Below are 144179 nucleotides of genomic sequence, written 5' to 3' on the forward strand. Positions count from 1 at the left end.
ATTGTATGTGACTGAACTTAGCGGAATCGATCATTATTTTTATTATTGTTATTAGATAGAAACATGTCACATATATACACAACTAAGTGTACCAACATGACGACCTAACACCAGGGAAAGGCATAAACAGTGTGTGGCTACCATGCTGTTCAAGAGAATAAACACCTAGTATGAAACTGACTGCTATATTAAGGTAAGTAACTGCTCTATTAAAGTATAGAGCAAGATGGACACAGAAAGCTTAGCTTTTTTAAATTTAAGGATATATAGGACTAATTATTTCAGGATGGAGAGTTAGACTTTTACTGGCAATAAAGTGTGTGTTATATTACACAATCAAGTGACTGACTGCTCTATTAGAATATCTTGATTGTACAGTACAATACAATGCAACAAACTTACTTGCACCCTTCTTACCAAGGGCGTCGGAACCAGGGGGGCCATGGCCCCCACACTATTTTCAAAAGTATGTTTTGGCCCCCACTTTTGGGGCAAACTAGCTGTCTAGCAAAGCTATATAGCTACACAGAAATACATACATCCATACGAGAAGCCATACAACACCACGTACCAGCATTGACTACACTCTCATTTGGAGTGGACTAACGTGCAATTTGGATCGTTTTTCCAAAATCCAGTCACAATTGGAGATAAGATGGGGTTGATGTGGTATACCTGGATTACAGTAAGGCATTTGACTCTGTACCACATCATAGATTGATTTCTAAACTTGAAGCGTACGGTGTGCGTGGAAACTTGTCCCTGTGGTTATCCAATTTTCTCACAAATCGTTTTCAGAGAGTAGTGGTTAATGGGTCTCAGTCAGATTGGGTTAATGTTCAGAGTGGAGTACCTCAAGGTTCAGTCTTGGGTCCCTTGTTATTTATACTGTATGTCAACGATGTGCCTGACATCATTGAGAGTAATTTGAAGATGTTTGCAGACGACACCAAGATATACTCGGTCATTAAATCTTTTCATGGCAGCCTTAAACTACAACATGATATCAACAAGTTAATGCAATGGTCAAGTGTTTGGTTGCTTAGATTTAACGCAGCCAAATGCAAAGTAATGCAGATTGGTAACTTTCTTCCTGCATCATACACCATGTACGATGGCACTACAAATGTATCTACTGACCTAGAACTAGTGAACGAGGAGAAGGACCTTGGAGTGTGGTGCACAAGTAATCTCAAGCCATCTCTACACTACCAAAAAGCTGCAGTCAAGGCTATACAGGTTCTTGGGCTTATTAGGAGATCTTTTAGAATTGACTCTACTGATATGTTTATATTTTTGTATAAGATGTATGTTCGACCGCATTTGGAATATTGTGTGCAATCTTGGAGTCCGTACTTGGCCAGAGACATCGACACCCTTGAAAAGGTTCAGAGACGTGCAACTAAACACCTTCGCGGATTAGCCCACTTGACTTATGAAAGCCGTCTTGAAATTCTGGATCTCTATTCTCTGTATTACAGACGTCAAAGGGGTGATATGATTGAAACATATAAGATACTTAAACGACATTATGACTTGGACCCATCTACATTTTTTTCTTTAAATACTGCTACCACTAGGGGCCACTCTCTTAAGCTTTTTAAAGAAAGATCAAGATCAAGACACACGGTAGTGTGTCGTGCGGCCCAAGAAGCCGGCGCGCCACACCGTGAGTATATTGACAGGAAGAACGAAAACGTCATTTTCACACCTTTGTATCTCGGTGATCACTTATCTGATTGGAACCACATTTGCTACACAGTTGCCCGCCAGCCAAGGGAGTCTACATTCTAAATTTGAAGGAAATCGCTCCAGCCATTTCCGAGATACGAGCTGCCAAAGTTTCGTTTTTTTTTCTTCGTTTTTTTTCTTCTTCTTCGTCTTTTCGCACACTTGCAAACATTGCTATAACAAGCAAACGCGTACTCCGATCGCCTTGAAATTTGGCACACAGAAAGGGAGTCCAACGGCGAATTCTAGCATCAAATTTGGTACAAATCCGTTGAATGGTTCAGGAGTTATGACCGATTATTTGCGTAACACAAGATCGATTTGTTGTCACGCCTACAGGGTAAACCGCTTCATGGAATGAGTTGAAAATTGCTATGTAGATGGAGTAACCATCGTAGGAGTGCCTTTTGGTGGTTTGAAAGGAATCGAGATAAAGACCACGGAGATATGACACAAAACCCAACCTGTGTCACAATTACGCGATTGATTTTTATGAATAAAAAAGTATTAGTTTTCACGCCTACTAGGCAAACCGCTTAGAGCAATGAGCTGAAAATCGGTGTATAGCTGGAATAATCTTCATAGAAAGCCCTTGCAGTAGTACAGAAGAATCGGATTACAAACCACTGAGTTATGATTCGAAAGCCAACTCCGTGTAGCAAATGCGAGATCGAGATACTCTAATAGAACAGTCACCCTAATAGAGCATTCGGCTAATTTATTTACTCCATTATAGAATTTTATTACATCACAAGTTATTGTGTAGGGAGTTCAGCTGCAAACAGTTAATCTTATAGACAGTTCAGCAAGAAGACAGTCACCATGTGGAGAGTTAAGCAATATATCACTATAGAGATTCAGAACATTACAAGTCACACTGAAGAAAGTTCAGCTATAAACAAGTCATGCACTGTGTAGAGAATTCAGCTACAATTAAGCCACTCTCTAGAGAATTCAGTTACACAGAATTCAGCTACACACAGGTCACTGTGGAGAGAGTTCAGCTACAAACAAATTACCCTTTAGAGTGATCAGCTACAAACAAAACACTTTGCAGGGTGTTCAGCTGCAACAAATCAACCTTTAGAGCAATCAGCAATGAACAAATCAACACAAATCTACCTGTAGAGAGATCAGCTAGAAACAAATCACCCTAAAGAGAGTTCAGCTACAAAAAATCATCCTGTAGAGACATCAGCTAGAAACTAGACACAATGTAAGGAGTTCAGCTACAAGCAATCACCCTGTAGAGAGTTCAGCTAAAACAAATCAACCTGCAGAGAGATCAGCTACAAACAAATCACCTTATAGAGAGTTCAGCTACAAACAGATTACCTGTAGAGAGATCGGCTACAAACAAATCAACCTGCAGAGAGATCAGCTACACACAAATCAACTTGTAGAGAGATCAGCTACAAACAAATCACCCTGTAGAGAGATCAGCTAGAAACTACACACAATGTAAGGAGTTCAGCTACAAACAAATCACCCTGTAGAGAGATCAGCTACAAACCAGACACAAAGTAAGGAGTTCAGCTACAAGCAAATTACCCTGTAGAGAGTTCATCTACAAACAAATCAACCTGTCGAGCAATCAGCTAGAAACAAATCACCCTGAAGAGAGGTCAGCTACAAACAATCACTCTGTAGAGAGATCAGCTAGAAACAAATCACCCTGAAGAGAGGTCAGCTACAAAAAAATCACCCTGTAGAGAGATCAGCTACAAACAAATTGCCCTGTAGAGAGATCGGCTACAAACAAATCAACCTGCAGAGAGATCAGCTACACACAAATCAACTTGTAGAGAGTTCAGCTACAAACAAATTACCCTGTAGAGAGATCGGCTACAAACAAATCAGCCTGTAGAGAGTTCAGCTAAAACAAATCAACCTGCAGAGAGATCAACTACAAACAAATCACCTTATAGAGAGTTCAGCTACAAACAAATTACCCTATAGAGAGATCGGCTACAAACAAATCAACCTGCAGAGAGATCAGCTACACACAAATCAACTTGTAGAGAGATCAATTACAAACAAATCACCCTGTATAGAGATCAGCTAGAAACTACACACAATGTAAGTATTCAGCTACAAATAAATCACCCTGTAGAGAGTTCAGCTAAAACAAATCAACCTGCAGAGAGATCAGCTACAAACAAATCACCTTTTAGACAGTACAGCTACAAATAAGTTACCTTGTAGAGAGATCGGCTACAAACAAATCAACCTGCAGAGAGATCAGCTACACACAAATCAACTTGTAGAGAGATCAGCTACAAACAAATCACCCTGTAGAGAGATCAGCTAGAAACTACACACAATGTAAGGAGTTCAGCTACAAGCAAATCACCGTGTAGAGAGTTCAGCTACAAACAAACCAACCTGTAGAGCGATCAGCTAGAAACAAATCACCCTGAAGAGAGGTCAGCTACAAAAAATCACCCTGTAGAGATATCAGCTAGAAACAAATCACCCTGAAGAGAGGTCAGCTACAAAAAATCACCTTGTAGAGAGATCAACTACAAACAAAACATTTTGCAGAGAGTTCGGCTACAAACAAATCAACCTTTAGAGCGATCAGCAACAAACAAATCAACCTGTAGAGAGATCATCTAGAAACAAATCAACCTGCAGAGTGATCAGCTACAAACAAATCAGCTTGTAGAGAGATCAGTTACACACAAATCAACCTGTACAGAGATAAGCTAAAAACAAATTAGAGTTCAGCTAAAACAAATCAATCTGCAGAGAGATTAGCTACATAAAAATTACCTTATAGATAGTTCAGCTACAAACAAATTACCTTGTAGAGAGATCGGCTACAAACAAATCACCCTGCAGAGAGATCAGCTACACACAATCAACTTGTATAGAGATCAGCTACAAACAAATCACCCTGTAGAGAGATCAGCTAGAAACTACACACAATGTAAGGAGTTCAGCTACAAACAAATCACCCTGTAGGGAGATCAGCTACAAACTAGACACAAAGTAAGGAGTTCAGCTAAAAGCAAGTTACCCTGTAGAGAGTTCATCTACAAGCAAATCAACCTGCAGAACAATCAGCTAGAAACAAATCACCCTGAAGAGAGGTCAGCTACAAAAAATCACCCTGTAGAGAGATCAGCTAAAAACAAATCACCCTGAAGAGAGGTCAGTTACAAAAAAATCCCCCTGTAGAGAGATCAGCTAGAAACAAATCACCCTGAAGAGAGGTCAGCTACAAACAAAACACTTTGCAGAGAATTCAGCTACAAACAAATCAGCTTGTAGAGAGATCAGTTACACACAAATCAACCTGTAGAGAGATACAGTAAGCTAGAAACAAATCACCCTGTAGAGAGTTCAGCTACAAGCAAAACACCCTGTAGAGAGTTCAGCAACAAAGAGACCACCATGTAGAGAGTTCAGCTGCAAACAAATCACCTTATAGAGAGTTCAGCTACAAACAAATCACTCTGTAGAGAGATCAGCTAGAAACTGGACACAATGTAAGGAGTTCAGCTACAAGCAAATCACCCTTTAGTGAGTTCAGCTACAAACAAATCAACCTGCAGTGAGATCACCTACAAAAAAGCACCTTGTACAGAGTTCAGCTACAAACAAATTACCCTGTAGAGAGATCGGCTACAAACAAATCAACCAGTAGAAAGATCAGCTACACACAAATCAACTTGTAGAGAGATCAGCTACAAACAAATCACCCTGTAGAGAGATCAGCTAGAAACTAGACACAATGTAAAGAGTTCAGCTACAAGTAAATCACCCTGTAGAGAGTTCAGCTAAAACAAATCAACCGAAACCATCATGTACAGAGTTCAGCTACAAAGAAACCACCTGTACAGAATTCAACTACAAACAAATCACCCTGTATAGAGATCAGCTAGAAGAAGTTACCTTGTAGATAGTTCAGCTACAACAATTCACCCTGTAGAAAGATCAACTAGAAGAAGTCACCTTGTAGAGTGTTCAGTTACAAAGAAACCATCATGTAGAGTTCAGCTGCAAACAAATCACTCTGTAGAGAGTTCAGCTACAAAGAAACCGCCATGTAGAGAGTTCAGCCTCATACAAACCATCTTGTAGAGAATTCAACTACAACAAATCACCCTGTAGAGAAGAAGTTACCTTGTAGAGAGTTCAGCTACAAAGAAACCACCATGTAGAGAGTTTAGCTGCAAACAAATCACCTGTAGAGAGTTCAGCTAGAAACAAATCACCCCGTAGAGAGATCAGCTGGACGAAGTCACCTTGTAGAGAGTTCAGCTACAAAGAAACCATCATGTAGAGAGTTCAGCTGCAAACAAATCACCCTGCAGAGAGTTCAGCTACAAAAAAATCACCCTGTACTACAGTGTAGAGAGTTCAGCTAGACGAAGTCACCTTATAGAGAGTTCAGCTACAAAGAAACCATCATGTAGAGAGTTCGGCTACAAAGACACAACCATGTAGAGAGTTTAGCTGCAAACAAATCACCTGTAGAGAGTTCAGCTAGAAACAAAATACCCTGTAGAGATACCAGCTAGAAGAGGTTACGGTAATACCTTGTAGAGAGTTCAGCTACAAAGAAACCATCCTGTATATAGTTCAGCTACATTTCAAGTCACCCAGTAGAGAGATCAGCTGCAAAAAAAATCCTGTGGGGAATAATGGGCATGTAATAAATATATGTATATAATTTGTATAATTACTAATAAAATCAAAAATAATTGAAGTACTAAAATTCTTCTTTAAGTTCTTTTCTTCTTCCTGTGTTAAAGAAAAAAACACATGGGTTAAAAAAGCCCCAAAGCCAGCCATAGGCCGGCTTTGCAGTATACAAATACAAAAAGAAGTGATATCTAATCAAAAACAGCCAAGCTGTAAAAAAAGGTGCGGCCCCCAAAAAAGCCATGGTGAAAAAAGATGTGAAATCCAAGGTGGCGGCCAAGAAATGGCTGTGATGGTAGGTTAATGGTTACATTTTAATAACGACAATTCAGGTGAATTTTGTGCCGCTTGGTCTTGGCACCAAATTCACCTGAATTGTTGTTATTAAAATGTAACCATTAACCTACTATCACAGCCATTTCTTGGCCGCCACCTTGGATTTCACATCTTTTTTCACCATGGCCTTTTTGGGGGCCGCACCTTTTTTTACAGCTTGGCTGTTTTTGATTAGATTACTTGTTAGGCAGAACTTTTTTACAAATAGAATAGTCAATCTATGGAACTCCTTAAGTTACCTGACTTTATCATTTCAGCACCAACAGTTGCAACCTTCAAGCTGTGCTTGGATAATTTTTGGAAGCAATCTAGATATGGGCACCTTCAAAGGCCTGCAGCCTAGCCTGGCAAGCTAGCCTGCCTTGGCATCTACAAGCCCATTAAATAATAATAATAATAAAGATAGCAAAAGCCAAAGCTAAGATGACACCAGCAAATGAACACACCAAAAAACCTCACCTTTGACTTGTTGGGTCTACTTTAATAATAATAATAATAATAATAATGCTTTACAGAACAATAATTCTGAGGGTCTACCAGTGACCTACACTGATAGCCTAACATACATTAAATAATAACTATACACTAACATCTACATACTTAGTTACAAGTGGTTAAAATTGTTAGATGCAGGAGTCTTGGAACAACGGGAACAGGGACAAAGGTAATGGAAACAACAAGGAGAGTTGTCAAAGTTAGCTAAGAAATGATTCCATAAAATTTCTTTTATTTCTGTTTTATCACAGCTAGTGATTGTGTATGATCAATTATTGGCAAAGTGTTCCATAGTCTACGTAGGTAGGCAAAAAATAGGAGTTCATAGCTGCATTGGTATGGGCTGTCTTGTGGTGTACAGTAGTTTGATTCCAGAGGATCTAATAGAACCACTGACATAGTTCAGGATGTTGAACTTATCTGTAGGAGTTTTAAGTGATTTGATGAAAAAGAGGATGTCAGATATTTCATAAATATACATCAATGGCAACATACCAGGTTGGGTCAATCTAGTCCTGTAGTCTGAAGTGTAATCAGAGAGTATGAATTTAGTAGCACACCTTTGTACCTTCTCAATTAATTCTGTCTTTCAACAAATAAGGTCTCCACAATGTGGAGCAGTATAGCAATTTAGATCTCACTAATGATATGTATAGGGATTTTCTAGCCTGAGGACAATGCGAATCCTTAAATACTCTACGTAGCAGTCCAAGTGACTTGTAGGCTTTAGAGGAAGTCATTTCATAATGCATTCTCCATGACAATGAGTTAATCCCTAAGTCTTTGCAACTGGGTTATTCATTGATTATGTGGTCATTTATGATGTACTGAGAGTTGAATTTACGATGGAAGCTCATGAATACAAATTTAGAGAGGTTAAATGGCAGATGATTGTTAATAGTCCAATTAAATAAAGAGTTGAGGTCTTCTTGAATCTGCTGTATGTCCAGTATGGAAATGATTTGCCGAAAGCACTTTGTATCATCTGCAAATTCAAGTAGTTGAGATATGATGGTAGATGTCAGATCATTTATAAAGATCAGGAAAAGCAAAGGACCCAGAATGCTTCCCTGGAAAACACCAGAGATTACAGGTAGGCAATCTGACAGGCGGTTTTCAACAGAGACACACTGGGATCTGTTACTTAAATAGCTGTTAAACCAATTCCGTAGAGTGTCTGTAATTCCTATGTTCCATAATTTAACCAATAATTCATTGTGTGTCACACTATCAAAGGCTTTCCTGAAGTCAATGTAGATGGTGTCTATTTCTTCCCTCGAAGTTATTAGCTGACGAAAGTAGATGAGAAGTTGTTGTTGAGTTGAAGCATTGCTTTGAAAACCAAATTGATGCGGAGTGATGGAGGGAGCTATTGTATCTATCACTTTGTCATAAACTAATCTTTCTAGCACTTTAGAGATGACACAAAGGAGTGAAATTGGTCGATAGTTGGCAACAGAAGTTTTGTCTCCAGATTTGAACACAGGAATTATTTTGTGCGGTTTCCATTCAGAGGGTAAGTTTCCACTTTGTTAGACTATCTCAGTTTTAGGCGGTAAGTACAGGTCTGTGAACACCAGGGACATACATTACAAGGGTTGAAAAGATCACAAAGCAACACAAAACTTACTTAGCTATATGACATGCGCATGATAAAACTAAGATTTTCATGATGATCAGCGTGTGGACAAACCTCATAGCGATTTTCATCCGCATTGGAGCTCGGATGACGGAGCAAGACTAAGAGCAACTGAAGCTCCTCGACGGTTAGAGATATTTGGATGAAACTTGCAGGACTGATGCACCATAGTATAGGCTTTATATTTCAAGGTTTAGCCTATTTGCTTGCATGGCCGCAGAGCACCTAAAATAAAAATATAAATCAGTAATGCGCCCGTATACAGGTGATTTTCCAAAATCCATGGAGATATAGCTACAGTAGACTACGTGATTGGGAATTCTATAGCACGCCAAGCGCCTCTAGAATAGCTACAGCAGATTGCATTTCCGTTTTAAAATCGCGTCACGTATTACGCTTTCGCCAATTATGTCGGGGCAATTTTTAGCATAATAGACTAGAAAAGCATCAAGCATTATGCCAGCATAATAGGACGATTTTCAAGAATTTTAATTAAAACGCGCAATGCGCGCGCCAAAAATACAGCACAACATGAACACACTGCACATTATTACTGCATTTCATATCAAAAACCTTGCAGTGTTATTATTTTTACTACTTCTTGACTGATTATTCCGAAATAAGATCGAGATACTCTAATAGAGCAGTCACTTACTCTAATGCAGCAGTCAGGAAATGCAGATATACTCTAATAAAACAGTCAGCTCTTGAGCATAATCTTGATTTTGAGAGCATAATTCTGAGCATAATAGGCTGGATTTTTGAGCACTGCTCAAAACCATGATAGGCTATTTTCAAAGCATACTGTAATTGGCTCAAGCCTAATACACACGGTTGTAAATGCAATCCTCCACGAAGCTACTTTTACAGAGTGGAAATCTTAGTCTTTGACGTCAGCAACTTACTCCGTGAAACAAAACATCTTCATTCTTGTGCGTGCATACGCGCATGCGGCAAAAATTTTTTTAAACGAAAATGCAATTTGCTGTAATACGTTAGTCCCACTAACTTTAGGGATTCTAACTGTATACCAAATATGGCAAGCAGCAAAGTTTTAAAAAATTACCCCGAAAATTTAACTCCTGATTCCAGAATCAAGTCCTAATCCTTCGACGGTACTCCTCAGATTTTCGGACTCCTCGCGGCTTAGCCACAACACTAAAATTTAATAGTCGTATTGAGTGCTAGGCTGGTAAACAACTAGATAACAGATTAAGAAACTAGCGCTTTGGCACTTCACTAACTTCAGAGGTACGTATATAACTGTAACTTTGTTAGCGTAAACTGTTAAAAATCTGCTTATTAGCTAGGCCACATAAACTTAATTATTAGTTTAGTTCATCCTCCTGGCTTCTGTAGTTACTGCAGTGCAGGAGGGCAGATTTTGTATTTATTTATATTTCTATTAAAATAGCTAGCTAAAATAACTCAAAATGTCATTTTCTTAGACTGCTATAGCAAGGTACCAACTATAAAAGGTGCTAATGGGCCACCACTGAGTGGCGCAAAAACTCCTTGATAAAGTAAAAAAAATGCAATGTGGGCGGGGATGAGAAACTAATCATTAAGTTTATGTGGCCTTACAGTAGTTGCTAACTATGCTGGCACTATACTGAATTAGCTGCATAGTTGGCGTCACGCAGAATTGGTGCTAGCTATTAGATGTCGCCATAGTGTAATTGAGTGTACAGTCTTAATAATTATAGTGTAGATATTGCGTTATTCGATTGTTTTGTGTATATAGTACGTAGTCTACAAAGGAAGTAAAGCATCAAATGCAATACAAATCTATGTAGATCTGATCCTTTTAAAACTGAAACCAAATTTTATCTACATACTAGTTTTGAGGATTCTATTTCTGTTCACAAGTTAGATTTACTTCATTTATTTTAATGGCAAATTTCTAAAATATCCCAATCTTGTCATTTGAATTGTACTACTGTACAGTAGCAAGTTGAGGTATTTGGTAGAGCAAATTTTAAGCAAATGACTGTAGTGTTACTCAAATCATTGGATTGCCCCCACCTGGACATTTTTAGGAGAAGATTTGCACCAAGGGAGGCCAGGAATTACTCACACTACACAAATATGAAGACAAAGGGCATGTTGTGTTTTATGTGGTATTATTAACACTTTACAGTGACCAGCACTATTATAGATTCTGAAATACAGAGACAATAATCTTTAAGTATTTTGACTTAATATTCATGAATAAAATTAGCTATTTTTAGTTACTAGTATAGTACTTGATATTCATTAGGGTAAGCCTTTGTCTTTAAAGAAAATGGAAACCTTGCACTAGTGGGTAGTTTTGTATTGTTAAACATGTACAAAAATAAAATTGTGACAAATATGATAACTGCATTCAATCACTATGTAAATCCAGTGACTCCAATCCATAACTGTTCAATACGCAAATTTAATATTAAATTATGGGCTGGTAGGTGCTATCACTCATCACATGCTATGAATTACTGATGCTCCAAATATGGCCATGGACTGGTGGTATCACAAACCACACAATGGACTGCACTATGAACCCCAAATATGGTTGATATCAACCACCACAAGATTTGTGTAGGGTATAGCTGGTGGTAACCTCAAACCTTCCACAAATTGCTTTTTAATAGACCAGTTTAGTACAAGGGAAATATTATAATTCTTCTGTTAATTGCTGTGCACAACCACTAGTTGCTGTGGTTTGCCATTAAACTATACAGAAAGTATTGAAACATCGATGGCAGCCACAGACACTAACACTCTGACCACATACAAATCACCAGGAGAATGTGTACAGCAAGGGCGTAGGCAGGGGGGTTCGGATGGTTCAGACAAACCCCCCTTTCAGAAGCAGAATTTTTTAAAATTAAAATCATACCAAATCTTACAGCCCTGGAGCTGTCCGGTAGCTACTTTCCAACTGGCGCTCCTCTGTACTACTCTTGAGAGTCACATCACATTGATGCTGAACCCTGCAAATCATATCTACTGCATCACGTGATCAATTGCGCACGTGATGAATGGCGCGGGTGAAATGGCGAAGGACTGTTCAGTGGTTGGTTGAGACATATTACAAGCTTAAGGCAGCAGCTGTTAAACTTGAGTGGTCGTGTTATACATATGTCAGGTTAGCACGAACTGTGAATTGTTGATGTATATTTACCTGATGAATTGTTTATTTATTACATGTTGTGGTCACGTGATGTCTCGAACATATTGGAGTACAAGCCAAGTCTGAAGTTATTGACCATCAACAGGAGGACCAGCCGAGAATAATGTATATACAGTAGCTGGAAAGAAGTATTGCCAACTAAGGTACTCGAGTGTGGAGGGCTTCCGTGTGCTAGGAAATTGAAGTTGGCTGTCAGTATGCTGTCTGGAAGTGAAGATTAGTTAGTTTTACAATAGGTTTATAGTTTCTATAAGCTGCATAAACAGCAGTGTGTAGGTTTTAGCTAGTTAGATGCACAAACACCTTTTAATATTACTGCCTAAGCCTAAGGGCGCATTTTGTGTATGCATCATTTTCGTTCAAACATGGTCTAGGGAAGCACCCAGGCCTTCCCCTTAAGACATTCCGGCCACTTTAAATCCGAACCCCCTTCATGATAATCCTGGCTACGCCCCTGTACAGTACAGTACCACTAAACAACTTGTTTGCTTGTTGTCCTATCTGGTCAATTGCATGGTGTTCATTCTACAGTAATTTATATAATAAGCTTTGCCAACCAGTTCTTTGTGGTTTTCAAGTAGAAACTCCAATCGTGGACAGTGTTATGCAACAAAAATCTTTAACTTTATGGCTTTATAGTAGGGCTAAAAATGAATATTCTACTAAATGAATAATTTTAAAAGGAACGAATATCAAAAACACTTATATCGTTCCATAGAAAAGTAAGCAAACAATCACATTTATGCTGATCTGTTGATACAACTCTTATAAGCCCCATTGTTAGAAAATGGTAATACTTTCATAAAGTTTTAAAATCCAATGGTTTGTCATTGTAAAGTACACTGTATATGTCTAAAGAATATCAAATCTGCTCCCACAAAATCAAATACTTGACTTAGAACAAATAACAAACTATTTGAATAGTTTGTTTTAGCCCTACTTTACAACTCATTCATCCTTTACCCTTAGGCTATTCATGGTGAAACAAAATGTAGTTTTATCTATGTACAGAAACCTGAAACATACCATATACTTTGTAAGGAAGAAGTATATGTAACTGTTGGTTATCATCAATTTCCCAATGGCTTCAATACATTATATTGGCATCCACAGCATCTAGTCAATGTGCAGTATGCAATTAGTACTAACTACACTCCCAGATTATTATACTAAACTGGTCTATGGCCAATGTATTTGATAGGCTGCTCTCCATCAGTTGTACAGACACATTGTCTATACAATAATGTACTTGACCAGAACTTTATGTTGTCTTGCTGGTTGCAATGTTACTTTGAACTATTACATAAGAGTCTGCAGCATAACTACTATAAAGAATAGCTTATATTGCAACTGTATGTAGTATTTGTGACCAGATGTGTAAGAACCCGACATACACTGTACGTGATTCAGACTTTTAAAATTCTTGATTATTACATATGTGACCGGGCCTGCGATAATAGGGCAAGTGGGCACATGATTTTTGCCTACTTTTTCATACTTTCATCACTCATAACATTTTGTACCATTGTGCTATGGCATTGCAATTTTCAGCTCTTAGTAAGCATTTAATTGGTATCATGATGCAAGTTACAGAATGAAAATATACTTTTCCAGTACTGAGATATGACCTGTAGAATGATAGGGTGTAGTTTGTGCCCACATGCCCTGTTTTCGCAGGCCCGGTCACATATTTACAATCTACTTAGCCAAGTGTATGCTCTAGTAAAGATTCAACTTCATAATCCAGTAACTTTTGGAGTTTAAGCCCAACAAAGTAGCAACAACAAAAAGACTGATTTGTACATGAAATATATGTGTATAGGGAAAAATTAATTGCAGGTACTTACTAGAACAGTATTAACTTACAAATGGAATGGTATACAGAGTTGAGTCTTGCACCACCATGTTTTCCATGAATAGGGAAATCCATAGGGCTGTACCAATACCACATTTGTATCCAATACCCCAGCTGATATCTGATGTTTGTGACTAGATTTTGGAAAATCAGTCACATTTTGCAACTCATGATCAAAGCAAGGCATTTTAAACTACCAAATGTGTTATTCCTGTAGGTTAGTTTCTGAATCACGATCATTCAAAGACACATTATATACTGTAATAAAACAATCAATATACAGTTTTCTGTGGACATAATGGCACACAATTATAGTTATGCAATTGCACACTTTTGATGGTCAATAATAAGCACTGTAGATGGTTCTTTAAAGTGATAATGGCACTATTAACAAAGAGAAACAGTAAGGAAAGGGTTGTGATAACATAATAATTATTATATCCCTTTCCTTACTGTTTATCTTTGTTATGTAGTAGTGCCATTATCACTTTGAAAATAAAAAAAAATGATCTACAGTGCTTACTGTATTATTGACCATGAAAAGGTGTGCGATTACACAACTTTACCCACAATTGTGTGTGAGAGACTCATCTGGTTATCCCTGTTCTTGTTCATATAAGGGTGTGACTGTCATAGGATAAGTGCAGGGACTACCAAAATATTCAACTGAAGTTACAGATTGCTTAGAAGGTGGTGCTACAAGGGTTTATAATTGATTCCGCCATACAGTGGTTATGGGTTATTAATCTTAAATATCAGATCCACAACAGTATGACCTCCACTGTTACTCTAAGTATAGATGACCTGAGTCACCTGACCACTCAAAATCTCTGGACTCCAGTTCTGTGTAGAAAAGTATGGAATTAATCAGGAATGTTTGGTATAAAAAGTGAAAAATTTAACTGTGCTTGTACAGTGATTGTTTATATTCAAATATTTTAGCACACCGTATAATTTTGTAATATACTGTACACTACGCAATTTATATTTGGAGATTCTGGCCTATGGCTCCTTAAGGTGAGTCGACAGTCACCACTGGAACTGACATTTCCAGCGGATCTGTGGCACCTCTTTCCAGTGTTACAGCTGTAGACTTGCTCTAACTATGGTACAATCAATGCAGGCTGGCATCCACTAGTCATTATGAACAATGAAAGACCATGGCATGTGTGACTGGTAGTTAATGTAGCTATTAACTGTGGTACAACAATGTTTCATGTTCATGTTTATGTGCATTTAGTATCACAGCAACTACATGTAGCTAGCCACGTACACGTTTTTAGCTATGTGTGTACTGTAGCTGATTGGGTTCAGAGTCGTGTTTGTAAACTACATACACAAGTGCTAAAGGTTGCACACATCAAGTGTGTGGTGGTACTGCATAGTCCGCGTGTCCACAAATCAACCTTCCGTATATGTCACAGTGTTACAGTTCATGCCTGTGACTATCATGCAACAAGGATGTGTTGTGAAGTTATATTTGAGGAGTACCGTATATTAATTAGCAGAATGTACATTGATCTGTGATATACATAGAATAGCATCAATGATACTGTATCTAAACCAAAATAGCCAAGCTGTGGAAAAGGGTGCACCCTCCCACTGGGTAAAAAATGTGAAATCAAAAGTGGTGGCCAAGAAATGGCTGTGATGGTAGTTTAATGGCAAAAAAAAATCAATAACAACAATTCAGATGAATTTGTGTACCCTCTTAAAGTTTCACTAAGATTCAGTACAAAATTCACCTGAATTAAATTTTTGCCATTGCTTGATACTTTTGGTTACCTATTATGCTTCAAATTATGTCAGCATAATCGGTCGAGGCCTAGACATGCATAACTCATGGGAAACTCATAATTATTGTACTGATACTAACTGATACTGGCCAATGCTAACTTTGCATTTATTCAGTCTTACTCTGTCTTGAAAATACTTTTTTTCAAGTACAACCTAGCCTGAGGCAAAACTAGTTTGCTAGTCATAGCAGTAATCCATTGCTGTGCAAATTTTGACTGAATTTGAATAATGGTCCCAAGATATATGGTCCCAAGATGAACTAAAGTCAGAGCAATATGAAGTAAATTTAGTATCAGTCAGTATTATGGGTTTTTGCTGTGTAATATTATACATGTTGTATTGTAGATTGTGATGCAGGGATTTGTTTTTCTGTTAATCTTCCATGTGTTGGTTACCACTTCAGCACAAAATAGTGGTAAGTTATATTTATATGCAATAACATGTAGATTGTATATAGCAAAAAGAGTTCATACTTCACATACAATGTATATTAAAGCTGAAAACCCATCTGTCTGACTGCTCATTTGTCTTTGAAAATTGTACGTGTGTTTCACAAAGTACTCATGTTAGTTTGTAAGCATTATACATGCAGTTTCATAGTATTGATCTACAGTGCTCTTATATTTATGTGCTGTCCCACCTAGGGACCTGTGAGAAGGCTAGGCCTGCAAATACAGGAGTCAGAAACATGTATCTAAAACTGTTAAGAATGCAGAAAAATCCCAGACTCAGTGGTGACTTGATCCCCCACAACATGCAATCTAGGCACATGCCAAGGGAGCCATAACAGCTCTTATTAAGACCATAGAGCAGATCCTGCACATAGAGTAGGCCCAGTGCTGTAGTATGTACATGTTGAGCTGGATCTTCAAACACATTTAATAACTCATAAATGCAATTACACACGATCTTGAAAGTTTTTTATTCTTGGTTAGGAAAGTGAGGTAGACAGTATTATTCAGTAGTATTCTCGATAAGGTGAAGAGCAATATTCATTCTATATTGTGTATTCTTAGTTAGGAAAGTGAGGTAGACAGTATTATTCAGTAGTATTCTTGATAAGGTGAAGAGCAATAGTCATTCTATATTGTGTATCTACAAGCCACATACGTTTCATTTACAGTTTTCTTTTAGTGCACATCATAGTGAAATGTAGAAGCAACATAATGTTTGTTTTTTTGCTATACAGAATAGTTGCCACACTTAAAAGCTGCTAATGCTATAAATTTTGCATGGCCACACTTGGGTAGTAGCTGTTACTGATTTTGACACAAGGCTATTGTACGCAGCTGCAGCATTTAACCAAATAAATATGGTAAGCCGGATTAAACATACGTAGTATGTATGTACTGATCATAATTTAATCTAGCTGCTCAAAACAGCCAAGCTGTGAAAAAGCGGGGGATAAAAATTGTGAAATCAAAGGTGACAACAAAGAAATAATTGCAATAATGTTAATGTTTATAAATTTTAATTAAGATTACGGAATAGTTTTAAATGCGTGGGTGGAACAAAGTACAAAACCTGCTTTAAACCAAGCAGGGATAAATAATTTCAACAACTGTGTTATGTTAGCAATACAACCAATTGTGCTTGTTTGTTTTTACTGTAGAACAACGACTGTTCTTGGGTGTGTGGTCCACAATAGAGCGATGTTTTATAAAAACTTGCCACCCAAAACCAGACTAACAGATTACTGAATCGTTATAATTTCAACACAGGTGACTAAAAATATCTAGGTCCTGTGGAAGCGATTTTTTTAAGTTACTGGTTGTATAGACGTTTTATTGAACTTTTAGTAGTTTTTTCGAGTGAAACAAGCTCTTTAAAGGCTTGTATCTGAGTTACTGGGAAGAAACACGCCAAAAACACTTCCACAGGACCTAATAAATTTAATATACAGCATCACTATGCCCCGGAAATGCCAATAGAGCCCACAGCTTTTGCTGTATTTGGCGGCAGAAAAACATGGTAGCGACAGCTGGAGCTGAGCGATGTACAGGCTGGCTAACCTGTGCTACTATAATAGTGTTCAACCTGCCTCAAACTACACTGTAGCTACATAAAAACATTACATATGAAGGGCTTCACCTTCATTTAAAACTTTTCACAATGCTAGACTAGTTTTATGGGCTTCTCAAAAAGTATCGATAGGCATTCAAAATTTTGAATGATTGCCCATAACTATACCGTAACCTTAAGTACATCCATCATTAAAATTAACAGCCATTTGTTTGCCTTAGCATCATTGCAGTCATTTTTTGGCCAACACCTTTCTTTTTTTACCCAGAGTTTTGAGGGCTACACCTTTTTTCACAGCTTGGCTGTTTTTGTGTGGATTTCACTACTTTTCGCATTTTATAAGGCCCCAAAGCTAGTCTAAAATAGACACAACTGTGATTGTTGAAGGCAGAATTTGAAGTTACATTTGCATTGCATGTTTTATTTGACTTTCTTTTAATACTGTAGTGAGCGTACATTTTTAAAGACTTTTAATATAATGCACCTAAAATGTACCATTGGTACATACAGTAGATCTGTGAAAGAATGAACTTTACTATTTAGCAAATTTAAACTAGAACTATCAGTTATGAGATGAACAGCTGTGATAGCAATGGCTTAGTCAAACACTGGCAACTTTAACATTATCCAGGAATTTATCTACAGTGATTGTTATGTTAGAGTATGTCAAACATGAGATTTTACACTTGTTTGGTTTTTTGATTTGAAATTCTGTGACTGCTGTTACTTCATCTTCAAACTATCAGTAGGCACTTCTGTGGTTAGCCTATTGCGCACAAATGTTCAGACAAGTACTTACATAGTTTACTCTATGCTGCGATAAAAATTTGGCCTATTATGAATAAACATGCACACGTAACACTGTGAATATTTATCAGATTCATAACAAACTTACTATGTGAATTTAACTTCATGCAATCCTTATCTACATCAAATTGTGAGGTAATGAAGTTACACATTCAAAATTGCTATTTATTTTTTGTAAAGTTGGGAAAATCTTGACCTCTGTAATTGCCTTTAATTCAAAACTTTGGTAGTACTTATGTATAACTTTTCGAGAATGACTGTGGTGAATTCAATCGAATTTGGTGTGTGGCCTGTCTCACACACCTGGTAAACAGCTATAATGCAATAATGATAATGGTATGCTTTACAGAAGAGACCATGGAGCTACAGTATGCTGAGCGTGTGAAATTACATTTTCCTTCTTCCTGTAAATATGCACACAGTGTGGCATGCCCAAATGAACTTTGGTAAAAAGGAACATGGAAAGCAAAAACAATGCAACAAAACACAGTGTATTTGTTGATTGAGCAGCTTGTCATATATTGTGAGCATTCATCAACAAAATATCACATTGGCCATAGTATAATTGCATGCAAAATTATTTGTCAATTAATATAAGTCTGAAAATGTAGTCAAAGTTTATATAACCACACAAAAATAGGCAATTTATTCATAGCTAAATTTTAATCTGTAGTCTCACAATTTTTAGTTCAAGTATTTGCAGCTTTGTAATGCATGTATATTCAGCTATGTACAGATAAGAGATCTGCTTATTATTGAATTTATCACCTTTGCAATTACCTTTTCCTGTTTACAATGTAAAACTTGCCTTTTTGCAGTAGAACTTGTCATCTTGGCAACTGAATTTAAGTCACTTTTGTATAGAATTTACCATGTTTGCATGAAATTTCATCGTAACTACTCTCACACTTGCCATTAATAAAGTAGTGGTTACAGAGGTGTAAAATGTGAGTATGCACCTAATGGAATAACATCCAATAATACTGAACAGCTAGGATTCTTTATCGGCTTCATGCAGTCATAGATTCATGCCAACAGCAACTGACTGAAAGAAATTCACTTCTATCTTTGCCTGTAGAAGAAAAAAATTACTGGTGATTAAATTTCCTGCAAATGTTGCGAATTCTAATGCAATAGCACCTAGGCTCAGACTAATATCTATTTAAGCCTTTATATGTTGTAATTAGTCTTTAAACAAAAATGTTATGTGTTGCCTTGCAAGGCATGATATAAAATGAATCTAGTGGCTACACTCATATCGGCATGGGTGATTACTCACCCGGCACAGGCTGTTAGTCTGAAACAGATGTGTTACATACTGTATTACTGTAGCTGTAACACGGGTACTTGGGATTTGCCTGATATGTATGCCCACAGGTCTTGGGTTGTGCTCTTGGGTTTTGGGTATACATATCAGGCAAATCCCTTGTGCCCATGTTACAACTATTACATGTGCTATAGAAAATGCACTTGCTAGGCTTGTACACGTCACTTTGTACAATGCCATGCTCCCAAAATCCTTTGCAACGGGTCTGTGTGGTGTGCATACTTAATATGTATGAAATATACTATTTGACATACTTTTATGTACTTGACATACTTTTATGTACGTGTAGCAACGATCTTTCTTCCTGCTACTGGTGCTAGAGTATGTGAAACAAGAAACATAACTTTACAATGCAGGGTGGTCTTTAATAATGTTACAGTGCCTGGTACATGGAGTAGAAATGGTACAATAATTGATGATGACAATGACACTCTGAACCACCACATCATCTTTAACTCTACTGGTGAAGGACTAACGAATCTTATTATCACCAATGTTACACAAGCAGACAACAATACGGAATACATGTGTAGTTATAGTGGTGGTGTTATAACTCCTGACAATGTTACCCTTCACGTGGCAGGTATGTACACAATTGTGTGATTTTTGTATGCATTAGAAACGGTAATAGTAATCCACACAAAAACAGCCAAGCTGTGGAAAAATCGTGCAGCTTTAAAAAGCCTGGATGAAAAAAGTTGTGAAATCAAAGGTGGTGGCCAAGAAATGGCTGTAATGATATTAATGCTAATGACTATATTAATATTGGTTGTGTGTGTTGTTAAAATTTCATTAACATTAATGCAGCCATTTCTTGGCTGCCACCTTTGATTTCACAACTTTTTCACCAAGTCTTCTCCATTTTTTCACAGCTTGGCTGTTTTGTGTGGTTTCTACAGTCATCCTTAATCAAACTTAAATTTTAAATCATTACACACGGTAGTGTGTTGTGTGGCCCAAGAAGGCAGCGCGCAACACCGTGAGTATATTGACAGGAAGAAAGAAATGCCTCCGTAGCTCTATGCTGCCTTGATAAAACAAGATGTTTTTGCTGTGGACACGCCCGCCAACTTCAGTACCTCACATACCAAATTTGAGTGAAATCGCTTCAAGTGTTCCCGAGATATGTGAATTCAAAAATTGGTTTAGTTTCTTCATTTTTCTTCTCATTTTGCTTCCTCTTTTTGCACATTGTGGGCCATAACGTCACCAATACGTATAATGTTTACAAGCAGCCAATGGCGATCGAAAAAGCCAACGTGGGTGGCAACAACTCTAGTCTACATATATATAAACGTACTTATACACCTTACTAGTCTGGTGCCATCTTAGCCCAGATTAAACTGTAGTCCACTTCAACAATGACTCAATAAAACAAATATATTATAAATAATACTAACCTTTACGTTCGATTGTGGTAACCAGTTTTGTTATGCCACCAGATTCGAGTTTAGCCAGTGTGAATAGTAAGAATTAGACTAGTATCGTTTAATAGTTAGGTTTTGTTTACTTAAACCATCTATTTAGCTACTTTTTTTCGCTCGAGAGAATCACTATGGTGATTAGTCTGGTGCTTAGTCTATATGGCATGCTGGCATGCTGAGCACTACATGATGAGAGTCGAACAATGAATGCAGGTTAGTGATATAACCCATAGCGTACTAGCTTTCAATATCTCAGGTGGCTGCAGTACTGCAGGGGGAACGTCATCGCAACGTCTGGCTTAGTTACCCACAAACGATGTTAGAAACCTGGCCTTTATAAGTGTTACAGCTGTCTAGTGAGACTCTCCCCACCTATTAGGTGAGTGGTACATAACAGTTATACAACGTGCACTCGTGCTCTGCCTGTATAAATGCACGAGCCTGAGGGCCTGACGGCCCTCAGGCTCATGCGTTTATATCAGGCAGAGCACTCGTGGCCGTTGTATAACTATATAATAAAAAATATATATATATAGTCTATATGTTAAAATACCCACAAGTTTTTCACTTGGATAGAAGCCTGTTACATATGTACAGTATATCACAGCAGTCATAGTTATTGAAACTCATATTCTTTGCATCACCTCTGACTTCTGTATATCGATAAACTAGATTTCTGCTCCTACTATGATATAACTATGACTTATGTACTGTACTACAACAGCTTTAAAATAGTGCATATTTAAAAGTTATTAATTTAAAAGGATCCAAGCAATAATAAGTACTGAAACAAGAGATGAATGATGGTATTACAGCATAGTTCTGTGAGAAAATCCCTGCATTGTCATGTTATAACAATCATTTTGTCGATTGCTAAAGTAGGGATTTCTCCACCAAGCTATGCTGTAATACCATCATTCATCTCTTGTTTCACTACTTTTTATTGCTTGGATATCTTCTTCATTTTTAAAATAAATAATTATGCTAATTTGCATTTCAAGTCTGCCTCAAACTGAGGCATAATCATTATTTAATCTGTGTAGAGTACATACAGTAACGGGGAGGGAGAGTGTCGAACTGTGCTATAGGCTGTGAAAAATGAGCCTGTAAAGTAACCTGCATACCTTCGTTTCTTCTCGTAAACCTGACCGCTGTTGCTTGCTCAGATTTAACACCTTAAATGTTTTAATGGGTGGTCCGTATGGAATTGCAATGGCTGAAATTACATCTAGATGTGTCACTTTAACTAGTAGAACTGCCGAGGCAAGGCATGGGATGGCGACCATGATGAAATTTCTACCATGATGAAATATCGAATCTCAACCTCACTCAACCATGATGAAACCTCGATGTTTGTTTTCCAGGTTAGCTGCTTGTGTCTCTCTTTGTACGGCAAATTCCTCTGCATAACGTGCCATACTTTTCTGGAGTACACTGTTCTTTCACTCAGCAGTCACTTGTACAAAGTGTGCCCTGGTGACTGCACTTATACCATAATTAGTCAGCAATCAACACAAATCACCAAGTCATTTGAATGATGCCATAGGACTTTATGGATTCATGTTTCATAGTATATAGCATAGTTCGACACTCTCCCTCCCAGTTATATACTCTCGATTACAGTTAAATCAATAAGGGGTGTGGTCATCACATTCAAGTAAATAGATTGCAAAGAGGTGTGCTCTCCATGCTCGATTGCTATTAATCAGCTAAGATTGTTAATGAGAGCGGTCTCGAATCTATCATGAATTTACAGGCATCTGTGTCCAGTATCTTTTACAGTAGCTTAAGTACTTTAAATGCTTTTGTGGTGTCTAAATATGCTGTTCAAGGAAAGTTTTAATGCGGAAATTGACACCTGGATATGGTTTTGTTGCATAAAGAAGATGACAACCAGCCTGATTGAAAATAAAAGGAAAGAGAAGGCTCAGAGTGCACAAACTCATCTGAACCCCAAAAGTCACATGCTAGTCACTGGTGAGTTTGTTATTGTGGTATACAATGGGGGCTGAATACTGCTTCGCTTGGTCTCCAGCATTGTGGCTGTGGTCAGGCAGGCAGGCAGGTATGTACAAATGCAATTGATAAACAAGCAATGACAACTCAAGTACTCACTACAATAAATTTTATATATACATGTAACAATAGTCAGAGTTCCATAAAGACAGTAAGTATAACCACAAGGATCAACGGTGAGAACCATACTGGCTAGAGTAAGCGCTTGACTAGAGCTAGGAAACAGAGGCCTTATCCCTTGTTGAGACTGGTTAGGGCAATAGAAAGCCTTGTGGTGTTTATTGGTAACTGAAGGATTGAAACGACACCAGTAGCAAATGGCAGTTTGGGAATTGACAACCTGGATCTGGAGACTGGGCATAGCTAAAACACACAGGATGATTGTACAGTTGACTGAATAATGACCTTTGCTGAAAAGCTGATTGTCTGGAAGGGAAAGCTGATTGACAAGATGAAAACTGTCCTTTGTTAGAGTGTTGATTCGTATTATGCAACAATGAGCAGGCTGAAGATGGATGACCATGAATAAAGCAATGACTGCAGCGGATGGTATGAGCTCGGCCGGAGAATAATTGGTTCCGCAAGGAAGAATCTGTCCTGGCCCAATTTGTAGAAGGGAATGCTGCTACTTGTTTCCTAAAGCGGCGATCATAGCCCAGCCAGAAGTCACCCTCATAGTCTTGAGAAGCCTGTATGATAAGGTTTTGGTAGCCCAAGTGATCAGAAACTCGGTCTGGCTGCTTGTAAGACACTATTGCTACGTACATACTGAAGCACTGGAGTCATTCCACTATGATGGTAACCACATGATGTTTGATCTTGGAGATTGATTGGTGTGCATCTGTGGTGCAAAGGTTGAGGTTTTCTGGTAGCAATTTGGCCATCTCGATAAAACTTCCCGCCTCTATTCTTTCAAAGAGTTTCTTTGCAATGGGTGGGAGACCGAAACCGATAAAAACAAAATCTTGGTTTATAGGACAAGAAGGTGTTGGTGAACTGGTGGATGAGCTATGATGATGTGAATTGGTGGTAACAGTCGTTGGAGCTGGATGACTGCTGGTGTGGAGGAAGGTGCTGATGAATCAGCCAACTGTGGATGTAAGTTGGTGGTAGCAGACACTGGAACTGGGTGACCGCCACTAGTGCTAGTGCTAGGATGTGTACCGACAAAGATCTCAGCTACTGTATGTGGTCAATCTGTGATGATGGAGGGAGTTAGCCCAAAGCTGTGTGGCAGGATCAGGAGGAAATATAGAAAAAGGAAAATGAGGCATGTGCACCAGATATGCACAATGCAAAAAAACAACACTACAATATGCAAGGCACGGTGCACACAAAAGGAAGTATATACATGATACATGTTAATAGACAGAATGGTACACAGACTACCTGTAGATGCAAAAAAAATCACTATAATATGCAAGGCATGATGCACACAAAAGGAAGTATATACATGATACATGTAATAGACAGAATGGTACACAGACTAGATGCTTGCACAGTAAATGGATTGTCACATAAATACAAGCTGATGCCTCACACAAGAAATATTGCACAACACTATGTATGCCTTATTTATACAGTACACACTCAAACAACAAGTATTCACACAGCACTCTATAATATCAAACATGAGCACACACACAATGCTGTTATATGCTAATATATTCATAATTAAACTAAGGCACTTAAGAACAGGACAGCTAACTGAAAGAACTTACAAAAAGTACGGTTGGCAGACATAGAGCCTGGGTTGGTGGTTGGGCCTGGTAGTGAGCTGCCAGTCGAACTGTTCGGTAGAGCACTCATAACGGCTTGGACGATGACAGGAATGTCGGCTGTCGTCAAGGGTTGACTGGTGGAAGCAGATGGGTGAGGGTTGACTGGAACGTCCAGGGTCAAAGGTGACTCCGTGCCAGTTGACCCGGTGTTTCGTGTTGAAGACTGGGTAGAGGAACGAGTGGTGTTACGTGTTGAAGACCTGGTAGAGGGATGAGTAGAGGACCGTGTGGTTGACGAAGGAGCCCCACTTTGTGTCTTCCTTGTAGTACGAGGCTGCGAATCTAGTATTGAAGGCGGATTGTCTACGCATCATCGCTTCCCCCAGCTAACTTCATTGCCATTCGAGGTACCAGCATGAGATCTCTTTCATGGCATGATAAGGAAGAGAGAACAGCAGAAAATAACTACTATCTTCCCCTAAACTGAAATGTGAATGTGAGTATATGCATACGTTTAGTCCTAAATAGTGTTCACCAGGGTATTGTAATGTGCAACACGTGATGTATTGCTGTAACATTAATCTTGTTTAAATTCTTTAAACTCTGTTTAAACATGTCTGTGCTTAGTCAAAAAGCATGGATAACAGAAGCAAACATGATAGTATTAAAGTTGTGGAAACTGTGCAAGTTTAGTTGATCATGCACAACAAAGATTACAATTGTAATACGTAACAATGTTTACCAACCAAGTGTTTAAAAAGCAGATATGTGGTATTTAATTGGATTATTTATGTGCTATTTACATGAGGTTAAGTGTCTTTGATAACTGCTAGTACTATCTTGATGCTATCTTGATACTATCGTTATCATGATATAAAAGTTAATGTGATAGTGATAGTTGTACTATCGCTCAGCTCTATTTAAGGGAATGTGGGTTCTTTTCGCACACTTTACAAAAACCATTATAAAATGCAAATTTGTAGCTTGATTTTCTTGAACTTTCGTGCACTTTAAGAATGTATTGTGGCAAAACCTTTTGTGATTCAAAAGAATCATGTAGACAGCTATAGAATTACAAAGCAAAAAGCAAACAACTGTAAATTGCAGGATCAAGACACTCTAATAGACCAGTTATTGTGGGGTAAAATAGTTGTATGAAAAATGTCAAAAAATATACCATTGTTCGAACCAAGGACAAATCTAAATCTTTAACCACTGACTGAGCCGTTGCTATCATAGTTGTTCACCTCACTTATGTTCTATTTTATAAATGAAAATTCTAGCTGAAATCTTATTTAATAGTAAAAGTTCATAATTTCATAGACCTACCAATGAAAACCTAGATACATTAAAAGTGCATGAAAATCTTCCCGTAAATACATTCATGATGTAGCACACCAGCTTTCTTGGTGGCACAACGCAGTCTTGATACCTGTCAGCATGTATGTGAGTACATTGTTTCATGCTATAACTTTAATTAATTTATATTATTAAGTATTACATGCGTACATACAATATATTATGTATGTTTATATACATAGGAATTCGCTTCGTTAACAGATTAAGTACTAGATTTCGTTGCTTACGTAAGATTTTGTCAATTGATCCTGCCACTAATGACCCAGTATGTGGACCAGTGTCAATTACTATGACAGTATCACCATCTGATGGAGTTGTAATAACACAACCAAAGGCCTTTACCTACAACATCTCTGGATTGGCAGACATTGTTTATACAATTAGGTGGACTGGTGTACATGATGGTCATTTATATCGTCTTTTTGCATCTATAGGGAAATTTCCAGGTAAATTTTGCTGTACAGGCATAATTATTGTATGTACAAATTCCATACGTATTTGTATATACTGTCCCGCCATGGTGTTTAACACTGTCAACATCACACTGAAGTCATTATGTATACTTGTGTAACTTCACTGTCGAGATAATGAATTATATATGGCTATATAGACATCATGATCCAGTATGACTGATCATATGATATCATATAGAAATGAAAGCCCTGTACTAGATCAGCAGTCCTGGATACCAAGATCAGGAATCAAGTGCCATAGACAGAACTATTTTTATACTACCCACATGCGTACTATATCAAAGTTGAACAAAATTGACTTGTGCATTCCTAAACATAAGTTCAGTTAAGTCGCTTCATTTTTCTTTGTTTTAGGGAATATTTTATGACACCTATAGGGGAAGCCACTCATTGGAATTGATTGAAAATCTGGGTGTGTATAAGTCAACCATCATAGCTCCAGCCTTTCATTTTTGAAATCACAGTGTAGGCTTGTAGTTTTAAGCATAACAGGCTAGCAGAAGCATCAAGCATTATGCCAGAATAATAGGATGAATTTCAGAATTTTTAATTACAAAGTGCAATGTGCACACCAAAAATACAGCAAAACATGAAAACATTACAAATTATTACTGCATTTTATATATAGAAAATGTGCAATGCTATTATTTTTATTGTTTCTTGGCTGATTATTCACTCTTCGCAGAAATGATGTTGATATCTAAACCAAAACAGCCAAGCTGTAAAAAAAGAGTGCGGCCCCAAAAAAGGCCAGGGTGAAAAAAGATGTGAAACCCAAGGTGGCAGCCAAGAAATGGCTGTGATGGTAGGTTAATGGCAAAAATTTCAATTGCAACAATTCAGGTGAATTTGCATTACCTCCTCCACTAGGATTCGGCACCAAATTCACCTGAATTGTCATAATTAAGATTTTTGCCATTAACCTACCATCACAGCCATTTCTTGGCCGCGCCTTGGATATCACATCTTTTTAACCTTGGCCTTTTTGGGTGTCACACTCTTATTTTACAGCTAGGCTGTTTTGGTTTTGATATCACTTCTTTTTTATATTGCAAACCACAAAGCCAGCAATAAACTGGCTTTGGTGCTTCCTATTAACTTTTTTCTTCTTTACTGCAAGGATTGTGGAACAAAGGAAGTAATTGTGTGTATAGCTTTTGTCTGATTAAATATTTGTATATTTAACTATGAATGATTATCACACACTGTAGTTAATAAGGTGACTTCTTACATAACTGAACTATAGCTGAAACTCTGATTGTTTGCAGCTGAACTCTTTTCAGGGTAATTGTTTTCTAGCTGAACTCTCTACAGGATGATTTGTTTCTAGCTGAACTCTCTACATGGTGGTTTCTTTGTAGCTGAACTCTCTACAAGGTTACTTCTTCTAGCTGATCTCTCTACAGGGTGATTTGTTTGCAGCTGAACTCTCTACATGATGGTTTCTTTGTAGCTGAACTCTCTACAAGGTGACTTCTTCTAGCTGTTCTCTCTACAGGATGACTTGTCTCTACAGGGTGATTTGTTTGCAGCTGATCTCTCTACAATGTGACTTCTTCTAACTTAACTCTCTGCAGGTGAATTCTTTGTAGCTAAACTCTCTACCAGGTGTCTTCTTCTAGCTGAACTCTCTGTAGGGTGGTCTTTTCGTAGCTGTACTCTATACAGGGTGATTTGTTTGCAGCTGAACTCTCTACATGATGGTTTCTTTGTAGCTGAACTCTCTACAAGGTAACCTCTTCTATCTGATCTCTCCACAGGGTGATTTGTTTGCAGCTGAACTCTCTACATGATGGTTTCTTTGTAGCTGAACTCTCTACAAGGTGACTTCTTTTAGCTGTTCTCTCTACAGGATGACTTGTCTCTACAGGGTGATTTGTTTGCAGCTGATCTCTCTACAATGTGACTTCTTCTAACTTAACTCTCTGCAGGTGAATTCTTTGTAGCTAAACTCTCTACCAGGTGTCTTCTTCTAGCTGAACTCTCTGCAGGGTGGTCTTTTCGAGAGATCAGCTAGAAGGAGTTACCTTGTAGAGAGTTCAGCTACAAAGAAACCATCATGTAGAGAGTTCAGTTGCAAACAAATCACCTGTAGAGAGTTCAGTTATAAACAAATCTCCCTGTAGAGAGATCAGCTAGAAGAAGTTTCCTTGTAGAGAGTTCAGCTACAAACAAATCACCCTGTTGAAAGATCAGCTAGAAGAAGTCACCTTGTAGAGAGTTTAGTTACTAAGAAACCACCATGTAGAGAGTTCAGCTATAAACTAGTGACCATGTAGAGACATCAGCTGGAAGAAGCTACCTTGTAGAGAGTTCAGCTACAAAGAAACCATTCTGTAAAGAACTCAGCTACAAACAAATTACCTGTACAGAATTCAGCTACAAACAAATCACCCTGTAGAAAGATCAGCTAGAAGATGTTACCTTGTAGAGAGTTCAGTTACAAAGAAACCACCATGTAGAGAATTCAGTACAAACAAATCACCCTGTAGAGAGATCAGCTAGAAGAAATTACCTTGTAGAGAGTTCAGCTACAAAGAAACCACCTTGTAGAGAGTTCAGCTGCAAAGAAATCACTCTGTAGAAAATTCAGCCACAAACAAATTGCTGTGTAGAAAAATCAGTTAGAAGAAGTTACCTTGTAGAGAGTTCAGCTACAAACAATTTACCCTGTAGAGAGAGCAGCTAGAAGAAGTCACCTTGTAGAGTGTTCAGTTACAAAGAAACCACCATGGAGAGTTCTGTAATAAATATATGTATTATATATATAATTTGTACATTTACTGATAAAATCAGAAATATTTAAAGTACATCTGCTTCATCTTATCTTCTTCCTGTGGTAAAGAAAAAAAGATAGGTTGAAAAAGTCCCAAAGCCGGCCATAGGCCAGCTTTGGGGTATACAAATACAAAAAGAAGTAAATCTAATCCAAAACAGCCAAGCTGTAAAAAAAGAGTGCGGCCCTCAAAAAGGCTATGGTGAAAAAAGATGTGAAATCCAAGGTGGCCACCAAGAAATGGCTGTGATGGTAGGTTAATGGTAAAAATTTTAATAACGACAATTCAGATGAATTTTGTGCCAAGACCAAGCGACACCAAATTCATCTGAATTGTTGTTATTAAAATTTTTACCATTAACCTACCATCACAGCCATTTCTTGGCCACCACCTTGGATTTCACATCTTTTTTCACCATAGCCTTTTTGAGGGCCGCACTCTTTTTTTACAGCTTGGCTTTTTTGGATTAGATATTATTATCTTTGTGGTTGTATAGCTTGTAAAACTTATATCCAGTCAGTAGAAGAAGAAGAAAAATATGAAGAAAAAAAACCCAAACTTTGGCTGCTCGTATTTCGGAAATGGCTGGAGTGATTTTCTTCAAATTTGGAATGTGAACTCCCTACCTAGCTGGCACTTCTGTAGCAACTTTGATTTCAATTGGATAAGGAATCACGGAGCTACAAAGATGTGAAAATCACGTTTACTTTCTTCGTGTAAATATACTCACGGTGTGGCGCACCAGCTTCTTGGGCCGCACAACACAATACCCTGTGTCTTGATTTGGCTTTTGCTGACAGCTGCTGAGCTCTAGTCATGGCATGCACAGCCTTTTCTGTACAGTGTGATCAAAACTGTAATTTTGACTAGACTTTCATAAGCAGGGCAAGTGGGCACCTACTACACCACATCACATAACAAGTTATTAGAAAGGAATATTTGAATTCGTAGATAAATTGTATGGTCATAGCATAATGGTATCAAAAGTAATGAAGGTTTTAAAAAATACAGGAGAGAGCTGTATGTAAATACTATGTGCCCACATAGATTTCACACGCCCGGTCATAATTACCATTGTATGTAGCTGGTATGAACATTTTATAATGTAGCATGTGCATATTTATTTACATATACAAAGGATATTACTATGTACATGTACTATGGCTATATGCTCCACATTGTAATACTACCATTGAACTGCAACCATAATTATAACCACACTACATTAATTTTTATTTGTAATACAAGTTATACAACACAAGTGGCAGAGAAAGTATAACTACATGAACCCTATGGAATTTCTGAAATCTAAATTGGAAGCATTAGGGTAAAGCATAAATAAAGTATCATGGCTAATTTGAAATTGCCCTTGCCTAAATACTTACACCTATTACATATATCCAGAAGATTAAAGTGTCATGTTTGGTGATAACTAACTTATCACCCCCGTGCATGGATTGTCATTAGCATGTGGGAGCATTATGCAAGTAAACTGAGTAAGATGCAAATGTATATATATTGCTTAAATGTTTAGTAACTTATGGTACAGTCCACTTATAACTTCACGCACATTTGACATTTTATGTGTGATGTCACACGTTGTTCTGTGTGGGTAAAACATATGCCATGTTTGGATAAAGCTGAAGTGCATCTAAAGCTATGCACAGAGAATGCCATTGCCATGCATGGGCTATTCCATTACACAATTCTCATGGCATTACAGTCAAACCTATAATGTTGAAGAACAGTGCTAGTTGCTGGCTAGATTACAGTATTGGTACTAAGTTTAAAAGCACAATGCACTGGCATTAGTCTACAATAGGACTAGTCTTGTCCTTGCAAGGGGCACATAATCTCTAATGATACGTGTCAAACTAGAGAATTTATCAGCAAGCATGTGACTACAACAGGACCAGTGTTGGCCAATAAAGCTCTCCATGTGTGAATATACATATTATACAGAATTCAATTGTTTATACGTACATTCAGACTCTCTTTAGACTGTTTTGGATGGGTAATAAATCTAATATACTCCACCTTGCTTTCTAATATACTCCATACCTTCAGGCTGAATCAGGCACAATACAACATATGTTCACAATCTAGGTTTACCCCATGAGTACGCATTATAATGTGTAGTGATGTGATGAGGATGCTTATTTTGTTACGTGAGCATACATGGTTGCCATGGCACTAGTATTATCACAAGAAACCAGTTGCTTTGCCAAGTCTACAACAGATTTGAACAGAAACAGCCCTGGATGAGGTAAGTAATCTGAGTGTAATATAATAGAGTCTAAAACCGACATACCGTTTTGCAGGAACAATGTGGAGTCTATGAATTTATAATCTCTCTAGCTCTTAGTAGCACCCTCGCTTTGCTTGTGCGTTACAGATTCGGACCTTCGGGTTTACAAATTTCACAGACTCCACATTGTGACCAAATAACTACAGGTGTATTATATAATATCGTGTTAGTGTATAGTTATACAACGGTAACGAGTGCTCTGCCTAATATAAACGTACGAGTCATTAGGCCCAAAAGTGGCTGTGTTTATACAGGAAGAGCACAAGTGCACATTGTATTACTGTTATGTAAACTCACCTAATAGGTGGGGAGAGTCTCACAAGACAGCTGCAACTCTTATAAAGGCCAGATTTCTAACATCGATTGTGGGTGACAGATGAGGTGACATTCTCTCTACAGCACCACAGCCACCTGAGATATTGAAAGCTGCTATGGGCAAATCACTAACCTGCATTCGCTGTTTGACTCTAATCACCTAGTGCTCAGCATACATGATCACTCAATCACCCGTAGTGATTCTCTCGAGCAAAAACAAAAGCAGCTAATAGACGGGAAAACCTAACTACTAAACAGTAGTCTAATTCTTACTATCCATACTGGCTAAACTTTAATCTGGTGGCATGACAAAAACTGGTTGCTACAATTGAACTTTATTGAGTCATTGTCGAAGTGGACTACGGTTTTATCTGTGTTCAGATGGCACCAGACTAGTAAGATGTATAAATACATTTTTATATCTGTAAACTAGAGTTGTGGCCACTTTGTTGGCTTTTTCGATCACCATTTGCTGCTTGGTAAACATTATACTGTATGTATTGGTGACGTTATGGCCCACAATCAACTTTTACATGTCAGGCTATATATAAAAGAATTCGAGTGATATGTGAGGTGTCTTTCCACCTATTAAGTGAGGTGTTATAGCGGTCTTGGCTACAGGTACTAATGCAATGCTGCACAAAACCGCAGTCAGTGCAATATCTGTATATTGCACTGAGGTCGGTGCATTATAACTTATAATGCACTTGCTGCTGTCTGCAACAGTGCCATATACAAATTATGGCACTAGCAGCACCTTTAAACTGCCCACGCAGAGTGGTACATTATAGCATTAACTACACTTATCACTTACAGAGTTCACTTGTAGTAAAGGCCAAAGCTTATGTATGGTGAACTGAATGTATTAGGCTGTAGTAACAACTTGAATACTTATGTACCAGTAACCTACATCAAACAATAGACACGATTGCCTCAGCTAAAGGTCCTGTATTGGATTGAAGGGTAGCACAAATAAAATATTTTCTTTTGAGTGTGATCAGTCTAGAAGTTGGCTTTTGCTTATTTGGTAGTAGTCTAGTATAGCTAAATGATTATGTAGTTAAACAGTAAACTTTATGTAAGCTTGATAATTTGAAGTTTCTTCCATGCTCTGGCAGCCATGTTAGGCTGCTGATGAAGGTAGTGATGAAGTGCAGTTACCAACCTATAGCCGAAAAAAGCTAACAACAACAGGGAAGGTGAACACATACCTAAACACCACCTGTACTTATAGCATACAGCATATCACCCACACAGGCTTTGGCTTGAAATCAATGGCATGGTTCTAGTCTTATATAGGAATACCCATGGGCAATGTTGTAGTGCTGCCTTTTGCGGTATAGTACTAAGCTTGAGCCAATTATGCTTTGAAAATAGTCTTTTATACTTTTGAAAAATGATCCTAATATGCTAAAATTATATTTTCAAAATCAAGATTATGCTCACGAGCTGACTGTTTTGTTAGAGTATAATATCAATATTTCATAGGAACACTATCTATGGGTTTATATTAAGCTACATCCAACAACTTATGTATATATAATTCAAATAAAAAACTGCCATACATGGAGTGCAATACACTACACCAATAAATAAAATGCATGTTTTACCCTTGAGCTGAAATGGGCATGTTTATAAGATGCATTCTATACATAGCTGAGATAAGAATGCTGTGGTCAATTACTAGGAATGTAGGAGCATCTCTGAAAATATTGGGAACAATAATGGGGTAAAAGGATTGAGAATCATTCCGGAATTTTGAACCTCATTTAGAGTGATTATCATAACTACATTTATATATATTATATATCAAGTGCTATCCCACTAGGGATCTGTGAGAAGGCTAGGCCTGTAAATACAGGGAGTCAGAAACATGTACCTGAAACTGTGAAGAATGCACAGACCCAATGGTGACTTGATCCCCTGCAACATGTAATCTAGGCATGTGCCAAGGGAACCACAACAGCTGAGATCTAAGATATTCTCTGCATTCAACCACTACTTAAACATTGACTTCTCACCATCAGAGAGTTTTATATACTCTAATACTTTTTCTGTAGAACAATTGGCAGAATAGTTCATAGTCTGTTTCATTAGTCACTAAGTTAAGTGTTTCTGAAAATTTGGTATGTGGTCTCCCCTATCTGGTTGGCAGCTGTGTATATAATGCAATTTGGAAAGGAAGCATAGAGTTATGAACATATGACAATTGTGTGTGTATTTTTTTTGTAATTATTATGCACACAGTGTGGCATGCCAGCGTTCTTGGCATAGACCATTAGTACTAGTAATAGCATGGGTATTCGCCTCGTGAAATTTATCCCCATTAATTAGGCTTGTGGGAATTATGCTCAAAATTTTCATCATTATTCTATTCCGAAATTCTTTTAAAAACTTATCATTATGCTTTTTATTATTCCCAAAAATACTCATTATTCCCAAAATTATTCCAAATTTTTGTAACTTTTTCTTCATTTTAGTAATTAAATTGTACAGCAAGACTTTGAAACAATAAAAAGTACTAAATTCAGCTGTGTCAATTCATAAGAAAAGCTTTTTTTGCTAGCAAGATGCTTAGTTACTAGTAGTATGAGTAATAAATTATTCCGCACCGATCGTTCTATTAGAGTAAGTGACTGCTCTATTAGAGTATCTCGATCTTAATTTATTTTTATGCCAATTATGCTCTAAAACTGCATCAAAATGCTGGAATAATGCTTTATTCTATTACCCCATCATTATTCCCGAAATTATTCAGGCATAATTCCCGCATCCCTACCCCATTTCCAATACAACACTCGTGGTATTTATCCCAAATTTCACTGCTACCCATGCTATTCCCAGTTAATACCATACTCGCTGCATATACACATGCTGTGCATTAGCGTTGCTATATGTACGCAATTTGTCACTATGTACTAAACACGCGTAAACACTAATTGGCGCTACATTGTTAACATAAATTCTAGCCAATGAAATTGCAATTACAACTTTTTCACTGCTATCAGTGAAATACGGGATAAATTTCACTGCTACTATTGAGACTTTTGTATGGGCAGTGAAACAGGTATGGTATTATGTACATGTATCACACAAATATGCAGTTCAAATTGGCTTAGATTTAGTATAAGAGGTGTTAAAAAGAATGTTTGTATACATGTAGGGACTACTCAGGTATACATACAGTATCTACATACAGTAGGTACTGTACCTGAAAATGATATTTATTATTCACATTAGTTTATGTATGGTTGTACCAGTTTTCCTTTGCTATTAAACACACTACCATTTACATCTATATTTGATATACTTGTATAGCTCCATCGCCTCCTTATAGCATCATTACTACTGACACATGCACTAATGATGCTACTATATCATGGAATGCATTCTCTTTTGACTTAACATGTGGAAGAGTGACATATTATGCTGTAGCAATATCATCCTCTGATGGAGTGATAACAAAAACAGTGACTAACACCTCCTCTTTCAATTTCACTGGATTAGTGCCTGGTAGTAGTTATAATGTTAGTGTTGCTAGTGGAACTTATGCTGGTGTGGGGGAGGCTAAGTTTATGATATTAAATACTTCTACAGTGGAAGATGCTACACCTACAGGTGATTGTTGTTAATACATTATTATGTATGTAGTTATGTGGTCTACACAAACACAGTGTGCATGATAATTGAATAGTTTAAATTTAAGTATTTTGCATTCAAATCACATTAAAGACTTTGTTATAGACAGCAATTTATAATTACAACTGAATGTCGAGTTAATCGGATGGCTGCAGGTTCGAGGCTGCCCAGGTCAAGTCATGAATGTTTTCTTCTTTCTCCTACATTTCAAACATCCTTAGTGAAGTTAATATAAACATCTTAGGCCTTTATAAGGCCTTCTGGTATACCGGCTCTGTCGTACTTTAATCATAATGTCTTAGCTCTTACAAACACAATGTGCATGTGACATGTGACATGTATCAAGTATTTGGATTAATAAAATGTCCAAATACTGGAGCTAAGCAATTGTTGTGCTTCTTTTTTTATTTGTGACCAGGCCTGTAGAAATAGGGCATGTGGGCACAAACTATACCCCACCACATAGTGTCTCATATCTCAGTACTGGGATAGAATATTTTCATTCTGTAACTTGTATGTTGAAGCCAACCAAACATTTAACAAGTGCAGAAATTTTTATTGCCAAACAACAATGAAATGCAAAGGTATGACACATCAAAGTTTAAAAAGGTAGGCAATTTTTATGTGTCCACATGCCCTATTTTTGCAGGCCCAGTCACATTTATTAGGCTTTACATCACAAGTACTGAAAGTCTGCAGGACACCTGGTCCTAAAGTCTGTCTAAAGATGTACAAAAAGGTGCAGAAAGGAAAAAGAATCAATGATTGAGCCTCCATGACTAGTAGTTGGTAAAATGCGGATTTCCGGAATTATGGGGGAGGCAGTTTATAAAATCCAGATCGAAATACTCTAATAGAACATACACTCATATTCTAATAGAGCAGTCAAGCAATTTATTGTATTAAATTGTTCCTGGTGTTGAACTATGCCTTGCTGGATACTGTATCAGCTTAATAGTCTCATATGTCTTCACCGCTTTTGCTGGGTAGGGGAATAAATAATGTCTAGCTACATAGTTAAGTTAAAGTGTTACAAGTTGTTTCACCTGGTATATGTATCAACAAACAAAAGTATGCATGTTACATTGTGAAAATGGCTTAGTAGCTCAATTACAAACAAATGACCTAAATCACTATTTGGAATGTCTAGTTTGTCTGATAACTAAAAACTGAAGCCAAAAACCGACTGTAGAAGTTCGAAGTGGGAAGAATGTAAAGTAGATCGTACTGAGTCATCCAAACGAATATCACTACATTGAAAATCGGGATGCTTCTGTTTTATACAATTGAAGTCTGGATGGTCGTATGTGTTACTGTTCTCCTTTTCTTGCAGGACACCAGCCTTGTCATAGTACTGTCTACCCTCATTGCACTTCAGTAAGAGATCCAATGGTGGAATTGGCAAAACACCATCAGCAGCCCTGGTAAACTTGCTCCTGCATCCATAACAAGTAGTAACGCGCTCGTTTAGCCTGAAAACCCAGAAAATGGAATGAGGTGATGGTGAATGCAGTAGATTGTAGCTAGAAGGGCTGTTGTGGTTCACACAGACTGAAGGTGAACTGCAAGCTGAAAATGAATTATAGCCTGATAACGTATTGTGATTATTATAGTATTGGCTGGAAAATGGTGTATCAGTAGTCCAAGGTGGATAAGAGTACATACCCCACCACGGATTAGGACCAGGGCCAAATGGAAATGAATGTTGACAGTTATTAGACATGCCAGTACTGACAGGCACAGCCATGGCTGAGGAACTCTGGATTGCACTACTAGTAGTCATGACATCTGGGCACAAGAGAATATGGATTCATTGTGCGAGCTAAAATTGGAGGTTTGGTTTTTCTCTGAGAGTATCAATTTTGTGATGGTTTTTTGCTGATGTTTCATCCAATGTGGTCAGTGGTTATCTTGATTAGATTAGGCTGCTTTGAGTTGACGGTAAACCAGTTATCTAGTTCACCAGTGACATTTAGACAATATGCAATAGCCACACAGTGAGAACAATTTTTTAGTGATGTCCACATTGGACAATTCTCATCACATGTCACTATACCATCTTGAAACACTTGCACAAGGTGAGGGCGAGAAGGATTAGACTTGCTTTTTACCATTCTTGCTGTGCCATCAACTGGGGCAGTAGTGATAGCATTTGTAGTTGCTACCAGTTCTTCCGCCCTTCGCAAAATGCCATTGAGGGTACTTTCAGGAACTGCTGTACACTTCGGTAACATTGCATATAGAGGCCAGTCAATAGATGTCAGGACTTCCCCGTCGGTGCAACTTGATTTCTCAGGTAAACTTGGTGAAACAGCAGCACCTGTCTTATCATCACGTTTGTTTTCAAGTTTCTTTGCCGCACTTCTTAGTCTGTGTAAATGATCAGTACAAGCATTTTCATCCAGTTTAAACCACTGTGAAGAATCCATTTCATATTCTTTGAAAGCTTTATGAAGACGGTACTCACCATGGCGTGTGATTGCTCTTAATAAATGATTCTGCTGATCTTCAGCTAAGGACTTCATTTTAGAACAAAACTCATCAAGCACACTCCTTTCTCTTTTGACTTTCATTTTAATCACATTATTGATACAATCAGGACCATTGTTGTAATATTCTTTTGGAGGGTGTCCTAGTCCAGCCTTTTCTCTTACAGATGCAATCATTGATTCCTTAAAAACAGGTGCCTTGTACTTGGTAAAGTAGGTTAAAAATTGAGGTGATGAAGACAAAGCCTTTTCCCTGACATTCCATGTAATTTCAATGGCAGCAAGCTTCTCATCAAAATCACTGTCAGATGTAGAATCTGCCAGGCCTTCAACAAATGTAGTACCTCTTTGACCGCCAAAGATATCAAACAAATATTCTTTGATGACATCTGAAGGTACATTGAGTTCACGAAGTTTCCTTTTTATGTTTTCTCTACAATGTGTAAAACAGGTAAGATGAACAGCATTTCTGCACTGCTGCTGAAAAGCCTCTATTAATGCTGTTTCTCCATCTGTACCAAATGCACGTATGTTATATAAAGTTTTGTTTAAACCAGATGAAAATGAGTTGTAACAAGAAAAGTTTCTACAACAATGCAAAAACAAAGGACCAACAAAGGTTGGATGTTCCCCAGTGGATTTCACTAACTGAAGCTGCTTGTATGTTGTAACTGTAAGGTTAAACTGTCCTAAATTAAAAGTTGGATCAATTCCAAACACACAGTGGTAACCTGGGTAAGTACAAAACGCTTCCACCTCTACCAGTTGATAATTGTGGGACAATATAACCGAGGGTTCAGGTGCTAACTTTAGCTCACGAATGAACTGATCTTCACCACTACCACCTAAATTCTGGATCTCTACAATCAAGCTGTAGAGATGATCCTGCGTCTTTTGTTGTTTGTTTTTGTTGTATACTTGTTGCCTATTTTGGGGTAAGTCTCCAGTACTCTTTGTTGAAATTTCTCCACCTCTCTCTTTCGACCCTTTTTCCAAAGCCTCCTTAGGAGATGAGAATTGTAATTTAGATTTAATTGCTTGTAGAGTACTGGTACTTGTACGCAAGTATGGCTGTGACTGTGACGAAGAAGCATTTCCATGTGGTTTAATCTCAACCTCATCATCTAATGATGTGATATACTGAACAAGGGTAAGATTGAGACGGTTGCCTTTGTAATCTAGCAAAAAAAGCAAAACCATATAATTCTACATCTACACACATACTAGTGATATTGTTATCTACACACAAACTAGTGAAGCGATATAACATAACAATAACATTGTAATGTAAAATATCTGTAGTACATGTATGACATATATAAGAGGATATAATTATGGGAAATCACTACGTAGATCATGTAAACTATAAAGGTCAATTTAAGTACGCACTAATAAATTTAGCAATATAACACCACCTAAATATTAGGCTAGCATATTTTTAATGTGATGTGACAGAACATAGTCCCTTTATATTAACCCTAATATCATTGTACCACTTATACGTACACATATACGTACACACATATATATGCATGGGCACTATAGTATAGCTACTATAACATAGTGGACTATCATAGGTATGTATACTGCATGGGTGCATGCAGAAGTGGGTGAATGCTCTGTATGTAAACTGTGTTTACAAATTGTTATACGATGATTCACTAATCCTTATACAAAAATATAAGTACAAGAAATGTTACCTGATAAGTAAGCAATTTTCCTTTTGAAATGACAATTAGATCAATGAACAAAATAAGCTCTATGTAAGCAATATTTATGTGGGTCACTGCTTGGCTTTCCACCACAGAACTTAATGCTGGTGACTTCATTTTGATGTAGTTCAACCTTTAGCCGGCGAGAATGTTGGCTGTCATTCTTCCATCCACTTAATTCATCTGCTTTAATGTCGTCAGGATGGCTTAAGTTGTCTGTATCAACGATAAACACTTTCACTCTCAGGGGCTGCTGCTGACTGACGTATCCTTGATGGAGTCTCTTTTCAAGTAAAATTTGAACAAGCTCTTTTGCACTGTACTTTTGTATTCCCGAGGCGAACACAGGGATGCACTCTGTTTCATCCCTGCAATTGACACATAGAGTTTGCAATGTTTTGTGAAGCTTTATATCTACCTTGTAGACTGCTCCACTTTGACTTGCTTCATTGTATCTTCATCCTCTGAATCACCAATCACTATTACATCAATTTCAGAATATCCATAAAGCCTGTGGAATATGTGACATAAAAGTATATACAAGTGTTGTTATTATTAAACAAACGGAAAGGAGAGTAACAGCATTGGCACAGCAAAGAAATTTTTAAGGCTTCAATTTCTGGCAAACAAGGTTGTAAATAGACACGCCTGCCATGTACCAAATTAGTCTGCACACATACCAAAGGACCCATGCATAGCTTTTGAACAGTGCTCACAACACCGCTGTAACAAGCCGCCCAGACTCAAGCGGTGCAAGTTAGTGCTTTCTCAGGAAGTTACGGCTGTGCACTTAGTTAAATTACTGGCAGCCGTATAGCTACGCTGAGTTACTTTTTGCAAGACTTTACGATCCGCCACTTTACAAGGGAACACGAAAACAAACCAGCTAAAGCAACAGGTTACAAGTGCGTTAGCTTTTACATGTATAACTAAATCAAATTCCGAGATACTAGCTACCTACGTAGCTAGTTTACCAGGTACCAAATCAGTCATGTTGCACACCATGGCATACCTTTGTTTCCTCGGTACTGGTTCCTCTTCTTCGCTGCTGCAGTCATCTACTTCTAACGTAGCATCCATTTCTAACGACCGAGAATAACATTGTTTCGATGCTGGTTCCTTCTCTTCTTCCCCACTGCTGCAGTCATCTATTTCGAACTTAGCTTCCATTTTGAACAAGCGAGAATAGCATTTCTTCGACGATGGTTCCTTCTTTTCTTCTTCGCTGCTGCTGCTGCTGCTGCTGTTGCTGCTGCTGCTGCTGCTGCTGTTGCTGCTGCTGCTGCTGCCGCTGCTGCTGCTGCTGCTGCTGCTACTGCTGCTGCTGCTGCTGTCACCTACTTCTAACGCAGCATCCATTATATAGTAACGAGCGAGAATATTAAACGACTGCTAACAAATCTTGCCTGAAAATGACTCGTTTTGAAATCACGTGATAGCATTAATGGACGCGGAATTCTGTAATGAAATCCACATTTTACCAACTACCTCCATGACTTAATCATACAGTATGATAGTACTGTATAGTAGAAACCACAAAGGAGTAGGCATGGCCCACAAAATGGTATCACCAACCAGCCTCAATTTTCCCAGATGATGATGAGGCAGTATTGGTTAGGTAAAACTAAGCCCAAACAAGCTTTCAGATTAACCCAAAACACTTTCAATAAGTTGCTACAGAATTTTAAAAACAATCATTTAGCAGAATTTTCTGCTGACTGACTGAGTAACTGACTGGTGTCTTCAGACAAGCATAACTCAATAGTGGCTAAAGCTACAGGCTTGATTTTTCACTGTTTGGCATCGCTTTGGCCCAAGAGGTGTCTTTTGGTATACCGGAGTACGTACTGTCCTCCTTTGTGACCCATTCATCTTTGCTGACAGCAAAAAGTGTCGGTTTGACGGTAGTATGGATGACTTCCCTTCGTAATGGAAATTGTCCGTATTTTTCGTAGTGGCTACTTTGATTTGCAGAGGTGCTTTTCAAATGGTTCTTGATTTGTACTGCTATTTAACGGGTTGAACATAGCCAACAACAAAGCATAATGGATACTACACTTTTCAGATGATAATTGATATAACTGGGGCATGCGGCACCATTTCTTTCTTACAGTATGCGTAAATTGCAGAGGTGCTTAGTGAGCAGTTCTTGGTTCGAAATGCTGTGTAATGGGTTGAACATAGCTGTCAACAAAGCGTAATGGATACTTCACTTTTCACATGATAACTGATATAGCTGGGGTGTGCGGCACCATTTCAGAGTGGCATGCATGGGTTCTCCAGTCATAATAATATTATTTACAAAAAAGTTAAAAAACAAGTACGCCAAAAAACAATTCGGAATTTTCAACTAGAGTAGGGACCATGGCACATTGATAAATAGTACTGAAACCAGCTGGAGTACACTGTAAAAAATGAAGTGTGCTTTGCACACAAAATGCTCTGTTACACCAAAGTGTGCTATTTTGGTGTGAGGGCACACTTTTGTGTGCAAAGCATACTTCATTTTTACAGTGTAGTGCACAATATTAAATCACAGTAAAACAATAAGAAGTGTTATATCCCTACTAGGAAATGTTATATCCCTACTGTGCACAGTAGGGATATAACACTTTTTATTGTTTTACTGTGATTTAATATCGTGCACTACTCCAGCTTGTTTCAGTACTTTTCTCGATGTGCTATGGTCCCTACTCTAGTTGAAAGTTTCAAATGTTTTTTGTGTACTTGCAATGTTCAAACTTATGTTAAGGATTTTACCCTACATTGAATACGTACATTTGTAGCACAATAGTCTTGATTTATAGTTGTTTTTATGTTAAGGACAAAAATGTTCACTGTTTAAATGCTTTTTATAAGTCATTAATATCGGTTGCTTAATAGAGAAACACAAACAATCAGCCTTTTGTTCTAAGCTGATATTGTTCACTTGTCAACCGCCGTCCAGTGATGGTGGTTGTTTTGGTGGTTGTGCAGGGTTCCATGGTTCTCCTACACAATTTTTCAATAGGGCCATTGATATGAACAGCCACAAATTGTGGTTCACAATTGCATGAGGCTTGGGGGTGAAATACCTGGGGGTTCCCAACTTTGAAGCCACAAGGATTTCTAAGGCCATCATAACAATCCTAATGAAACCCTGCACTATCACACCCCAAGCTAGTCTTGGGATGGAAAAGCTACTCTTGGAATGTGGGAACACTGGACTTGAATCTACCACACAAGACTCCCTTCAGTAACTGAGTCTACCACACAAGACTCCCTTCAATAACTGAGTCTACCATACAAAACTCCCTTTTAATGTCTGTGCATTTCCTCCCCTGATAGCACACCATAATCTTAATTCCCTCTTCTTAATCCTTAATAAAGTTGTTATTTAGCAACAGTAGTGTAATTGGTTGTTTATGTACTAAGTTTCCTAGTCCTAAGGGTGGGCTATGGGAGGGGACTTTTTGTTCCACCTGCTTACACATTTGAAGTGACCCATACACGCGGTATTTTTCCTGCGCATGCGTTCATAGTGTTTTCCAATTAATACCTACTGTTCCATACTACATCTAGCATTATGATACAGGTGTGCTACGTACCTATCTAATGCTGGTTAGCTGCAATGTGTTGCTACACCACCAAAACAAAATCAAATTATTCTCCCTCCATTAACTTTGTTTAACAAGTTAAACTTCGTTTATCCCATTCTAAACAATTCTATCCAGTTGGACTAAACCACTAAAATTTTTTTTCCATTCACGGTGGATCATATTTACAAGACTAAATAATTGCTTTTGCATGGCTTTGCACACTCCAGCCAATATTTTCAGCCCTTTAATTTTGTAAAAAAATATATTAAGTGGTTGTTGTTAGTGGTTTTTTTTAACATATGTAGCCCACTGATTAAATTTTCAGTTAATGGTAGGTTGTACTGTAGATTAATTGAAGCATTTGTGTAAACAGCAGAGATGATTTTGGTAGAAATATTGTATGCCAAAACAGCCAAGCAGAAGCGGCTGCAATATGTTCATTTTAACAAGACGGTTTTGTGACGGTGCCACCTTGATCTGCAACTTTTAACACTCTAGCATTTTAAGATTCATAGTCTATGCTTCAGCCACTTACTGTGTTAGTTACCCATAAAGTGAAAATTTATTAGCAAAACATAGTAACTGAGGTTAAATATTGAGGCAAAATAATTGAGCATTGCAGCATTGCATAATAAAAAAATTAAAAGTACAGGTGTATAGTATTATTGGTGGATCCCTAGCAGAAAGGTTGCCAAAGGGTAGCCAAAGAACACCTGTTCATTACTGCATATGTGTGGACAATACCATTTTATGTGAAATGTACCATTGTAGGAAAACTTTAGAAACTGTGTAAGTAGAATACCGTGAAGCGTATGATACAGTTCCTTATTCATGGATGTACATACCTGTAAAGTGTGCTGCTATATAATAATTTCTTGATATAAACAACGTAGATATGACAGTGTGGGTCTTGTAGGCTACTGGAAATTGCATATCCCTTCAAGTCAAAAGGGGATGTGTCCCTCTTGTACACAAAAACCTGAACAGCAGAACCAAGTGAATTTTTGCAAAGAAACACCATAGACAACCTACTGTATAAAACTGTTAAGAAGACAGTTCTAGATGTTGTTTGTTATTTGTTTGAGTTATGGTCCCTTAGCAATAAAAGGTGGTAATCAATGAATTACAAGATACAATGAATTCCTATAAAATGCAGTGAGCAGGAGCGGATCCAGGGGGGGGGGGGGGAGGGGGGGGCTTTCACTTTTAGGCTTTACTTGATCAATATACTGAGTATTATAATGAAATTTTGTCTTAGCATAATTATATGATCACTAATAATACAAATACTCATAAAACCACCTTATAAGCATCTTTTCAAGGTATTATCAGTGGATTTATGTTAAAGTTTATGCAACAAGGACCTGGATCAGCATTGGAGGTGTACAAGATCGAGATACTCTAATAGAGCAGTCAGCTAACTACTCTAATAGGACATTCACTGGAAACATGTAGTTGGTCCTGTTATGGAATTTTTCCAAATCTGCCTGCACCTATACATACAATGAAGTGCATTGGTCTGTTTAAAGGGCTTCATTCATCTACTTGTGTAGTTAATATGTATGGCAATACTTAATTCAGGTACACAATTTCTATTGAAAATGCTCTCAGATTCAATCTTGTATTGTTCAAATTTCCAAATTTTCCACTTTCAACATTATTGTTCTAACATGCACCTATTCAGTGCTGTGCAATTGTGAGAGGGTGCATCATGTACTTGGTTGTCTGTACCTACCCAAATTTTTCCATTAACACAATGCTTCAGAGAGCCATACCTATAATCTAAAGGCAGTATATAAAATATCTACAGGCAGAAAATATTATGAATTTTATGTGGAAATGTCTCCAAATTGCAGTATTTTAGTATCTATTTTCAAACATTTCCTGGGGGGGGGGGGGGGCATGCCCCCAGACCCTCCTAGTTCCAGCATGCTTTGCACACCTCTACCCAAGAGATTAGTACCTTGAGTTAGTCCCCCCTTTTTATAAATCCTAGATCTGCCCCTAGTGAGTGTTAATTTTTATCTGTATTGTAAACATTTGGGATAGGTGTCTGTTTTTTAGAAGTAGCTATACATCCCGTTTGTTTCAAACAAATACTGTATGTTTAAACTACGAAAATGTGTGCACAAGACATGTAATTCCTTCTACTTTGTAAAACTGACCATTTATGAATACCGGAAATAATATGAAATGTGATTGGCAGGTTGTTTGCATACATGTACTAATTTCTGTGTGCCTACAGTGTAAGTTCGCTACACATCTTGGTATTATAACAAATGCCACATTCCTTGATATTGTACTCATGGCAGTACTATGTGTATATGTGAACTGTTAACGAAAAGGGTATGCCAGTGAAGCTTACATAATATATTTAAGAAATAATGTGTGTATACGTAACTATAGTATGTTCACGTTGAGCTGAATCCTCAAAAACATTTAATAACTCATGGATGCAATTACCCATGATCTTGAAATTTGGCTCATTTGTAGTACTGCTTGACCCGCTAAAAATATTTCAAAATCTTTTTGTTCAAATGTTTGACACAATATTTACGGCCAATCAAAATTTTCACAATACATTTCCTATGGGGAAGCCGTATAAGTACAGTGTCCATTACAGCCCTTTCCCGAACTTGTAATGGAGCCAAACCGTACGTGTCTGTTGTTGACACCTTTGCTGTTACCAATAATCATCTGGTTGGCTGAAATATTAACTCTGTTGAGAAAAAATCCACTTTTAATTTTTAGCTGTTTTTCAGGATTCAGCTCAACGTGAACGTACTATAAGAAAGCATTGAAAGATTTAATGTTATAATTACAGTACATACTCTATGACTGTTACTCTTTATTTTAGGGGTATTCAATCTTACAAATACAACATATGAAGCAGAATCAATACATGTTGAGTGGTCTGATACTGGCAGTAGTTCTTATTGTGGTGGGAATGAGAGTTTGTATTACCTCTTTATAGTATCAATCCGTAGACAAGTAGTTTTTAGAAGAATTTCCCATAATCGTCCATCACTGGGACATGGACAAGTTCGATATAGAGAAATCTTCACTGGTTTAAATGATGACACAAACTACACTGTCACAATAATTGCTGTTAATAGAGCTGGAAATGGAGCAAATGAAGCAATATATGTAATGACAGCAGAATCATCAGGTAATGTAGTTTGTTTTGTATGTGCAACATACCTGCATATTATGTATACAAATAGTTCAACCGTAGAAAGCAAGCAAAGTTAATCTTTCATGTTCAAAGTTATACTGTAGCCAGCATAGTTACGAATGAACACAGAATTTAACTTTGAGTACTTGAAGTATGAAATGGTTATGATGGCAGGTTAGAGGTAGAAAATACAATAACGACAATTCAGGTGACTTTGTGTTGCCTCCTCCAAGTTTCACTAGGATTCGGCACCAAATTCATCTGAATTGTCATTATTAAATTTTTTACCATTAACCTACCATCTCAGCCATTTCTTGGCTCTCTCCTTGGGTTTCACATCTTTTTTCACCATGGCCTTTTAGAAGCTGCACCTTTTTTTACAGCTTGGCTGTTTTTATGATTAGATATCACTTCTTTTTGTATTTGTATACCCCAAAGCTGGCATTAGGCTGGTTTTGGGAATTTTTAACTTATCTTTTTTCTTTACCACAGGAAGAAGAAAAAGACGTAAAGCAGATTTTTAATACTTCAACTATTTTTGATTTTATCAGTAATTATACCATATACTTATTGCATGTCTATTATTTCCTACTGCATGGATAGCTTGTTCGCAGCTGATCTCTCTACTAAGCGACTTGAAATGTAGCTGAACTCTTTACAGGATACTCTCTAGACGGTGACTTGTTTCTAGCTGAACTCTCTACAGGGTTATCTGTTTGTAGTTGAAGTCTCTACAGGGTGATTTGTTTGTAACTGAAGTTACTGAACTCTCTACAAGGTGATTTGCTTCTAGCTGATCTCTCTACAGGGTGATTTGTTTGCAGCTGAACTCTCTATAGGGTGATTTGTTTGTAGCTGAACTCTCTACAGGGTGTCGTGATCTGTTTGCAGATGAACTCTCTGCAGGGTGATTTGTTTGTAGCTGAACTCTCTACAGGATGGTTCCTTTGTAGCTGAACTCTCTACAAGGTGACTTGTCTCTAGCTGATCTTTCTACAAGGTGACTTCTTCCAGCTGATCTCTCTACAGGGTGATTTGTATCTAGCTGAACTGTATACAGGATAATCTGTTTGTAGCTGAAATCTCTATGGTTTCAAACTGATCTCTCTGTAAGGTAACTTGTTTGTAGCTGAACACTCTACTGGATGGTTTCTTTGTAGCTGAACTCTATACAGGATGTGTTTTTTTTTAGCTGAACTCTCTACAGGGTAATTTGTTTGTACATGCACATGAACTTCCTACAGGGTGATTTGTTTGTAGCTAAACCATCTACAGGGTGATTTGTTTGCAGCTGAACTCTCTACAGAGTGATTGTTTGTAGCTAAACTCTCTACAAGGTGATTTGTTTGTAGCTGAACTTTCTACAGGGTGATTTTTTTTGTACATAGCTCAGGGGTGGATCCAGGATTAATCAAGAGGGGATCTCTAACTGGCTGAAGGGTAACCTCCTAAAGCTCACATATACAACTCAACACATCTGGCATACAGCTGTAGCATTCATACATAAAATAAAATGTGCCCTTAGGCAAACTTTAACAAGCACAATGTGTGTATCTAGCTATAACTAGCTGGAAACTTACACTGCTGTTTGTGCTATACTATGTTATTGTAGGCCTAGCTTTCTACATACACAACTTCCTGGCACACAGTAGTCATGACATATGAAGGAGCACTTGTCCATCACACTTCTTCCTGACCAAGTTGAAGAACTACTGAAGTAGCCAACTCCTGTGTCGCTCTGTAATTCATACTGTCGAGTGCGGGGACCAGAGTTCAGTGCATTCTGTGTCTTCTGGGTGAGATCTCAATAACAGCCGAGTGATATCAGGTGCCTACATAGACCAAATGTCGGGCAGAGTCAGGTGCATTACCACAAAAGAAAATTACCTGCAGTAAAACACTACTTTATATAGAAGATTATACAAATCAGACGTACTTATACAACAATATCAGTGACTACAAGCGCCATTGCTTCCTTGTAGTGCTAGCTCTTACACTCACAGTAAGCATGTGTCTTCCTCCATTTGCTGAACTTTAAACAACACATATCACGTGAGCTATCATCATGTGAGCTATCATCACGTGATGCCATATCATAATTAATTAGAATGGGACTGCTCTATTAGAGTATACCAATCTTTTACGATCTGTTGCTTTCCTCTGCACACTTTCTGTCTTAGATTTCCTGTTTGAGGTTCAACCTGAGGGGGGTCTCAAGACCCCAAAGACCCCCCTGGATCTGCCCCTGTAGCTGAACTTTCTACAGGTTGATTTGTTTGTGCTGAATGCTCTGTAGGGTGATTTGTTTAAGTTGATCTCTCCACAGGATTTCTTTGTAGCTGAAATATCTACGGGGTGACTTCTTCTAGCTGAGCTCTCTCTTGTTTCTAGCTGATATCTCTACAGAGCAACTTGTTTGTATAGTGGAACTCTTTACAGGGTGGTTTTTGGATGCTGAACTCTCTACACGGTGACTTGTTTGTAGCTTAACTCTCTACAGAGTGACTTACTTGTAGCTGAATATTGTATAAAGTGACTTGTCTCTAGCTTAACTCTCTACAAAGTTACCTGTTTGCAGCTGATCTCTATTGGATAACTTGTTTGTATAGATTAACTCTCTACAGGGTAGTTTCTTTGTAGCTGACTTCTCTCCACAATGACATGTTTGCAGTTGAATTTTCTAGGGAGTAACTTGTTTGTAGCTGAACACTCTATAGGGTGACTTGCTTCTAGCTGAACTGTCTATAGGATTAACTGTTTGCAGCTGACCTCCCTACAGAATAACTTGCAGTGTAATAGAATTTTAAGTATAATACCATACCTGTTTCACTGCCCATACAAAAGTCTCAATAGTAGCAGTGAAATTTATCCCGTATTTCACTGACAGCAGTGAAAAAGTTGTAATTGCATGCAATTTCATTGGCTATAATTTATGTTAACAATGTAGTGCCAATTAGTGTCGACGTGTGTTTAGTACATAGTGACAAATTGTGTACATGGTAACGCTAATGCACAGCATGCGTATATGCAGCGAGTATGGTATTAACTGGGAATAGCATGGGTAGCAGTGAAATTTGGGATAAATACCACGAGTGTTGTATTGGAAATGGTAAATTTCACTTGGCTTCGCCTCGTGAAATTTATCCCCATTTCCAATACAACACTCGTGATATTTATCCCAAATTTCACTGCTACCCATGCTATTACTAGTACTAATGGAGTAAGTCATGAACTAGCAGAATGCTCTATTAAGGTGACTGTCATATTATAGTATCTCAATCTCTCATTTGCTACACGAAATTGGCTTTCAAATCATAACTCAGTGGTTTGTAATCCAATTCTTCTGTATTACTGCAAGTACGTTCTACAATGAGTATTCCAGCTACATACCAATTTTCAGCTTGCTCCTTTAAGCAGTTTGCCTGGTAGACGTGAAAATTATTGGTATTTTTATTCACTAATCTCGATCGCACAATTGTTACACACCTTCGGTTTCATGTCATGTCTCCAAGATCTTTATTTCAATTGCTTTTAAACCACTAAAAAGCACTCCTACAATGGTTGATCAATCTACAAACCAATAATCAACTCATTCCATGAGGTGGTTTACCGTGTAGGTGTAACAACGAATCTATCTTGTTTATGCACATAATCAGTCATAAATCCTGAACCATTAATCGGATTTGTACCACATTTGATACTAGGGTTCGTCTTTGGACTACCTTTTCAGTATGTGTGCCAAATTTCAAGGTGATCAGGTTACGCATTTGTGTTTTATAGCAATTTTTACAAAGTGTGCAAAAAGACGAAGAAGAAAAAGAAAATGTAAACCGAGAAAAATCAAAACTTTGGCAGCTCGTATCTCAGAAATGGCTGGAGAAATTTCCTTCAAATTTGGAATGTGGACTTCCCTAGCTAGCGGGCAACTCTGCAACAAATTTGGTTGCAATTGGATAAGGGATCACTGAGATACAAAGATGTGAAATGACATTTTCTTTCTTCTTGTCAATATACCCACGATGTGGCATGCCGGCTTCTTGGGGCACACAACACGCTGTAGTGTCTCTTGATACTTTTTAGAGTTAAAAATGGCTAAGACTACAGGCTTGATTTTTTTGATTACTAGACATTCCTTTATACTGACAGATGTTATTTGGCATACTGCAGCACATACAGTACCATAAACATCATTGACTTAAAGTTTTTGACCATTTTTTTGTTAATTGTGCAAAGTGTTAATTTGCAGTAACATGTACAGTAATACATAGCTTCCCTGTGCTGACAATTATGTTTATACAGTGAATCAACTGTATTTTCCATAGTGACTGGATGTTGCAGTGGTACTGTCCTTCCTTTGTAATGCTGAGTAATTGGCTGAATAAGCATAACAGCCATATCACATCATAGTAATTAATACTGTAGTTGAGGCTCACTTTCAAATGCAAAATTAATTTTATGATATGTATGTCTGACACCATTCTTTTTTATGCAGTATGCACAGGTTCATAAAGTGTAATTATGTTACAAAGTGTAGATGAACACAAGTTAAAGAAATTATGGGTATCAATAAAATAAAAAGTAGTGAAACTTGCCAACACCTGCAGATACTGTATGTTAGTGACTACTTCACTCATAGCTATAGACTGAAGTCGTCTAAGGAGTGAAGTGTCCATTAGTGTATCTGCAGGTTTAATTGACCTCCTTTGTTATGTTACATTTTATTTCTATGATCCCTAATCAACTTAAAATTCCTAATTTTTGCCTTGTAGTTACTTTTACACTGTATATATATACCATAAACGACAAAAGTTTCGTGGGATAAAACTTTCGTGATTTTATCATCAGGATCGAATGTAGGGAAAACCTTCGCGATTTGCTAAGCAAGTAGTATAAGATCCTGTACCAGCAGTATACTATCTAAGCCTTTTGTAGGGAAAACTTTCACAGTGCTCGCTACATCTGCGAAAATTGTAAAAGTTTTGTCACTGCGGAACTTTCATCATTTACAGTATTATATATACCACACCTGTGGTGAAGATCAAAAGCACTGCACTGTGGCATATGTACCAAACTGTGGTATACTTTACTATAGTTTGTGGCTATACACTTATCATAATATACAATGGAAAGTAACTTCACACATTCTACCTAAACAATAAACAACTCAATAATGAGCACCCAAAACAACCAACAATTATTCACCTTGGTTGCTGAGAGGATTGCCAATTAACTTTTGTCTGCTTGGGAATAACTCAGTAATAATGAGTAAATCAGTGCTAAAGTTTCTCAAATACCTAATCCATCAATGATTCTACCACTAATCACATAGTTTTCCATACATTAGTTCCAATAGTAGGGAATGCAATTAATCCCAATTTGCGTAGTTTGTTTTTTGTAATTGCACTGTTAATCCGACAGCATGGAGTGATTTAAATCGGCAGCTGGTGTTACCATAGTGATAGATTCCCTATTGCATAGCTACAGTGATATGGTTGGGATACTTAGTACGTATGTTTGCTAGGTAACTGCTGCTAAGGTAAACATTACTTTGTTGCCATAGCAATGGTTTCTAAGTGTAATTAGCCATCTACAGTGGCTATTTTTTGGATTTATGTTGCTTTGTAATGGTAGCTATGGTTGTCAGATTAATTAGCATGAAGAGTGGTCACTGTGATTAGTAGATAATTGCACACATTTTCATGCTATTAGGAATAATTGTACTCTTAAAAGCCAAACTTGTGTATGATTACCTATGCTAACAGGTACTGTACCTCTTTAAATTGCTATCTGTGATTTTTCATTTCATCTATTAGGGTGTAGAATATACTATTTATAACATGATTATAACTTTATAACATTGATTTACATATAACTTTATAGCTTGATTACAGTATAACATGTACTTGTGACATGGTGCATGGGCAGATCAAATGGTTCTGCTATGGTATAACTAATTGGTTAGTAGTTATACCATGCATGGCTGGCAGTTTAGAACATGGACCAAAGAAGTGTCAATAGCATCACCTTATTTTAGGCGGATATGGCATTCCATTTCCTCATCTACGTAGCTTCAGATATGAAGCACTTCAAGCACTTACACAGAATAAACACAGCCATAATCTTTGTATAGAATATTGCTAGGGTATTTTACTTCCATGCACTTGTTTCACTGCTGGATCCATTCAGAACAAGCAGAATGGACATTTTCTAAACCGGTTTCACAGCAGTTCTGTTGTAGTCCCTTTTCTTATGAAGAACAAGGATTTTCTGAAGTTCCACAACAGCTGTAGTCAGACATTCCAAGGCAAAATTGAGAATAACCAGGACACCCAAGTCACTTCAGTACTAGCATACTGTAGTCTTCAGCCATCTATTCGACCTTATATACCGGACTTAAACTGGTTGTATGGCTTCTGCAAAATTGTTAATTTCAGTTTCTATGATGGTACAAGCCACGTTTACTTGTATGATATCATAGTTATAAACACTCATCCTCGGCTTCTCCTTAGACTCATGTTATAACTACTCTCAGGATTGTGTGTATATTTCAGTTATATTCCTCATAAGCATGTTTAACTATATATGTACGTGTACATAATTATACAGTACTGTACATATGTATAATGAGGTGCACGATCCGAAAATCAACTTTTACAAATCAATCCCCTATCATTGTGGGATGTTTATTGCAGTACCCCATTGCTAGAACCGCCACGAAGCCAGAAGCACAATTATTGTCTTTCCGGAAATATCACTTTTAGTATCTCATGAAATACAAAATTTATTATTAAAGTCATGGATAAAACTTAGTACTTAGCCAGATCGTCTATTAAAATTTTGACGCAACAAATTTTCGTCACTAGCATAATTGACTAAAAATTTTTGATGGAATACCTGATGTTAATATTTGTATGTGCAAATTATTAGTATAGTTTAAAAAAATTCTTGATTTTAATTTTTGTCAATACAGCCAGCAATGAAAATTTTTTGACGGCAATTTTTTAGTGATTTACGGTATGCAAAATAATAAGCAATTTATTCGCAGGATTCCAAGCACTAAGATGCTTTCTTTCAAAAATCAAGAAATGAAATGAGCATTTTCAGCCAAAACAAGAAAAGCCAACATTTCTTCACAGTGTGTAATATTGTTGGATGCATAGTCTTTCAACTCTGTTAGTCTGGAAAAGATCAGAAACTTTTCGCCATCCAGGTGAAGAGTATCAAATTTGAGTGCTTTGTTACACGTGTTTCTGTTAATAACACTAAAATCCTTCCAGCACTTCTGATACCCTAATTTGTTTACAATGATGATAAATGATGGTCCATAACATTTGGAAGTAGTAGCAGTTGGTGTTGCTGTGATTTCATGTGATGCAGTATATCAGTAGCTCCACCCAGCTTGATCAACAATGAAAAGGTTTGTGCATTTTTGGTTAGTTTTGGATATTTTGCAACATGATGGTGTTGTAAGGTAATCTAGTAAAGATTTGAAGCTGCTGTGGAGCATGAGAGGTGAAGTCAAATTTGGACGATTTAGTGGTGTAGAGCTTTGAACAATGCATGGAGGTTACGGATGAAGTAATAATTGATAACCACCATCCAGGAACATCTTTTCCATCATTCTAGTCAACAATTAATGTTTATTATGGCTGCAAAAGCACTGAAAATGGCTAGAAGGTACAGTACAATGCAATTCCTTAATGCAGCAGAGAAATTTGACACTCATCACCCAGATGGTGAGAAGTGTCAGATCCTTTCCAGACTAACAGAATAGACAGACTATGCATCCAACCGTATAAATTGGCTTTACTTGTCTTGGCTCATAGGGCAGCTTCAGTTTTAAAATTCACATTTGTTTCTCATTTTTTAAAGAAGTACTCTTGTGCCAGGAATATTGCTGTACATACTTTTTTTAACTACCATAACTCTAGACAAGATCTGACTAAGTAGTGAGTTTCATGTAGTCCAAAAATATTATAAAATAAATTTTGTATCTTGTGAGGTACTAAAAATGATAGTTTTGTGAAAATAATAATCATGTCTCCAGTTTCATAGTGGATCTAGCTAGCAATGAGTGTTACAACAAACATCCCACAATTGTAGAGCTATCAATTTGTAAAGTTGATTTTTCAAATTGCAGACCTTGATAAAGTATATATGTACTACTGTACATGTACAACGTATAATATGTGTATATGATTGTTTGATATTATAGAAGAATCATTTCTCTGGTGGATCATCATAATTGTTGCAGTCTGTTTGTGTTTTGGGTGTTGCATATTATCCATAATAATTTTCTTCTGTAAAAAAAGGACTGAAGGTACGTACACACCTGTATGTGTATGCTCACAAACTTACTGAACATACAGCACATGAGATTTTTTATTGAACTTTGCTACGCAAAACAAATTTTCAACTATTATTGTGAAGGTATATAGCTTTCCATACTGAATCAGCCAAGATGTACGTATGGCTCACAAAAGCAAGAGTGAAAAAGTTGTGAAATCAAAAGTGGTAGCTGCAATGATGTTAATGCCAACCCTTTTACTAATGATGGTATAAACATTAAAAATGGTTGCCATTGTGATATCAATATCACTATTTCTTGACAGCCACCTTTGATCCAGCAACTTTTTTTATCTTGGTTATTTGAGGGCCTTGCTTATTTATGCACTTTAGCTGTTTTAGTCTAGATATCTGTATGTAATGTATATACTGTACCTCCAAAATTGCCTATTGGCCTGCTTTTTGCTGTCTTGTTCCTTTTCTAAGATTGAAGCATATATATATATATAACTTTACGATCAACTTTTCTGTAATACATGCATATTTTTTGGATGAATGTTCTATCAAAATTATCATCTTTGGCCTAGCAACTGTATGAAGATTATTTATGTAGGTGTAATTTAAGATTTCTTCACTGAAAATACAAACTACAGTTGACTGCATTTGTGTTGTTGTTGATGTGTTTAGATGGTGTTATATCTGATTATATGGTAACACCCACATTCATGTATATACAATTCTCAACTGTTTCTAATGGAGATAATAGTCAAATAGGATCTTGCATTTAGTGACCTTTCAGACATGACATTAGCATATGTTAAACTTAAGCAAGCATTTATCTTCCCATATCATACAGTACGATAGTAACCGTATAGTAGGGACTACAAAGGAGTAGGCCTGGCCCACGAAATAATATCGCCCAAAAACCAGCTTCAATTTTCCCTGACGACAATGAGGCAGTATTGGTTAGGTAAAACGAAGCCCAAACAAGCTTTCAGATTGACCCGAAACGCTTTAACAAGTTGCTATGGAATTTTTTAAAAATTTATACGATTCAATTTTCTACTGACTGAGTAAGTAACTGACTGACTGATCCCTTCAGACAAGTCTAACTCGATAACGGTTAAGGAAACAGGCTTGATTTTTTCACTGTTCAATGTCACTTCGGCCCGACAGGTGCTTTTTGGCATACCGCAGTACGTATAATGCATTCTTCATGGACTTACTAGTGTCCTCCTTTGTGTCCCATTCATCTTTGCTGACAGCAAAAGGTGTTGATTTGGCGATAGCATGTGATGGCTTCCCTTTGTAATGAAGTGTATTTTTCATAGTGGTTATGTTCAACCCATTACACAGGGTTGCACATAACCGACAGCATTATGCTTCACTTGTAATGGGTTGCTTCACTATTCAGATTACCATTAATATAATTGGGGTGAGTGGCACTATTTCTTTCTTTTGGTATGCATGGATTGTAGAGGTGCTTTTTGAACAGTTCTTGATTCAAAATGCTGTTTAACGGGTTGAACGTAGCTGACAACGAAGCGTAATGGATACTTCACTTTTCAGATGATAATTGATATAGCTGGGGTGCACGGTGCCATTTCAGATGCGGTATGCATGGGTTCACCAGTCATAATAAAATTACTTACAAAAAAAGTTAGCAAACAATTACATGAAATTTTTGGAATTTTAAACTAGTCTAATAAGAGTAGGGACCATAGCACATCGATAAAAAGTACTGAAACAAGCTGTAGTAGTCCATGATATTAAATCACAGTAAAACAATAAGAAGTGTTATATCCCTACTGTGCTCAAGATACCATAATGGAAATGCACAGTAGGGATATAACACTTCTTATTGTTTTACTGTGATTTAATATCATGGACTACTCCAACTTGTTTCAGTACTTTTTATCGATGTGCTATGGTCCCTACTCTAGTTGAAAAATTCCAAATTTGTTTGTGTACTCGTTACAAAAAGGTGTTACAAGTATTCTTGAACTTCATGCACTCACTGATGTAATTTCCTTGTGTAATTTAATGCGGTATTACCAACAATACCATACCACTTAAGTTTGCATACCATTTTAGCATCGGCATTCAAAGATGCCACTCTCTGTTTAACTTGCATATTGCACAGGCAATATTTGTGTTCACAGGAATGCAGTTTGCTCATGGCTTTGATACCCAACCAGTTCAAATAATATGATATGCCTTGAATCATTGTTGAGCAACACACAGAATTACAATGTGGGATTATAGTGTAGTTGCAACATTACGATGAGTCAATTGTTAACAAACTATTTTTCTATCATTAAATAATTATTTTGGTGATGCGTGAATCTATGTATCATGTGTTAGTCATTATGCAGACCATGGAACAAGATCATTATACTTAAAATTAACTAATAGTCCTAAATACTTTACTTATAATAACTTACTGTCCCAATAGCGAAGTTAGTAGCCTTAATGTAGTGCAAAAATAAAACTCAAATCCACAATCATAAGTTGTTACATTGTGTATTGAAGAATTAGGATGCATGGGGCAATATTAGCCCATGCTTTTAAAACCACTATTGATCATCAGATACTGATGTATAAAATAAACAGGGTGAGTGCTCCATAATTTTTTCACATATTGTGTGAGTGCATATCACTTATATATACCAGGCTGCTTGCAATTTGCTGATATATACACCCACAGCCCTCGGGCTTGTGGACCTTGAATTTTAGGTGTATATATCAGCAAAATCCCTCACAGCTATGGATACCATAGCTCACAGCTATGGATACCACAGCTGTGAGGGATTTTGCTGATATATACACCTAAAGCAAAGGGGTGTATATATCTAATCAAAAACAGCCAAGCTGTAAAAAAAGGTGCGGCCCCCAAAAAGGCCATGGTGAAAAAAGATGTGAAATCCAAGGTGGCGGCCAAGAAATGGCTGTGATGGTACAGTAGGCTGCAAAAAAAAGTTTACGTTTCGTAATTTTAACTACGCTGTAGTAGCGTAATTACAAAGCGTAATTACGAATTATGCTCTATTGGTAACTAGGAATATATTGTATATATAGCTGGTGAAAAACTACTTTTTTGCATAATTACGGATTACGGTCAAAATGTAATTACAGTACAAACATGGTAATTACTTAGTAATCACACCGTAATTACAATTACGAAACGTAAACTTTTTTCTGCAACCTACTGTAGGTTAATGGTGAAAATTTTAATAACGACAATTCAGGTGAATTTGGTGCCAAGACCAAGCGGCACAAAATTCACCTGAATTGTCATTATTAAAATTTTTACCATTAACCTACCATCACAGCCATTTTTTGGCCGCCACCTTGGATTTGACATCTTTTTTCCCCATGGCCTTTTTGGGGGCCGCACCTTTTTTTACAGCTTGGCTGTTTTTGATTAGATATCACTTCTTTTTGTATTTGTATACTGCAAAGCCGGCCAATGGCTGGCTTTGGGGCTCTTTTAACCCATGTATTTTTTTTCTTTACCACAGGAAGAAGAAAAGAACTTAAAGAAGATTTTTAATATTTCAATTATTTTTGATTTTATTAGTAATTATACAAATTATATACATATATTTATTACATGCCCATTATTCCCCACAGGATATTATTTTGCAGCTGATCTCTCTACTGGGTGACTTGAAATGTAGCTGAACTATCTACAAGGTGACCTCTTCTAGCTGATCTCTCTGCAGGGTGATTTGTTTCTAGCTGAACTCTCTACAGGTGATTTGTTTGCAGCTAAACTCTCTACATAGTGGTTTCTTTGTAGCTGAACTCTCTACACGATGGTTTCTTTGTAGCTGAACTCTCTACACGATGGTTTCTTTGTAGCTGAACTCTCTACACGATGGTTTCTTTGTAGCTGAACTCTCTACAAGGTGACTTCTTCTAGCTGAACTCTCTACAGAGTGATTTGTTTGCACCTTAACTCTCAGAGTCTACATGATGGTTTCTTTGTAGCTGAACTCTCTACATGATGGTTTCTTTGTAGCTGAACTCTCTACAAAGTGACTTCTTCTTGCTGAACTCTCTACAGAGTGATTTGTTTGCAGATGAACTTTCTACATGATGGTTTCTTTGTAACTGAACACTCTACAACGTGACTTCTTCTAGCTGATCTTTCTACAGGGTGGATTGTTTGTAGTTGAACTATCTACAAGGTAACTTCTTCTAGCTGATCTCTCTACAGTGTGATTTGTTTCTAGCTGGACTCTCTACAGGTGACTTGTTTGCAGCTAAATTCTCTACATGGTGGTTTCTTTGTAGCTGAACTCTCTACATGATGGTTTCTTTGTAGCTGCACTCTCTACAAGGTGACCTCTTCTAGCTGATCTCTCTACAAGGTGATCTTTTTATAGCTGAACTCTCTACAGGGTAATTTGTTTGCAGCTGAACTCTCTACATGATAGTTTCTTTGTAGCTGAACTATCTACAAGGTGATTTGATTGCAGCTGAACTTTCTACATGATAGTTTCTTTGTAGCTGAACTCTCTACAAGGTGACCTCTTCTAGCTGATCTCTCTACAGGGTGATCTTTTTGTAGCTGAACTCTCTATAGGGTGATTTGTTTGCAGCTGAACTCTCTTAGACATGATAGTTTCTTTGTAGCTGAACTCTCTACAAGGTGACCTCTTCTAGCTGATCTCTCTACAGGGTAACCTTTTTGTAGCTGAACTCTCTACAGGGTAATTTGTTTGCAGCTGAACTCTCTACATGATAGTTTCTTTGTAGCTGAACTCTCTACAAGGTGATTTGTTTGCAGCTGAACTTTCTACATGGTGGTTTCTTTGTAGCTGAACTCTCTACAAGGTGACCTCTTCTAGCTGATCTCTCTACAGGGTGATCTTTTTGTAGCTTAACTCTCTACAGGGTGATTTGTTTGCAGCTGAACTCTCTACATGATAGTTTCTTTGTAGCTGAACTCTCTACAAGGTGACCTCTTCTAGCTGATCTCTCTACAGTGTGATTTGTTTCTAGTTGTATGAACTCTCTACAGGCGATATGTTTGCAGCTGAACTGTCTACATGGTGGCTTCTTTGTACTTGAACTCTCTACAAGGTGACTTGTTTCTAGCTGATCCCTCTACAAGGTGACTTCCTCGAGCTGATCTCTCTACAGGTTGATTTGTTTGTAGCTGAACTCTCTACAGGGTGATTTGTTTGCAGCTGAACTCTCTACAGGGTGATTTGTTTGTAGCTGAACTCTCTACAGGATGGTTTCTTTGTTACTGAACTCTCTACAAGGCAACTTTTTTCTAGCTGATCTCTCTACAAGGTGACTTCATTTAGCTGATCTCTCTATAGGGTGACTTGTATCTAGCTGAACTATCTACAGGATGATCTGTTCATAGCTGAACTCTCTACAGGTAATTTGTTTGTAGCTGAAATCTCTTGTTTCAAACTGATCTCACTGTAGCATACCTTATTTGTAGCTGAAATCACTACAGGATGGCATCTTTGTAGTTGAACTCTCTACAGAGTGATTTTTTTTGTAGCTGAACTGTATATAGGGTGATTTGTTTATACCTGAACTTTCTACAGGGTGATTTGTTTATAGCTGAATGCTCTGCAGGGTGATTTGTTTGTAGTTGATCTCTCTACAGTGTTTCTTTGCGGCTGAGTTCTCTTCAGATTGACTTCTTCTAGCTGAGCTCTCTCTTGTTTCTAACTTATCTCTCTACAGAGTAACTTGTTTGTATAGCTAAACTCTTTACAGAGTAGTATTTTGGTTGCTGAACTCTCTACACGGTGACTTGTTTATAGCAAAACTTTTTACAGAGTGACTTGTTGGTAGCTGAATTCTCTACAGAGTGACTTACTTGTAGCTGAATTCTCTACAGAGTGACTTACTTGTAGCTGAACACTGTATAAACTATAAAGTGACTTGTCTGTAGCTGAACTCTCTTCAGGGTTACTTGTTGCAGGTGATCTCTATAGGGTAACTTGTTTGTATAGATGAACTCTTTACAGGGTAGTTTCTTTGTAGCTGAACTCTCTCCACAGTGACTTGTTTGTAGCTGAATTCTCTAGAGAGTGTAGCCGAACTCTCTACAGGGTGCATGACTTTTTTATAGCTGAACTCTCTTCAGTGTGACTTGTAATGTTCTGAATCACTACAGCGATATATTTGTAGCTGAAGTCTCTATAGGGTGACTTGCTTCTTGCTGAACTGTCTATAAGATTAACTGTTTGCAGCTGAACTCCCTACAGAATAACTTGCAATATAATAGGATTCTACAATGGAGTAAATAAATTAGATAAATGCTCTATTAGGGTAACTGTTCTATTAGAGTATCTCGATTTCGCATTTGCTACACGGAGTTGGCTTTCGAATCATAACTCAGTGGTTTGTAATCTGATTCTTCTGTACTACCGCAACGACTTTCTATGAAGATTATTCCAACTATACACCGATTTTCAGCTCATTGCTCTAAGCGGTTTGCCTAGTAGTCGTAAAAACGTATACTTTTTTATTCATAAAAATCGATCGCGTAATTGTGACACAGGTTGGGTTTTGTGTCAAATCTCCATGTTCTTTACCTCGATTCCTATCAAACCACCAAAAGGCACTCCTACGATGGTTACTCCATCTACATAGCAATTTTCAACTCAATCCATGAAGCGGTTTACCCTGTAGGCGTGACAACAAATCGATCTTGTTTTACGCGAATAATCGGTAATAAATCCTGAACAGTTCATCGGATTCGCACCAAATTTTATACTAGGATTTGCCTTTGGACTTCCTTTCAGTGCACCAAACTTCAAGGCGATAGGAGTACGTGTTTGCGTTTTATAGCAATTTTTGCAAGTGTGCGAAAACACGAAGAAAAAAAAACGAAGAAAAATAATCGAAATTTTGGCAGCTCGTATCTCGGAAATGGCTGGAGCGATTTCCTTCAAATTTGGAATGCAGACTCCCCTAGCTGGCGAGCAACTCGAAAATTTGGTTCCAATCCGATAAGGTATCACGGAGATACAAAGGTGTGAAAATTACGTTTTCTTTTTTCCTGTCAATATACTCACGGTGTGGCGCACCGGATTCTTGGGCCGCACGACACACTATCGTGTGTCTTGATCAAGTGTATAACATGAACCACGATCGTGGTTCATAATAGGGATTGGGACAAAAATTTTCAAAACTCTCTAATAGAACGCACAGCTTTCCGAGCTTTGGATGTGTTTCAAAAAATATTCCGACCTTCCTCTGGTGTTGTAAAGAACAGGGAAGTGGTTTTGGGAGTTTTTAAAAATTTCCAAAATCGTCCCAAATTTCCATCTTCTTATTATTATTATTTTGCGCATCTACAGCCCACAGGAAATCGATATCAGCACTAAAATTGTATGGCGTATTTTAAAATCATTCCTACCCAGGTCTGTGTGGTATTAAAATCTTTGCTTTCTAAGGCAATTGCAAGATATAGAGCTAGAGTCATGGCTTTGAGACGCCATCACTCGCGAAGCCATAAAAGCAAAAATACAGCAGTTTTTAAAATGCCATTTGAAACAATGCATGGGGCTAAAATGCACCAAGATGTATTAACTAAACATTAAACATAAATGCTGCTCACTGAAATTTGTTTCTGAACGTTTTATAATTCTTCAACTCGCATCAGTGAAGGGGGTGTGGCCAACAGCCCGTCACTGAAACTTCATTCATGGCACATTTCTAAGGGCTGCTACATCCGTTTATCAGTCAAGAATCAACGTAACAAGCCTCGTAAGCTATCAGATATAGCGTAACCCTTCGAATCGAAAAGGGCGTGTGTCCCCTCTGTACGTCATCAAAAATTAAGGGCAGCCCCGGCTTTGGGGGAAAGAATTTGAGTAAGAAAACAGTATAGCATTCCAGTATATGTAAATGATTATATAAATCTATAATTTAATGAACTTAGTACTAATTTCTGTGAAATTATAGTGTATGTGCTATTCTAATGTTTGCAATTAATACTCTTAATTAAAAAAAATTGTACTGTGTGTTTTGAAATTTGATGAACTTAATCATTAAATCTGTCAAATGTCAATAAGCACCTCAAAAGCCAGTGATGTGGAGTCTATGCAATTGCTTGCTATTTAACATTTAATTTGTTGAGGCTGGTGAGTGTGAAATGGTCAAATTTTATTTACATCTGGTGTATGGTAAATTTGATTTGCTGTTTTCAGTGTGTGTATGTACAAATCCATGCAGCAGTACTATATTAGGCCACTCCAAATAAATTCTCTGTTTCCCGTCCTGGACTCAGGCATATTTGCATGCGGGCGGGTGGTCCATTTCCATTATTTCATTATAAGATTGGTTAGATTTTCAAGCCATTATTTGCCTGGCACAGCCAAAAAGATTGCATAAAAGCTTGTTCCTTAATTCCTTTGTAAGTTGCAAAAATGACAAACGTGAAGTTTGTGCTGACTTGTTAGCACTGCTGACACGTAAGCTGACACTGTTTCAAGATAGCTTTTACTGAGCCTATCGGTATGCAAGAATAACCGGAAAATAATGGAAGAATACGGAATAATGGAATATTTAGAGCTGGTAGTTACCAGATGCGGGCGGTGGATGGGAAACATAGAATTTATTTGGAGTGGCCTTACTGCATGGAGTGCACACCAGCCATAAAATTGTGTTGTCCATGTGTATGGACATGAAAAAATTTCAGAAACTAAGGGGGTTAAAAAAATTGTAAATTTAAACAAGTAGAATAGGGATCGAAGTTTGATTCTGAAAAAAAACTGTATTGACAAGAAGTAATAGGGATGGTGATTCACAATACTGCTTAATACATCAATACAAGCCAAGCAGCTTGATTTGTGTACATTGAATTTAAGATTCCTATTTCGGCTTTTCATTTGAACAGTCAAAATAGAAATCTTAAATTCAATGTACACAAATCAAGCTGCTTGGCTTGTATTGATGTATTAAGCAGTATTGTGAATCACCATCCCTATTAATTCTTGTTTACGCAGTTTTTTTTTTCAGAATCACAACTTCGATCCCTATTCCATTTGTTTAAATTTACAATTTTTTTGCCCCCCTAGTATATATAGGGATCCCTCACAGCTATACATGCAAAAACAGCCAAGCTGTATGAAAGAATATAGCCTTCAAAAGCCTGGGTGAAAGAGTTGTGGCCATGAAATGTCTGTAATGATATTAATGCTTATAAATTTTAAGCCATTATTAAAATTTATTATCATTAACATCATTGCAGGCATTTCATGGCAGCCACTTTTGATTTCACAACTTAGGTTTTTGAATGTCACACCTTTTTATACAGCTTGGCTGTTTTTGCATGGATTTCACTTTTTTGTATTTCGACCCTTAAGCCCTCAACCATTTTTTTTTAAATCACAAGCACTGAAAGCACTTTGTCTAATAAACTACGTAGATTTTCCACATAGTGCAAGAACTGTTAAAGCTATCTAAAAACTACAAATACCCTGGTTTGATAGGTCCCATCCTCATCACATACTTCCAACCCAGAACTTCATGCTGTGCCTTAAAATTACTAAAGAAGTATCGCTTCATCTTTCCTCTTCACATTACGATGGATAAAAGGCCATAACTTGGCTATACTTGTCCTATCAGCTTTCCCTTGATATCATGTTGCTCATCACATGATGGCAATTCAGTTGATATCATGTGATTTATTAAATGGCCAATGAGCACAGTGACAATACGAAAGTAAAAGTAAACAAAATGATTTAATGCTTCATAGGGGGTGAGTTTCTTGTTGTACAAAACTTTATATATAGTTAGATAGCTTGCTACCTGCCAATTAATAAAATCTGCATTTCTTAGAGATTGGATGAATGCTCCATGTGATGGCTGTTTGAAACCATACATGTAATTGCCATAAAATACTGTTTGTTTTAAGTTTGTTTTGTACCAAATCCAGTTTTCTGAACTATGCAGATTTAAGAATTAAATACTCCAAATCCAACCATTAACTGGCTTTGAGGCTTTTTCACTAATCATTGTTCTTCTTATCAATGACTATGATATAAAACAAACTATAGTTCTCAACAAATACAGAAACATACCTACCAATCTGATACCAGGGCCAAAGGATCTAACTATACAATAACTAATTAACAATCTAATTGTGATAATTGCTCTATAAATGTGTGCTTAATTCTCATGGCTATGGCTACATAAGTTTCATTATAGTGCCTGTATTTGTTTGCAATAGCGATTTATAACAAAGTAAATTCTTTCCAAGTTACTGTAGGTATGCATAATTGCCAAGGCATCAATGCATGATAGTGCATGATGGCTTATATTTGTTAATGGGAATCGTCTGTGTTTTTGGTTGTGGTGAATGGATTAATTACCGAGGTGCTTCTTCTACTGTTTTTAGTTTGTAACGCTGAAGTGCAATGATCACTTCACATTTGAGTCAGTAATTGATAGTTGCATGGGCACACATTCAGATGAAATCATTAACTGTGGCACCAATCTTTCTTTTGATATGGTATGTGTGGGTTCACCCATCACCGTAAAAGTAAACAAGCAAGTATAAGGAACACTTATGAATTTTAGCTCAATTAGGAATCACGAGAAAAAAGTTTTAAAACAAGGGAGGTCCTGCAGATGTACTAGTGGACATTTCCTCATTGACTGAATTAGGGATTAAATGTCCACTAGTATATCTATATACATGTGTAGGTAACCTCCCTTGTTTCTCAACTTTTTCTATGATCCCTAATCAAACTTAAATTTCTAATTTTTCTTAATCTTGTTATAATAATACACACAGTCATTATTTAAAATGCATTGCCATTAACACCATTGCAGCCATTTCTTGGCTGCTACCTTTGATTTCACACCTTTTTCACCCCAACTTTTGAAGGTCGCACTTTTTTACAGTCTTGCTGTACTATTTATATGCATACTATACCTATACATACAGCACACACATGAACATAGCTCTTAAAATATAATTTATCATTATCACATTTTTATGTCTAAAGGCACTGATAGTTCAAAAATGAACAGCTGCTGCTTTATCATTTTGGGAATTTGTTCTTGTGGTCTGACCATTATCATATGGTACATCTATGAAAACCTCATAGAAGACAAAACAAAGGTCACTAAAGGTATGTACATGAATGTGAGGTACTTTGTACATGCACACAATATCAAAATTTTCAAACACTGTTGTGCTGTGTAGTGTATACAGGTATACACGTAATAGGCTTACAGTACGTTACAATTTCATATGCATATATTTAATGCATATACTTTTCCTTCATTATTACTGTATGTACTTAAACAAACACTTGTGAGCTTGGCTTGAGCCAATTATACTTATGTATGTATTCAAAGTCATGATTATACACAAAAGCTGACCATTTTATTAGAGAGTATCAGTATGATCTGACTGCTGTATTAGAATAAGTGAGTGTTCTATTAGAGTATATCGGTCTAAATGTCTAAGAGACAGTAAAAATGCTTTAAATATGGATATGGTTACAATGCATAATATGTTCAGTATATGATGTCATTTTGATGCACACATTGCGCTTTTTATGTTTCTAAGATGTCTTGAAAATTGTTCCCATTATGCTGGTATAACGCTTGATGCTATTTCTAGTCAAAATTATGCTGAAATAATTGGCACAAGCCTAGCATAAACTACAGATCTTTGTCTGCATAAATGTGTTAATCATTACATTATGTGATATACCTATAATCTCTATAGATGCAGGTGATGAGCCTTTGCAGCAAACCAAGTATGTATATATGTGTTTTATTTATCGCCTATTACATAATATGTACCGTGCAATGTATATACACATACTAAGATCTACCATATTAACATACTGGTGACAGGCCATTCACCAGCACACCAATGATTTTCATCATGTCAGGTCATTAACAAGGCCAGAAATTGCCATTTGAGCTTGCCACACCATTCAGAAAAGACATATCTTAAAATGAGCCTCAAGCAATACTGAGGGTCAAAATCAACAGTATGGTATGGTAGCTATCTACTCCTTGTGGCATTAGTTTGATTTTGCCTGTTGTGCGATTTGGAATGGTTGCGTAAAATTTGGTCACAAAAAAATTTATAGCCTCATGCTACATGTAGCCACTTTCACATACATGTATGTAGAAGTCTTGAAGGCAATAACACAAAAGCTTTAAAATTCTTCCTATATAATATGTGACCCAGTCTGAGAAAACCAGTCTTATCGCCCATGTCAGCAGATTCGATTTTTCACCCAGGACACACAGCTACATGAATAAACTATCTAATTCCACATTTAAAATCAGTTAAGACTTGATTGTCTGGTTTTGCTGGCTGCTTTTCCCAAGCCCAGTGGTGATCCGTACATGTGGTGTGGGGCCTTAATGGAGCTGTGGTCAGCCTTGGAATGACTGTATGTGGCTGTACAGCTCTGTGGTGTTGAACAAGTATCTCTGCTGTGACTTTCCTTTCATTTTAGCCAGTTTTGAGACCTCAATGGCTCAAAACGTGGCCTAATTCATCCTTTGGCCTTCCTTTTCAATTTTTGAACACCATCTTGCCCGCCTTCCAGGGCCCCCCGCCTCCCACCCAATTTGCAGCTCGCCTGATACAGTCAACCTTGGTTTAAAAACTATCTAAAACGGTGGGAAACTTAGTTGTTGGCTACTTGCACAGTGGATGCTCTGGAAGGTAAGCAATTGGTGTAAAACGTGTGAAAATTTGGTACACATAGCTTCAACCATTGGCAAGCTACAACACACCAAATGCTTAAAACCGGCATTTCTCGATACTTTTAAATAGGCAATAAGCCCGGATTTGTCAGACTGGGTCACATATTATGATGGCATTAGTGATGTGAAATGCAAGCATACTTTACAGAACTCTTGGTATGGCTGACAGCTCACAACACAGTGTTTCATAATTGAATGGATAGAAGAGACAGCAATTTCACTCCCCTCTACTTTTTGTGTAGGCATTTCCAAAAGAGGAGTAGAAAGTAATGCTAATGGAAGCTTAGCCCCTTATTTCAATACACAGCCTCCAGATAACATACTGACAGGTTGGTAGTTGATTAATGAAGATTATGATTTGTCCTATTTTAGCATTTATTGTACTGAGGCCACTTCAACTAAATCTTTTGTTTCTCGGGCCCGACTGACCCTATATTTGTCAGCATAAAATAATTATGTTAATCACGTGATCACCTTGCAAAGAGTGATAACGCCACGAAGGAGTTGCAAGTTTATCTTTAAGCTCTCAAAAAGTAAGTATCACTAAATATCTCAACATATAGCTGCCTACTCACAAGTAATACAGCAACCGTAATGTAGCTTAGCCACCGTTTGACTTGAAATATCACTCTTCAGCTAGCACATTAGCAGGTCATTCACTGTGCAAGCAGACAACAACAAAGGTTTTGTCTATTAGTGAAAGTGGATCATGCAAAAATTAATTCAGCCAATCAATGTTATTCAGGACTCAAATCCAGTTACACAATTTTTTTACACAGTTGATCTATATAGAACCTTATAGCCAATTCCTAGTTGGCCAGACCTCCATCAATGACTTCTGGGGGTGGAAAAAAGCAGACCACTTTAATTTGTAGTTTTGGACAATAAAATTTGATTATATATTTGCATTTATGTTGTAAATTTAAACATGTGGATGTTGTCATGGGCACAAAACCAGTTGCCCAAACTTGGTCACTTGCAGCATATTCACAGACATAATTATTTTTTCACTACTTCTCATTGTTGCCTGTTTATGATGCACTCATTTTAACCAGTGTTTTTGCTCTGATTTTATGTGTACAGCATACAGTACTATACATAATTACAGGGTGTATAAATATGTAAGCTCCAAGCCTGGGTTGGATTTGTACCTACCTAGCTACCCACTATTGTTTTTAACCTTTCCCTACAGGTATGTACGTCTGACAGAAGCTACTAGCACTTGAAGATACAACTTGAACTATTTGACATTTTGCTATTACTGTTATTTCATTATACTGACATATTGCTGTTTGCATCAAAATCGTTTTGATAGGTTGATATTTTAATTGTTGCATTGATTTTATAACACATGATGATGCATACATTAGGTAGTACAGTATTATTTTAAGATACATCAGTCTTATAGTAAATGCATACATACAGTAGGTTGCAAAATAAAGTTTACGTTTCGTAATTGTAATTACGGTGTGATTACTAAGTAATTACCATGTTTGTACTGTAATTACATTTTGACCGTAATACGTAATTATGCAAAAAAGTAGTTTTTCACCAGCCATATATACAATATACTCATAGTTACCAATAGAGCATACTTCGTAACTACGCTTTGTAATTACGCTACTACAGCGTAATTACAATTACGAAATGTTAACTTTATTCTGCAGCCTACTGTATGTCCATATGTCTGGACACACGTAATACCTGTAACTTTCTACCAAAACTTCAATTCCACTAAGCAACCTTTGTACCATCACAGAAAAACTGTTAAAATGCATAAAATGGAATAGTTTACCTTTCTTTGGCTGGTGAGCAGCATGAGTTACTACATAACACTGTGAAAAGGGTGGGATATAATATGGTATTCCCAGTGGCCTTAATATAAATCCTGTATTATACACATCTTATACTCAAGTATATTCCATACTATACTATTGCATATATGGTTTCAGTTTATTTACCACATTACCTGAAATAGATTATATCTAATATAATTCCCACACTATATCATCACATAATATTATGTGGTTTCAGTATGTTTAACACATTAACTAAAGCCTTACATGAGATTGTCATACTACATGTTATATCAAGCTTTTTTGTATTCAATAAGCCACTAGAAATACCATCCTATATCCCTCATTTTTCACAGTGTAATGTGTATGTATATCGCAACATAAATGAGACCCAAAAGTATGATACTGTGCAACACCTATCCTCTAGCATCTACGTATCTATCCTGTAATAAGGTGACTGTGAGGTACAGTAATTATCAAGTTTCCAGAAATAATGACTTTTAATAATGTAGCATTATTATACTGATGTAGTTTTGACCAAGTCACTTTTAATAATGGAAACCATAACCTCTAAAGTGACTATACATTCAATGGTTGACATTTACCTGACCATTATGAACAACTGAAAAAGAAACAGTATGTACTACAGTATGCACATAGTGTACATGATATTGTGTACACTATATATATAGCTCCTGAATAAAACCTGAACTGAACAGTTGTAGGTTATGAACTGTTAGCGGTAAGTTTACAATGGTAGTTTTACAGCTGTAGAAAATTAATGAGATGCATACTTTATAATTGAGATATGTCTACTGTATTTGGTGAAAAAGTTTGTTCGTATGGGAAGATATCTGTTACTACACTGTATGAACAACACAATATCTGTATTATATAAGTACAATGACTGTGTGCTGCTTATGTGCATATTACTATAATCAAGACACATGGTAGTGTGTCGTGCAGCCCAAGAAGCTGGCACGCCACACCATGAGTATCTAAACCAAAACAGCCAAGCTGTAAAAAAAGAGTGCAGCCCCCAAAAAGGCTAGTATGAAAAAAGATGTGAAATCCAAGGTGGCGGCCAAGAAATGGCTGTGATGGTAGGTTAATGGCAAAAATTTTAATTACCACAATTCAGGTGAATTTGTATTGCCTCCTCCACTAGGATTCGGCACCAAATTCACCTGAATTGTTGTAAATAAAATTTATGCCATTAACCTACCATCACAGCCATTTCTTGGCCGCCACCTTGGATTTCACATCTTTTTTCACCCTGGCTATTTTGGGGGCCGCACACTTTTTTTACAGCTTGGCTGTTTTCATTTAGACATCATTTCTTTTTGTATTGCAAGCCACAAAGCCGGCCATAAACTGGCTATGGTGCTTCCTCAAACTATTTTTTTCTTTTCTGCAGGAATTGTGGAGCAAAGGAAGAAATTTTGTGTACAGCTTTTTGTCTGATTAAAAATATTTAACAATGAAAGATAATCACATACTGTAGGTAATAAGGTGACTTCTTATACATAACTGAACTGTAGATTAAATTCCCATTGTTTGTAGCTGAACTCTTTTCAGAGTGACCTGAACTCTCTACAGGGTTATTTGTTTCCAACATATATTTCTACAGGGTGATTTGTTTGTAGCTGATCCCTATAGGGTAACTTGTATCTAGCTGATATCTATACAGAGTGACTTGTTTGTAACTGATCTCTCTACAGGGTGATTTGTTTGTAGCTGAATTCTCTACATAGTGGTTTCTTTGTAGCTGAACTCTCTACAAGGTGACTTCTTCTAATTGATCTCTCTACAGGGTGACTTGTTTGTAGTCAAACGTTCTACATAATGGTTTTTTTTGTAGCTGAACTCTCTACAAGGCAACTCCTTCTAGCTGATCTCTCTACAGAGTGACTTGTTTGTAGCTGAACTATCTGCAGGGTGATTTGTTGTAGCTAAACTCTCTACAAAGTGATCGTTCTAGCTGATCTCTCTACAGGATAAATTGTTTCTAGCTGATCTCTTTACAGGGTGACTTGTTTCCAGCTGAACTCTCTATAAGGTTAACTGTTTGTAATTGAACTCTCTACAGGGTGAATTGTTTGTAGTCGAACTCTATACAAGATGATTTGTTTCTAGCTGATCTCTCTATAGGGTAACTTGTTTGTAGCTGAACTCTCTCCAGAATGGTTTCTTTGTAGTTGATCTCTCAACAGGGTGACTTGTTTATAGCTGAACTCGCTACAAGGTGATTTGTTTGCAGCTGAACTCTCTAAAGGGTGGTTTTTTGTAGCTGAACTCTCTACAAGGTGACCTCTTCTAGCTAGGCTTGAGCCAATTATGCTTTGAAAATTACCTATTATGCTTTGAGCAGTGCTCAAAAATCCAGCCTATTATGCTCAAAATTATGCTCTCAAAATCAAGATTATGCTCGAGAGCTGACTGTTTTATTAGAGTATTTCTGCATTTCCTGACCGCTGTATTAGAGTAAGTGACTGCTCTATTAGAGTATCTCGATCTTATTTCCATAAAGTGTGAATAATCAGTCAAGAAATAGTAAAAAATAATAACTCTACAAGGTTTTTGATATAAAGTGAAGTAATAATGTGCAGTGTGTTCATGCTGTGCAGAAGTTTGGCGCGCGCATTGCGCGTTTTAATTAAAATTCTTCAAAATCGTCCTATTATGCTGGCATAATGCTTGATGCTTTTGCTAGCCTATTATGCTCGAAATTATGCCGGCATAATTGGCGCAAGCCTACTTCTAGCTGATCTCTCTACAGGGTGATTTGTTTCTAGCTGAACTCTCTACAGCGTGATTTGTTTGTAGCTGAACTCTCTACAGGATGGTTTCTTTGTAGCTGAACTCTCTGCAAGGTGATTTCTTCTTGCTGATCTCTCTACTGGGTAACTTGTGTCTAGTTGTACACTCTACAAGGCGATTTGTTTGTAGCTGAATACTCTACAGGGTGCTTTTTTGTAGCCAAACTCTCTGCAGGGTGATTTGTTCGTAGCTGATCTCTCTACAGGATGGTTTCTTTGTAACTGAACTCTCTACAGGATAAATTTTTCTAGCTCAACTCTCTATTGGGTGATCACTTCACAGCTGCACCCTCTACAAGGTGGCTTCTTCTATCTGATCTCTCTACAGTGTTATTTGTTTGTAGCTGAACTCTCTACAAGGTGACGTTTTCTAGCTGAGCTCTCTCTTGTTTCTAGCTGATCTCTCTACAGAGTAACTTGTTAGTAAAGCTGCACTCTTTACATGGTAGATTTTGGTTGTTAAACTCTCTGCACGAAGACTTGTTTGTAGCAGAATTTCTACAGAGTAAATTGTTTGTAGCTGAACTCTAACAGGGTGCATGACTTGTTGATAGCTGAACTCTCCTCAGTGTGACTTGTTATAATTATACAGCGATATATTTGTAGCTGAACTCTCTACAGGGTGACTTGCTTGTAGCTGAACTGTCTACAATATTAACTGGTTGCTGCTGAACTCCCTACAACATAACTTGCAATGTAATAGAAATCTATAATGGAATAAGTCATGAACTAGCTGAATGCTCTATTAGGGTGACTGTTCTATTAGAGTATCTCGATCTAGTATTTGCTACACGGAGTTGGCTTTCGAATCATAAGTCAGTGGTTTACAAACCAATTGTTCTGTACTACTGCAAGGACTTCCTACGATGACTATTCCAGCTACATACCCATTTTCAGCTCACTGCTCTAAGCGGTTTGCCTGGTAGGCGTGAAAATTATTGGTATTTTTATTCACGAATCTCGATCGCACAATTGTTACACACCTTCGGTTTCGTGTCATATTTCCATGATCTTTATTTCGATTGCTTTCAAACCACCAAAAGGCACTCCTACAATGGTGGATGTATCCACAAAACGATTTTCAACTTATTCCATTAAGCGGTTTACCCTGTAGTCGTGACAACAAATCGATCTTGTTTTACGCGAATAATTGGTCATAATCATTAACCGTTCGTCTGATTTACACCAAATTTGATACTAGGATTCGCCTTTGGACTCCCTTTCTGTGGGCTAAATTTCAAGGCGATCGAAGTACGCATTTGCGTTTGATAGCAATTTTTGCAAGTGTGCGAAAACACGACGAAGAAGGGAAAAAAACCAAGAAAAAAAACTTTGGCTGAGCGATTTCCTTGAAATTAAATGTAGATTCCCCTAGTTGGCGGGCAACTCTGCAGTAAATTTGGCTCCAATCGGATAAGGTATCACCGAGATACAAAGGTGTGAAAATGACGTTTTCTTTCTTCCTGTCAATATACTTTGTTTTATTCCGGCCCTAATGGCACTCCCATCCTCCCCGATCTCTAGCTAGAAGTTAAACCTAATTTAATTTATAAAAGATAAAAAGCAGCTAAACCTACAGAGCCTACACAGACCTACAAAAACACCGCATGGACCGCCAGCATACACACAGCAAAACCCCCGGACAAGGGCCTTAAGAAGAAAGCCCTACAGACTACTGACCAAACTGCAGGGAGTGGGAGCATGAAACAGAGTTCAACTCCCACAAAGGACTGCCAGGCAACAGGCTAAATAGATGTAAAAATGTCTGGACATTGTGACGCCACAGACAAACAGAGAGGTGCTCTGGCAGATGCCTGTAAATATACCCAGTGTGGCGCGCCGGATTCTTGGGCCGCACGACACATTATAGTGTGTCTTGATATTGACAGGAAGAAAGAAAACGCGATTTCACAGCTTTGTAGCTCGTAATCCTTCTTCTGATTGGAACCATTTTCGCTGCAGGGGTGCCCGCCAGGTAGCCTACCCCACATACCAAATTTGAAGAAAATCGCCTTAGCCACTTCCGAGATATGAGTGGCCAAAATTTAATTTTTATTTCTTGTTTTTTTTTTCTTATCATTCTTCGTATTTTCGCACACTTTGAAAAAATTGCTATAAAACACAAGCGAAGTGGATATTTAGCCGGTCACCGGATACCACATCAACATCATAACCCTGGTCCACTGCACTTGTTCAGTCTTCAAAGGCACAGCGAAATGAGAGGCATAGCGGACTGATCAGTATAGCAGCGTCTACAACACGCATATAAACAAAGCCAGATTATATACGTGTAGCGTCAACTCAAACATAATGTTATTATGTGGTCAGTCTATCCCGAAGCTGGACTCTTAACTTAGAAGGCACCTCTGTATATGTCACGAGTATAATCGTATTATAGACCCACACAGAGTCACACATACCTCAATACGGCTGCATACTCCTCTATACGGCTGTATACGCTTCTGCTAGACCCTCGCCTTTCCCTCAAGACGGCCCCATATCCCTTCCGGAATACCCTTTTAATTAATGACGTCGCTTTCGATTTATTGTTGTTATTTCACGTGAGCCAAAACAAAGCACAGATGTAACAGGGGCGGATCCAGGGGGGGTTCAAAGGGTTCCATGGAACCCCCCTTTTGAGAGAGCCTCTCTTACTCGAGATACTCTAATAGAGTAGTCAAATCGAGATACTCTAATAGAACAGTCACAGTAGTCTTTTGAGGAGTGGCGTAGCAAGCTATGTATCTAGTTATAAATAAGGAAATATAGTTGGTGAGGGCATCTATGGTGAGGGGCAGCTATTGTCAGTCAGCGTTGAAACCGGGTCGGGTCATCCGGGTCTGACCCGGATTGGATCACGTGAGAAAGAATAGTATTACAAATATGCTATACAAAATTCTAACTAGCTTAACTACCAAACTAAGTACTTTAACTACAAAACTAGCTACCTTAACTACAAAACAACATTAATTAATAACTTAGTTTAACAAGTCTATGCCATCTTCTGGGCATAAGCCATAATGCCTCAGGATGATTATTATTATTATTATTATTATATAAGTACTGTGCAGAAATCTACAAAAGATTGTAACGCACAGATATTAATCATAATTACAAAACATTAGCCAAGTGCCATAAATTTACAGTGAAGGAAAAAGAGTTTATATTCTTGACACTGTTTGACATTTAGGGTCTGTACATCCGATACTTGTTAGTAAATGGTTGGACATAATATGTAGGTGTATCATTGTTGGATGTGGATCCATTTCCAACTTCCATAGTAGAATTGTCGCTGGAAGAATTCAACGATTCAGTTATGGGATTAGGTATGAAAGTTGAATTAATGACTTCACCATAAATTTGGCCTTTAACATAGAGTTTGGCACGACGAATTTTAATATGTTTTTTATCATTTTGGCATTATATCGCCAGAGAGTAACTGACAAGCGCTAAAGCAATTGTTTCCTTGCTAACTGTCTGGGAATACCACTTTTAACAGAGTTACGGTCGGCAATCGTGGATAAGGTTGATAAAGCAAAGGGTGTCCAAACACCAAACGACTCGCAAACCAGGGGAAAAAATTCACCACCATGGTTGTTAACAGTTTCCAAATAATGGTCATCCTTAGCCTCCTCACCGGCAGCAGCAGCTACCCCAGCCTTAGATGCAGCAGCGGAAATAAAGGAAGGCTGAGTTGTGCACCTGACAGAGAAGTCAAACGAAATTGTTCGTTTGACGACGTGGAAACTTATAAACGCTATCGCGTAGCTCTTTCGTGAGTCACGCCCACTTATCGCATTACAAACATACGCTCAGCCACGCCCATTTATTAGTAAGTACAGTATGTAGCACGAAACTGAGGGTATCTATGGTGAGGGGTAGCTATTGTTAGTAGGTGATGACCTTTTTTTTTTTTTGGCCTTCAACCTACAGCTAGGCTGAAGTTGCAATTCTAAAAGTCTGGATCCGCCCCTGTTTACTCAACACGAATCGAACGCTCAAAACGTAGTCTCGCTCGATCGAGACTAGCCGAAACCATAGATAATTAACGAGAATCTATGCCGAAACATAGCTCTTATCGCACGCCTCGGCTTTAATCAATCCGGGTCACATCCGGGTCAAATCCGGGTCTGACCCGGATTGCTATCCGGGCTATCCGGGTCAGCAGTAGTGACCAGGTTTCAACGCTGTTGTCAGTAGGTGATGACCTTTTTTTTTTGGTCTTCAACCTACAGCTAGGCTGAAGTTGCAATTCCAAAGTGGAGCCCCATTTTTAAAAGTCTGGATCCGCCCCAGTGTAATATAATAAAACTGAAAAAAATGGCCTCAAAGTCAATGAGTTTTCAGATATAACAGTTCTGCCTGATCATCACTGAGCTGTGTAGCAAGAACCCACAACACTAGCAAATCCTTGCTTTCTTCATACTGAGAACAATCACACCATTTCTTCATTTGCAAATAGTTAACATTAATGTTCATACTTTGCATGTTGTAAATATACTTACCAATGCCAGTGAGTAGGTGCATTGAACTTGTGGAGTCATTGATGATGGGACTGCATGATGCAAAACCATACAGTATAACTCTACTCACATCAGTATCTCTCAAACATCGGTATCTCTCAAACTAACTGCTCTTGGAGTGCTCTATATAAAAACATACATGTGACCCACATCTTGCATGCCACATACCACGCTGTGATATCCAGCCCTTGTGCGCCTTGAAGATTCAAGATTGCTAGAATCATATAGGGTAAATGCAGCACAAATAACTCACTGAATCACCCAAGCAGGTACGTCATACAGAGTTTACAAAGGAGTATACAATATCCACTTTCCTTCAATGCTTTATTCAATGTTCCAGCATTTCAAAAATGTAAGCAGTCCAAAGTCTATATTGCATAAGTGCACAGTCACCAATTATTATAGGGTACACATATACACATACTGTCAGATCTCCACAGTGGTTAGTAGGACATGTAACACCTGATCACTTTCATCGTCCCTCTTCTCTTAGGTCGATGTCCTGCATGCATGTAATTCTTCTACTATGAAAAGGGATATGCAAAGTCAACATAACACAGCTTGCATATTACAGTATCTGACTATCTGTAGTTCACGTGCACCTCTTTTTTAACTGTTTGTGCAACTCACTCACTCCTTCATGGTTGACGCTGCAAACTCTTGTGTCATAGTGTCAATGTGCTGCTCTGTGAACAGAATTAGAGATATATGAACAAAAGACAAAATTATACAACTTGTCATCAGTTTTCCTTCTCATCTTGAGTAAATTTGCTAGCAAGCAGTTGAATATAACAGTCAAAAAACCTATAATATTTATGAAGTTGTTGTAAATAAAAATAGTCTATAGCCAGAGCACTGCTTTGTCATTGGGTCGGCAAGAAAACAGATGTTTTACTATGTGATAGCAGTGTTGGGCCACTACTAAATATCTATCATCAAGAATCTGCTAACATTTGCACCTTGAATCAAACTTACTAATAACATGATGCTGATATTTCGTACATCACTAAGAATCTCTCTGGCTAAAGTTTGTAAAGAATGGCCCACAAATTAGGCTAGGAATTCATATTGTCTCATACAAAAAATAATTATAGCAAATATATGATCTGTAGCATTTAAGTCTATTCCATGCCGTCCACCGAGACTGTTACTAGCTACATGACACTGCATGTTTGTGGCAGCATGTTACTCAATGACTTTCTTTTCTTTCCGAGTGTAGCTAGCCGCATGATTTTTCATCCAAGGTTCATTCTCTTTTCCCGACCCATTGACTAAAAGGGACAAGCCAGCAAGGGCGTACGATGTACCCAAGTGTGGGAAAAATCAGTTCTTCCTTCCCGTTGGGCCGCTGGTAGCTCAACAAGGACGGCAGCTAACTGCTGTTATATTTGTACATACAAACTAGTACTCACTCGAAACATCAGTCACTTCTACCCGAATCTATGCTTCTGCACCATACTGCCACTCGAGCGTCAGTCATTCAGTAGCTGCGGCTGGTTCTTTGTCACAATAGCGATTCACCCCTGATGATGTTTCACATGACGCAGTCAGTCTTGACCACAATTATGTGAACAGAATAAGGCGTTCACGTATATGTAACATCGTTTATTGGCAAGCTATACAGGGGCAGAATTAGGGAGGGGGCTAAGGGGGCTGTAGGTCCCCCTTTCCTTTCTAAGTCAGTACTTGGCCAATGAAACCATAAATCTTCTATGTGTATCAAAAGCAGGCTTATTTCAGGAACTATGCATCGTGATCACTACCAACACAAATAATGTCTATGTAACTATACCTATTGTTCAACCCTGTTCCAGGAGAGTACAGCTTCCTTTTCCTCAAGAGTTCTTCAAGAAAAACTTTTGATTGTGGGTTACATCTTTAGTTCCAAAAGTATTAATTGTGGGTTTTGTTTTATTCAGATAATTAGCAGTGTCTTCCACTATGACTATATATTCCACTATGACTATAAGAGGTGATTAGTGTAGTTTTCAGAATTTATTGTATGATTCAAAAAGTGTTAGTTGGTTTAATTAATTGGTTAGAATTATCAGCTTCAGTATAATATATAGTTACCAACTCAGACATTTAGCAAACTGCAGTTGTTTGGTATTTTATAAGTTTATAAGGCAGCTATAGCACTTTTGTCTATGAATGTAAAATCTGTGTCAGTTACCTTCTGATATGACCCCATGCTGTGGGTTATGGTGCTGGTATTTGTCAGTCTTCATAACCCGGCAGATCTAGAAATAAGTTGACCATCACAACAGTAAATTCAGAAACCCCATAAATGCAAATATAGTTGCACTTTGCTAAGGATTTCCAGTGGGCTAGCTAATAGCTACTAGTACCCTTCACTGCATTCTACTTTTCAGTACAATGTATTGGTGTTAAGACTAACAAAGTGTCACTAGACTAAGGAGCATGCATACTAATAATTGTGACGTTCGACACCACTACTACTTAGCTATACATGTTTCTGCCTCTGTTTAGCTATACATGTTTCTGCCTCTGTTTAGCTATACATGTTTCTTCCACACATTATCCCACAAAGGCTTCCCCTATTGTCTGGCTTTGTTTGATCATGGGAGTATTTAGAAACAACATCCTTCATGCAGACTGCAAAATCATCACAGTCAAACTTGTGTAGTTTGTAGTCATAGTCACCCAATGTTGATGAATCCCAGATGGTATTTAGAAGATGATAGTCAAGTGTTCCATAAAGAGAGTCTGCCTTGAATCTGTTGATGTTGAGGCTGGGGAAAGCATTTTCCACAATTCTTCCAACTTCATGGTGTGTGAAATAATCTACTCCAACCCTCCAGTGGGATCCAACAACATTATTTTTATTAGTAAGATAGACAGTTGAGGCTGTTGAAGAGGAGCTGATGCATTATGATATATAGCTAGCTATATCTAAATGCTTGGTAGCTACAAAGAAAAAGATTATCATGCATGCATGATAGCTACTCATGCATATTGCAATCAGTCTTGATTTAATGGAAAAGTAAAAGTGTTTTGATTAACTGAAATTCCATTATTTTCCACTGAAAAACTGTTTAAAACACTCAGATTCACCTTTAGAGGGCCTAATTTTCAAAAATTTCCTGAAGGGGATGCCCTCCAGCCTAGGCTAGCATGCTTTGCATGCTAGTAATGTAGTCATTATTCCAAATAGCTAATTTTGACCATGGATACTACATGCATCTTACCATTAGGGTCTTGTGAGAAGGCTTGGTATCTTCTAATGTCTGGCTAGTTACCTATGTCCTTAGCCCCCCCTTTCAAAAAATCCTAGATCCGCCCCTGCTATACACCTGTATACGACCTGCCATCTTGCTCCGTCTCTGTGTTTGTCTGTATATTCTCCGTATACGTCTGAAAATTATGGTTTTGTATATATCCGTATATGTTTCCAGTTGCGCTGTGAGGTTTCCAACAAGTTAGTTAAACATGACTTGTTGCACACAAAACCATGTTGCTGATGGTTATGAATGCTATTTTCTAAAAGAGAGTCAAATAACTCTGTATGAATAATAGATTCTAAAATTTTAACCACAGTAGCTAGATGTCAGACTGATTAGTCTGTAGTCGGTAGTCTTAAGCTTAGAACCTTTCTTATACACTGGTATTACGTGGGCTTTCTTCCATTCGCAAGGGAGATCTCAACTAGTCAAGGACTGATGGAATAGCATGGTTAAAGGAGCGCAAAGTGTATGGGCACAAGCCTTGAGAACACAAGAATGGATACTATCTGGACCAGGAGCCTTATTATCTTTCAGTGTACTCAATTTCTCCAATACAATAGACTCAGATATGTTGACATCACTTATAGATTCTTCATATCGAAAAGGAGGTGCTGGAATATACGATAGATCTTCTTGAGTAAACGTTGACTCAAAATATCTATTGAGAACATCAGCAATCTCCTCATCACTGGTAGTGGAAGAGCCATCAGTCTTCTCTAAAGGGCCAATACAGGGGCGGATCTTGAAATTTTCAGAGGGGGTTTCTGGTTCTCTGGAATTGCTACTTCCACCTAGCTGCAAGCTGAAGACCAAAAAAAAAGTCACTACATACTTTTGAATGCTGTGAAGGTGATTTCAAAGGTAAAAGTATAAAGTTTTCCCAATAGAAAAAGCCATAATATAATACAGTATGTATAACTCTTTGTAGTTTTTATCACCCAGACGAATGGTAGGGGTGTGCCATTTCAGAGGGGGTTTCCAGCCAGAAACCCCCTAAAACCACCCTTGCAATACTAGGCTTAACCTTTTGTTTAGATTTGACATAGGAACAGAAGGCTTTTGGGTTGGACTTAAATTTATTTAAAAGTGATTGTTCGTATGACTTTTGGGCAGTTCTAAGTTTACATTTAACTATATTATGTTTGGTCTTGAAGTTAGCATAGTCAGCGCAAGACCTAGACCTCCTATATATAGAGAAAGCAGAATGTTTCGCTTTGATTGCTACAGATATACTTTTAGTCCACCATGGAGGAGATTTGCTGCCTTAGGAGTAGAGGTAGGAACAAACTGGACTGCAGCATCATTCACCAACTGTTTGAAAACCTCCCAATTATCCTCTATGCTATCACTACACATACGATCTTCCCAGTCAATTCCCATGAAGTATTCATTCATACCTTGATAGCCACCTTTTCTATAATTAAACATGGGAACAATAGGTTTCGAGAGAGGTGGTATGTCATAGCACTTGTACTTCCATACAAGGCAGTCGTGGTCACTGCTTCCCAAACCTGATAAATTAATAACTTCATCGATAAAGTTGGGATCAGAAGAAAAAACCAAATCAAGTAGTGAAGACTGTTGGCCTTGTCTATGCCTAATACAATTTGTTACATGCTGAACTAAATAACTGTCTTGAACAGCATCCAGGAACAAGGAGGCCAAGGAGTTTTCCCCACTAGAGCATACAAGATCTACCCAATTGATTGATGGAAAGTTGAAGTCCCCCATTATAAGCAAGTGAGTAAAAGATGTTTACTAATGATTGACAACAATTTTTGACTGTTGTAATTGGATGAAGATGGAGCCCTATACAGACAGTGCTCCTACCAAAAGCTTGTCATTGTCACTCAGGGAAATTGTATACCACAAAGAGTTATCAAAACCAACATCATTTAACACTTTACGTAGGACAGCAGGCAATCCTTCATGGATGTAAAGCATAACACCGCCACCCACACCGGATTGGTGATCATCACAGAACAAATTATATCCCTGCAGGTGAAGCTCAGCATCACCAACATCATTGTTGCACCAGGATTCAGCAATTCCTATAATCTGTGGTGAGTGTTGATACACAATGGCTTGTAACTCTTGCAGCTTATTCAAAACACTTTGTGCATTGGAAAAGAGACATGTAATTTACTGGTTACTGTTAGCACTATTAGATGGTTCACACACTTCATTCCAATAATTACCAGTGCAGAGGGAACAGTCTAAGAGTTCCTCTGCACTATCTTGCCGTTTTTTATCTTGTATCCTTGTTTAGTTCAGCTAGTTCAGCTCGTAGATGCTTGTTCTTTCCCCTTTCTTTAATAGTCATGTCAGGAGTGATAAAAACCTTTGACAAACACTGAGGCACATCCTTACCTCTCAGCTTAGTACTATTGCACAAAATTGCAGCTTTAGAGTGCTCTGAATCAAAATTCAGCAAATGAGGCTTGTTATTTCTTTTACTTAATCGCACAGTATTAGTCACCTTAACAGGTACACCCAAACTTTTCTGGAAGATATTAGAGACATACTCAATATCTTCTTTCTTTCTGCAGTTACCATCATCTGAGCTGGGTTCAGTAACATTAGGTAAAATTAAATTTAACTTCCTCTTATCTCTTTCCTTTTCCTCTGATATTGCTGAGGCAACAGCAGAGATAATTCCCCCAGTGTCAATCGTAGGTAAAAGACTGCTTGGCCTAGTTGGTTCTGTACTGTTTCCAGCACTGTCATCACAAGACATCTCAATAACATCAACACCATCAGGAGGGCCACACAGACCTTGAGCTACTTATCTGGTAGAATTTAACATGTTCGTATCAAGCAGTCATTATCTGCTCCCTTGTCAGTACTATTCGGAGTTCCCCAAGGGAGTATTTTGGGACCATTACTTTTTATTATCTACATGAATGATCTACCATCTAGGCTAAGTGTTACCATCAGTAAGACTTTACTATACGTTGATGACACCAAGATTTATAATACTGTTTGTAGCCCTAGAGATATTTCAGCATTTCAAAATGATTTAGATTTAACAACTTTGTGGAGTAAGAGATATAATACGTGCTTCGACCCAAAAAAGAGTGTCCAGCTTAGTATTAATCCAAAAGCCATCACTAATTACAAAATAGCTGATACACGGGTTGTAACAAACAGCTCACATAAAGATCTCGGTATTACAATATCATCTGACCTATCTTGGGATCAACACTACAATAATATAATTCTTAAGACCTACAGAATGTTGGGACTGCTCTGTCGCAGCTTCAGCAGACACCAAACTGTGAGAGCTATGAAAACTTTGTATATTTCCTTAGTGAGATCGCAAGTTACAAACTGTTCAATAATTTGGAGACCTAACCTTATCAAGGGTATTACACTTATTGAACAGATCCAAAGGAGAGCTACAAAGTTTATCCTAAATGACTACAGTTCTGATTACTTCGACAGACTTAAACAACTCAACTTACTACCATTAATGCACACCTTTGAGCTTAACGAAATAGTTTTTATACTGAAGGCATTTAAATACCCCTCTCCTCCTTCAACATCACAGATGACATATCTTTTGTCGATGGTAATACCAGGTCCTGCACAAGTGGCAAAATGATTCATGTCAGGAACGACAATAATGCAAGTAGACATTTTTTTCTTCAATATAATCCCTCGATTATGGAATGCCGTACCCCCTATTGACTTATCTTTATCTATTACAACTAATAAGAAAAGAGTATATGATTTTTTACAGTCACGTTTTTTATCCAACTTTAGACATGACAATCCTTGTACATTTCATTTTTATGCCCATGCAGTAGATGTTCCAACACACCCCATCCCCCTTTAATGTAACTTTTTGGTATAAGTAATGTAATTTTTATAAGTAATGTAGTTTGCAATAAGTTTATGGTTTAATTTTATTTTTAATGGCCATTAGCCTTGAGCATAGCGGACCATCAGTGCTGTACCCTTGAGATCACAATTATTGTACATCTGTAATTCTGTATCTGTATGCAGTACTGTAACAAATCAAATCTTAAGACAACAGAAAATTAAGCAATAGAGCAGATATCCTCACTGTGATTTATGTAGACTTTTGATAAAATCATTGTACACTTGTGACCACTAGCATATCTAAGTACCTTCACGACATAAACAGTAAAGTAGCTAGCTATGTGCCTATTAGCAATAATAGCATCAAAGTGTACCATAATACATGCTGTCTCATAATAGACACGCTACCTTACTAACAATGTGATCACAAGTAGTCTACCTTCAATCCATAGACAGTAACTGGTCACTATCGTTGGTTAGCATGTGATAAGGTAAGTGGGGGTATTTCCGGACACCGCATAATTCCGGATACTTCGGCACATTTATCGAGCTAGCTGAGAAATGAAAATACGGATTGCCTTGAAATTTTTGGTATGGATAGATAGTGATCATGAAAATCAAACAGTATGTACGTACTAGTCCAGTTGATACTGACATTTTTGGGTGCGATGCACGAAGTGTCCGGATATACCTGCAGTAGACTAACATCTCCTCTACTTTCAACTATACTATCAGAAATCACTTTTTGCAGCGAGTTACCCAACACAGGGGCGTACCGAGGGGGGTTTCCAGGGGTTTCAGGAGGATTTTACACACTACTTGAAACATTAAGAAATTGAAGCTTCATGCAGGTTTCCGGAATCTGGAGTCTATCATGGAACAGGACAGATTGCAAACTTTTATCTTAGTCAAATAATAGTTTCTTACGCGATAGCAACATGATTTTGGTGAAAAGATCGAGATACTCTAATAAAGCAGTCAGGCAATATAAACTACTCTAATATAACAGTCACTTCGCCGCAAAATTCCTGCGTACGCCCCTGCAACACCCTTATTTATTATTATTATTATTATTATTATTATTAAATGTGACTGGGCCTGCGAAAATAGGGCATGTGGGCACATGATTTTTGCCTACTCTTTCAAACTTCCTTGGCTCATAACATTTTATACCAAAATGCTATGGCAATGAAACTTTTAGCACTTAGTCAGAATTTAATTAGCTTTATGATGCAAGTTACAGAATGCAAATATTCTGTTTCAGTACTGAGTTACGACCTTTAGTGTGGCAGGGTGTAGTTTGTGCCCACATGCCCTGTTTTCGCAGGCCCGGTCACAAATACAGAGAAAAAGGCATTATGCCTGTGAGTCCTGCTCATTACAATAAACAATTACATTAAGAATAAAAGTTATCAATCAAAATTTTAAAGTTGTCAGTAGAATTAGACGACACTACATAATTGGGTAAATTATTCCATGAATTGATGGTTCTTACTGAAAAGAATTTACTTCGAGCATTCTTTTGGGCATGAGGTTTAAAAAGTTTGAAGTCATGTCCCCTTGTGGCACTTGACAAATTCAGGTGGAAAAATAATTCAGGTTGAAGATTAACATTCCCTTGTAAGATATTATATAGCATAATCATGTCAGCACGATGTCTTCGATATGACAATGTAGGAAGCTTGAGGGTAACCAGACGTTCATCATACTCCAAACTGGACAGATCCTGAATACATTTAGTGGCTCTTCTTTGCACTCTCTCCATCCTGTCACAATCTCCAATATAATTGGGTCCCCATACAACATTAGCATATTCAAGGTGAGGTCTTACCAGAGCCTTGTAGAGTATTGGAAGGGTCTTTCTATTTAGAGTGTTAAATGATTTAGGAATTCTCTTTGACTCAAAAATGTCATTTTCACCACATATCAATCAAGTTATCTCTAAAGCAACAAAGATGCTAAACTTTGTTAAACGTAACCTTTACAGATGTTCTGCAGAAATTAAATGTTTAACTTACACCAGTATAGTGAGACCACTGTTGGAGTATGGATCCATACCTCTCAACTGTCACACCTCCAGCATGAGTGTCACGATCTGATGTGCAATCTCACGCTCACACGCCCAAGGTATTGAATCTCACGCCTACAAGCAATGTAGCTTAACTTTCACAAAAACGTTCAGTATTAGAACCAAAAAGTCTGTAAAACTTAAGATAGTTATGTAGTTGTGAACAGTTGTGTCATGTGATCATTCTCACGTGATTCCTGGTATTTCAACAAGGAAATGGCGCTGGATCAGACATGTGTGTGGTATTAATAATCTATTGTCAGAGCACTGGATTAAGACATGGCTGGGGACAACAGAGTGAGATGTAAAATGAAAGAGTAAAAGAATGTTTCGACTACCTTGCACCTACAAGTGTTATTTGAGCTGTGTTGGGCTAAAATGATCACGTGATGCCATGCAACATGAAAATAGAGAACAAGCGACTAAGTGTGGCTGAACATTAAAAAGATTGTGGCATTCCAGTGCCTTCAAAGGATCGCTAAAAGTGCACTGCCAGAATACCAGAATTGAATGGATACGTCAGTGTGCTCAAGTAATTCTAGTGTGTGGCATAGCAGATGGGCAGAATGTATTGTGTACAGATACAATTAATAGCCACTAAGCCTACATAAACAGGTGGATAGATAGAAAGCATAAGTGTACAACTACACATTATCAACCTAAGGGCACAGTTTATGTATGTTGTGCTTGTTCACTCCATCAGGTTGTACGGGATGGATGGTAATTTGTTGATCTCACTCCTGGCAAAGGCTGCAGGTTGAGAGCTCTGATGAATCGGTAGTATGGGACCCCTACTTGCAGAAGGAGATACAAAGTATAGAAATGGTACAACGACGTGCTGCTCGTTGGGTCAAGTCAGACTACCGATATAACAGTAGTGTTACATCTATGTTAGCAGATCTACAATGGCCATCACTTCAACATCGACGATATGTGACTAGATTAAAACTCTTCTACAACATTGTTTACTCCTCATCAGTCTTAACAATCTCAAATTACTGACTTCACTAACGCCACATATCCCACCTGCCACCACCACCCCTTCCATTTTGAGATTCCGTTTGCTAGAACAGATCATTATAAATTTAGCTATTACCCCAAATCTAGTCTACCCGGCCGCGATAGAGCAGTTTCAAAACCATGGTAACCAAAAATTACGCAATGGACCACACCCAAATCGCCATGTTTTTGTACCAGATTGCTAGATGTTGCAAGTTGAATTCCTCGCTAAATCCATGCCAAGACTTATTAATACGTGAGTAAAATAGATGCCAGTGATAGAATAAAATGTGCAGGTGAGTTATTAGGCATTAAAAGATACGTACTGCCTCCCAACAGGGCAGTTTCGAAGGAAAGAGAAATGCGTAAAAATGGATTTGGCCAAATTACGACCTATTCACCGCCCAAAGGTGGTTAAAACTAGGGAAAACTTACAGTATACGTCTTTACCCAGCACCACAGCAGCGTACAGCCACATCCAGCTATCCCAGGATTAGCCAGAGCTCCTGAAAGGCACGAGACCGGTAATGGCGTACTACCAAACTGTGATAAAACGCCAGAAAAAGAAGACTCTTAGTGGTGAATTTTGCTAGAGTTAAGTTTTATTGTCGAAATCAACCATCAGTTAAAGTTTAACGGTCTTATTTTGCTGTCTGCTTTTTCACACGAAGTGGGAATCCCAGCACATGAGCGATTCTGGCTAACTCGGGGATAGCTCGATGTGGCTGTACGATGCTGTGGTGCTGGATAAAGACCTATACTGCAGGTTTCCCCTAGTTTTAACCACCTTTGGGCGGTGAATAGGTCGCAATTTGGCCAAATCCATCTTTACGCATTTCTCCTTCCTATGAAACTGCCCTGTTGGGAGACAGTACGGATCTTTTAATGCGTAATAACTCACCTACATACTTTATTCTATCACTGGCATCTCTTTTCCTTACGTATTAATAATCTTGGCATGAATTTAGCGAGGAATTCAACTTGCAACATGAAACAGTCTGGTACAAAAACATGGCGATTTGGGTGTGTCCATTGCGTAATTTTTGGTTACCATGGTTTTGAAACTGCTCTATTGGAACAATTTACTGAACTGACACAATAGAATCCCAATCTCTACAAGTAAATTATAACTGACTCTTTATCTATGTGATTTATAATGTTTTCCTTACCTGAACATATCAGTTTGTAACTGTGTTTTCAGTAATCATAATCATAACCCGCACTCTGTACCTTACCATAATCTCGTTACCTAGCTACTTTGTCACGTGATAGAGGACATTTCTCCGTGAATTCATTTGAATACTATTCTAGAAAAAACGTACAGACTCCTTGAGATCCCAACTGTTCTGTTTCAGTTTACGCAGTAAGTGTATTTTGTTAGTTGTCCGTTATGGATAATATTTGTGCGGTATTTGTAATCAAAGTTGTACCACACCCCTCCCTCCGCGACTCCCACGGGACTCTGAATATAGACAGATTCTACTACAAATTTTACCGTCGGCTATATCTTATGATCGAAAAACTAATAAATTGTACTGTCACGCCGGGCTTTCTGTCCTTTAGCTAATTCGAGAAAATAGCAGGGGCGGATCCAGGCTGGCAAGGGGAGGGGCACAAACAGGCTAAAGTTGTAAGTGGTTGGGGAGAGCCAGATTCTCTTGTTAGTTGCTGCATTTTTGAAACAGCAAATAATAGCTAATAGCCAAAATTCTTTTCCAAACTCAATTTCGAATTCCAACCGTATTGAATCTCTAAAGCTGATTTTTCTGAATAGCCAAAGCATTGTAGCGAAACGTGCCTCCCTTGCTGTTTTACTTGACGATTATGACCCTGATGTTATAGCAGTGAGTGAAACCTGGCTCTCATCTGATATTTCCTCCTCTGAGTTCTTTCCTGATGGATACTATGTATTCAGAAAAGATAGGGCTGATGGCTATGGCGGAGTACTCTTGGCATGCCGAAGCTCTATTAACTGTCAAGAACTTGTGTTTGATAATAGCACAGAAGCTGTGGTGTGTAAGGTTACTCTAAACAACTGTCAACCCCTTATAATTTGCTCTTTCTATAGACCACCAAATAAATATATCCAAAGTATAGATAATCTGTTTAATTTATTTACAACCATTACCTCAACCCATCCAAATGTTTCCATCTGGCTTATCGGTGACCTTAACCTACCAAGCATTGACTGGGCAAACAATTCCACTAAAGACTCTACATATCCTCTTATTTTGTGCGATGCTATGATCAATTTTGTTCAAGAATATGGTTTCTCTCAAGCAGTTAATTTTCCAACAAGGGGAAACAACATTTTAGATGTTTTCATCACAAATAGACCATCCCTTGTGCATAGTTGCAGTCCCATTGCAGGTATTAGTGACCACGAGGCAGTCTATATTGAATCCTCTGTTTCCATCACTCATCAGCAATGTGCTCAGCGAAAATCTTTTCTTTGGCATAAGGCAGATATGGTAGGTATAAAATAAATTATAAACCAATTTAGTAACACCTTCTTAAGCAAGTACTCCTTGTCTACGCCAGTTGATATTTTATGGAATGAATTCAAACAAATGTGTTTTGACTGTTTATCCCATGTACCAACCAAGCACTTTAGCACTGGGACTAAACAACCATGGGTAACCAATCGCATAAAGCGTTTATCACGCAAAAAGCAGCGCTTGTATAACCTAGCCAGACAATCTAATTGCAGTAGGAACTGGGACTCTTATCGACGTTTCAAATGTGAGGTCCAAAGAGAATGTCGTAATGCATACAATAACTATATTGAAGGATTAGCTAATTCCAACGGTACTGTATCAAAAAGGTTATGGAACTTTATAAAGAATCAAAAGAAAGACCATTGTGGTATAGCACCTTTAAAGGTTGAAAACAGTGTAATTAATGATAGTTCTCAAATACTTAATGACTACTTCACCTCAGTATTTACTCCAGTAACAGAAGAAGCTCTCCCCATGATACATGAACAATCGAAACCAGACATCAACCCAATTCTTGTGGAAACTAATGGTGTCCTTGAACTGCTTAGGACCCTGGATGTACATAAAGCCTGTGGACCTGATGGAATACCTGCAAATCTATTGAAGGAAACCTGTGAAGAGATTGCTCCATCCTTATCTTTTATATTCCAAGCCTCATTACAACAATGTGTATTACCTATAGACTGGAAAGAGGCAAATGTTGTACCATTGTTTAAAAAAGGTGACAGATCCAGTGCTAGTGTTTACAGACCTGTGTCATTAACTTGTATTTGCTCAAAACTATTAGAGCACATTGTCTATTCACATATTTATGCTCATCTTAGTAAATATAACATCTTGTGTGATCAACAACATGGCTTACGCCAAGGACGATCATGTGAAACTCAGTTATTGCTAACAGTAAATGATTTTGCTGAGAACTTGAACAAAAATTAGAAGACTGACGTTGTTTTTTTTAGAGTTCTCTAAGGCATTCGACAAAGTATCCCACCAGCATTTGTTCCACAAACTTTATCATTATGGTATCCGAGGAAAATTACTAGACTGGATACAACATTTTGTTCTACAAAGATCCCAGCGTGTAATAGTTGAGGGTCAGCAGAGTGATCCATCTACAGTAACTTCCGGTGTACTCCAGGGCACTGTCTTGGCCCCATTACTCTTCCTGTGTTTTATTAATGATTTGCCAAATGGGATATTATCCAAAATTAAACTGTATGCTGATGATGTGTTACTTTATGCTACTATTCATTCAGAGCAGGACTGCCAACAGTTACAAAGAGATCTGGATTCTCTTGGAAAGTGGGCTGATGAATGGAAAATGGCATTTAACCCTCAAAAGTGTGAGCTTCTCAGAATAACCAACAAAAAGCACCCAATTCTAAACCAATATAAAATTCAAACCAAAAATATTAAGGAAGTTGCCCATGCTAAGTACTTGGGTGTAACAATTAGTCACAATCTAACTTGGTCTGAACATATAAAGCAAATTACCAACAAGGCTAACAGAACCAAAGGATTTCTGCAACGAAATTTGCATAACTGCCCACTTGAAATTAAAAGCAATTGTTACAAAGCGATGGTAAAGCCTATATTAGATTATGCAGCCATTATTTGGTCACCACACACACAAAAGGATATCAATATGATAGAAAGAAGTCAGAGGCAAGCAGCAAGATTTGTGATGAATAACTTCTCCCATTATGTCAGTGTCACACAAATGCTAACAAACCTTAACTGGCCGACCCTTGCTGAATGTAGAGAAGAACAGAAAGCTATTATGATGTTTAAGATCACTAATCACCTCATTGACATCTCGGCAAATTCTTACCTAACACCTGTACCAATGTTACATGATACAAGAGGCCATAGCAAGAGATTTATACAACCAATGACAAGAATTGATTCTTATCTTCTATATTCTTTCTTTCCCTCTGCTATCAAACTTTGGAATTCTCTACCCCAACACGTGATTGACTCTAAGAACAGTGATCAATTTAAGCAAAGACTAGCTGGTCTAGCAACAATTATTAATGTCGATTAAGCTATTTGTTTGATGTTTGTTTGCGATCTGTGCACCATACTCTTTTCAGAGGTCTGCACAGTAATAATATAATAATAATAATAATAATAATAACCTCTTATCAAGTGTCTCACTGTTAATTTTTATCATTTTGGTCTTTGCAGATGGTTGTGAAGTCTCATAAGCTGATTAAAAGGCTCTGAATGTCTTAACCAACATCAACACGATGATTAATTTTAGACGCTTAGTACACAAGAAGGCGCTGGATGACGATTTCACAGCTAGTTTGACTAGGGTTTACTTTGGTTTCAGGTGAATTTGTAATAAATGCTAGTAAAATGTGCATACTTTCACCAGTTTTATAAACTGATCTTGGCCTGACATACACCCCTGTAAAGTTTAGTATTTTAATCAGACTCAGAAGTATGACTGGCTCCTCCACAAGGTGAGGGGGGGGGGGACATTTGGGACGGGGGGGGGGGGGGGCATTTGTCCCAAATGCCCCATCCTGGATCCGCCATTGAATAGCTACCTTTCAACATCTTAAATCTGCGAGAGACCGCAAACAATCTAAGGAAGAATATTTCCAAATCTTGCCGGAATTAGATCGCTTAGGAATTCCATCACAATATGGCACCATTGAGCTTAGCATTCTGGTTCACTATCTGCCACCATCTTTAACAGCACTGCATAACCCAAGTCTATTGCCAATGTGATGCCACTTCATGACTGCTCCTTTTAAAACTCTTCTAACAAAGAATTAAGTGTCTGGTTCTATGTCTCAGTGTGGATCTATTGACTTGCCGAATTTGTCATCCCCTGCTGGTTTGTGAGTAGCTCTGTTGAACTGTCATAGTTTGTTTTCTGTAACTAATGAGGTATAGTTATGATCTTTTTGTTCATCAAAGTATAGACATTTTTGCTGCAACTGAGACATGGTTGGACTCTTCCATTGCTAATACAGTGGATCCTCACTAATCCGAACAGCTCTGTACTCAAGTTTTCAAGTCTGTTCAGATTAGTGAATTTGTTTGGATTAGTGAACCCATTGATTATATACAGAACCTAATTCAATTACTCTAATAGAACATACATTTGTTTGCAAATACTCTAATAAAACAGTCATTAGTACTGTTCGGATTATCGAGCGTTCGGATTACTGGAGTTCGGATTAGTGAGTATCCACTGTAGTGAGATTTTCCCTTAAATGTCATCTATCCAACTTGTGCATATAGTGACAGTAATCATCATGGTGGTGGGGTTGCTTTTCTTTTATCATCAAGGGTAAAGTTTACTGTTAGATCTGACCTATGTGAAGGCTACATAGAGTCCATGGATTGAACTGTTCCCAAAGACTAAGCAATCTATGTTAGTTTGTTGTGTCTATCGCCCTCCTTCGCAATACAACTTTTTTTTGTTTATTATTTGGCTGAATATGAGACAACACAGCTGCAGTGTCCTCAGATGATTACTATTCTTGGAGATGTAAATGCTGATTTACTAAAGCTGTCTTGTTCACAAGCTAAGTTATTGCTGTCAGTTATGAAATAATTACAACTTGTTGACCTTGTTTGTGCACCAACTAGAGTAACTTCAAACAGTTCTACTCAGATCAATGTGCTGCTGACTACTGATGAAAATTATTTTGACTCAACAGGGGCTTTCTTTTTAGTGGTAGTGATTACCACTAGATTATTAGCCATTTCTATTCTTGGGGAGTGTTTGTTGAACACTTCTCATCGGCTTGTTACAGTTCTTAACTTTCAAAAACTTGATGTGGATGCACTTGATGAACTTCTTACTTGTGATGGTACCTGGGATGATGTTATGTCAAAGTGTGATGACCCTTCTGATTGTTTTGAGTGTTTCAATTTGGTAATGAATGAGCTGTTAGATCTAATAATTCCAAAAAAAATAAAGAGTTTGTAAAAAGGATTGTCCTTGGTTATCTAGTGCCTCCCTTGTCAAGATTTGTCACTAGTTTGTCTCATTTTCAACCACTCTCTGTGTTACCTACATTATCTGATCCTGGAGCATGTTCTACATAACCAAATTGTTTCACATCTTAATAAATATAATCTACTTTCTGCCCACCAGTCAGGTTTTTGTTCAGGGTATTCAACACAAGATGTGTTGATACATGTTACTGGATAAGTGAGGTAAATACACTGGTGCAAGGTTCTTAGATCTAGCCAAGGTATTTGATACTGTCAAACATAGAATTCTATACTCTAAATTGAGCTATTATGGTTTTCGAGGTACATCTTATGACTTGTTGAGTAACTATCTTTCAGATCGACAGCAAAGAGTTTTGTTTGATGGAGAGCTATTGGGCTGGGAAACAATATCAATCGGTGTGCCTCAAGGATCTATTTTAGGTCCCTTGCTTTTTGCTTTGTATATTAATGATTTACCAACTGTCATCAAAGACTGTCTTTTAGATTTATATGCTGATGATGCTGTAGCCATTCAGATTTGTGTGTTGTAGAGAGTTTGTTGCAGTGTGATTTAAATGCTGTGGCTTGTTGGCTAAGTAGTTCACAGCTGAGTTTGAATGTTGTTAAATCTAGCTCAATGCTCATAGGAAGTCAACAAAGAAATGCTAATAAATCAATTAATGTTTCAATTGGAGGTACCCTACTGGTTCAGGTAGTTCCTGTTTGATATTTAGGAGTAATAATTGAAAATACGTTGTCCTGGACTTTACATATCTCCGGTGTGGTATCTAGAGTCAGGTCTCGAGTTGCCTCTGTTATTCATTATGGGTCACTGCCATCAGCGGTGCTTTGTCTTCTGCATACTGCAATTGTGTTGTCGTTACTTGATTACTGTGATGTTGTTTGGTGTCCTACTCCTGCCAAGCTAACTGCAATGATTGAAAAAATTCATTCCAAGTTTGTTAAGAGGCTACAACCATCTGGTAGATCGTCTTTTACTTTAACAGAGAGTTGGCAATACTACACAGCTATTCAAGTTTACAAATCAATATGTAAATATTCCCCATCATATCTGCAAGGTATTTTTCAATATTCTAGAGATGTTACAGGTCATGTTGGACGCAATGTCAATTGTCTCTTTGTTCCAAGGGTGTCAAGCAACCATGCAAAAAGAATTTTTTATTTTCGTGGGTCTGTTTTGTGGAACAATTTAAGATCTGCAGTTGTAGAGGCTGTTTCTTTGTCTTTGTTTAAAAAGTTGTATTTTCAGTAATTTGTTTTGTATGTGTGTGCATGCCTTGTTTAGTGTATGTATGTTTGTATTTTGTACTTATATTGTCTGTTACTTTAATGCTTAACTGAAAATCAGTATTCAGTTACTGAGTGGATCTCCTGTTTAAAAATTACAATAATACTGTGAATTTCATTGATCAGTCAGTCTCAAAGTCACAGTGTAGGAATCTTCTTGCTGAAGCAGCAGGGATTGCAATTTCAAAGATGTTTCTGGAGAGGGACTGTCCTGAATTGGCAAACAAACAGTTATTTATATAGCTTCTTTTATTTTTTCTGTGATTTTCCTTGCCACGCCCACTCTTTGTCATCTGCCATGTGTGGTTGCATGAGTTTGAGGACACACCTCATTTTTTAAAAATGTTGTGTACTCATGCTTTTTATTACATCATTAATGATGGTTCACTCTCTCTCTCTTGCACTGCCATGGCTGAAAGTAACCCTATAGCTACACCCCACATACTATAGTAGTGTAGCTATCATGATTCCTTATTACAATGTACCTGTTTGGTAGATGATCAGGGATGTCATGCTAAGGTGTAATTAACATAATTACTATAACCCAACCTTATCCTGATGTGTATTAGAAGCTGAGGATAAGGTCACAATACTCCAGTTAGCTATTGTACAAGGGATGGTACACAAGTACTCATTATAGACAGTACAAATAAGTCAGCAGTCAAGAACACTGAATTTATACTGAGTCAGCATTCAAATGAAATTTTGAAAGCTGCAATCAATATTAATACTTGCCAAAATAGGGCATGATCTCATATTGGATCATATTTCAGGACCAGGATAGAATATTTGCATTCTGTAACTTGGATTGTGATGCCTATTAACATCTTAATAGTAGGTGAAAATTGTGTGGCTGTAACATAATGCAGTGGTGGATCTAGAAATTTTCAGAGGGGGTTTCAGTTTCCACTCAACTTCAGCCTAGCTGTAAGTCGAGGATCAAAAAAAAAGTCATAACCTACTCTTCAACACCATAACTGTGATTTCAAAGGAAAAAGTGAAAGTTTTGCCAGTAGAAAGTCCTACTATAGCACACTACGGAATAACTCGTGGTGATTTTATCACCCACACGACAAGTCGTTAATAAATTTGGGGCACGCGCTATTCTCAGAGGGGGTTTCGGCTGAAACCATTGCAACCCCCCTGTATCTGCCACTATAATGACATAAACGTTATGAGTCAGAAAGTTGGAAAACGTTATGTGCCTACATGTCCTATTTTTGTTGGCCCAGTCACATTTGTCATCAGCTCTTAGGTATAACCCCAGTAATGCTCCAAGTCTCATGTCTGTTGTGTACGTCATGAACAAGCTATTGACAAAGTAATTAAATGTTTGATCTACAATCAGGTGTACATGTATCAAACCAAGAGCAATAAGTAATTTCCATTGTACTTGCAGCTATGTACAATTCAGTCACAACCGTGCAAAATGTTTGCTACTCCAAGCTTGTTATAACAGCACACTTGATAATGTAATATTTTTTTAAAGAGTTATTTGTGGTTGACTGGTTAGAATTTGTCAGTTTTGCTGATCAGTAATACAACAAATAGTGTCTCCTTCCTTACACTACAAGCCTGAGTATTGTTTTGTATGGAATATTATTGTGTACAATCTAGGGACATGTCATGTGAACATGTGTGTGCATTATAATGTTGTATAGAGCACACATTATGAGATGTTTTGTTACTACTATAGTAGTAGTGATTGTGTGGTATGGCTCAATGTGAAACAAGGAAGAAAATTTTATTTGTGGTGAGCAATTTATAATCATGCATGCATATAGTATGAAATGTTAAAATGTGTTTGTGCAAGTTTAGTTTAGTGTCACGATTGGAGTACACAGACAGCACAAATGGTTGTGTGTTAGTCCAGTTCTCACAGTAACATACACTAGTACAGAATTGTTGTGACACAAACTACCATGATGTCAGATATTTAATTAATTTTTTATTGATTAATATCCTCTCACTGCTAAATTTTCCGTCACCAAAATAGAACAAAAGAAGTGATATCACACAAAGAATAGGAAGAAATATATTAAAATATACTAGGGTTTGTAATACAAAAACCAACTTTTACAAATCAATCCCCACCATTGTAGGATGTTCATCATAGTATCCCATATCTCATGTTCATCGTAGTATTCTAGATCTGCCATGAAACTGGAGGTGTAATTGTTGTCTTCACTGAAATATTATTTTACTAATTCACAAGATGCAAAGTTTATTTTTAAACATTTCGTACTCCACACAAAGTATCGATTTAAACTTACTACTTAGTCAGACCTTACCTAGAGTTGTTGTAGTTAAATAGTACACACAGTAAAAAAGCGAATGATCAGCTGATGATTGGCTACACAGGGCTACTTTCTCTGAAAAATCAGGAAACAAAGGCAAAACTTTGTATTCAAGCTGCCCTACCATCCAAGGTAAGAGAAGCCAACTCTTCCTCAAAGTGTGATATGGTTGGATATATAGTCTCTCTATAGTGCTAATTAGTCTGGAAAGGATGTGGGACCTCTCACCATCTGGGTGACAAGTGTCAAAATTTTCATCCTTCATTATATGGGATTGTCTCAATGGCACTAAGGCCTCTTCCAGGACTTCTGATGCTACACTGGACACTTAATGTTATTTAGGATGATCATAAAGGATGACCCAAAAGGTTTGATAGCAGTAGCTGTAAGGGTTTCTGTGATTTCATAACATGTGGTGTACCAGCAGAAATAAGGAGCTCCATTTGGTTTGAATCAATAATGAATAATATTTATGGCTCTTTTCAGTTTATATTTAGATGTTTTCTAACATGATGGTGTTTTAGGAATGTCTAGTAAAGATTTGAAGCAGCTGCATGTGGAGTGAGAAAAGAAAGCAAATTTGGATGATTTTGCCTCCTCGAAAGGAGTTGAGCATTGAACAATGAGTGGAGATACTGGATGAAATAATAATTGGCTACCACTGGTGCCAAATGTTCAAGGATATCTTTTGCTATTGCTCTAATGTATATTTGGTGGTCAAAGTGGCTTCAGAATCCATGGAAATAGATAGAGAGCAACGTATATGTCCTTAACGCTGCAGACATTTTTGATGCTTTTTATCCAGATGGTGAAAGGTCTCAGATATTTTCCAGACTAACAGCATTAGACAGACTATGGCCCCAACTACTATGAGGAAGAGTTGGCTTTTATTCTCTTAGTTGGTAGGGAAACTTGAAGTCTAAAATTCCTGTTCTTTCCCAAAGTTTTCGAAGATAGCGGCCCTGTACTGGGCATTCAGTCAATTATTTGCTTAATACTGTGTGTACTGTTTAATTACAACAACTCTAGAGAAGGTTCTGCTAAGTGGTAGGTTTTTTACAGTTCTTTGTGTAGAGCAAAAAAATTGTAAAATAAATTTTGCATCTCGTGAGTTACTAAAGTGATATTTCCATGGAGACAGCAATCGCACTTCTGATTTCATGGTGGACCTAGCAACAGGTTACTACAATGGGCATCCCAATGGTGGAGACTGATTTGTATATGTTGATTATTTGGATTACGGACCCTAACTATGCGTGAAAGTGTTTATTATAGGCTAAGGAATCTTGCAGGAATGTTGTCATTAACACATAGTCATCATACACTTTAAAATGGTAAAAGCAGCTAAAACAAGTGCAGTAAGTAAAATTACATGTAACTAGTAAGTGCTAATTTGTCTCTATAATTGTTCTACAATGTTTCCTTACCATGGAATTTTCTTCCAAGGCTGCTTTCTCCTAGTTTTAGGAAAACATGTCTTCACCCATGTGCGCAACAACATGTGGCCACTTCTTTTGCTCTCCAGATAATAATCAAACAACCATTCCAAGTACGTAAGTCCAACTGATGTCTTTCACTTGAAATCAACCATCATAACACTACTCCTAGTCTATTCTAGCCGGTAAAGCTTTGCATGATTATTTAGCACATGTGCAATAGTCTTCAAAGGATCTGTATACCCAAGAAGTGGATCCTCTATCGGTGTGACCATTTCAGGATAGGTGCACTACCTTTATAAATGTGACCCAATTTTGGAAAATCAGTCTTAACCATCTAACCACCATAGATGCCATATGGCACCATCTAATATAACTTACAGTATGTGCTGAATATTGTTTGACTCACTATCAGGATCTCTGTGCATTTATAAAGGTAGTGCACCTATCCTGAAAAGTTCAAATCGATACAGGGTCCACTTCTTGGGTTTACAGATCCTTTGCGGACTGTTGTGCCTGTGCTACATAACCACACCAAACTTTATCAGCAAGAATAGACCAGTAGTAGTGTTGTGATGATAGATTTCAGTGTCTTGTGTTACAATGAAGTCAAATAGATTGATTGTACTTACTTTGAGTGGTTGTTTGATTGTCTTCTGGAGAACAAAAGAAGTGGCCACGTGTTATTGTACACCTGCACGAAGACAAGCTTTGCTGCAAACAGTAGAAAGCAGCCTTGGAAGAAGATTCTGCAGTAAGGAAACATTGTAGAACAGTTGTTTACCTTACTTGTATCACATAATTGTACTTACCAAATCCGTTTTTGCTGCTTTTACATTTTAAAGTGTTTATTGTTAAATAACAATTTTATGGTTAATACTATGTAAATTATATGCCTGCAAGATTCCTTAGTCTATAACAAACAGTTTCATGTATAATTTCTGCCAATACTTTGTGTGATATTGCTTGTTTTGGTGAGTACTGTTTTGGAGATGGAAAATCTGACTATGAGAGTGTTGATGTCACATTGAAATACGTAGAACTAAACAATTTATTGTGTCATCATTAAGGAGGTTATAGACCTTTTGAATTAAGTATTTCACATTACTATTGGTAATTCAAGATGCAAACTACAAATTCTAATCACTGTCAAGTTGATTGGAAGTTCAAGTTCCTCATTTTGGTTGTAAAGTTAATGTTATGGTTGTTCAATATGACATTAGGACTGATTATCCAAAATCCGGTCACAAATGTACATCAATCCTGATAGCAAATCGTAAATATATTCAGTGTGTAAAATATACTGCTTGATGCCATCAGTAGCGCATCGAATCCTATGGACAAGGGAGCATGTAACTCCATGCACTACTAGCATTACAGGCAAAATTCAAACATGGCATTATAATTCTAAAAATAGTATTTTCCTAATAAGGTAAATTAATATGTCGTTTAACTGTAGAATCATTATTATGCGGAGGGGATGTGAACTGGTATTCTTCACAGTTATGTATGAGAAACTTATAGCCTCAGTATGTAGCGAGTGCCGCTACTGGTGCCCAGTGCTACCAATTTTCTGTTGTTCTGTCTCCATAGCTCCACTTCGCTGTGCCAGTAATGCAACGTACTCGTTCATGCCCTTTGCATTATTTCCTAATTAGGATGTTTAAAAGTTACATTTATAGTACATCGCAGCCATGTTTGAATTTCATTGTTTACGGAATTGCATGCTTCCTAGTCCATAGAATTCGATTCCCTCATGGTGCCATATGGTGCCTATAACTGTTAAAAGGTTAAGAATGACTCACTATAGCAACTAACAACTGTGACCCATTGGGTGAAAACCCGACTTGTTTGCATCTTTCTCAAACTTCTTTTTATTTGCTCTTTGTTGTCTAGTGTTAAAAAATAATGGGCTGTAAAGGTTTCAGCTTTATCTGATGAATTCTCTTGGAATTATGTATAACAATAGAAAACAAGAAAAGCAAAAAGATTTGATTTGTACAGTGACTATAGGGAAAATAAATTACAGGTGCTTGCTAAATTGATCATACTGTAAGTTATGAAAGAAACAAGCTGTGGAGCTGAGATTTGTCTCATTGTGTTCACCATGAACTAGGGAATTCAGCAAGATACAGTGTTTTGCCTGTATTTTTCCATGATTTTAAAGAAGAAGGCTGCTTAAGCTTGGAAACGGCAACACGTATGTCGATTTTTGCCCCAATGCAAACAAGTGCCTATAACTTGCATTTCGTTTAGGTTATGGAACAAAACAAAGATATTCTTACTCTCCATGCAGAGGCGACTTCACTGATATATTAGTAACGTTATAACAATTTCATTTTTGCCTTACTGTTTATCAAAGCAATTAAAACATGCATAAAATTCTTTTTGTAGCATGTGTTTGTTTCCCAATGTATTTCAATGGCAAATGCAAAATGTATCTCAATAACAGAATTATGCAAACAAGTCAGATTTTCACTCAGCGGGTCAAAAATTCTTCATTTCCACTATTCCACTACTAAAATCTCCTACATCGCATAGGCTTCAATATGTGTATTGCTTGTAGTCCAGTGTGTGGGACTCTTTCCAGTTTCAAAATTACAAATGATCACAACATGTACACTAGGGATACATCAATTCTGCCAGCAAATCAATTGGAATGATAGGTGTGTAAAAGCAATGAGCAAAATGCTGGCATATTATGTGAAATTTTTGAAAGGTGGGAATTGGGAGAAACAAAGTTCAGTTGCATAAAAAGGATTGAGATACTCTGAGTCTAATATATCAGTCACACTAGAAAAAGCCTACCAATAAAATAGCTAATCATAAATAAGAAAAGGAAGTTTCGATCAGCTTCTGTTGAACTAATTATAAGTACTGTATAAAGAAAAATCAGGAATTTTTATTCCATTAGGGATCAAAATAAAAGATAAAGAAACAAGGGCATCTGCAGATATACTTCTGGATATTTTAATCTAGGCACCGGCCGATTATGCCAGCATAATTTAAAGCATAATAGGTGACCAAAAGCATCAAGCATAATGCCAGCATAATAGGGACGATGTTTGAAAATTTAATTAAAATGCGCAATACGCGCGCCTGAAAGAAAGCAAATATTCACTGCCAATAGTATTATTAGTGCTAATATAACTTATTAAACCGTTTCTTTGTTGGTTATTCACTCTTTGCAGAAATAAGATCAAGATACTCTAATAGAGCAGTCACTTACTCTAATACAGCAGTCAAGAAAGGCTGATATACTCTAATAAAACAGTCAGTTCTAGAGCATAATCTTGATTTTGAAAGCATAATTTTGAGCATAATAGGCTTAATTTTTGAGCAATGCTCAAAAGCATAATAGGTAAATTTTTGGGCATAATAGGCCGGTGCCTATTTTAATCCCTAATTCAATCATTAGTATAGAGTGAATTAGGGATTACAGTATCCATTAGTATATCTGCACATATAGGAAACCTCCCTTGTTTCTTTACTTTTTATTTCATTCCCTAATCAAATATAAATTCCTAATTTCCTTACATTTGCTGTTTACTTTTATAATACATTATTATGACTGTTACCTGGGTACATACTGCATCAAAATGGATAAACAACAAATAAATTAATTAGCTCTTGGAGCACTCTTCTATCCTTTGATTGTGGAGATCTTTGGAATATGGACATCCTTTGCTGTAGAAATGTTGAAGAATGTTGCTGCTAATTATTAAAAACTACTGCAAGAGATGGACTGTCAACCACGAAGGCTTTTAGGAATTTGATTAAGCAACTCTTTATGTTCCTTTGGAGCTAGATTCAATATCAAGCCCAGTACTGAGCCCTCCAGCCAGTTGTGGAGGAAGATGTTTGACTTGTTTGCATTAAATTATCTTACAATGCATTGTTTTAAATTTGTGTTAGAGAGCACGCCCCAACCACGAATTATGGAAAACTACTATTTCTGCAAGCAATCTAGTTACTACAGAAGGTATAAAGTTACTTCGCATCAAAGAGGGCACCCCAACCACCAGTAACTATTATTGAAATATTGAAGGGCCATTACTCATCATTTCCAGCTATTTTTAGCCCATTACATAGCATATCTAATGTTCAAACAACACGAAAACCATCTCTGCAACCAATCCGATCACTATGGAAATGCGGACGATTTTTGCTATAAAGTTACTGAGGGAAGCCATTGTGTGCCAACACCTCAAGACTTGAAGGGCTAAATATAGAGGACAAAGGTAACTCCATGATGCATGCAGTATATGCACTACAGTATGCCAAAAGGCACTTGTCCAGTTGAAGCAACGTCTAACAGCGAAACAATCAAGCCCATAGTATTAGCCATTATTGAGTTATGCTTGTCTGAAGGAATCAGGCAGGCAGGCAGGCAGTTATATAGTCAGTAGAAAATTGTGTTAAATATTTTTGTATTTCGTAGCAACTAAACGGAAGCATTTATGGGCATTCTTAAAGCAGTTTTAGCTTTTCTCTACCTAACCAATGATGCCAAGGCACCATGAAAGTGGTGCGAGGCTGGTTTCTGGTCCAAATTTTTCATGAGAAAACCCAAATCCCTAATATACAGTACAGTAATACAGTACTACTGTACTGTATGATAATTGTTGAGCAAAATTTAAAGCATAAAAGGTGGAAAATAAAATAACTGCTGGAAGGAAAAGTAGGTAGAATAGACTTGTTCCCAACATTTTTTATTGTCCTACAGGTACATATAGGATTGGTACATAAAGAGGTATTGTGAAACTAGTTTTTTATTTGTGATATTAATGAGTGTGGTGAAGGTCATGTGATACATGCTTGAGCAGTAGTATATATTTGTTGTAGGGGGAGAGTGGTAGACTGCTCGAAGCTGTTAAGGATGGCGACATTACCACTGTCAGAAGTATGATCGTGGATAACAACATTGATGCCAATGCTGTCATAGGAGTAAGTACCAATCCACATCACATCTTGCAGAAAAATTATGTGGCTTCGCATGCTCATACAAGCAATGTTATACATTTCCTATAAGTGAGTGTAATTCATGAAATTTCAAAGAAACTGGCCTGGCATAAGACTTGACCATTTATTATTGGGCACAGATCTATTTTAGTATACTTACAACAACAAACATTGATTTATACATATGCACAGTCCACTTTTATAGGCTACAACATATCTACTGATGAATGACTGTAGCTCCAAATGTGCTTACAGGCAAACACATGTGATCACGTAACATTATCATCATTGAAATCAAGACACACTATAGTGTGTCATGTTCACGTAGTCAAGGAAGCTTGTACAGTAAGACTCAGAATGTCACACTAGTGAGCGTAAAACAAAAACACATTATATTTTACTCATACTGCAGTCCATGTAGCTGTCCTCTTTGAAGTAGGATTGAGTGGCGTTGTACTGTAATTTCCTACATAGTTATTGTGGAGCTTATTATCATAAATATTGCGTATAATTATCACATAATTGACACAAATTGAAATGAATACACTCAGAAAAATTTCACAAGTTAGTTTGGGTGAAGTTTGTATACTAGAAAAAGGGAGATGAAAAAATTTGTTTATAGAAATGCTGTAAGGGAGTACATATACAATCTAGTCAAATGATAGGTGAATCAAGAATGTTACACAGCTAAAAATTTGAAAATCCTTACCATTGTGAGGCCAGACAGCTTTATCTCACAAGCCTCACAAGTGCTGTATCCAGCTGGTATGCTACAGCACATCACAAGTATTTTAATAATTTAGTGCATTATTTTGTGTAGCCATGCATGGTATGGGCTTGTTTACTAGTACAAAGCCACAAATGCTTCACATTCTGAACAACCTCTCTTCAGTAACCTTATGTACCTTCATCAAGTCAATGTTCAATCAACCCATGGGATACACACTCAGAAGCTGACCACTGTACTTGCCAATTACATTACATAACGTACCATGCAGAATATTAGAGTACATCATGCATAATACAATTGTGAAGTTTTACTGAAATTATTTACTAAGAAAAGACTAATTTTTGAAGTGAGGTGACTTGTGTAGATGTCTTACTGTAGTTTGTGGTTCTTCTCACAATTTAAAATGACAATGCCACAGGCTATTCTAAATTCTTCCAAAAAGGTTGTGCAAGGTAAGCTCTGTTCTAAGCAAGCTAATAAATTATTTTTAGATGCACTTAACACTCACAAGTTGCAGGATAGCAGCTTAACTTTGGTTTCTGGTAATTTCATAGTGATATAATGTGCGCTATTTCACAAAAGTACAGTATGCAATAACAGTGGTATTTGTTCTTGAGCGATTATACACATACTCTTTAGAAAAGGAAGGGTAGGGGGTCAGGGATAGGGATAGGGATATTTTCCTCATTTGCCCCATCCTGGATCTGCCTTGGTTATTGAAATGTTTTATTATGACAATTAAATACTTGGTTATATACTACATGTACGCAAGCGCTGTATAAGGTTGTTTCATTGTGATGATTAGACTTTTATCTTATAGAAATGTGTATGATATGTGTAGTAAAGATATTAAATGTTGTTATTATTTGATGTGTTTCACTTTCATGTACACTATACCATCACATCTGTTGGATACACAGGGATATTCTGTAAGCTATTACATATAAAATGCTTTTATTGCTATTGTTTTACAGCTGTACAGTGACAAACCCCTTCTATTGTATAAATGACTAACAGCTACAAACAATAGCTGATAGCTATGTACCTCTGAAAGTGTCTTGTGTGACCAAACAACTTTGCTAGCTCCTTAAGAAATTATGCTTGCTGAGGTACATAGGTATCAGAGCTACCCAGAAAACAAAGATTTGGACTGCTTTTAGCTTGACCACTCATTTTTAACACCTTTAGTCACACAAGAGCAGCTATAAATGATTTTTTAAAAATCTTTATATCTTATGCTTCTTGCTCCTTCATGAAGCACAGGTTGTGCTGCTTGTGCCATCTGCAATGGTTATGTACATCACTGAAGAAGATAATTCCTTGGAATAATTGTTTTAACAAAGTTTCTGAACTTAGTAAGTACATATGTGACTGGATTTTGGAAAAACGATCCAAATCACACATTAGAAGTTTTGAGATAAATGGTTTTAAAGAATCCAAGCCAGCATAACTCTCCAAGGATAGCAAGCACGCGTATGAAACTTACACTAAAGATGCATCAATCTGTTACCTTTCAGACCATATCCAGTACTTATAGCTGCTTGTAGAGTTCCTGCCAAATCTACAGAAAAAACATCTGGCCAACATTATCAGGCTGTCCACCAGTAAATCACTGATTCTTGCCAAGCCAGGTCCTTCACAAGGCCTAAAACTGCCATTTGAGCTCTACACACACACCCAGAAAAGACGTCTGTTGAAACCAGCCTTGAGTAGTTTGAGTGGTACCAAGTGTCAAAACTACTAGTACGATAGTGTAGCTATCCACTGGTGGTGTTAGTTTGATTTTGCCTGATGTGAGATTTGGATCGGTTTTGTAAAATCTGCTCACACACATATATATATATGGACTAATGTGCTCATCGTGCAACATGGGTGACCTATGCTAATTAATCAAATGCCAGTCCAGACATTTTTGCACCTATAATTTCTAATTAATGCCCAGAGTCTATGTGACCCGCATAAGGTAAAACCAAACTAACACCACAAAGGGGAATGTAGGTACAATACAAATTTTAAGTCACAGCATAACTCAGCCTTCTTGATGCAGGATTTTAGGAGTTCGTGTTGGGTGACAAGCTTGAATAGATAATTTCTGCTGCATTGATGAGAATCAGTGGTACATTTACCAAACATATATGTGGTGATTCTGCTGCATATCAGTACAGATCAAGGATCTAGTACAGTTATGTAACCTCGTGACTGAACCTCGGTTCTGTAACCTCACACTCCCTATTTCTTTGTGTGTACTTAAGAGAATACTTTGATTTTCTTTCTTGTTTGTTGGGAAGGTGTACAAGCAGCTACAATGTTATTAAACCTAGTATTCAACAATCATAGTAATACTAGGGTGTAGTAAGGACCTGATGTAAGTCCAACTTTCCCATGAATGGTGGCAGAAAAGAGCATTTTACTATGCCTTCAGATATTTGCTGTCTAGTGACAGAACTATAAAATTAGCTGTTTTCATGTAGTTCAAATATTAGTTAAGTGGCTGAATTAGGTCTAATACTGTAGCAAAATAAATGAGCAATTACTGGAATATTTGCATTACGTTTTATGATCATTTAGCTATGATGGGCTAATTTGTTATTTAATGCTCTTGTTATACTGGTAGTCGCTAAATCTGATAATTATGACAATCTAGACAACATGACTCGTGTAATAACTAGGCCTCCAATTGGTCTACTCTTGTTTATCCCGTACCCTCATTTATCCGAAATTGAAATAACTGCTCAACTAAAGTATTTCAGCTAGGTGTATGTTATTAGAGCAGTGTAACAGAACTTGGTTTCAGTATGGAAAACTGAGTTTCCACTATGCATAATAATTCCAAGAACAGTTATCAGATCAACTTGTTGGTTTGACATACTCACTGGTCATTCAACCAGTAATCAATAGTTTTGTTAACACTATGGTGTGCTTCCAGGATTTTATCTCCTAGCAACACAAACTTAATTGTTGTAAACTGCAACAGCACAAGAGGTGAAAAGCAAAATACATTTCACATTTTTTTCTGTCTGAAATATGTGAGACCAAGCGAGCTATATAATGTTGCTAAATGAATAAGAGTTATGTGTTAATTCAGTATGGGAGACTATACATACAATGAGGAACTGGATAATGGAAACAGTGGCATAACTAGACCTGTACTGATACCAGGGAACAGATCACCACCCAGTGCCAGGGCCGCCCACAGGGGGGGGGCAACTGAGGCATTTTGTCCCGGGCCCCAGCCTGAAAGGGGCCCCAGGAGGCCCCATGAAGGGCCCCCTGAATACCTGTTTAAAAGATCGATATACTCTAATAAAGCAGTCAGATCTAAATACTCTAATAGAGCAGTCACAGTATTCTTCAGAGGAGCAGTATAGCAAGCTTATAGATAAGGAGATATGGTTGGTGATGGGTAGTTATTGTCATTGCCAGCAGGTTGTGACTTTTTTTTTTTTTTTTTTGTCTTTACCTTACAACTTGGGTCAAGGCCCCACTTTAACTCTTTGCCCTGGGCCCCTTAATTTCTCTGGGCGGCCCTGCCCAGTGCAATAAACAAAAATTATTTCTAGAGGTGCTTATTGCATGCGTCGAGATGCTGGCTTCCAATAATAGATTACTTTGTAGAAAAGATAGGTGATTAATTGTTTTGTCAACCTGTGCCAGTACATGTATTAATTGAATTAGGCCTTGATCAATTATCCAATAAAGTTTTCCTCTCTACACTTCACAGAGTGACTGACTGCTGATATACTTGGGCTCAGAGCCGGGTATGCCCAAGTTTGGTTATGCTATTGAATGGAAATAGCAAAAATTATCTTTGTTTTAAATATTTCACTAACATTAATTTTGTATCCTTAGCAGTATACTGGTTAACTTGTAGTCATTCTGCTGAAAATGTAATGGTAATGGTTAAACAGCAATAGGTATATACAGAAGCCTTATAAAATTGTTTACAAAGCTATTTACGCCTGCACTCCGTATCAATCTACTGTAAGTGAAATTGCTTTATAATACACATCGCTACAAAACAACTGCAAATCTGTGAGTTCTCTCTGCTAGACTTGCATAAAGAAATTGTCCCACATGAATGGCAACCATAGTCATGACTCACTCACAATAATGCACACAAGGCTACCATACACTCTGGAATGGGTTGCTACTTCATGGTGATGTGTATGAAGTAGTGTGGATACTGTAGTAATGTTTATGCAATGTCACTCAGAAAATGTTTTGATATGGTAGATTTAGCTTCTTTTTTTTTTTTTTTTTTGGTAAGACACATATCCAAACTTCTAGCAAAGGTTACAGTAGTTACAGAAGCATTTGTCTAAATAACTATTATGTAGTCAAAATTGTTTTGGCAACTATTCCACCAGGGACGTGCATTGAAGGGTTGTGACTATGATATATTATTTAGGCAAATTGTCAAAGGCTAGCTAATTTCTTGTCACCATCAACACTATAAGATTCAACTATCAGACATCAAGAGATTTACGAAATACTCTCAATGATATTGCCTATTATGGACCTGAGGAATTGCACAAAATCATTAATGACAGAGCATGTAGCTATGCATGTCAGACTAGAGCTGCTCCATTATAAGAGATACCTGTACCGTGCCTTGACTGGTTCATGGTGTCCTTATAGGCTCCTTATTAGAGTCATTCTAGTTCGACAAGTATTGCCATATAACTTTTCCTGAGGCTGCAGGTGCAATAGCTACTGTATGATACTGACATTATGATAGTCAGTTTACTACGATAAGCTCTAAACGTTTTTGTGAATTTAATACAGACGAGCCTCAGTTATCCAGATTGCAGCTTTCCTGGACTCCATTTAACTTAATGCCAAAATGATTGGTCTACTGGAGTAGTTGACTGCTCTATTAGAGCGATTGTCTTAATACAGTAGCTGATTATTTTAATGCTTTTTTGCATCTAATCCATCTACTATTTCAGACTTATGAACCACCCCTGGTCCCAGAGGACTTGTATAAAAGGTTTCAGCATATATAATTGTATGGAAATGCTATACTTGGTTGATTTGTCAGTCCATAGGTATACCTATTCTTGCCAGCTATGGTCTATCAAATTCACAGGCTTTCAATGCTGGTCCCAGGAGAATTTTTTCCAAAGAACTTTTACTGCTCTATTATAATAATTAAAGGTGACTGTTCTATTATAGCTTTTTAACAAACTCTTACCTACAGTATATGTGACCTGGTCTGACAAAATCAGTCTTATAGCCCATCAAAATTTGACCAATTTTTACATGTTTGAAATTTCATAACTTTTTCTGTGATTATAATAGCCTCACAGAATTTTTGCCACTTATTTAAAAATCCCTTACAATTTTCATGAAATTAACAGGCTTATATAGAAAATGAGATATGCAAGATTAAGCCAACACAATATTTTTGGGCTATAAGACTGATTTTGTCAGACCTGGTCACATATTGTACATGCAACTCTTTTAAAGTTTATTCTATTGATGTGTAACTGTTGCTTAGCTTATATACTAAAAGATGAGTAGTGTGTAGATCCACACTTGTGTACTAACACCTGAATGAATGGATATGTTACAATGGTTAGACCGAGCAATAAACTGAATCAGCACTGATAAATCGCACACTTGTTCATGCATTAGTTGACCACTCATATTGTAATATCAAACTAATATCCTTTGGACAGAGTACTTAACAACAACCATTATTGGCCTTTCTTGTTTCGCATGCAAATAATATAGTACCATATATACCCTCACATGCACAACTTAAAACAGTTGCAATACACCCATTCAAGTTTTATCGGATTTGTCAATATCCAACCTCTAGCCTTCAGCCCTCGGGAATGTTGTTTACAGATTAGATACAAAACTAATCTCATGGCTGTGCAACAACTGTAATTATAAACTTATAGGATTAAATAAAATATGTATTATCATAATAGCAATAAGTTTCACTACAAAATTGAAAGCATAAATTATTATTCCAATTGCTCTTGATTGTATGATCAGGTCAACAAAAATTAACTTTATATAATAGTTAGACGTCAAGAACCAGGGTTCTAAGGGATTTAGAAAACTTGAAGGCCCTGGGCTGTAGCGCCCGAGCGCAGCGAGGGCGCTACTAAGGGCCTGAGGGTTTTCTAAATCCCGTAGAACCCAGTGGTTCTTGACGTCTAACTTATTTAGACTACAACTCGTTATTGTACCTTGAGTTGACAGCTGCTTGTAAATGGGAAATGTATGGTTAATTACTAGAAACAAGCCCTCTACACCTCCCTACATGGCGGGACCTCAGCGTGGCTGTTGCTACCCGTTTAAACGCCCATGCGTTGCCAATGTTACAGGCGCGTGCTATGTATCGAAGTATTGGACTCAGCGACTGGACTACAACTCATTGTTGCTGTTGTTGTGCCCCGACAGCTGCTTGTAAGCAAGTAATGTAGTGTTGATTAGTACAAACAAGCCCATTACACCTCCCTCTAATTCAGTACGGCTGTAACTAGCCATTTAAAGGCCCATGCGTTGCCAATGTTACAGGCGCGTAATTATCGTGTTTCGTATCGCCTCAGAGCGTGGTCTCTATTGGACATGACCGTGGCTCTATGAGATTTAGAGACCACGTTTTCAGCCAATCAAATTTCAGTATCAAACTTGTTGTAGTCTAAGCAAGCTTGCACACCTGTATTTTTTTACTGCTGCACACCAGTATTTTTACTGTATAAAAATTTATCATTTGCAATTTCAGCACATTAGGAGTCCTAAAATTTCTTAGGAGGCATACCCCCTGACTCTCCTTGATTGGCATGCTGCATGTACAAAGCACATGCATTGTAAAGTCAACTTTGACTTTGATCCAACATAATTTCATATCAACAAAATCTATATAGCTACAATCTACTCAAGCATTCCATCACATTGCATGAGAAACATGCAGAAAAGGTACATTATCGTAAACCCGGAGATAATAATCTGATCAATATACAACTGATGCCTAGCTGTTATTATTACTCCTTGGTTGTGGCAGTGTCATGTTCCTATCACAAGTAACTACACACTTTGCTACCCTTTTGTGTGGCATGTGTAAATGACTTTAATTTACTTTTTCTGATGTTGTAGACATGTGTATGATATCATGTGTGGTACAGGTATTAAATGTCGTTATTATTTGATGTGTTTCACTTTCATGTACACTACCATCACATCTGATGGATACACAGTTTAAAGTAAGTTAACATAATACTCCATAATCAATTGTATAATAATTATTATGTGACTGGCTCTGGGAAAACCGGTCTTATTGCCTACTTTAAAGTATTGAGAAATGCCAGTTTGAAATATTCAATGGTTGGAGCTATGCTAGCCATCTTTTCACAAATTTTACTATATTTCCTTACTTTCTAGAGCATCCACTTTACAATTAGCCAACTGCTAATTATTCTGCCATTTTAGATAGTTTTTAAACTGAGGTTGACTGTATCAGGTGAGCTTAACTTAGAGCAGTGGGAGGGGTGGAGTGGTGGCACGACGTTCACTGAAAAAAATTAAATTGCGATGTGTTGGGATAAATTTGGTCAAGTTATGGACCATTCAGGGCTCAAAATCGACCAAAGAGATAGGAAATTTAAAGCACATCTCATTATTCAACACTACGGAGCTGTACAGCCACACCCAACCATCTCATGGTCGGCTAGAGTTCCATCAATGTCCCTAGACCACTCATACAGCTTGCCAGTGGCTTTGATAAAAGCAGCCAGCAGAAGCAGACCACTGCACCCATGTTGATTGTGACATTGAAATTTGATAGTGTATTCATGTGGCTTTGTGTTTGTGGCTAAAATCAAACTTGCTGTCATGGGTAATAAGACCACTTTTCCCAGAGTCAGTCACATATTACATTGACTAACATGTACAAACAATTGCTGATTGTGCAATAATTGCAAGAAAATATCGAGTTACTCCAATAAACCAGTCAGCTATCATAAATGAATAGTCACTTTTTGAAAAAAAAACAAAAAACATTGTAAAGTTTTATATAAAAATAAACCAAAGTACTGTCTCAGCATTTTTAACATATTTATCATTTGGACGAACTTGCTCCAGGCACACTCACTAATAACATCTGTTGTATGCTTCAAATATCATTGTCAGATTTTCATTGTCAATGTTGGCCTTCAGCCTGCTCCACGACCCCTGCTAGGAATTATCTCCATGGTATTGCATTGGGCTAAATGATGAATTACATTGGCAATCTATCAAAAAATTGCTTCCAAATTTCAAAGAGCTTAACTTAAAGGTTTAGAATTTTGCTTCCTAGAATAAAACTATTAGACATGGTGTTGTAACAGCTGCAATTACCAAGATATTATCCTTGATATTAATAAAAGGGATATAGAGACTTTGTAGCTCTGTAAAATGGCACAACATTAATTTTCCTAGGGAAACTTGTCCTCCTAGTTTTGTATGTTTATACACATGCTGCAAGTACTTCACACATTCAGTTGCAATTGCAATCAACTTAACGTGGTGATCACAGTTTACTTTGAAGTTTCTTTCAATAATATTGGGGATCAGCACATACTATGACCTAGTCAATGGATGGCCTAAAATTTCTAGGTTCTAGCTGATCCTGACTATAAACTTAATAATCAAATAAGATATCTTAGTAGCACAAAATTTACTTTATGACTACAACAAACAAAAATGAATTCTTTGGAACATATCAGACCAACAAGAAAATGGGCTGCAGTGTCAGATCAATAAATGACTGATGTTTGTCTATTATTAGGCCATACAAAGTAAATTCATATCCAGGGGCATACCAAGGGGGGTTTCCAGGGGTTTCAGGAAACCCCTTTGGATTTTACACACTACTTTAAACATTAAGAAATTGAAACTTCAGGTTTCCAGAATCTGGAATCTATCAGGAACAGGACACATTTTAAACTTTTATCTAGTTAAGTAACAGTTTCTAACATGATAGCAACACTTATAACATTGTTCTGAATTATGATTTTGGAGAAAAGATCGAGATACTCTAATAGAGCAGTCAGGTAATATAAACTATAAACTACTCTAATATAACAGTCACTTAGCTGTAGTGAAAACCCCTTTTCAAAATTCTGCATACGCCCCTGATATGTTTCTGGTCCTACTAATTCCCAATAATACATGGACCAGGTGACCAAGGTTTTTTTTTTTTTTTTTTTTTTTTGCAGCATTGTTTTGATGTGGTGCACTACATTTGACATAACAGTACATGGAATTATAGAGAAAAAACAAAGTCAATATATAAAGTTAATTGCATCTTTATAAGAAAAGAGTGTTTACAAGCATGGAAATGTTTTAACAGATATAAAATATTATAAATTATTGCATTGTGAATGCACAATTCATTCAGCAAAAAAAATTGACCAGGAAGGGAACCAGAACCATATACTGTGGTCCTGGTTGTGACACTGTTATGTTACTGAGAAGTAACTATACACTTCACTTGCTATTATGTTGTATGTATGTGTTATTTTATGTGTTTCACTTTCATGTACACTACCGTCACATCTGATGGATATACAGAATTATGTAAGTAGTAGTAGTAATACTATGTATTTTATTATACAAATTAAGAAATGTAGTTTTACAATCATAAAAATAAGAAGTAAAGAATAAGTTATGTCCATGTAATTCACTACAGGTATACATAGGCAACACGTATAGTTTCTTAACTTCCATTTTCATGATTCCTAAACCTTAAAATTATTAAGTTTTCCTTTACTTGTTTATTTACCTTTTGTAACGTCATCATGATTGGTGAATCCACATGTATTGCTGTAGAAGGAAGAATGGTGCCAGATTAATATCATAATAAATTTTGTTTCCAAGGTGTGAACCCTAATTATGAAATGGTAATTACACTTCATTATCAGCTTTGCTAAACTTGTTACACAGAGTTTCAAATGAATAGCTGTGCAAGAAATCGCTTTGCTAGCAATTCTGCCACTACGAAAAATATGGATGGTTTTTATTTTAAACATAATAATGGATATGCTAACCATCGCATGCTACAGCACATCGACCCTCTGCACTGGAGTAGTTGTCAGTGAAAAAATGGATACTGAATCATCATCTCATAGTCTCCACTAAAGTGTGCCACATAGGAATTATAATTATGTCACCTAATTTGAGACAACTGTCAATGTATTACACATGAACAGATTGTAGGATACAGGAATTTGAATATTTCAATCTAACTTAAGAAACCTAAAAGTAACATTGTGATTGAAATTTTCACCATGAATGCTGCAAACTACAGTGTCTAACTTGCTTTAATCATCATTTACTTAGCGAATGATATAACTGTAATTTTAGGTCACTTTATCAGTATCACAAGCACATCACCATGGGTGGAAATTGATGCATGAAGAGAACATAACTGAGCAGGTCATATGGAGTCTCCAGACTTCAAATAATACTATGAAGTCCACCTGACACATTCAAAATTGCCGAAATACATCTGGAAAACTCTCTATAAGGGTGCTCATGAGTCTTAGCTCCATGTTCTATCTAGCTGACCAGTAAGATTCAAGCAACCTGAGAGCTCCCAGTGGCCTACACATCTTCACAAATCCACTCATGAAAAATGGCCTGAGAACCCTAGGACCATGGCTGTAGTGTAATTGTGCAGTGTTGTGGTGTGGCTATTCTTTCATTCATTCATTGTAAAAAGTCAACTTTAATGGGTTAGCATAGATTAACATTTCTCATAAATTTGGTCATATATGTTCACTTTCTATTGATCATAGCTGAGGTAAACTTCAGATCATTTTGCCATTTCATCTCCCTGATTCCTTGCCTGCTGCTACAAAATTAATACCATTATCTGATATTTTCTCTTTTGGCTGTCCTTTCCTACTGATCATTCCACTGAAATCAGTTATGAAATAATCAACTTCTAAGCTATAAGCTATAGTGCAAGCACTTATAATTCCTAAATTCAAATCTCATCATCTGATACAGATACTGTATCAACATTCTGCTTAATTTAGAATTGCTATTAATCAAAATCCATAATCAGATAAGGGTTACAACTGCAAAAATTGCTATAATGTTGCTGCTGATGGTTGCACAACAATACATCGAGTGCCCAGTAAGGTAAATTAGACATGTTTCTATGCCACCACTGGACATTGTGAACTTGTTGAATACAGATATTTTGGCCAGGTAAGAAGGAAGCTTCTGTTTAAGTCCATCCAGGACTGTTTTTGAATCAAAAATTGGAACAGAATCGATAACCTCAGCATTAGATTGTGTGCATTTTAAGTGCTGTGGGGAAAATATTTATCAGTCATAATGCTAAAAAACGTTACTTTAAGATTGTAATCATCACAGCATGCATGCTATTTTGTAGTAAATCTTTATCTACTGTAAAGCCTGATTGTAGCTGGTCGACCCTATATAGCTCTTGAGAGTGTATACATAATTGATGAAAACCCTTCCATCAAAGTCTTATTGCTGCTGCTGCTGTTGTTGCTACTCAACCTCCACAAAGCAACAACAGGAGAATGTTCAGAGTGAATTATAATTCTGACTGTTTCTAAACAAATTTTGAAGTAGTCACAATTGTTTTTCCCAGTGCATTAGAGCAGAACAACCCACTTCAAACTGAGCATTTTATAAGAAGCATTAAATTTGTGGTAGATCAGCACAAAATGGCAAACAAGTTATATTGTATCTAAAACAAGTATCCCTAGTATTTCCAGTATTTCCAGTATTCGATTCAGTCATATTTTAAAGCAGTACAGTAGTTCTACCATGGTACATAATATCTAGTACTTTTAATACTGCTGTGGTACTGCTATATCATAGTTACAGTATAGGACAGTTTTAATTTAAAAAAGAATAGTACATTACAGATTAGTGTCATGTTAAAAAAATGTAAGAAAATTGTTTAGAGATTTTTAACACCACTGTATATAGAACATATATTTAAACAGCTTTATAAATGACAAAGGTTATTAGCTACCATGCTACCGTTAAGTCTAGGTCTTATAGTAGTACTAACAATACTTATAATTGGTAATTATATTTATGAAGGCTAGATCTTCATACATGTTGAAATGATCACCTGTTATCTGAAAACTGGGTAGTGCTAGTAATTAGGAAACCTACTGAAATGCTCACAAACAAAAGCTGGTGTTTAAAGCAATTTATTCCTTGTGATACATATTCAGGTCACTTTATATTATGCTGATTAGAATTTTAAGAGATTTAGTACTAGGCTTGAAGGAAATTATGCTTAGTAAATAGCCTATTATGCCTTCAAACATTGCTCAAACATCAAGACTGTTGTGCTTTCAAAATCAAGATAATGCTAAGCTGACTACTCTATTAGAGTATTTCAGCAACCATATTAGAGTATTTCAGCAGCTTCTGTTAGATTCTTTACTGTATAATAACACAATTGTCTGCTTAATCTATTAGTCTAGCCAAGGTAGTTTATGTGTATCTGCTTGGCTTCTAAAATACTCCAATGTACATTGTACACCTGTAATATGTGTTCTATGAAAATTACTCTATTAACTTGTGCTATTATTTCATGTTCACATGCAGAAGGATACAGTACTACATTGTGCTGCTGAATATAACAGGCTGAATATTGTTCAGCTACTTATAGAAGTTGGTGCAGACCTAGCAGTAACAGATGGAGTAAGTCACCACTTTGTGCAGTACTACAGTACCTTTGTGGACACTTGGCCTACAAGTTTATCTGTAAACACTATCTTAAAAAAAATTAGATAGTTCTGAATTCCAAGTGTGACAGAACATACAAGCCTGTCATATTATACTACTGTATATCTTATTCCATATGTAAAATAAATATTCTTGTTATTATGTCACATGCAGAATGGAAAGACTCCCTTGGAGAGAGCTGTAGACAACAGTCACCTTGATGTAGTCTATTACTTAGTGGCAAAATGTAATCAAAATATCTCCAAGTTTTCACAGGTAAGAAATGTCAGTATTATTGTGACATGATAACTTCTTATAACTGTTAGCAGTATGTTTAGGCAAACCTTAAAAGGAAATAAATTACATTATTTCATTAATTTTTATTATATAGTGACATCTCAAATTTACAAACACACTACATCTAAGTAAAAGATCAATGTAACCAATTCACTGTGTATGCTATAGAATATCAGTTGTACACCATTCTAACAATCTCAATGGGAGATAAATTAGCAATATGCAATGTGAATTCCAATATAATTGTTATGTTTGTGTATAGAATGAGGACATTTGTGGCTGAAACAACCTTGTCCTGTAGTGTGACTAGCAAATTTGAAATACAACAATTCACCATGGATGCTATTGTTAATCTCATGCTTAAAGCCATAGATAATGCTGTAAACCTGTTTGTAAATAGTCACCTTTCTGCCAACATGTTTATACAGTTATCTGCTTATCAGAAAACCATGCATAGGACATTATAAATAGTGATTTTCACTATAATCAACCGATGGTGACCATTGTGAAGTTATTTGAAGTCGTCCAATACAGGTATATACAGGATAAGGTATTAGTATAAATTATTGTGAGCATCCTTACATATCTGGCTGATGACATTGAATATATCCTGTCTTATTAGAAATTATTATACCATTCCAGGAATTAGTGCTTTTTAATCAAGAGGTTCCAGTAACTGAGAAGTAACAAACATTCCACTCACTAAAGTTACAATATTTCTTAACAACTGATGATACTATGATAGTTGAGCAATATCTCAGCTCAATACTCCTATAACATACAATTTTACTAGCAGGCCTACCAGCAGCAAGCAGTTTACTCATCCCATCATATGATTTCAGTCAAATTACTGTGATGTAATAATTATGTGAACACAATCATACAGTGGCTTAGTGTTAAAACTTGTTTATTAATCTTGCTGTTGTATGCTTGACTGCATGATGCCAGGTATTTATTATCATGATATACACATAGAATTTTTGCTTGAACTTTGCTTGTGAATTGCATGTAGGGAAAACATTTATGTGCATTTACTTGGAAGTCAATAACTCCAGTAGTGCTGTCACTAAGTTAAGATCAAACTTAAAATTGGGAAAAGGTGTTGATTTGCTATCAAGTAAACATGGAAGTTTTGGCATATAATTATTATAGTATTGAGTGTAATTTACGACACACCATAAAAATCAACATTGAAAGCATAATTATTCTGGTACCTACTGTACTTATTAAAGTGCTTAGTGCATGAATAAATTTCATATTTTTATGGCTGTCAGTGATCTCATCAATCAAATTACCAGATCCTGCTAAACAAATGTATACTGCAAAACAGTACAAAAAATGTTATTGTTTCTCAGTATGATTGTCTAGATTATGTAAGTATTAGACTATTGGTTTGAATATGCACTCACACTACATACCACATACAGATGGTATGGTAGTGTGCTGATCACTGAGGTAGGGCAAGAATTGTGAACAAAATAGTGTTCTGACACCATTTTGAAATCACAGTATCAAACAACCAGGCCCATAACCAGGGGGTTAGGGAGGCTGCGTGGGTGGAAGAAAATTGAAATTCTCTTATAGGGCAGTCACTTTAATAGAGCATTCAGCATATTGTAACAGTAATCCATTCATTATAATGATATAACTCCTTTGCTGGTTCATAAAATGGCTTTGGACTGTAGATCATACAGTGTAGTTACTCTCCTGAGACTTTTTTTGGTCTCAACTTTAATTTGCACTGGAGCAGAAATCCTGGAGCCATCCCACTGCTGTGATCACCTACTGAAAAAGTAGAACCCCTCTGAGAAATCCAGGTTATGGGCCTGAACAACTGTATCGAACAAAAATTGATACTGGTGTATGCCACTGCAAACTGAAAGAACATGAAAGCCGAAGTTAAAATTACTTCAGCAACTGAGTTGCTGCATTGTCACGCTAACAATTTGTCTTTTCAACCAGCTACACTATTATTATTATTATAGTGTTAGTTTTATGCAGCTAGGTTTCCTACATGTATGGTTAGTTGACTATACCAGATGTCTCATTAGTTTTGGTACTGAATACTTTAAAGACCAAAGATTCATTTATTTGTGAAGAAAATATATGCACACAGCTACCTGTACAGCTAGTGGTTTACATAATTATGTATTAAAACATGTTTATCTGTAGAATCCACATACTTATACTTGTAAATGTTCAGTTTCCTATAGTAATGAGTGTGCTTAAATTTGCTAAGTTAGAAATTAGTTAGGTTACTGTGCAGTGAACAAGATGAGGTATTTCTTGCTTAGCCACATATGTAATTAATATTCATTTTATTGCATTTACTTTGTGGTTTCTAATAATTCAGGAATACCAAGCCAAAATCAACAGCACAGTAGCTGAATATGTAAAAGCTCATCCTGAAGTAAAGAAAAAAGGTGAATCACATTTTATATATCCTTAAACCATCCCTATAATAATTGGTATAAGAATCATTAAAAATTAAGTGTGAGAAATATGCAAAGAAACAAGAAAGCAAATCACAAAACTCTTGACTCTTTGCAGTTAAACTAATTCAAAATTTTAATTTATCAAATTATTCACAGTGTATAGTACCGTATACACAATTCGGTGATTATTTTAATTTGGGAGTTTGTCATTTTCAGAGTAGATTACCAATTTAAAATGATGCCATCATCAAAGTCTTTATACTAAGGATTTACTGCTTCTAGAATTCAGCAAACTGAGATGATGCCAACAGCTGAATAATGCTAATACCAAATTTATAGGTCACCAATACTTTATAGGGTACGCTGTGGTTACTGATGTGTGTATGGTTTTATGATTTCTGATAGTACTGCTTGAAGTTTCTTAGTTTACTAGAGTGGTATATCCCCAGTATATAGAACAGTTAATTGTTTGTTATTTTAGTAGTATTTCAGTAAACCCACATTCACTGATGTTTTACTGAGAGTTTAAAACTTAGTAAAACAATTATGTTCCATATACTTAAAGTTACTAACAATTTACTACCAGTATAACTGACAGTAAAGCAGCTTAACAAATTAGTAATCTAAGAACCTTCAAGCAGTGTAGTACACATGCAATTCTGATTACAACAGCAGTAAGTGATCACAGTTGTTATTCAGGTAGAGGTATTGTGTAAGTGACCACCATGTTGCTCTGGCATAAACTTATTAATGATTACAATAATTATATGCATTTGTATGTAGTTTCCAAAATAGAATGCAAATTTGAATAGATTGGAGAAGCTATTAACTAGAGCTGTACTGATATGCATTTTTGGCATTTAACAATATCCAATATAGATGTTGTCAAAAGAAACTGATTACTGATACTTGTAATTCCATTACAATTTTGAACAAATGAAAGTGTATTTCAATCCATTAACATGACAGTATGTATTGATTGCTATCTCTACACTATGCCTGCAATGGCAGTAATTTGGTTTCTATTGCACCATTCAGACTAATGGATGGTATTTACATCTTTGTAATAAATAAACAGAATTTTACAGGGGAACATTTTAAAAACATAAAAGACTTAGAATGCCAGACAACAAATGGAGCAGGTTACTATTGGTATCAGTAACATTTTATTATAGGAGGTGTGAAAACAATGTCTAAAGTCACTATACTGAGGCTTACCATTATTCTGTGTACTGTGAAGGGAGCTGAAACATAAATGATAAGACTTGTAACACTCACCTGGACTAGTGTCAACATATACAAGTGTACAACCATCATATGCAAGCTGTCATATGTTAGTGCATTTTATGCACCAGACTTTAATCCATTGGAAAGTCACATAAATAACTTAACCATTGCCTTGCGTCTGAGCACTTGGCTTCACCTCATGCTTTATTAGCATATCAGCCATGTGTCTCTATTATGCATATTGAAGCACTTTGGACAATGCTTTAACACATAAACAAGGAATGACTGCTACGGATGAGTCTATTTTTTTCTTTCTTTCCAGCAATTCTTATATTTCTGCCTATTATTCTCCTCAACATTAGCTGATCATCTAACTGCATAGCTATAATTTTGTAAGGAGAAGTGACTGTTTTATTAGAGTATCCCAGCTCTAACCATAGCAATAACCTAGATATTACTTACATGCTAAAGCATGTGAATGTTTTATTAGAGTATATTGATCTTTTGTGTAAATTTTGCTTTCCCCAACAAAATGTAATTATAATTTCTTTACCTCCTGCACTGTTATTGTCTGTTTCTATTGAATCATAAAGCCATTATTATTATTTGAAAAAAATCACCATGCACAAGCAATAAAGTATGCATACAGGTAGTGCTATAGTAAGTAGTGCATTCACTGTGGTCAACTTGAGGAGTTCAAAATTCTTGATTGTCTGTTCAGGTACAGTACCGAGAGCTCAAAAAACTAAAGGTACAATTTCCATTCTTGTATTCCAAAGTGTCTGCAGTTCAACTGCCAAATCCAAGTACTTCTCTACTTTTCCTTGTGATTCTCTACAGCATGACGGTCCATCACGCAAGCAATATCAATAAGTTTGGCACACTTTAGCTGTTTGTCTATCAAAACCAAGTCAGGATGCTGAACAGTTATTCTACGATCAGTAAATATATTGAAGTCATACAATAGTTTGTAATGAGAGTTATCTAACACTGCTTCTGGCTGATGTAACCACCACTTGTCTGAACATGAAAATCATCACATACTACATAGATTCCAGTAGACAGCTGAAGCCACTGTGTTATGTCTCTCTAAATATGCAGACTGAGCCATTACTGGGCAACCAGCCACTATATGCTCAATAGTTTCTGAGTACTGGCAACACCTCCTACAAAGATCATTGTCTGTGCTACCCAGTATGTGACAGCCCAACCAATGGGTGTGCAGTGCCTGGTCCTGTGTTGCAGTGATCAGTGCTTCTGTTACAGGTTTAAGGTAAGCACTTTGAAGCCATTTATAGGAATCTGCCTTCAGACTGTCCATTAGTTTTGGCCATTGGCCATGAAGTGACTTTCTGTGCCATTGCTCACAGTGTGCTGCATGTACAGCAGACTTACTCAAATTAGAAGTCAATCTATTTGAAAGCAATTTAAAACTATGAATCATAGACATAATTGGCACCTCACATCTCTGAACATACAACTACAGTGATCGATTATTATTAAAAATTCATCTATTATTCAAGCATTTTTCTCATTGCTTTAATTATCTTGTCAACAAATTCGACGCATCCCTAATGACTTCATTATAGGTATTACATACACACTACACTGTTTTTATTTTGCCTGACCCCCCCCCACACACACTTGTAATGTTGTGCCACATATATACTCTTTTGAGGTCTGCACACTAATAATAATAATAATAAATTTTAAATTTCTTGATACTACAGCCTTCCCAACATAAAATAATACTATGTACATAATACTACTTCCTTTAATGCTTGAATGTTATTTCTATTGAAAGCCATGGGTAATATGGGAAATAGCAGACTATTAAATTTTTTATCAATAGCAATCATAAAAGACATGCATATTCACCAGCCTATTCTCCCATGCATAGTACTCTCTAACAGAACACTTTGTTTATTTTTCTGGTTACAATGTCACAATATTATAATAGTAATTCAGTGTGTACATTTCATTTTGAAACTGTTGTACTCTATACTAGTTCCTAACTATCATGTACTGATTGAGCTCCTGGAGAAAGTAGTTGATTGGAAGACTGTTGCTACTCACCTTCTGAAAGATGAAGATGGCTCCAAAATAAAGGGAATTGAGATGACCTATCATCATGATGTTGAAGATTGTCGAGCTGAAATGATTCGACTGTACCTTAAGAGTGGTAATGTGTCCTGGCAGAATATCCTGAGTGCATTAAGAAAATCTAAATACTCTAATCTTGCTGATGACATTGAGAGAAATATCTAATATGCCAGCAATATGTCGTTACAGCTAAAAAGTAACATCATTAGTTTTATACCTTTTTAAAACAGTTGTTGTAGTAGTTACGTATACCCCATTAGTACAGTTGGTGCAAACAGTTTATTACACTTATCAACTTGATACTTTAATTGTAAATACATTTAGCTTTAAATTTTGTGTAATTATCTTTTCATTTTTTTTTCAAAACCAGTTGGTTTATGAATTATGCATTACATTCACTTAGGCATACATTTAATGGTCTTTTTATTCATAATTGTATGAATTATGGATTATATACACTTAAGCTAACATGCATGTACTTAAAGTGGTATGTTGGTATGTACAATAGCGAAAAGAATGTATAATAGGAATTGAAGGAGCACAGCAGACACCAGTAGAAGTCACTAGAATACAAAGAGAGAGAGAGTGTGTGTGTACGTGCATGCATGCATGCGTGCCATGGCCTGTATGTCATAAAGTACTGGATCCTGAATTTTTAAAAGGGAGTTTCAGAAACTTGATATGGCTAAAGACTACAATAAGATGCCTAACAGTATGCGTGACATTCTGAGTGTATTTAAGCTATGAAATAAACAAACTAGCTAAATGCATAGTAAAATATTTGACTTTATAGCTATTGATTTGATTAGGCTTGCTAAGAGATTTCAGGGGGCCAAGAGAAGTATGTATAAAAGCCAGGTTCAGGTGCCCCCAACCGTGACTGTGCCTCAATTGTAGGCTTATATACAGCAAAAGGATCATGAAAATCAGGTCATAGTTACATAATATGTGCATAATAAATCAGAATCACAATAGCACTAAATTAATAATTGTTTGCATAATTGGTAGACTTGCACTGTGAAAAAAGAGGGATATAAGATGGTATTTTCAGTGGCTTATTGAATACAAAAAAGCTTGATATAACCTGTATTATACTAACAACCTCATGTAATGCTTTGGTTAATGTGTTAAACATACTGAAACCATATAGGTGATGGTATAGTGTGAGCATTATATTAAATATAAGCTATTTCAGGTAATGTGGTAAATAAACTGAAACCATATATGTAATAGTATAGTATGCATTATACTAAAGTATAACATGAGTATAATACAGGGTTTATATTAAGGTTTATTTGTGTTCAATAAGCCACTGGAAATACCATCTTAAATCCCTCCTTTTTCATAGTGTTGCGTCGATTATGCCAGCATAATTTTTGGAATAATAGGGGATGAAAAGCATAAAACATGATGCTGGCATAATGGAACATAATGAGGAGCATAATGGGCAAATTTCCGCCACCATAAGTCTGTTATAACAGTCACAAAGTCAAGGGCTAACCTGTTTTGAATGGTGAAACGATTCGTGACAACGAGTCGATAGTAAAATGCACTGCAGTCTTCTTACTACAAGCGAGACTACAAGCCTACACTCGACGGAATGAGTCAGTGCTTTTCATTGTGGTTTTGAGTTTTATAGGATACATGCAGTCATGTGCGAAGGCATGGCAAAACAGTTTCTAGCTATATCTAATGTGTCTCATCGTCTGATTTTGAATAAAATGTGATATGATGATTATGATTTTATGGAAGCTCGATTGGAAGACAATAGCTCAAGAGAAGCTCTGATCAAGAAGGTTAGTGATGAGTCAGTATAGCTAGTGAATGTCTGGACATTGAAAATAGTGAAGTCTCTGCAGGTCTGCAGTGAGGCTGAGGTTAAAATCAAACCAGGAAATATTTAAAACAAAAAGATCGAGACTCTCTAATAGAACAGTCAAACACTCTAATAGAACAGTCATCGCATGCAACAGATCCACTACCAGAGAAGTATGTCATGAAACGTACATGATTTTTTCATGAAATGTTAATCACCCCTATGAAATGTACCATGATAGTCAATTCATGGTATACCATGGGTTGTTTCATAGGCCATGAAATACGTCACCAGATCAGATTATCATGGTAATTTCATGGCATTACAGAGATTTCATGGGTGCAGTACCCATGAAACATTAAAATTCATGGGATAAACCATAGGTATTTTCATGGGTATTTCATGGTTATTTTCATGGCAATTGCATGCACTGTATCTGGTAGTGAGAGAGAATGAGAACCATTAAGTGTTTACCCCAGGAGGGCTAATATGTTCTTGGCATAGTGGTGCAAATGCAAGTTGCATAATATTATACCGAGCAGTTGCTGTCTTTTGAATACCAATTGCTAAAACTCAGAAGATCAATCATAATATTACTAGATGAATTAAAAATTGGGAAATTTTAATATGGGAATAGGGATTGCTGAAAAAAGCCACAAAACAAGAAGGGATCGCTGGGGTGGTAATGTAAACCACAAATCCTTATTTTGACTCTATCATAAATCTTTAGTTACATGCTCTGTCATTTTGAAGTGAGTCAAAATAGGGATTTGTGGTTTACATTACCACCAACAGAGAGTCAAAATAGAGATTTGTCATTTACATTACTACCGACAGAGAGTCAAAATAGGGATTTGTGGTTTACATTACCACCCCAGCGATCCCTTCTTGTTTTGTGGCTTTTTTCAGCGATCCCTATTCCCATTTTAAAATTTCCAATTTTTAATTCATCTAGTTTGTGTACTTTTTAATTAATCCAGTAATGGATTATGAGATTTCTTTTATTGATAATAAAGACTGTTGTGAATAGTGTAATTTTGCATTCTGCATAGTAACACTGTCAACATTTCAGTACACACATGAAATTGATCAAATTGCAATGTGCATACAGACTGAGAGTCTCCTAATATGAGCTACAATTTACATTACTGGTGCCTTTAATAGCTGTCAAATTCAGTGCAAGGATTGTAGTTATACACTTGACTGTATTATTAGAGTATTTAAGTGACTGCTCTATTAGAGTATTTAATCTGGATAACCCGCCCACGTACAATAATCACGGAGCAAAAAAAAACCACCTTGCAACAAAGTCATCAGCCCAGATTAAGCTTCCTGGCCTATACTGAGTTTAATAAAGACGGATTCTATTAGCCACAAGTAGCGCGCACACCAAAAAACTTAACACTGAGCGTAATCTTGTATGGCTTCTCGAGCGTAATGACGTTTTGGCAAGAAGAAACGGCCCGGTTTGGGCTGTTTCCATCCGAAAACGAAATCAAAAATAGGTCATGGACACGCACAATGATCCATTCAGCAAGCCTTACTACTTTTTATCCCAGGATTCTCCTTGTAAACTTCGCTATGCCTATGAAAGAATAATAATAATAATAATAATAATATGAACAAACGGGCATATTTCAGTTGTGTCCGAAATATATATATATATATATATATTTTTTTTTTTTTTAAAGAAAGAAGAACCGGCCCAAGTTGGCACTCCCATCCACTACACTCTACTCTACGCTAAGATGTTCTATAAAATGGGTTTAGCCTATTCCTACACCTACAGAGCTACTGAAACAGAACCTACAGAAAACAGAACCTACAGAACACAGAATAGGAAAAAAAAAGGAAATGGGGCTTAAACGGCCCCAAGACGCCCCTCCCCCAGTGCAAGGTCAACTGATGCTGGAACATGATCCTTAAAGGGATGACCAGAGGAGGAGCGAGAACCCCTTATGCACATGATGGCAGAGTGCAATAAAGAGAAGCCAAGACGGCAGCGAAACCAGCTCATCACCCTACAGTAGGGTGATTTCCACTTACAAGATAGGAGGAAGGCTAGGCGTTTGTAAGCCACAGTGGTGGAGGCACCCATGCCTCCAGAAGTTGAAAAAACAAGAGGACTAAAATTACCATGTTCCACCTCTCGCACTCTCACCTCATACTGACGGCGCTTTGAAGTTTCATGCTGGCGATAGGGATTACAACGGTTTGAAGGGGCATAAGGGTTAAATATTCTAACATGTAGGTTCAAACCGAGAACCCCAGAATCCAGAAGCCTTGATGTCCAAGCGAGCACCGACATCTTGGTTAGCTGTACGTAGGGAGAGAGATTCACCACTCAAGGGCTGAAGGGGAGGTTCAGTAGATACATCATGACAAACCTCTGACATTAATTCTGCAGTCAAATCTCGGATGTCATTGTGGGGGATGGTAGGGAAGGCTCCGTTCGGACAGCTGAGAGCATGTTCAATGTTATTGGATCTGCCACAGACACAGCTGACAGGAAGATTCTTAGGAGACCAACCATAACGGAGAGCTAATGCATCACAAAAGCCACCTTTGTGGAGAGCAAATCCATGACATTCCAAAGGCAAAGTGGAAAGCCAGGAGGATGCACCCTTCTCACCAGCAAGTTTCAGGGACAGTTGGAGATTGTTGGACAAAGTCGAGAAAAACTCTGAAAATCTTTGAGAGAGATTCTGACGTTTGATGGATAGAGCTTCTTGTTTAAGAGCACGCTGTTGTTGTAGGATGGAGGAATCAAAGCAAGAAAGCTGTTTCAGGATGGCAGATGCTAGGGGGGATGGAACAGATGTGGAAAACTAATAGTTGTCTTGGGAAGATTTACAAGGGTCAAATACACCAAGGCCCCCTTGACGGATTGGCAAAGCAAACATAGCCCTTTCAGAGTCATTAGGGGTATGGAGACATATCTTCGGCACCAAGTGCAGACAAATAGCCTCCTCAAGGGGAGCGAGTTGAGAGGACAAATCACACACAGTCCTAGTTAAAAAGGTCCAACAAGATGACAGGCCGTGAATCATAGCGGAATATGCAGCATGTGGCTGACTGGAGGCAAAATTGGAAAGCTGAATAACGTCATTCCGCCATTGACATACCCTTTCCTGAAGAAAGATAGATTTAAATTCCGGGGAACCAAGAGAAGCTCCCAAGTAGGGACGACCTTCAGTTGTAATGCGCAGGGAAGTACCACCAAATAAAGTGCAGGCAGTGTCATAGTAATCTTCTTTAATGACCAACCAGGACTTGGAAGCATTCACGTAATACCCATAACCAGGACCCAAACCAGACAACTGTTTCCACCAGACCAGCAGGTCAGCAAGAGACCCGGCAGCAGCAGCACCATCTGCAAACCATACTTGAGTGGCCAAGCCATCCAACTTTTGTATAAAAGGAACAGTAGAGAGCGCATACATGGCGATAGCCAAGGGATCACCCTGAGTGGTCCCCTCTTCAGAGAGTAGACATTTACCATCAATAAATAAAGAGGATGCCTCCCTATACACATTGGTAAGAGTAACAGCAAGTGTAGGGCAGATAAAGTGTAAATTGTGTAAAGAAACATGCCGATTTAAGGAATTAAAAGCGTTGGAGGCATCGGCCAAAAGCACAGCCTGGGTGTTAGAAGAATGGAAAAGGCTTTGCATAGCATGGACTGCAGCTTCACAGCCAGCCTCTTGACCAGCACAAAGTTGGAGGTTGCCTGCAGCCTCCAAAATGTCAGTCTTCACCATAAAAAGAATAGCTTTGGATATAATCCGACGACTCGTCTCACCTATACCGATGGGACGAACGCCTGGATTCTTGTCAAGGGCAATAAGGCGGCAAGCCAAGAGGGGTGAAAGGCCATGAGGATTTACGTAAGTGGATGCCATCCGTCTAGCAACAGAGGCAAGGGAATCACACAAATCAGCAGATGCAGACTGGAAGGAAGTACACATACGCCGCCAACCAGCAGCATCAATACCAGAGGGACCAGCAGCCCCATCAGTTTTGAGGCAGGAATTGCGAATGACTACTCCATCAAGACTTTCAAAGATCACTTCATGACAGGTCTCTGATAATGGAAGCTTAGGGTCAATCAGAGCATCATAATTAATAGGAGACGAACTGGGATGTTTCTTCTTCAATTCATCTAAAACAGTGCTGTCTCCCACTTTAGCACTAAGGGGAAGGAAATTTCCCCTTGAGTTAGATGAAAGTAACCGAAGAGCAGCCTTAACCTTTCCTTGGAACATTAATCGAGCAAATATGCGAGCAGTGTCAGTAGAAGAACAAGCCTTAGAGGGCTGCAGACGCCGTTGGATGGTACATCCTTGCAATAACTGCAACAAATCACCATCATTCCAGAGTTGTAAACGACATACCAAACATTGTTTGTTGTTGTGATTTGAAGACCTACGGTGTGGTCTTTGAAGTAGTAAAGGTGGAAGTACCATAGCGGCCTTGAGAACCACTGTTTCTAATGAGGTACATTGACCATAGGCTTTAAATAGAGTTGACAATTCTTTGACAAAACTGAATCCAGCACTACAGGAGGGAACTGAAAATAAGTTTTTCTTCCAATGAACAACTTGTGAATATGTGATGTTTAACCTAGAAATAAATTCGGAGCTGGACAGGCCGGATCCCCAAATAAAAGTAGTGTCCTGGTCAGTAGTTGGAGTAGGAAGCCGGGTGTCAGAAACACAAAGTGGACACAAATATCTCTCACCATTCTCCTTGAGCTGCTGTCCCTCAGAACTTGAAAGATCTACACATTCACCATGTAGCCACTCGCCACATTCATCACATTTGATCATAAATTCGCCTCTGTCTGGTCTTCTACATAAGCACCAAAGTTTATTTGGATCTTCCTCCTGCCTTCCACTATCACCGCTAAAGTCAGGTGGCTTCTTCTTCCGCCTTCTAGTGGATGAGCGTCCTGCGAGACGTCTTGACATTTGGTCACGGCAATAAAATGACGACGAACTGCAAAAAGCGGCAGCGGACAAAAGTGTGAACAAAAAAGGAACAGATACCTTCAAAATACGCCGTATCCAGCGTCAGGCACAGCACAAGAGCACAAGAACTTTCGCCACTACCACCGCTCCCCAATCACGTGCGCCTCCCACCAGTTGGCATTTATCACCTGGTTAGTTGTCACTGTCAGCCCTTCGCCCAGTAAAAGAAGCCAAGTCTGAAATACACATACTGTTTCCTTTTCACTTGATACTTACTAGTGGACCTATACTCATTGCAAAGAACCACCAGAGGGTTGTTTTGAGTTGGAGGATACTTTCCAAGGTGGTTTTTAGGCGTGCGTTCTATTAGAGTTTTTGCAAAAAACATGGGCGATCCCTATTATGAACCCACTATCGTGGTTCATCATATGAACATTGAACAAACTGGCGAATTTCAGTGTCGTCTGAAATACACATACTGTTTCCTTTTCACTTGATACTTACTAGTGGACCTATACTCATTGCAAAGAACCACCAGAGGGTTGTTTTGAGTTGAAGGGTGCTTTTCAAGGTGGTTTTTAGGTGTGCGTTCTATTAGGATTTTTGCAAAAAACATGGGCGATCCCTATTATGAACCCACTATCGTGGTTCATGATAATTATTTGCATACAAAAGCACAAAGATATTAGACAATAAATGTCTATAGCTTCTAAGGGACTATAGATTTGCCCCCAGATCTCTTGCTCTAAAATGCATTTCAAGCTATTGCTAATTTTTATAAGTTGAAGTGACACTTTTATTCACGTTCTATCGTATGAAAAACTTCTCTTATTTAGAAAAAAACACAAAATAAAAGCATAATGCATTTCTGAAAAGCATAAAACAAGCATAATAGGCAGAAAATTGGGGAAATGCCAAAAAGCATAATAGGCAAGTTTTGGAGCATAATGGACTCAAGCCTAATACAGTGGAACCTCAGTTATCCGAACCCCTTGAGACCAGGGGTGGTCCATAAGTCTGAAAAGTCCTTATCTCTGAAACTGTGTATAAATAACCTTAAGAAACTGTGTATAAATAACCTTAAAATAGCATGAGAATTTTTTTTGAAAATATCAGTATTTTCAACTACCCTAATAGAACAGTCACTACTCTAATAGAGCAGTCATTTCCGTGGAGTATTTTCAACTACCCTAATAGAACAGTCACTACTCTAATAGAGCAGTCATTTCCGTGGTTCGGTTAACCGAGAATCCGGATAAGTGGGGTCCGGATAACTGAAGTTCCACTGTAATGACAAAAATGATTGAACTTAAAGCATGCTTACAAGGCAAAGATATTAAATTTTATTGTGACTCACAGATGTCATAAAATTGCATAACATTAAATGGTAAGATAGTTATTCTACAACAACTAAACAATTGTTTGACATGATTTCACACACACTAAAATGCACATAACTTATTATGTATCTAGTTATGGCAGACACTGGTGGGAACTAGTCTTTTGACATAGTAGTCATTAGGACAACACACCAGGTGGAAGAAAGTCATCCCCCAAGTAACCATAGTAATAATCACTGAGCATGTTGGTCCTAAGGACAGTACCTCCACCAGATGAGTTGGACCATTTTCATTATAACAAAACTGTTGACCATGTTTTGCGCCTCTGTAACAATACAATTGCATGGAGTAAGTTATAAACGTATCTGAATGCTCTATTAGGGTGACAGTTCTATTAGAGTATCTCAATCTCGCATTTGCTACACGTAGTTGGCTTTGGAATCATAACTCAGTGGTTTCACTGGTTTGTAATCCGATTCTTCTGTACTACTGCAAGGACTTTCTAAGATAATTATTCCAGCTACACACCGATTTTCAGCTCATTGCTCTAAGCGGTTTGCCTGGTAGGCGTGAAAACTAATAGTTTTTTATTCATAAAAATGATCATGTAATTGTGACACAGGTTGGGTTTTGTGTCATATCTTGATGGTCTATATCTCGATTCTTTTCAAACCACAAAAAGGCACTCCTACGATGGTTACTCCATCCACATAGCAATTTTCAGCTCATTCCTTCAAGGGGTTTACCCTGTAAGCGTGACAGACCTTCGACCTTTTTTACACGAATAATCGATCATAACTCCGCGAATGTTTATCAGATTCCTACCAAAGTTGGTACTGAGATCCACCTTAATGAGCCCTTTAAGTGTGCCTCTAGTTTACGGGCACAACACCTTCTTGATGCAGTCAGTGGCCACACTGCACCTTCTGCTGAACTTTGCCTTACCACCCTCACTCGGTGGGGACTATTCTACGGAACGGAACGGAACGGAATGATGGACTAAACCACGGAACGGAACGCTTTCTCAAATTGAAGCTTGCAACTTACCATTGCTGAAACTTCCCTTATAAGTTAGCAGTGGCATCTCCAGTGGGTGATTAAACATAAGATAAAAAGAATTAACGGATCGATTGTGGGTTTTTGTTGGTTGTCATTAGTAACGAAGTATTATTGTGGGATAAGCTGTATCAGTGATGTTCATCCATACGGAAGGGAACTTTATGTGAGCTGTTTTTCTTATTTAGACTTTAGAAAACAGTCTGGGCCGGTCTTTCAAGTCATAAGTCAGTGTATAAATAAAGCAAGCAGGAAGATACTGGTAACAGGAAAGAGCCAGCTGAATTAAAACTTGAAGAATTTTTTGCAGTGTGTGAGGAGCAAATATTTTGGCAGACCGCAAGGAGGGTATATTCTGCAAACATCACTGAAGTGTATGCATGGAGTTATTTAACAGCTGGTGCAGTGGACTAATGCCGTATTCAATAGTGAGCTGATTTTTTCTGTTGCACAATTCAAGGATGTGTCTGACTGCTAGCCTTGAATCAGGCTAAATGCCAAAACTCCAAAATCAGCCAAATCTCTATTATAAGCCACATGTGAAACCATGCCCGTAGCCACCAGGCAAACGTGATTTGGACCAGGATGTGTGTGTAATTTCAATGTATCTAGCAGACCTGAAATGGAACACTCACATTAATTACATACCACCTAAGAATCCTAGGATTTCTTAAGTGTAACATTTCACATGCTTCACTTCAAACAAAACAGGTTAAATTTGTTCGTCTATTTTCAAGTGATTCCCAGTCCAGCTGGTCCATGAAATTACAATGGGATCACATGTATTTGTTACAGTGCGGGCTGTCCTGTGTTGGATCTACTCTAGAGTTGAAATTTCAAGGTAGACTCACTGCCAATGTACTGACACTAGTACTGTTGTAGCATGTTTAAGTGGAGGACAAATGAAATAGTAATGCTAGATTATTTATGTATACAAATTTTTCACAATGACATTGATATCCCATTTTGATTTGTACTTCCACTTTGGAACATATTCAAGAACAAGAAGCTACCACACTTAATTTCCAACCACTGTCATTAATTAACCAAGATCTCACTAGTCTGTAATTCACCTTACTGTAGTGATTTTATTGATTCATCTGTATGTTTTCTTCATTTTCCTTTGAAGTTGTACCAAGAGTTCAAAATAAGGTGGAGAGTGTCTAACTTGAATGCATTCACCAAACACCCTGCTTAAAGTAACACCTCGGCCTTATTTCAGAACAAAGGCTTTACCTTCTTAAGCAACACTAATCAACAGTTTTCTATCCCCCAGTAAAGGTGTTGATTTGATGAAAGGTGAACTTTACGCAGGGTGTTTGTACAGGCCATACTGAGAGTTAGACACTCTCCCCCATACAAATCAGTATTACAAACACTTGGTTGTACAGTATAGGTAAACAAAGATAAGTTTCTCTCCCATCTTATTCTAGGATTTCTATTGACAAGGAAAATTCAATTATTTGTATACAGGCTCAAAATTGAGAAAATATAAAGAAAGTGAATTAATATTATACAGTCAGTTTGCTTTTGGATATTTAATGTCTCCAACCACAACAAAAATTCGATGAATCCATGCATCTCATCACTGGTCGTCTGAACATTCTGAAAGTGATACCTCACTCAATCAACCATATATTCTGTTTATTAGACTGAATAAAGTCATGATTACCTAAATAATCACTTAATTAATGTTTTATAATTATCCTATTCCATTTTCCTGGAGGTTCCACTGATAAAATGCAATTTCAGCGATGATAGCAGTTAGCCAAGCTGCAAGTTGATTCAGAAAGCATTCCATTCTGTAAAATAGACCCCATCCAGAATTCAACTCAGTACTCAGGCTGAGATATCTGACAATAGTCCACTACTCTGTTAATGAATCATTGATGTTCACACAATATAGCCTCCTTGAGGTATCTGAATGTTTGCTCCTCACACACTGCACAAAATTCCTTTAGATTCTGCTTAGACTGAGTTGATTCAGCTTGTCACCATACTTGTTTCCTATGTAGTGTAGCTATACACATACTGATTTATGCCGATTAGAAAGGCTGGGCCTCAGACTGTACATCCTAAAGTCAAGTAAGTAAAAATAACTCACATACTAGTAAAAACAAGTCATGCATTAAGTTCCCTACTTGATATATGCGAAGATGAACACACTGAGTCAGCTATTCCCACAATTAGTACTTCGTTACTAATGACAACCAACAAGAACCCACAATCGATCCTTAAATTCGTTTTATCTTTCTTGGGGTACGTTTGATTACCTGCTGGAAGTGCCACTGATAACTTGTACAGCAATGGTAAGCTGCAAGCTTCAATCTGAGAAAGCATTCCGTTCCGCAGTTTAGTCCATCATTCCGTTCCGTTCCGTTCCGTAGAATAGACCCCACCCCCTCACTCGTCTGATGAACTTTTTGCTTTCTGGAAAAGCTTCTCCATCGCTTGCCCCTTGGTTGTGTGGTGCCCCTTTAACAGCTCTTCTGAAAAAGAATGGGGGTGTTCGCCCTATTGCAGTTGGTGAAATTCTTCGTCGCCTTGCCAGTCGTTTGTGCAGTCAGTTTGCTCGTCTCTTTCTCTCTGACTTTTTACTACCTTATGGTCAAATGGGTGTAGGTATCCCAGGTGGTCTTGAGGCAGCTATCCCTGCTGTCCGTCATTCTCTTTCCCAATTTGGCAATGATGAATCTCTGGCTCTACTCAAAATAGACATGAAGAATGCATTTAATGAATGTAATCGCTCAGCTTTTCTTGATGGTGTGTGTAAAGAGTTTCCAGAGATTTCCCCCTGGGTGTATTGGTGCTACAGTCAACCTGCTGAGCTGAGGTTTGGCCACAGGCGTATTCTTGCTTCCACAGGTGTCCAACAGGGAGATCCTCTTGGTCCCTTACTTTTTTCTTTGGTGTTAGTGCAATTTCTTTGTTCCATCTCTTTTAGTGAAACATGTCTTCTTAATCTGTGGTATTTAGATGATGGCACATTTATAGGTACTAGATCTTGTCTTCACGCATTACTTTCACATTTTACTGAGTCGGGTCCCAGTTTTGGTCTTTACATCAACCTATATGTGAACTATACTGGCCTTCTGGTGACAGTTCTTTTCCTAACTTTCATCCTGCCATCAAGCGTATCAACCCCAAGAACAGTGGTTTGGAGCTTCTTGGATCTCCTATTTGGGGACCTCCACAGTTTTACGATGCCTTTTTGTCTGTTCAATTTGATAAAATAGTTGCAATTCAGGATAAATTGGTTGACCTCGAGGACCCTCAAGTAGAGTTGCATCTGCTTAGGAGTTGTCTTAGCGTTTGCAAGGTCACTCACCTTTTACGTTGTGTGCCATCTTCCTCTTTGGGCTCCTTTCCCTCACATTATGACTTTAGGTTGCGAGAATGCCTTAGTAGAATCTTGTGTTGTGGAATTTCTGATAGTAGTTTGACACAAGCCACCTTGCCATTTAGGTTAGGAGGCTTGGGCCTACATGTATCTGAGCGTTCTGCTGCTCCTGCATTTGTGTGATCCTGTAATTCTGCCTGTATTTTAGTGTCACATTTAGTGGAAACCTTTGATGTTTTTATGCCATTTCCCGGGGAGGATTGTTCCCTCGCTTTCTTCGAAGATATGTCTGTTTCTGTGTTGCATAACCCCTCTCAAACTGACCTTCAAGCCATTTTAGATGATTCACTTTTTAAACAGCTTGTAAGCAGTTCCACTATTCGTGATCAAGCAAGTCTGCGTGCTTTATCACATTCTTCTGGCACCAGCAGTGGTTGGCTTAAAGCACTTCCACAGCCTGCTTTGGGTCTAGCTATTCCTCCTCACGTTTTTACTATAGCTTTACGTTTGTGGCTTGGCATTCCTTTGTTCCCTTCTTTACCACTCTGTACTTGTCTATCTGTCATTTACCAGTTCGGTGATCATCTGCTGGGGTGCTCTCATGGTCCCTTGAGGATCCAGCATCATAATGCTTTAGTGTCTATTATACACCATGCCTTGCTCCAAGATCACCCTGGTGTTCTTAGGGAGCAAGGCATTTCATCTGACCAAGCTTGTCCTGGCGACATATACCACCCTGACTTTCATCTTGGTCGTCCTGCCTATTTTGATCTCTCCGTCAGAAGTACCACTCAGTCTACTGTCATATCTTTTGCTTCTTCTCAGACTGGGGTGGCCGCTGCTGTTGGTGAGATAGCTAAGGACACTCAATACCAGGACATTGTGAATGATAATGGAGGAGATTTTATCCCTCTTGTGTGTGAGACCTTTGGTGTTTGGTCACCATATGCCCTATCAATTTTAGGTTCCATAGCTGACAGAACGACTGTTAGAAACGGTTTACCTCGAAAGTTTGCGAGGCGCCAACTTCTCCAGCAACTGTCTGTGACTTTGTGGAGGTACAATGCGAAAATGATACTCCGCCAGTATTCGCTTATTGCTGAGGGCGAATTTCCTGACTTTGACATTGGTTAAGATAAGTACGTAGCTAGTAATAAGTATATAGTTAAGTAATAAGCAGTAGTATGGTGTGGTTTTCAGTATGTACGTGTGTTTCTACTTGTAATCTTCATTTCCAGTCACATTCCAACCATTAAAAAAAAATTCAGCCCGACTGGAGTGCACATTCGTGTTTTATGGCGGATTATGCAAAGTGTGCGAAAAAAAGTAGAAGAAAAACGAAGAAAAAACTCAAATGTTAGCCGCTGGTATCTCGGAAATGGCTGGAGTGATATTCTTCAAATTTGGAATGTAGACTCCCCTATCTGGCCGACACTTCTATAGCAAATGTGGTTCCAATAGGATAAGGGATCACAGAACTACAGAGGTGTAAAAATCACATTTTCTTTCTTCCTGTTAATATACTCACGGTGTGGCACGCTGGCTTCTTGGTACGCACAACACACTACCGTGTGTCTTGATCGTATTGGATACTTCACTTTTCAGATGATAACATTGATATAACTGGGGCACGGCACTATTTCTTTCTTTTGATGCAGAATGTGTGGATTGCAGAGGTGTTTTTTGAACAGTTCTTGATTCATAATGTTGTGCAATGGGTTGAACATAGCTGACAATGAAGCATAATGGATACCTCACGATGATAGCTGGGGCGTGGAGCCATTTCACTCTTTTGTTGCAGTATGCATGGGTTCACCAGTCATAATAATTATTTACAAAAAAGTTAACAAACAAGTACACAAAAAATTGGAATTTTCAACTAGAGTATGGACCATAGTGCATTGATAAAAAGTACTGACACAAGCTGGAGTAGTGCATGATATTAAAACAACAAGAAGTGTTAGGCCACTCCAAATAAATTCTCTGTTTCCCGTCCTGGACTCTGACATATTTGCATGCGGGCGGGCGGTCCATTTCCATTATTTCATTATAAGATTGGCTAACTTTTCAAGCCATTATTTGCCTGGCACAGCCAAAAAGGCTGCGTAAAAGCATGCTTAAGCTTGTTCCTTCCTTTGTAAGTTGCAAAAATAACACAAACGTGAAGTTGTGCCGACTTGATAGCACTGCTGACACGTGAGCTGTCACTGTTTCAAGATAGATTTTACTGAGCCTATCAGTATGCAAGAATAACCAGAAAATAATGGAAGAATACGGAATAATGGAATATTTAGAGATGGCAGTAACCAGCTGCAGATGCGGGCGGTGGACGGGAAACAGAGAATTTATTTGGAGTGGCCTTTTATCCCGACATTAGTTTACATGCAATATAGCTGCAAGTTATGTACACATATGCATTGCAATTTATTTACTATCCAAGTTACAGCAATAAATGAGTGGTACCTGTAATACTGAGATTTGGGTACACTTACTTATAATTGCATTCGTATACAGTACCGTAGTTATGGCATATGACACAGAGGAAGCAATTCAATAGCCCAAACATCAAAGCATACATATGAATATTAGCTAGTTTTCATCTTGAAACCAAGTGCATTCATGTCACACTGTGTCATACTACTATACGTAGTTAGCATGCATAGCGTCTTCTTCGTAGTACCAAGGACATGGCCAATCTGAAAAGATACTGCAGGTGTATGCCTACAGTTTTAATTATCAAAACAGCATGACAAATACTAATAGTTATTTCTTAACTGTATACCTAACAAACAGACTAGATATTATCCAATCTTGTCAGCAGCAAGATCTTGCATGCATGTTAGTATAGTAGCTGGCTTCTTGCTACAGAATAGAAGCAATACAATCTGCTGCATGCATAGATACAAGGCATAGCTACAACAAGATCATTGCACAATTTGTATTTACAGTACAGGATAAAACGTACTGTATACTTTCAAATTTTGGGCTAATATGTTTTCTTCCTCTCTACTATAAAACGGAACATAATGTGTTCTTTTTAGAGTTAAAAAATGATGAAAGTTTTACCAAAAAAATTATGAGTGCGTAACCATGCTAGTTGTCTAGAAGTAGTAATACAGTGGATTCTGGGTCAAGATTTCCTGGCAAACTCACCATGCATTACTAGGCATTCCACTCGTATAACCTGTTAAAGTGCCCAGCAACTATTTTATATGCATCACATGTAAAACCAAACATTGAACTCGTACAACCCGTTCGAGAACAAGGTTTGTGGTTCTTATCGACCAGTTCATGTGTGCTGCACATTAAACTAAGCATTAGATATTACAAAATTCTACTTGACACTTCAATATGAAAACTCACCGGTTGGAACTAGAGCAGTGTACTCTGTAGAAAGATCAAGATATAGGCTTGAGTACGTTATGTTTTTTAAATTACCTAATATTCTTTGTGGAAATTCTTTATTTTATTCATCTATTATTCCCAAAATTATTCCTAAATATTTCTGGAGTAATTCCTGGAATTGTAAAAGTCAAATGGATATTCTTCTGCAGCTGAAAATATAACCAATTGCAAGCATGAAAACTACCTAAAGATCAAGATACTCTAATAGAGCAGTCACAACTAAATTAGAGTATCTCGATCTTTTTGCCAGATTTTGTGCTAGCAATGATTGTGGATGTTCATTCACGAATTTTTTTGCGATATTACATGAAAATGTGTGAATTCTAATTACTTATTCTGGAAGATCACCCTATTATTACGGAATTATTCCTGATTCTTTTTACCACCGATTATTCTAAAAATTATTCTGGTATAATATACGCATGCCTATCTAGTAGAGCGGCTAAGCAACAAATTTTGATGAAATCATTCACTTTGTGATAAAAGCACCAAGTTTTCTGTGGAAGTTGAGTAAGGTATACTAAATCACATGAGGTACAGTGCCACATCAAAATGATTGCCTTAGGGCATGTTTTGAAACTTTTAAACTAGGTTAAAAGGCCATTTCTAGCTGGACTGGAAACCATACAAGTGTATTCAAAATCATTGTTTTTGTTTAAAATAGCATGAATGTATCTTACATTTACAGGTGTAATCAGAAAATCTTTCAAAATGTAGTAAAATAACCTGTTTTTAAACACTTTTAATGGAACCAATTGTTTAAAAAAGTACAGGTACGATCCAATAGAAATAAGATATTGCAGATCTATTGCTTCATATACCATGACCCTCCATGCTTCTTAATATTGCAAGCTAATGACCTGGATGGGCACCTTCCTTGATTAGCTTTTGGAAATGACCATCACTTGCTTGTGTATTCAGATGTAAAGTTTCAGTATATTTGCTATTGAGCCAGCCCAGGGCACTTTTAGGGCTTCCCCAATACATTTTCTATTGATTTTACTTTTCAGGTTCTTTGAGCATGATATGATTAGTAATTTTAATGGCACCATATCTAATATGAAATAATATGAATTAAGCAAATATTGTACCAAGTTTGGTGCTTTTATCAAAATGTGAACAATTTTTTCACTTAGCCGCTGTACTAATCCTATCGAGATGTGGGTGTGAGAGACACTCGACCAAACAAAGGGAGAATACATGAGCACCTTACACAAGAACAACAAGCTGGAGTAGAAAGTTTTGTTTTAATTAAGTAGGGTGGAGTCTAATAGGTAGATGTCAAACACGAAAACCTGTTAATTATTTAAAATTAATGGAACCATAGGTGGTGGAAACAGGGGGACCATGTGGACAATGCTTGAAAGAAAAGATCAAGATGCTCTAATAGAGCAGTTAGCTACTCTAATAAAATAGTCACCTTTACATTTCCTTTAAAAAACTGTAAGTAGCTACGAACAGTAAACTTGGCTCTCTGGGCTTCTAAACTATGAAAATTTGGGGGCAAGCACCCTGATCCCCAACATAATATCTGTTGTATGCTTCAAATTGAATTGGGTTTCATTGTCAAAGTTTGACCCCTCATGCTTTAGCTTGCTCCACTACCTCTTAAGGAGCAGTCGAAAGACACCTTAATAGAACAGCCAAAAGGGCTCCATTCAGCCTTGCAATCAGCTTTCTCCCCTTGCCTCATCACATAAAGTCAAGAGGTTTCCTGATGATTTAACTAAATTGCTGTATGGCTGACTTGCAGATAAGATTTCTACTGTTGAAAGAGATTTTTCAACTTGCTAAGTGTTTTCCCTTTATTCGCATTTTGTCCTCCATACAATTTTCATATGGCTGATGAAAACACTGGTAACATCTATAACATTGACTCAAAACTGTAGGCATTTCTTTCTTGGCCACCCTTAAGTTGGACTCTGAAGCAACAAATTTTATTGTATTTACAATGTATTAGTTTTTTGAGAATTCAAAGTGGATTTTTAAAGCATAAGATTGTGACATCTATTTTTTTCATTTTCATGCTGCTGTGGCGAGACTACCTCTGATGTCCATTCAATCCACTCATCCACCAATGTTATAATTTCTCAAACAATGGCCTTGTATCTCATAACTGTATTCCCATCAACTGTTTTCTGCCCTGATGTTTTGGGCCTGTTTACCTTGTTACATACACACACATACACAAAACACGTGTACATGTATCTACTTCTTTAGAAAGTGTATGTGTGTGTCTGTCTACGTGCGATGATTGTGTACATGTGCATTTGTGTCAGGGGCATATGCAGGAATTTTGAAAAGGAGGTTCCAGTATAGCTAAATGACTGTTATAGTAGAGTAGTTTATAGTTTATATTGCCTGCTTGCAGTATCTTGATCTTTTCGCCAAAATCACAATTTAGAACAATGCTACAAGTGTTGCTATCATCTGAGAGACTAAGATAAAAGTTTAAAATGTGTCCTGTTCCTTGTGTGTGCCCTTGTGTGTGTGCATGCGTCAGAGTATAGCCAGCCAATTTCTGATGGATGGACAAAGCTAGTATCAACTCTATACACACATAAAACATGCTCACGTTCATGTGAATCATTGTAAAAAAATAGTAAAATTATATGCACACAAGATCTATAGCTAGCTGTGCTATAATATAAACAAATGCTGCTTGCATGGTATGCAAATTGATATACTCAATTATATGCTATTCTATAACTTCTAGCCCTGGCCATGGTCTGTAGCTACAGTATCCATTGGTGATGATCGTTGTAGTTGTACATCATGTGACATCAACATTAGTAAACCTGGATAAAGAACCAAGTATAAAAACAATTGACTTACAAGCTACAATCAAATGGAAGTAGAGACCTGTGATATACTCAAAATATTTTAATAAACATTGTGTCCTAAATGAGCATGAAGGACAGGGATGCTAATGTATGAACCAGGAAAACTTATGCAGCATGCTTCTTAGTAGGCCTGTGTCAAATATTCCAGCAAAATAGAAAGCATGATAGGCTAGCGTGCTACGTATGTCAGTATAATACTAGCATATTAGGTAGATATATCAAACTATTGAGCTTAATTCCATCGATACTCCCTAATAGAGCAGTCATTGGAAAATACAAACTGCAATGTAGCACAAAAATACATTGTGCATACCTCCTTTGATCAATACTCTCTAATAAAACAGTCACTTTGTACTGAAATGCTCTAATAGAGAGAGTATTAACTGATTAAAGTATTCCAAAATATGGTAAGAAATGTGTTGTTAACCTAGGAGCATAATGTAAGCAAAATGGGGGATACTGAAGGGATTCCTGAAAGCAGTTTGGGTAAAATTGGCTCAGGCCAACTTTTTAGTATCAAATTGACTGAGTTGTAACAACTGTATGCTTTGCATACATTTGACCTTCTCTCCATTCCATGTTCCATCCAACCCTCATGGCATATAATTATTATCAAGTGTATGGAGCAGAATTTGCTGTTTTGTTTCAACTGGCGGATTCGGGCCTTTGGAAAAATCATAATTCAAACAATGTGGTATGTGTACTACTGCTGTCACAGTGTTGCTTGTGCTCTGCTATGAATCTAGTGTAGCATAACTAGCATTGAGCTAGCTATACTGTGATGGCTGGGCAAAAATTGATGGCTGGGAAGGAACTGCGATGGTTGAACAAATTAGTCTAATTTATATTTGAATTTGAAAATTAAGAGTTACAAGATTGAATCTGGAGGCAATTTTAATCCTACTATTATGGTAATTGCAAAGAATGCACATTACCTTGGGAAAGTTGAGATTGATTGTGAGAGCACTGTTCCTGTCTACCACTACATTTCATAGAACACTGGCTGTATATGTAGGTACATGTGCGCATTCCTATTATGAATTATTTGTAAAACCAAATTTGTACCACATATGTGTGCCACACACATACATATGGCAGGCTGTTGCTGACCCCAATATATGCTGTTGATAAGGAATAATTGTTAAATCTGTCTAATATGTGTGCACATTTGTGTGCATTTGTCCATGTACTTGTGTGTGTGGTATGTGTGTATGTGTGTGTGCATGCTTATAATATAATTATGTATATGTGTGTTTGTGTTTGTGTGTATATCTACATGAGTGCATCTGTGTGTGTACATACTGTATGTGTGTGTGCGTATGTGTGTGTGTGTTGTATATATATCTACATGTGTGCATCTGTGTGTACGTGTGTGCATGTGTGTACATGTATAGTGTGTGTTTGTGTGTGTGTGTGTGTGTGTGTGTGTGTGTGTGTGTGTGTGTGTGTGTGTATGTGTGTGTGTGTGTGTGTGTGTGTGTGTGTGTGTGTGTGTGTGTGTATGTGTAAAATTGATTGTGTGGTAGCAATAGTCTGGCCATTAGTTTATTTTTTGTATGATAACTGATGAGGTCCTGGGAACACATCTCAGTTTTTTTACTTGTTATTCTGCTATTAGTTAAGTCAACCCAGTAGTAGTAATGGAAATGTGTGGACACTGAAGAAGCGATTTTCTTACATCTCACGTATTGGGTTGAAAACAGGTGGATTGTGCCATTATCTGTGAACCTCCTGCTGAATGCTAATCTGTGAAGTACATGCTAATCAATAAAGCAAAGTGCATAGATTCTCTGGTAACAATAAAATAGTTTGAATTTGGCCGCTTTTACATTGTTTATACAGTAGCATTGCCGTATACATTGAAGGCGACCAAATTCAAATTATTTATACAAGGTAAAGGCCACCATAAAGTGCTATGCAATGGTGACATAACCAGCTAATACAGTAGGACATCAAATCTCGATTATCTAAACTCCTGATCATCTGAACAGCATAAGTGACTGTTCTATTAGAGTATTCTGTCATTAAGTGAACGTTCTATTAGAGTAAGTGTATGTTCTATTAGGGTAGTTGAACAGAACTTTCTATATAAATGAATGGGCTTCATTAATTCAAACAAATTCACTTATCTTAAACATTTTTGTTATTGAACTGGCACACAAATGCTTGGATAGTGGAGGTCCTACCGAACTTACTATACATCACAGGAAACATAATACAGGTTGTCTTATACGTAAACAATTTACTTGTTTATTTGTGACCCAGTCCTACACCTGCAGATACTGTAAGTTAGTGACTACTTTATTCATGGCTATAGACTGAAGTC

At 37.4% G+C, this 144179-nt stretch overlaps 3 protein-coding genes and 1 long non-coding RNA gene across 5 annotated transcripts; all 4 read left to right on the top strand.

Annotated features, from left to right (window-relative positions):
- Positions 1-9933: 9933 nt before the first annotated feature.
- Positions 9934-69380, top strand: LOC136264371 (receptor-type tyrosine-protein phosphatase eta-like). 2 transcript variants are annotated; one of them, XM_066059106.1, is made up of 10 exons: positions 9934-10105; positions 16024-16093; positions 20124-20417; positions 26537-26800; positions 35546-35845; positions 46503-46814; positions 55036-55140; positions 66104-66229; positions 66835-66865; positions 69028-69380. In XM_066059106.1, the coding sequence occupies exons 2-10, from the start codon at positions 16030-16032 to the stop codon at positions 69059-69061; spliced, it is 1530 nt and encodes a 509-aa protein (XP_065915178.1). In that variant the 5' UTR covers positions 9934-10105; positions 16024-16029; the 3' UTR covers positions 69062-69380. The 2 variants fall into 2 exon arrangements, with proteins under 2 accessions (XP_065915178.1, XP_065915183.1); XM_066059111.1 differs by lacking the exon at positions 55036-55140.
- Positions 69381-83117: 13737 nt separating this feature from the next.
- Positions 83118-83822, top strand: LOC136246660 (uncharacterized). Its single transcript, XM_066038200.1, has one exon. It carries the CDS (start codon positions 83118-83120, stop codon positions 83820-83822), a length of 705 nt encoding a protein of 234 aa, XP_065894272.1.
- A 4522-nt stretch (positions 83823-88344) lies between these two features.
- On the top strand, positions 88345-103557 carry LOC136264483 (uncharacterized). Its single transcript, XR_010705149.1, has 3 exons — positions 88345-88473; positions 96573-96629; positions 103455-103557. It is a non-coding gene; the product is annotated as an uncharacterized lncRNA (long non-coding RNA).
- A 10284-nt stretch (positions 103558-113841) lies between these two features.
- LOC136264430 (CARD- and ANK-domain containing inflammasome adapter protein-like) lies at positions 113842-123532 on the top strand. Its single transcript, XM_066059165.1, has 5 exons — positions 113842-113874; positions 116902-116997; positions 117196-117297; positions 119672-119741; positions 122989-123532. Exons 1-5 carry the CDS (start codon positions 113857-113859, stop codon positions 123246-123248), a joined length of 546 nt encoding a protein of 181 aa, XP_065915237.1. The 5' UTR covers positions 113842-113856; the 3' UTR covers positions 123249-123532.
- Positions 123533-144179: the final 20647 nt, after the last annotated feature.

Source organism: Dysidea avara, chromosome 1 (assembly GCF_963678975.1).
Source record: "Dysidea avara chromosome 1, odDysAvar1.4, whole genome shotgun sequence".
Classification (NCBI taxonomy): domain Eukaryota; kingdom Metazoa; phylum Porifera; class Demospongiae; order Dictyoceratida; family Dysideidae; genus Dysidea; species Dysidea avara.

Coding starts and splice junctions, on each gene's coding strand:
- LOC136264371 (XM_066059106.1), top strand. CDS start 16,030: ATGCAGGGATTTGTTTTTCTGTTAATCTTCCATGTGTTGGTTACCACT. Junction 16,094..20,123: donor CACTTCAGCACAAAATAGTG/GTAAGTTATATT, acceptor ATGTACGTGTAG/CAACGATCTTTCTTCCTGCT. Junction 26,801..35,545: donor ATCTATAGGGAAATTTCCAG/GTAAATTTTGCT, acceptor ATACTTGTATAG/CTCCATCGCCTCCTTATAGC.
- LOC136246660 (XM_066038200.1), top strand. CDS start 83,118: ATGAATGATCTACCATCTAGGCTAAGTGTTACCATCAGTAAGACTTTA.
- LOC136264430 (XM_066059165.1), top strand. Junction 116,998..117,195: donor ACCTAGCAGTAACAGATGGA/GTAAGTCACCAC, acceptor TGTCACATGCAG/AATGGAAAGACTCCCTTGGA. Junction 117,298..119,671: donor ATATCTCCAAGTTTTCACAG/GTAAGAAATGTC, acceptor CTAATAATTCAG/GAATACCAAGCCAAAATCAA.